Raw genomic sequence first — 112,434 nt, 5'->3', positions numbered from 1 at the left:
CAAGGGTGTTTGGGTTTGTGCGATTAGACAGTTGGCAACCCTATGCGGCTAAGATCGTCTTCCTTGCTCGCTGCTTTCACCCTGCCCTCCTCTGCAAGCCCCTCCATTACCTGCCTCTCTTCCACCACTACCCCAGACACAATCCTCCTGTCCTAACCCCCAAGGTCCTCCAGGATACAGCACCCCCCCTTTCTGCTCTATTACCCTATCATGATGCTGACCCCTGCCTTCACTCCTCTGAGTATGGCAGCCTTGGAAGACCCCTCTCCCCCCATACAGACCTTGGGAGAGCCCTGTGGGGCAGGGATCGCCTCTTCAGCACAAGGGGCCCCGGTCCTGGCTGGGGCCTTTGGGCACTACCTTTGTACCAATATACACCGCAACTCCGAACAGAAATGCATGATCAGTAACAACATGTCAGGTAAAACTTGTGATGACCAGATACTGTTTTTTCCTTCCTTTCATTTCCCACTTTGTTGACATTTCAGGCAAGTGTTAAATGGACCCTTAGCGGGGGACGGGTGTGGTGGGTGGACGGACGGGAAAGATATCCCAGCCTAAAGGGAGCTCATGGAATGACAAGGTGGTCTCAGCTCCTGTGAGTCTGTCAATCTCGTTCTCTTATCCTGCACTTTCTCCTTCCAGATGTCTGTTAAGGGCCTGATCTAACTTCTGTTACAGTCAGTTGAAAGATTCACCCTAATTTCTATGGGCTTTGGATCAGGCCCTAAGGGAAGAGGGGCTGGAAAGGAATGTGGAGGGATGTGGCCTTCGGTATCTGTCACCAGAGTCACTAGGGAGGGACACTGCACAAACAGGGGTGGGGATGACTTCCAGGGGTGAAAGGACAGTTCGTCTCCACCTCCACCCTGTGCTCCTTGTGGGGTTGGAGACCATTTCCCAAAATCATCAGCCCCTTCATAGACAATACCCAACATGAGCCCACAAATCAAAGATTTTAGTAGCCAAGAGGATATTTACAAAGCAGGAGTGGGGAACCCAGACCCACCCGACCAGCCCTAATGATCCACACTTGTATCTGACTATCAAGAACATTATTTAGCAAATTGTGAAAGATGTGAAATGAGTTTAGGAATCTCTGTGGCATATGGGAGGAATTCTAAAGAGACCACACCATGACAGGTGTGAACTGAAAATGCCACGGTCAAGGCAGGCTGAAAAAGGGAGTGCAGATTCTCCCAAAACTGGTGGTAAACCTGAAGTTAAACTCACCGACCAGTTGCAAACTGTGCTTTTGATCCCCACACTGGTTATCGAGAAGCTGAAAAAAGAAATCACCCAGCCCCCTTTATTGCATTCCAGTTCTCTGGCTCCCCAATCAGTACCTAGATCCAGTATAGTGAGAAGTTATTTTAAAACTCTGCTCACTATACAAAATGTTCTTCTGAACCCAAAGGGCCAGCCACATTACCAGGTCAGTATCAGTTTGGATCTTACCCAAAATACCTCGCTGCCAGCCAGTCCTTTAGTGTCTAGTTCTAAAGTTTAGAACAAGAAGAGAGTTATTAAATGGTAAAGTAGTCAGATACATACAGAGACTTCACAGTCCATATATCAGGTTTTTAGCAGTATTGGTGAGCTGCTGGCTTGGAAGTCCCTCTAGAACACATCCACAGCTTGGATGGGTCATTCAGTCCTTTGTTCAGAGCTTCGTTTGTTGATTGGGGATTGGTCCTGCTTTGAGCAGGGGGTTGGACTAGGTGACCTCCTGAGGTCCCTTCCACCCTAATAGTCTATGATTCTATGAAAAGTCACTCCAGAGGTAAGAAGCAGGAATGAAGACAAAATGGAGAAGATGTTCAGCTGCCATTTATATTCCTTTTGGCATGTGGTTTGTACTTCCTGTGTCCCAAACACAAGGTTCACAGCACATGGGCATAGAACATCCTTAGAGTTCTCTGTCCACAGGCCTGCCCCTATATGTCTTGCTGACTCATAAGGTGTATCCTCTGGCTCCTTTCCATGGGTTCATTGTACTACTGATGACTGTTGATGGACCATCAAACAGGCTAGGCAGTGCCGATGCCAATCTGTGTGGGGGGTGTCACCCAGAAACACAGTGCAAGTTTGGAAATACAGATAAACCCTACATATCTCTAAATCACAACACAAAGGTGATACAAGCATATAAACAAGATTATCCTACTTGGCAAATTATAACATTGTCGCAGGTACCTCACATGGCATATCTGATCAGATTCCTTGCAATTTTATAATACTGGTATCGACAATATCACAAGGTGTCCCACATATGCCATATAGTGTCACAGCAGGTGAATGGGCAACATGGCGGCTTGTGCAATTCAGTGTTGGCAAATACAAAGTAGTGGGAGTACTCCTACTGGCTGAATATAACTGTACACGCTCATGAAAAAGACCCACGTGTGCATTCAAACAAATTGCATTTAAATACAGCCAACTCAAAGTTCTACATCTAGAAAGAGGGAATGCAGGCCACACCCAAAGAATGGGAATCTGTGTCCTGGAAAGCAGGGGCTCTGAAAAGTCATAGTGGACAAGCAAGTCAGTATAAGCTCTTAGTGTGAATCAAAATGGTTCAAGGGCTGGAGCAAATGCCTTAGAGTGGGAGACTTTAAAAGAGCTGAATCCGTTTAGCTTATCAAAAAAAATTGAGAGGTGACTTGATTATGTAGCACTCACAAGGGAATGTCAGGGTTAAATTCCCCGTGCCCTGCCATTTTACAGTTTGGAGAACACAGTGGTCCCATCGGGGTTAATGTTGTTGTGTCCCAAAGAGACTGAGCTGGTGTGAGGCTGGTGCTGGCTGCCCTATATATCTGAAGTTTAACAAAAGCTCCGTTTGAAACCTATGATCCTTGGACGGGAGTGTAACACATGATGAGCACAGGCGGGAGATGCTGAACTGCAGTGATCTGACCAGAGAGGAAGCTATCTAGAGTGGTTGCAGGCTGTTCCAGGAAAAGCTGCCCCAAGGTAATGCCAACAGAAAAGTGATTTTGCATAAAGAAAGTTTTCTCCGGAAATAAGAGGGGAAGATTTAATTGTTTGCAAGCACTATGGCTGGCTAGGAGAGAGTTAAAGGACATTCTTAGGAAGGGAGGAGGAAAAGATGAGCATTTAAGAGAAGTTTGTGACGCCCTGGGAATTTCTGGGATGGATAGCAGTAAAAATGCATCAAAAAGCCATTTGGTTTTAACCAAACATACAACAAGCCACCTACATAGTGAAGAGCAGGGGGAGTTGGAAGATCAGGGATTGTCTACATCACTGGCATTAAGAGATCTGATTTTACAACTAATTGCTACAGCAAGAAAAGAGCAGATTGAAGTTCCTAAAGTAGAAACAGTTCAGAAATAGCATACTGCAAAATGAAAGGAGCTTGAAACAGTTTCAGGAAAGAAAGAAAGGAAATTACAGCCCAAACCCCTGTGAACATGTGCAACATTGGAAGTCAAATAGAGGAAAATAGAAAGGCGCATAAACTGTGGCAGCCAAGTATCATTAGGCAGGAGACCAAAAAGGAGAGTGAAGAGCAACTTAGCAAAAGACACAAAAACTAACAGCAAAAAAATGTTTTAAGTACCTCAGAAGCAGAAAGTGAGACCACTGGACAATCGAGGTCAAGGAAGACAAGGCCATTGCAAGAAGCTAAACAAATTCTTTGCATCGGTCTTCACTGAACAGGATGTGAGGGAGATTCCCATATCGGAGCCATTCTTGTTAGGAGACAAATCAAAGGAGCTATCCCAGATTGAGTTATCGATAGAGGAATTTTTGGAACAAAGTGATAAATTAAACAGTAATAAATCACCAGATTGTATTCACCCAAGAGTTCTGAAGAAACTCAAATATGAAATTGTAGAACTACTAACTGTGATATATAATGTAGTCCTTAAATCAACCGCTGTACCAGATGACTGGAAGGTAGCTAAATGTGATGTCAATTTTTTAAAAAGGCTCCAGAGGTGATCCTGACAATTACTGGCCAGTTAGCCTAACTTCAGGACCAGGCAAATTGGCTGTAATTACCGTAAAGACAATTATCAGACACATAGATGGATATGATATGTTGGGGAAAAGTCAACATAGCTTTTGTAAAGGGAAATCATGCCTCAGCAATCTATTAGAATTCTTTGAGGGGATCAACAAATGTGGACAAGGATGATCAAGTGGATATAGTGTACTCGGATTTTCAGAAAGACTTTGACAAGATTCTACATCAAATGCTCTTAAGCAAATAAGCTGCCAAGGGAAAAGAGGGAAAGTCCTCTCATGGACCAGTAATTGGTTAAATTGTAATTGGTTAGGAAACAAATGGTAGGAATAAATGTTTTCACAGTTAAGAGAGGTAAATTGACTAGTGCTGTTCAACATAATTAATAAATGATCTAGAAAAAGGGGTAAACAGTGAGGTGGCAAAGTTTGCAGATGATACAAAATTATTCAGGATCATTACCTTCAAAGATGACGATGAGGAGTTAAAAAAGGATCTTACAAAACTGGGTGACTGAGCAACAAAATGGCAGATGAAATTTGATATTGATAAATGCAAGTAATGCACATTGGAAGACATATTCACAACTATATATATATATAAAATGATGGGATCTAAATTAGCTGTTATTACTTAAATATTTTGGAGTCATTGTGGATAGTTCTCTGAAAACATCGGCTCAATGTAAAGTGGCAGTCAAAAAAACCTAACAGAATGCTAGGAACCACAGGAAAAGGGACAGATAAGAAGACAGTAACTATCTTCATGCTCCTATGTAAATTCTTGGTATGCCCACACCTTGAATACTGGTTGCAGTTCTGGTCGCCCCATCTTATAAAGATATATTAACACTGGAAAAGGTGAAGAAAGAGGGCAACAAAATTGATTAAGGGTATGGAACAACTTACATCTGAGGAAAGATGAAAAAGACTGAGACTGTTCAATTTGGAAAAAGGCGACAAAGGGGGAATATGGTAGAGGTCAATAAAATTGTGACTGGCTCGGAGAAAGTGAATAGGAAAGTGTTGTTTACCTCGTCACATAACTCAAGAACCAGGGGTAACCTGTTAAAAATTAATAGGCAGCAGGTTTACAACAAATGAAAGGAAGTACTTCTTCACCCAACACACAGTCAACCTGTGGATTGTTACCAGGGGATCTTGTAAAGGCCAAAAGTGGGTTCAAAAAAGAATTAGCTAAGTTCATGGAGGATAGGTCCATCAATGGTCATTAGCCAAGATGGTCAGGAATGCAATCCTGTGCAGTGGGTGTCCCTAGCTTCTGGCTACCAGAAGCTGGGAGTGAACAACCTGGCATGGGTCACTTGATAATTGCCCAGTTCTGTTCATTCCCTCTGAAGCACCTGGCATTGGCCACTCTCATAAGACAGGGAACTGGGCTAGATGGACCATTGGTCTGACCCAGTATGGCCGTTCGTGTGCAGTGGATGGAAGATAAATGTCCCAGTGACACATTTTAGGAAGCTTGAAAAGTTACTAGAAATAAAAGATGGGCTTGATTTTAGAGCTTGCAATGGAACTGAAATCCCTTACAAGTCCAGTTCCAATTAAGCAAAGATGATGACATCTTGACTATCACTGTGCTGGTCAGTCCACAAAAACTGGAGAACTGATCCCTGGTTACATTGTTATTGAGGAGATAGTCAAAATACCACTACTGCAATTCATCTGAAGCACCAGCAGTAGTCTCATTAACAATCCTTCACAGTTTACAGCAGTCACAACTCATTAACCTATGTCCTCACTTCTTCCAGGTTGAACGCCAGAGCACATCAGTGGGTTGCAGAATTAGCTGACTAACTTCAAAATCAAATATCATTCAGGGAAATCTAACGAAGAGGCAAATGCTCTACCAAGAACGGCCCCAGGAAAATGATACAATGGGCTGCACAGAAGAAACAAGTAATGTCATTAAGGCTGTTCTGCACAGATGTACAAGGTAGCTTGGTTAGCAGCTATTACTGCCAATTGTTTGGCAGTAGGAGATTTCTCCATGGGCATTGAATCCACTCTCCAGTCTATTCCATGAGAAGACATTTTGGCGGCTCAGAAAGAAGATCCAGTGATTGCTAAAATTCTCCATGGTAAGTCCAGGGAGAACAAGAGAACACAGGAGGATGTGGTATAAGGTCTCTGCTTTGAGGTATGAGTGATATTGGTTGCATTTGGATACTTGATCAGAAAAGTTACAAGTTACAAAATCAACTGGTATTACCTGAAAAATTCTAAAGGCAGGTATAGAGAGAACTGCCTGGAGAGATGGGACACTCAGGAGCAGAGCGGGTAATCAGTCTCACAAGAGATGGGTTTTATTGGCCACAGATTGAGGAGGAAATCAAATATTGTAGCACTAGAACTGTACGTGTCAACCTGTTTTGTTAACTGACTTGTCAGGCTGACATAATATTTATGAGGGGGGAAATGTAGCACTCATAGGGGAATAATGGTTTTAATTGACCTGTGCCCTGTCTCTCTAAGGCCTGGAGCCCAGCTGAAGAGAGAAAGAGCAGTCTGGAAGCGAGGGCTGGTCCCAGAGAGGTTGTGGTGTCCCCGGGGAGATTGAGCTGGCATGGGGCTTGTGCAGGCTGCATGGTTTTGGAGTTTGGTTTTTATATTAAGTTTAATTAAACCTCAGTTTTAAAACCATCCCTGGACTGGGAGTGTAAAAACGACAGTGAATAAGGCACCTTCCCGAGGAGAAAGCAACAGGTACTAAATGGCTCTTTGATGCACAGAGAAAGGCAGAACAAGAGACAATGGCTAGACGCTGAAGCCTGACAAATTCAAATTAAGATCCAAACTTTTAACAGTGCAGGTGATTAACCATTGCTATCACTCCCCAGGGAAGGGGAGGATGCTTCGTTTCTTGCTGTCTTCTCATCCAGACTGGCACCTTCTGGAAGATGCGTTAGACAAACACCAGTTATTGGTCTCCATACAGGGATAAGTGGGTGACAGTTAATGGCCTGTGCCATGCAGGAGGCCAGGCTAAATGATCTAATGGTGCCGTCGTCTGCCCTTAACCCCTGTGACTCACTGTGGTGAGCACAATAAGAACCTCCATTCACTGTGCCGTAGTGGTCAGAAAAGCATGCAGAGTGCTATAAAACAATACTGAGGCCATGCTGCCATTCTGAGCAGTACCCCTGCCCACTGCACCTAGTTCTGGTCACCCTATACCCAGAAGGAGACAGCTGACATGGAGGAGGTTCTCAGATGCATGACGAAAATCTTGTTCCATTCTCTGAGGCCACTGTTTCTGGCCACTGCTGGACACAGCATGTGGGCTAGTTGGGCTGCGAGTCTGGTATGGGGTCGCAATCCCAATGCTGCTGTTTTGATCATGTTTTATATTAACTAGATTTTGGACTTTTCTACTCATCACATTATTGATTTTTGGCATACTGAGGTTCCCATACATCCCACGCTAGGTCTGTGTCACGTAGCAAATACGCGTCGATTGCAAACATGTATCAAGAGCTTCACCGCCACATTCACCAGTATTTCTACCAAAAGGAAAGGAAGGCTAGGCACATCTGCAGCGCCTGTGAGCCAGGTCCAGCACCATGGAGTGACGGTGATGCACAGACTGAAAGTCAAAGGGGGATGGAGTGTGGGTGTCCAGCAGGGCAGAAGGGGAGCGATGAGGGAACATGCTTGGACCAACTCATCAATAACTTTTAGCCCTGGGATGCTGTGACGTTCCCCTCTGGTGTTATCTGGACTAGGGATCTGCTAGGTCACTCCAATCCTTGACTCTGGGAGGCAGCCTTACCCTGCTCCGCTGTGAGAATCCCCACTCCCGGGCTGTTCACACAGCCCTTGGCATGTAAGTTGCGCCCAGCTATTTGCAAGCAAATGACACTAGCCAATATCTCCGATCCCAGACACAACCCTAGGAACTTCCATCTTGCAGTGTCCAGTTATGCCCGCTGGATGCTGCAAACTTACAGGAGTTCATCAATTTAACAAAGGAATTGATAGGTACCAGGCTTGTTATCCCAAGAGGAGTCTCTGACACACGTCAAACCAAACGCACTGCTTCAGGTAGAATAAACAAACAGATTTATTAACTACAAAGATTGACTTATAATCAATTAAGATCAGAGTAGAATGCGTTCTGTTCTTATTTCATTTCACCAAAAATGTTGTGCTTAGTTTTGAACACTTCCGATGCCCTTACAAACTTAGATGCTTCTCGCCACAGGCTGGCTGGTTGCCCTTCAGCCAGGCTCTCCCCTTTGATCAGCGCTTCAGACGCTGGGTGGTGATGTCTGTAGATGTAGGTGGAAGAGAGAGAGAGAGAGCATGGCAAACATCTCTCCCTTTTATCATGTTCTTTCTTCCCTCTTGGCTTTGTCCCCCTCCCCCTTCAGAGTCAGGTGAACATTACCTCATCGCAGTCCCAAACTGACCAAAGGAAGAGGGGGTGACTCACTCAAGAGTCCAACAGATCTTTTTCTTGGTGCCTAGGCCAGTGTCATTTGTTCCTGTGTGGCTGGGCTGGTCTCATCTCATACATGCCCTGATGAGGTGTGAACAGCCTCTCTGCTCTTGGAGAGTTTTTGCCTGGGCTTATTTTAAGCCATGAGGACACATTTTCAGCCTCATAACTATATACATGAAATTTTAACCTATAAGATTACCATAACAATTACTATAACATCACTAGAACAACAATGGTCAGTGCATCATGAGCCTTTCGAAGACACTCAACATGACAAATTTTGCATTGGATACCACACAATCATTTTATAAGGATGAACATGGGGGTGTAGGGTGTTCCCATGAGGTACAGAACACCACAGATGCTGCACATATTGGGGTACATGAGCCAGCTGCTTCCCATGCTCTTGGGCTTCGCTTCCTTACCCCATCGTCTCTTTCCTTATATAGCTCACTACAGTCTCTTTTCTAATCCCTGACTTGGTTCCCTCTGTCTCTCTCGCTACCCTTCCCACCCTGCTCCTGTCATTAGGGAGAAGCTCAGCTCGCCATGGTTATGGTTGTGTTGAACTTGCCAATCTGTGCCTGATTCCCCTCCCCGCACTTCGCGCACAGCTCCTGCTCAGTCCCTGCCCCAAAAGCTTACAATCCAATTGAAGACAAGGTGCAACAGAAGTGTGCTGCAAACAGCCCCCCTTTCCCCCAAATCACCTCCCCCCACACACACATTGCTGCTGTCCCACCCTGCCCTGTACCTGCACACACACATGGCCCCACCCCTCACCAAATCACCCTCCACACCCAGGCACAGCTGCACGCACTCCTGCTTTCCTGGCTCAATCCAACCTCCGTCCCACTAGTGCCTTCCTGCTCTCACCCCACAGCCACAGGCCTGATAGGACCCTTCCAGCTTTCCCAAGTCTGTGCCACCCTGCTTGCTCTGAGGTTGGGGTGACTTGGGCATGGCTGACCCACAAGGGCTTGGCAGCTGGAGGGCAGCCAACTCCAGGAATCTCCAACATGGGGATTGTAGAAAGACTCCAGGGCTGTGAGGGCTGGGAAGGTCCTGGCTCAGGCCAGCTGGGCCCCGACAGATCTGGGTGCTTGGATTCCCAGATTTTCAGCCTTCTCACAAAGGGTGGAAGATGCAGAATCTGTAACCGTACATGACAAGTTCCTCAAACGAGGCTGCAGAGCGAGCTACAGAGCGCTTCCCAGCATGTGACTAAACGTGAAGAAGGCCCTACTCTGGCTGGAGTGTACTGGGACATACAGGGTTAGCTGCGGGTTGCTATAGTCAGCGTAACTGGAGCACAAGGCCAGTGTCCCAGGAAAGCATTAGAGTTGCCAGCAGTGCAAGTCTTCCCGTTAAGACAGGAGGAGGAAGCTGCAGGACTGCGCCAAGGATTTCCGCATTCTGCCCCAGTGCCGATGCTTCCAGAAACACCAGCCAGGTTCAGCAGCCCTACTCTACTGCCTGGTCTGGGCAAGTGGGAACAAACAGCTGAAACCCAGCCCCATGAATAGCCCCAACTGAGATCCCTGCCAGAGGAGTCCCTGCCTGGGCACCCACACCCATGAAAAGTCAATGGCCACAAGCCATTGGCCACTGATTACTCACCAAAGAGTGTGGAGAAGGTCAAAGCCAAGCAGCAGAGTGGAGGGCTGCGGAGCCTGGTCCTGGCCATGTCGCCTTTCTGCTTAGAGCTGAAACTGTGCAGCAAGCACGGCTGCTCTTTATCTTATACCTCAGCTAAAGCAAACAAGTGGTGTGAAGCTCTGACTCACGCAAGAGACGGCCACTGCTAATCGCATGCTGTGCCCACTGACCATGCTCGTGTGGACCCCACACAGCAACGCCTTCAGCCCACTGCCTGCCCCATAGCACTGCCCAGAGACCCCTTGGCACGGACAGTGCGCGCGTGGAGGGAATGGGGAGGCAGGAGTCCCAGAGGAAGGACCTGCCTTGAAGGATGGGACTCCTTCTTCCTGCACAGAGTTGAGGGCTTGAGGGAGAAAGGCCAGTGGAAGATTGGGGTCGTTCTGAAAAGGGAAAGCTGGTTTCTACACCCCGGAAAGAACTGTGTTGGAGTGGTTAAAAATTAACAGCGCTCCAAAAACAGTGCCTGTCGCTTCCACCCAAACCCCACCAGCGCAAACAGCACTGCCCAGATAAGCCAGAAAACAGAGGGCTGGGAACAGATTTACTAAATAACAATGCTCGGCTGGGCGGTAGCGTGCAGCTTTCCAGACGGAGCTCCATTTCTGCTCAGCCGCCTGAGGAGGAGTGGGAGTGGGGGGACGCTGCCTGACCTCCAATGGGCTGACTCAGCAGCAAGCAACTGAATGATCCTGAGTGGGATCCTTGGGGGCTTCTGGACCTGGCCTGGCCAGACCAATTACAGCGCGCTGAGAACAGCATGTGTGCGGGGTAAGTGTGATAGCACATCACAGGTGCTGAGCCACCAGTCAGGGCCATGAGCAGAGTGAGGGACCATGTCCTGCCATGGGGACAGACTCCTGTGAGGCCAGCCACAACACAGGTGGTCCCATTCAGAAAGCAGCTCAGGCCAAAGGCCATCTATTCATAATGGAAGGAAGTGCCCAGGAGCCCTGCTGGGAAATGGGAGCCTGCAGGGTCCTTGTGTCAGATCCAGTGTGGAAAGGTGAAGAGATGTTGTGCATTGAAAACTGCGTTCAGATTAAAAGCTGTTACTTTAAACATGTAAGGGGTTTCTTGATCCTGCTTGCTGGCTACGGGGCTCTGAGGAAAGCTGTGTGGTCTAGGACCTCAACGGGTCATCAACAAAAGAACAAGATGGGGTGATTTGTGCCTCTCTGCCTTAGGGTGCAGCCTGCTTCATCTCTCTGTATTTGGCTTGCGTGTTAGGGTTCTGGGTTCTAAACAATACAGGTGTGTTACATAGATGTTCTTCCTTGAAGGTTGCAATGTTTTGTTTCTCCCTCTCTGAATGTACGCCATGACCACACGAGCCAGCGTGCGGAGAAACACTTCCTGTGCTGCAGGCCAAGGGTGTTTATCAGTGCAAGGGGCTTGGTGATGAATCCCAATTACTCTGGACTCTATTGCTTGGCACCAGCTTTGGAAGCCAAAGCAATGGGCTGGAGTCGTTAGATATCCCCCAGTTCATGGAAGCTTCAGAACTCGGCAGGGGATAGTTGTGGGTCTCCCAGCACCTGGTGCAAAGAGGGAGACAGAGCCGGCTGGTTGGCTTCGGGAGTGAGGCACAAAGCAGTGATGAAGGCAAGCAAGCTTGTGTGTCATAGGGCCAGGCAGATGGTGTCCTCAGCTTCCATGGGACAAGAGTTGAATGTGGCTCTCTGGGAATACTAGCTCTCTGCAGCCACCAGGATCACTTTGCATTCCTAGTGCTTCCATCTCAGGCTCTCAAAGCACTTCCCAGTCAGGCCTGGCTTCATTGGTTAAATACCCCTGTGCGGTAGGTATCCTCCCTTTTAAAACAAAGATGGGAGCGGAGCCATAGACGCATGCAGTGGCTTGCCCATGGTCAGACACTGAGTCTGACCCAAGCTCTGTGTTGGCCCTGTGGCCATGCTTCCTCCTGCACAGAAAAATTACCTTTATAATCCGTTCGGGAGCAGGAATTCTCCTGGGAGTTGAAGTTTTGCTTGAGCCCAAAAGCTGAACCAAAGATGCTGAATGGGAATTTGCATCAGTGTTTCCAGCAGGTGTGGGTAGGAGAGCTGGAGACAGCTTCGAGCCCAGTGTCCAGGAAAAGCACTGAGAGCGTGGCAATAAGTGCTCCATAAACATAAAGGTCTGGAGGGAAGCGGGCCAGGGAGGCGTGTGACTGGAAGGTGATGTGTGACAAAAGCCAGAGAGGTGGCACTTGATGAGTAAGGATGCACAGCTTTCTCTGGGGACCACCGTGACATGGGTTCCACTTCCACCAGCAGCATGGGGAACCTAGCTCCACTGAGGGGATCACTGCAGCTCCCTACTTTTCCCACACAGGCTGTCCTTGGACAGCGGCCAGAGCGTCTGCAACTCTGGCAGGCCAGTATGAGTGAAGCTGGTGTGCACAGGTGCTGCTTTGCTTCTGGGGAAGCATTTCCACAGGTGGCAAGTGTGGGAGGGCTGGTACCATGGGTGAATGCTATACCGAGGGGCTGAGAGTGCATTTAGAGGAGCTGGGTAGGTGCCGCAGGGAGATTGAAAAGGCCCAGCCGATTACAGTGAAGGCAGTGCTTTCCGGGTAGCTGTCAGCGGTTGTTACAAGTCCCGAAGAGAAAAAGCCGAGTCAACTCCAGCCAGGTGAGGCCTCGGAAAGAGACAGTGCCACGTGTCCATCAGAGACAGCCACACGCCTAGCAAGGAGCTCCCGAACAAGAAAACAGGCAGCATGTCCTGTGTTCCCAGTACTCCCCCTGCCTGCCCCCGGGAGGGTGGGGCCTTATGGCTCAGGCAGAAGGCAGGAGATTTGAGTTCAAATGCTGTTGCCTATGTGGCTTTGGGCCAATTACCCAAGGCCTGATTGTCAGGGACATACCCACAGCTCCCATTGACTTCATCTGGAAAACCAGCCCTGAATTGTCCCCCTGTCCATGCCATGGGGACATTGCTCAGTGACCACTCAGGGGCTACTCCTTGGAGATGAGCCTATGGGTAGAACTAGCGAGGATTGCCAGGTGGTACCACAAGGACCTGGCTGTCTCTGTGTCTAGTAGGGCTGAGCAGACTAGGAGGGGCTTTTCTGTAGACAATGTCAAAAAGTGACTTTTTTTGGCCAAAACCTGGAGAATTCATCACAGTCCATGCAGTTCTGCCACTGCTGCCTCGACCATTGCTTGGAATTGATCAGATGCGGCGTTTGAAAGAAATGGCATCAAGCCAAGAGCAAGACTTTGCTTTACTCAGCCAATTGACGAGCTAGTACTAGAAACAAAAAGGGAATTCACAGCTCTGCAGTTTTGCACGGGCGGCAAACGCAGACCGGGGCAGCTCTCTGTTTTTTGCTGCCCCAAGCACGACAGTCAGGCGGCCTTCGGCAGCGCACCTGCAGGCGGTCCGCTGGTCACGAGGATTTGGCGGAGTTTCTGCAGGTGATGTGACAGTCCCACGCCTTTGGCAACTGCCGCTGAGTTACCGCCAAAGCCGTGGGACCGATGGACCTCCCGCAGGCTTGCCGCTGAAGGCTTCCTGACTGCCGCCCTCACAGTGACCGGCATGCCACCCCCCACAGCTTGCCGCCCCAGGCACGTGCTTGCTGCGCTGGCACCTGGAGCCGCCCGACGCAGATGTGGCATGGGGAGGTGTAAAGGTCCCGATGCTTAACAAACAGGTGAGGTCCTGTATCTCCCTCCAAGAGTCAATAAGCTGAGAGATGAGGCAGAGGGCAGAACAAAGAGCAGGGGTGGAATGAGTGGGAGAAGAACACAGGGTTGGGTCATTGAGTTCAACTGCTGCTATTCCAGGCCACCCTGCCATATGGTCACATTCATGAACTTATCAAACTCCAGCTTCAAACTTGGTAGGTGGTTTGTCCCCCACTGCTATTGAGAGGCTGTTCTAGAATCTCCATCCTCTGATGGTTAGAAACCTGTCTCTAATTTCCAGCCTCAATTTATTCCTGGCCAGTTTATCCCCATCGGTTTGGTCAGAGAAAGAAAACAAGTGGGGAGTAGAGAGAGAGGATCAGAGTGTAACTGGAATGCTTCAGGATTGGAGAACGGATGATGGTTAACGAGAGGTCACAGGGTCAAACAGGTCAATGTGGACAAGAAGTCGTTGGACCATCCAAGACTGGCAAGTGTAGCTACTAGAGTTGGGCAAATGTTTCTTGATTAATAGCAGATTTGCCAAAAGCTGCATTTTTCAGGGCACTGAAATGGTTCACAATTTCTGCCTGAATTCAGAGAATAGTTTTGGTCAAAAAAAAAAAAAGGAGACTTGCCTTTTTAAACAAACCAACCAGTTTTCACCATTTCAAAATCAAAAGGTTTTGATTTTTTATTTCAAAATGTTTCATTTGGAAATTTAGCTGCTATATTTAAACAAACAGAAAAAGGGGGGAAAACCACCCAAAAACTAACCCCAAGCCCATCTCATTTCAGATTGAATGAAATGTTGTTCTGTTTGTTTCTTTTTATTTTGGTGAAAAACAAAGGTTTGGGTTTGACACAAACCACATTTCTTCGGGGATTTTCTCGGGCTGGGCTCCAAACCGACACATCAATTATTGGCTCAGCTCTAGTTTCTCCCTCATCCAGAGTTGTATCGATAACCCTGCAAACAAGGGACCTCCTCCTCTTTGGGGAGTGACACTTGCACACATAGCTCTGAAGTTCTGGGTGTGTCACCCACGCAGCGTTCTGGGGAGTGGCCTGGTAGCTAAGGCACTGGACGTAGGCACACAGAAGCGGAGTTTAATTCCCAGACCTGCCACGGAATCCCTATACGATCATCATCCATTCACTTCTGCTCCCTGCGCCTTGGTTTTCCACACGAATAATGCAGCCCTATGTATCAGCGTTGATCGAATGAATCCATGTGGGGCTGTGAGGTGCTCAGACACTGATGACATACGGGCATCTGGATAGATAGGAACCAGTTCTCAGTGGTGGCAGATGACAGAACAAGTAGTAATGGTCTCAAGTTGCAGTGGGAGAGGTCTAGGTTGGATATTAGGAAACACTATTTCACTAGGAGGGTGGTGAAGCACTGGAATGGGTCACCTAGGGAGGTGGTGGAATCTCCTTCCTTAGAGGTTTTTAAGGCCTGGCTCGATAAAGCTCTGGCTGGGATGATTTAGTTGGGGATTGGTCCTGCTTTGAGCAGGGGGTGGGACTAGATGACCTCCTGAGGTCTCTTCCAACCCTAATCTTCTACGATAAGATTTCCCCTCAGACTCTGTACAGCAATTTGCAGCCCATTAGGCTGGTTTCAAGGAGAATAGTGGATCAGAGGCCTGGCTTGGGCTAAGAGCAGCAATTCAGTTTGGTCCAAGCAGACAATTAGCTTTTCCTTCCCTCTGAGTGGCTGATAGGAGCCTTTTCCTATGTAACCCTTGTTCTATCCCCCTTGTATTACACTGAACAGTTCATCTTCCTTCTAGTGCTTAGAGGGGTGGCTCCTTGTATAGGCACCAACTCTGGGGCTGGAGCTACAGGCGCCAACTTTCCAATGTGCTGGGGTGGGGGGTGCTCACTGCTCAGCCCCTGGCTCTGCCACAGGCCCTGCCCCCACTCCACCCCTTTGCCTGCCATGCCCTCACTCCTCCCCCTGCAAAGCCTCCTGCATGCCACAAAACAGCTGATCAGGTGCGGGGAGGGAGGAGGCGGCGCTGCCGGTGGGTGGGAGGCCCTGGGAGCTGCTGCTGTATTACTGTGACTCTTTTGCAATGCACATCAGTAAATTCTGGCCCCTTCTCAGGCTCAGGTTGGCCACCCCTGGCTTAGACTCTCCAGGTTCTGTGGCTCCATAATTTGGTTCCAACTATTCCTCCTTTCCTGCCAGCCCCTTATCTCTGAACATTTCTTTCTTTCATTCAGACAGCGCTGGTTTGTGGATGAAGTAGGATTGATGGCATTAGGTGCCTGACCTGGCTGGAGGAGTGGTGTTGCTAACATGGTCTATGCTAGCGAGAGGAGGTGGCCCTATTTTAAATACAAAACCAGAAACACTTAATGATCACTTATGAAAAATATTACATTTTGAAATTGTACAGAAAAATAATCTTTCAGTCCCTCCCCATCGCACCCAACAGAAGGGTCTGACGGACATCTAGAAACAGCCAGCATGAGATGGATCAGAGGGATACAGCCCAGGCTGGAAGTGTGGTTAGTATCTACAGGAATAAATTATGTGTTATCAAAAAAATAAAAAGAATACACAAGATTTAAGGAGTCCATTAAATAAACCAAAGTAATAATTGCACAGTATGAATTCAAATGCTGAAGGCGTCCTTATAAATCAGTCGTTAGGATATTAGATTATAAGGTTATTCTAGAGTGTGACACGCAGGTTAGTAGCACATGCTCACAACTATTGCCTGGAGGGAAGCCGCGGAGGCCCTGTTCTCCGTGGCAGGGCAGGGCCTCGGGTTCAGGAGCCTGGGGAAAACTTTACAGAAGTGCAGCTCCATGGAAGTCCCAACGGAGGACAGCAGACCCCAGGGGAGACTCTGTCCTGCCTCCTAACATTTGGAACAGGTGGTTCTGGCAGCTGGAGCACTCAGAGAGCAGATGATGGGGTGGGGCAGGGTCCCTTGGCCTAGGCAGAACAGGATCTATGAGTGTCAGTCTGGGCAAGCAGAGCCCGACATCTACTAGTCACAGGGCTGCAGCTACAAGCTAGGGGCAAACCCAGAATGAGGGCAGGTCTTCACAGCAATACCAGGGGGCGAAGCCCCCGAGTCCACACAGCCCTCCCAGCCAAGGCCCTGTGCCTCCACCGGCTGGTGACAGGGAAGGGGCACTCTTCCCCCCTGCCGACCCCATAGCCCAAGGGGACTCTCCACTATGTCACCTCTCCCCAGCAAGTTGCTTCAGCCCCTGGGCTGCTGCTCCAATCAAGCCACAGGCCAACCGCCATCTTGTGGCTGGTATTCGCCAGCCATGGGTAAACTCCCTCCAAGCATCAACAAGGTGGCACCATGTGGGGTCACATGCGGGAGGTCCCCTCCCAGCGACAAGGTGGAAGCAGAAGCTTGAATCCCACAGACATCATTGGCCGAGCAGTCTGGTCTTCCTGCAACTAGCAAGTGGATCTTTCAAGCCCTGTGGTGATGGCTCCCTCAGGCTGGAAATAACCAAACCTGTGCTAGGGTCAGCCCAGCTGCAGCCCTGCCCTGTGCCAGCCCGAGGGAAGGGCAGAGCTATGTTTACAGCTTCAAGTTCTACCTGACGCTGAAATCCCTGGGATGGGTTCAGACAGTTTCATCTCAGCAGAGCTTTTCCTACAACAGCAACCTTGGGGGCCCACAGACTATCGTGAAAGGTGACTACGAAACCAGAAAAGGCATTTTGTTTTTCTGATCAACCAAACGTATGTGAATACCCCCACCCACAGGTCAAACCCCGGAAGTGCTGCCGTCACCATGCAAGCCCAGGGCCCTTTCTCACGTGGTGGCCAATGCCGTGCCAAGCACGGGCAACATTTACAGTTGAATTCTGTTCAGCCAGTTTGCAGTCTAAGACGTGTATGGGAGGAGTCTGCGGACATAGCTGCTGGAACTATGGGGGCAAGAGGTGCTACTGCACAGTCGGCTTGACGTGGTTTCCATCATACACAGGCGTTACAGTTTGGTTCAATGGCTTTCAGCACCCCGCTACTGTACAAATTGTCCCAACACCTATATCCGCAGAACACAGGTTGAATTTCCAAAGGGGCCCGCACCTCCATCCGAAATTTGTTAGGGGTCCGCAGCTGAAAAAAGGTTGAAAACCCCTGTCCTACAAGAAGCAGCGGGGGCTGAAGTCCACAGCAGGGAACTAGCAACACCAAGAGCAGCGACTTTTCTTCAGTAAACAGTCTGCTGGCCAGTGGCCGCCCCACACTGAGGGGACCCGGGCTGGCTCCTAGCCCTCAGGGGGAGTGGGTCATGGCCGGAAGGCATTTGGAAGGATAACACTGGGAGCTGGCAGAGTGTGTATTTGAGGAAGCCTGTCCGTGGGAAGCTCCCACAAGTCTGTGATGCTGTGTGCACGGCTCCCCCACATATACTCAGCCCTGATGCACAGGACCTTGGAGGTGGCTTGGTCGCTATGTTTCCAGTCTGTTTTGTTTGGGATTAATGGCCATTTCCCCAGCCTCTCCAGCATACAGAGGGCACCCAAGCTGCTGGATGCTTACACCAGGGACCCTGCTTGGCTCTGGGCAGGCACCATGACTGGCACCGCACCCATTCTGGTAAGGGTAGAGGTGGTTAGCCCTTGAGGGACAGTGGGCTGCTGCCGGGGGGCCTGCGGCTGTGCACCGTTTGTCCTATGCAGAGTGTTCCTGTTGCTTGGCACAGTGCTCGGGCAATGGCTGCCGTTCATTCCTGGTGGGAAGTAGAGGGGCAGGCTCTGGCTGGACAAACTGGGAGTGGGTGTCAGGTTTCTGCTCCTCGGGTGGTTATAGGGAGGTCTGTAGCCCACTGTGCTGCCGGCGGTGGTGGTGATGGAGGCGGTGTCTGAAGCGGGCTTGGATGGGTACAGTTTGGGGTCCCGGGTGGTGTGCACGGACGACAAGGTACCATTTTTGGAGACAATGTCAGAACCGGAACTTTTACCCCAAGAAGGTGTCTTTGGAGCAACAGCATCTTCCCTGAAAAGAAAAGCAGAGATGGAGTCAGTGCCAAGGCAGCAGAGGAATATAGAGACTTGGGACTCTCAGGTTCAATTCCAAGCTCCGGGGGGGTGGGAGGGGAGGGAGTATTCCCTAGTGGTTACAGACTCAGCTACCCTCACCTTGTCTGTCCTCCTCCCTCTCTGTTGTTCTGCATTGTCTCCTGAATCCCTCTGCTTCTGCCCCACTCTGGGCTCTTGCCCCTCTTTTCCTCATGGCTCCTCCAACTTTCCTCTCCCCATATCCTGCCCCCCACCCCCTCCCAGCATTCCAGTCAAGCCAGTTCCTCCCTTTCCTTCTTGCTGCTTGGGTGCCAGTGAGGGAGGATGGGACTGATTGCACAGGGGAGACAGGCTGTCTGCTCTCAGCTCCTGTGCCCAAATTGCTGCAGGCCCTGGGAGCAGGAAGGGGCAATTGCAAAGAAAACCTTGCTCAGCCCCTGCAGCCCCAGGATGGAGCATGCTCAGTAGTTCTGTGCACATGGGACAGTGCATGTGAAATGTGCTCACATGTGAGAACTGTGAGGGGATGGAGCATGCTTAGTGCAGATGGAAACTTCGGTGACATTAGCTGGTAAACTTAAGAACTTTACTAAGCACGTGCAAACTGAGGTTTTTCAAAGGCTCATCAGTTGGCCAAATTTGGGTAAATTTTCATAGGAACAGCAGAAGGCACATCCTTGATATCAAAGTGACCCCCAGGCCAAATTTCAACCCCCTGAGCTAAAGCATGGAGGCACTGGAGCTTTTTATCTGAAAGGTTGTAAGAATTTTTTTTTAAATGGCCAAAACAATGTATTTTTCCCTAATCTCATTCTCAGAAATGGCTGAATTATTTTGGTTGGAACACAATTCAGCCTGAGAAACACCTGTCCTAGAAAATTTCAGCCTACATGGTTAAAGTTTCCCATAGTTACATGCAACTGAAAACAGGGTCTTATAATGGAAAGTGTCAGGTAACCTTAACTATGAGCAGAGCTACTAGCAGTATTCATAGATTCCAAGGCCAGAAGGGACCTGTCTGATCATCTCGTCTGACCTCCTGGATAGCACAGGCCAGAGACCTGCCCCAAAATATTTCCTAGAGTAGAGTTTATAGAGAAACATTCCATCTTGATTTTAAATTGTCAGTGATGGAGACTCCACCACAACCCTTGGAAAATTGTTCCAATGGTTAATTACCCTCACTGTTAAAAATTGACACCTTATTTCCAATCTGAAATTTGTCTAGCTTCTTTGCTAGACAGAAGAGCCCATTACTGAATATTTGTTCCCTTTGTAGGTACTTATAGACTAATCAAGTCACCTCTTAATCATCTTTGTGAGGCTAAATTCTTCTCTTTTTTAACCTTTAGGTGTCTGTTTTCAAGCTTTTCTCCTCATTCCAGAGGGCTAGAAACTTTTTTTTACATGAAAGACGAGAGAGTCTCACAATAATTGCATGACTCTGGGAGCTGGGGCTTTATTACAAACACCAAATAGCACAGGGCTCCTGAGAGTTGGCAACCCTGTAACAGCATCCCCAGCCTCAAAGCGAACGGTGATTTGATGCCTTTCCGGCAGTTAACACTCATCTTCCCTTCCACAGGTGGGTCTGAGCATGCAGCTCTGTGGCCAGCTGTCAAGGGGCCACAGAGGGACTGTGTCTGGAATGTTTCACAGGGGCTTTTGCCAAGCAATGTGGGGATTCTCACTTGATCTCGTTGGCCAGTTCCTCCTGCGTGTCTTTCTTTTTCTTTCGATAGACGAACATTTGGAGAACAAACAAGATAATTAAGCCGACTCCAAGGAGAGACCCCACCACGGCTCCGGCAATCACGGCTGCCCTGAGTGCTAGAGAATGAGAGAGAGAGAGAGAGAGAAAGAGCTTAGAGAGAGGAACGCCAGGGCCAGAGATATGCAACACTCAAGTCAGCGTGAGAGGGGCTGGCCTGGCTGGCTTCTGCACAGCAAAGCTGGGCTTCTCCCACTTGTCTTGGAATGGGGGAAGGAGAAGGGGTGGGGACAGCCCATTGATTCAGGAGTGGGGCCACCCCACGGTACAGAAATCCCCTTCCTTGATGTCCTCCAGGATCCTATTCACCTTTGCTGCCATCTGTGCAGTGTGCTGCTAGTGGTAACAGTGTTCATTAAGGCTACGATTCAGTCACGGATTCCGTGACTTTACTGGACCTCCATGACTTCTAGGGCTTCAGGAGCAGCAGTGGCGTAGCCAGGTGGAGGGAACAGGGGGAGAGATTAAAAAAAAAAAAAAAGGTGCCACCCGCCGCGGTGTTTTTACTTATCTGGCAGCAGGCCCTTCACTCGCTCCGAGTGTCTTTGGCGACACTGAAGGACCCGCCGTTGAAATACCGCCGAAGACCTGCGGAGCGAGGGAAGGTCCTACCGCCAAAGTGCCGCCAAAGACTCGGAGCGCTGCAGGATAAGTAAAAGCGCCGCAGCGGGTGGTGACTTCTTTTTTTTTTTTTGGATCGTGCCCCCTGTTCCCTCTGAGTGAGTAAAAATTAAAAAAGACGCCAAGAAATTGACAAGGCGCCACTTGTGCTCAGTGGGAGAGCGGCCACTGCCCCGTTTCCCCCCCAGCTACGTTACTGAGGAGGCGGCGGCGGGACTGTGTGCCCCTGCCCTGCAACTGGGGCTGGCTGGAACCAGGACCCTGCAGCCCCAGCCCCATGGCTTCCACCAGTGGCTGCAGCTGGGCAGTGTGCTCCAGCCCCGCAGTGTCCCTAGCTGGGCGGGGCTGTGAGTGGGGTCCATGTGCCCCAGCCCTGCAGCTTTCACCTGGGGCTGCAGTGTGCGGCTTCCAAGGGCCATTGCCCCTTCCCCATCCCCATGGTTTGGCGGGGGCTGCAGTGGGGGCTGTGCACCCCTGCCCTGCAGCTGGGCCTGCTCTGGAGCAGGGGCTGTGCCCCCCCCCGTGGCTGTGCTACCTGCTGCAGTTACTGGAGTCCAGGCTGTTCCCCCCGCCAGGATGGGGGGCTTGGCCTGTCAGTCTCCCCCCGCTGTGGGACTCTATTCCTCTCCCCTACCTAGTCCTTCTCTTCCCCCTGTTATTTGTAGTAAAGTAAAGGACACGTCACGGCCTCTGTGAATTTTTGTTTATTACCCATGACCTGTTCGTGACTTTTACTAAAAATAACTGAAAAAAATCTTAGCCTTATTAATAATCCCTCAATCCTGTACATAGTTCACGCACTCCAGGTCTGCAGCAACATTTCCCAGGTCACAAGTACAGCGCATCCCTTCGGAGCGGCCTGGAATCCCTCAGCTGTTCCCAGGCTCCTTCCCTCCTGGGGCTAACTCTCCCTTCCCAAGGATCTAGGTCACCTCAAGCATTAGCGGCAGGGCTAATGGCCATGTCCCCCCCGACTGAGGCTCCAGAAGTGCAGAGCCTGCTGCTCAGCGAGCATACTCACGTGAATTCACCTCCAGGGTGATGTTGCACTTGGAGCTGCCAGCTACATTTGCGGCCATACAGACGTACGTCCCAGACATCTCCTTGGAGAGGTTCGTTAGCATCAGGGTGCCTCTCGTGAGGTCTGCAAAATTCACAAAGAAGAACAAGAGATCCAGAGAGTCTAAATCACCGTTCAATGACATTTCATCCCACCTGCCAATGGAGTACAAGAGGTGCAGATGTATTAAAGCCACCAGCTGGGAGGCTGGCATCTCTAAGGGGGCAGAGTTACCGTTAGGGGTTTGTTACAGGAGTGGGTGGGTGAGATTCTGTGGCCTGCACTGTGCAGGAGGTCAGACTAGATGATCATAATGGTCCCTTCTGACCTTACAGACTATGAGGTTGCGATGTGGTGTGCAGTAGCTGTCACAGTGGTAGAGCATGTGTGTGGGTGGAGGAGGAGATGGGAGGGACTGTTAAGTGGCTTAACATTATAGTGCTTTGCGTTTGTGGTTCTGTGACAGGTGTAGGGAAACCTTTGCTGCTTCCCACTGAAATGGTGTGTGTGTAAATGTATTATATTGGAGTTCAGCCATTTTCATAAAGCGACATTACTGAATAGCACAATAAAATAAACTCCCCATTTGCCGCCTGCATGCCCAACTCTCTGGCTCACTGACCAAAACAACCCCCGTTTATTATGGCACTGCACAATATTTAAAGCTTTTAAATATGAGTAAACCCTAAACACCTCTGTCCCTGCTTTGAGAGCCCTGCTCCTAACAGAGCAGCAAGGACCACGCTGTGCACAAAGGAATGCTTTGGCAAAGAGGTGCTGTTTGAAGGTTAATCCCCCGTGCTGTTGCCTCTCTGATGACTGTAGTATTCTGTGACCCAGAGCTCAGGGTGTTAGAAAGAGACTGTCTGTATCACAGGTGCAGGTGCTTCTATGTGAAGAGAGGCTCGTGGGGGCGGAGCTTGTGGCAAGAAAGGTCAGAAATTTAATCCCCTTCCGAAAGGATTGTTGAAACAAAGAGCGCGCTGTGTCCCTTCCTGGTGAAGAAGGGATGTTTCGCTCACTTTACCCACAGCGGCAGGCGCTTGTAGCCCTGATAGCAAACAGTGAAAGTGTCCAGCTGCGTATGTTCCTCACACCGCTGGGTTTCTTTTAAGAGAGATGCTCTCTAAACCATGCATGGGCTGTTTTCCACAAATCCTATTGCCAGCTTGGCATAAGAAGAGACGGCACTTGCAGGGCCCATGTCGCCTTTCCGTCACTGCGGCAGAACCCAAAGCGGCACCCACGTTGCTGATGCAGCCCGTTTGACGCGACACGTATTGGTGTAAGCCTCGGGGCAGCCTCGGAACACTGCACAGGGGACCACAGGCTCAGCGGAGGGTTTAATAACCCTCACCAGAGCTTTGGAAAGAAGCTGCCCGGTGGCAGCTATTGTCTGCTGCTGGAAACAGGCTGCAGCAGCAAGTGCCAGCCCGGCAAACATCCATTCACACAGAACAAACCTTCCAGCAAATGGCTGCACCCAGGGTGCTCCTCAGCTTCCCATCTGCTCCAGTACAGAGCACAATAGGAAAAGGCAACATCCCCAGTCAGTAACCAGAGCCCGCTGCCAAGGCAAGACACTCCCTGCCAGCATCAAGGGAGACTGAACCAGGGCCCTTCACTCTACAGTCTGAAATGACCCCACGCTACAAGAAGGATGTGGAAAACCTGAGAAGAGTCCAGTGGAGGACAACAAAAATGATTAGGGGGCTGGAGCACATGACTTATGAGGAGAGGCTGAGGGAACTGGGATTGTTTAGTATGCAAAAGAGAAGAATGAGGGGGGATTTGATAGCTGCTTTCAACTACCTGAAAGGGGGTTCCAAAGAGGATGGATCTAGACTGTTCTCAGTGGTAGCAGATGACAGAACAAGGAGCAATGGTCTCAAGTTGCAGTGGGGGAGGTCTAGGTGGGATATTAGGAAAAACTTTTTCACTGGGAGGGTGGTGAAGCACTGGAATGGGTTACCTAGGGAGGTGGTGGAATCTCCTTCGTTAGAGATTTTTAAGGCCCAGCTTGACAAAGCCCTGGCTGGGATGATTTAGTTGGGAATTGGTCCTGCTTTGAGCAGGGGGTTGGACTAGATGACCTCCTGAGGTCCCTTCCAACCCTGACATTCGATGATTCTATGATCAGGAGCAGGGGGGACAATGTGAATTAGGAGAGGTGACAATGACTAATAGAACTCCACTAACCAAGAGGTCCAGCCTGCATAAATTCCCAGGCAGGGGAAGAGTAATGTCCGCTATGCTATGCTGTGTGCTAGGCAGAAATCTGACTAGTTCAAATGCTAAATTCACTCATCTGACATCTCTTCCCCCCGAAAGTCCCACTCGGTGTTGGGAGAATCTCTATCATTGCAGCGTCTGCTAAGATCAGAGACCCATCGTGCTACGTGTGGGATATGTACATATTCATCGTAGAGCTTACAATCTACATAGAATCATAGAATATCAGAGTTGGAAGAGACTTCGGGAGGTCATCTAGTCCAACCCCCTGCTCAAAACAGGACCAATCGCCACCTAAATCATCCCAGCCAGGGCTTTGTCAAGCCTGACCTTAAAAACCTCTAAGGAAGGAGATTCCACCACCTCCCTAAGTAACCCATTCCAGTGCTTCATAGGCAGGGGAAAGGAAGGGTGGGAAGCTGAGGCCAGAGACATTCAATGACTTGCCCACAGCCACTCAGGGAGTCGGTGACAGAGCTGGGAATTCAACCTAGATCTCCCTCCTCCGCAATGCCACCCTTCCCCTCTGTTATACAGTCACTACCCTTCTGAACCAGGGTCCCTGTAACGAACACATGTGACTTCCAGCAAGGCAGAAAGAGAAGGGAGGAGCAAATCAAAGAAGGGAGTTTGACAGATTCCATCTGCTACTGAGTTAGGACTCCCTGACCTTTTCTCCACCGCTCTGCAGCTCTGAATGTGGCAGCGCGTGAAGTTCCCATGCAAATCCCCTGACTCCGTGTGCTCAGAACAGTCACCTCCTGGGCTGCCGTTTTCCATGCTCAGGCTCTGCCCAAATGGGGATTTTTTAGCTTAAGAATTCAATCCCGCGAGGTCCGGCCATTTTAGAGGGGGTGGGGGGGAAGTCAGACTGAACACAGCATTCTCCCCAAGCGGTGGGGATGTTAAACTGCAGAGCCGCCAGATACACATTCCCCCAGGTGACTGGCCCAGCTGGGTAGGAATGGAGCCGGGTGCACACACAATAGAACACACCCGTTAGTTTAATGCTACAATGTTACCCCCGGAGCCTGGCACACGTGTGCAGCTGTTTGATAGCACAGAAAGCCTGGTCCATAGACCTGCTCCAAACTGGCCACAAGCCAGGCAAATGCCACAGGGAAGCCAGTGCCTGCTGATAGTGATCCTCCTCCCCCTTCTCCCACATTGCCCCAGACGCTCAGACCCCTTGGTGAGAGCATTAGGGTTTCCTGCCTGCAGCCCGTCAGTGCCACGATCCTGGTGCACTCAGGATGGGGATTCCTACCCTGGGCGGGTGCGAAGAAGACCTGGGTGTTGGGGGCGGTGCGCTGCCAGGTGTACTTGGGGCTGGGTTTGCTGAAGGATGACTTGCAGCTCATGGTGACGTTGCCTCCAAGGTAGGGTTTCCCATGGATCTGGCACATCGGTGGGGATGGAGGAACTGGAGAGAGCAGGAGGAGAAAACAGGTTAGTGCCTTTTGAATGTGGACATCATTATAGGGCCTAGCTCCAGCTGTAACTTGCAAAAAGAAACAGCGCCATCTATTGGCCACAGGCAGCACCGAACAAATCCATACTTGAAATCCAGAGCAGTCAGGTAAGCTTGAAACCTGCATCCTCACTTTCTAGCCCTGGCTCTGCTGCCAAGGCTGTAGAGAAACCCCTCATCAGCTGTTATTGTGAACAACTCAGGAAAGCACTCCAGCTCAAGATGAATCTGCAATGCAATGGTTCGTTTCCCTAAAGCACCAATGCAACCACACAGCACAGCATCTGCATATCCCGTGTTCCAATGGTAGGTTTACTGCACTGAAACCAACTTCTTATCTGGTCAGGTTAGAGGTGTCTTGCTGTGCCAGGCTGAAGGGCAGCAGCAGCCAGATCTTGAGAGCTGTTCGCAGACAACAACAAGGGATGGAGTTGTGCTGAGGTTCCATTTAAATGTTTATTTCTGAACTTTCAAGACTTCCCATACATTCAGTATTACTACGATTCAAGATTTATGCCAGGCCCTAGTGCCACAACGCAACAAGTCACTCAGTTAACTAGAATGAGAGACATGCTTCTAAATCCCCTAGGCTGTTTGGAAAGTCTCAGTTACAACATCAGAACACAGGCATTGCCAGACTGGATCAGACCCAAGGTCCATCAAGCCCAGTATCCTGTCTGACAGTGGCAGAGGATGATGCAAGAACCTCACAGCTTGATGATGTGCTGTGATCTGCCCCTACCTTAGGCCTCATCCGGACCGCTAGCAATGCGAGACCAGCCCAAGCCCTGAGGCAGGAGGTTTAATGCCCTCCCCAAAAAACTTCTTGGCATTAACTTCTAGGTGTTCATATAATGGCCAATCCCTCTTTGATTCTTGTTCAATTCTTGGTGTCAATGCCATGCTGTGGCAGCAAGTTCCAACAGCTAATTATTAACTGAGTGAAAATGTATTTGCTTTCATCGGTTTTGAATTTGCCACCTTTAAATTAGTTATTGTCCCTTTATTTGTGCAGGAGAACAGAAGCTCTCAATGTACCTTCTCTAGACTATTCATTATTCAATAGACTTTCCGTATCCCTCCCTTATTCATCTCCCTTCTAAAATAATCCCAAAATTCAGTTTCTCTTTAAAGTGTCTGTCCAGTCCTGTCCCATTCTCTGAACCACCTCCAGCTTTGCAATATCCTGCACACAAAGCACCCAGCTGCTCTGATTGCTTTAATGACATTATAATATCTTCCAAATTCTTTTCCATCTCTTTCCTTACATCTCCCAACATCTTGTTTGCTTTTTGATTGCAGCTGTGCATTGAGCAGAGGCTCCATTGAGCTATCTGCAGAGATGCTCAGGTCCCTTTCCTGAGTTGATGCAGGTAATTGAGAACCCTGTAAGGTGTACAAATAGCTTACATTTCTCCCTCGAATTTAAATTTCATTGCATTTCATGTGACCCCTTTCCCTAAGCTTGGTTTGGTCTCTGAGATGTGTTGCAATCCTTTATGGTCCTGAACAACCCAACTAACGGTCTCATCTTCAAATTTTGCTGCTTTACTGCTCCCCACACCTTCACTTTCTGGATCACCAGTAATCGACCCGGGACCTAGCATATCACCTTGAGGCGCTCGCTCTTTACCTTCAGTCATGAGGTTTTATGTTAATGTATTGGGCTATGGGATGTGATCATGACAAGAGACCCTATCCAATTCTCCTTTTTACACTGCACTCATCACCATGGTAACTGACTGTCTCTGTGGTCCGGACCACAACCCTCAGTTTCTGGACAATGAAACTCAAGTCTGTTACAGGAACAGTTTTTATCTTTCACTCTCTCCCTCCTGCCCCCCCACAGCAGCCAGCTGATGCCCACTGCAAATGGTGCTGTCACAAACTGCCCAGCATGGAGCTGCACATCCCATTCGTGCCCACCCTGGTGCCTTGCATCAGCTCTCATGGCCTCAAAAGGGCACATCCGGGGCTGGGAGAGACAGCGCGAGGACCCAGAACTTACCCAGAACGGTCAGGTTGATGAGTCCAATATTTTTCCCGTTGATGGTATCTTCGTCCAGAATGTTGACCGTGCACATGTATTCGCCAGAATCCATTTCCTGGGTGTTGTTAATGGCAATGGAAATGTTGAAGAAAGGCATGGGGTACACAAAGCCAGTCCGGTTCTTCAGGTACGTCTCCTGCACTTTCACTGTCCCATCCATGTACGTCAGTATCTGAAAAGAGACAGAAGAGAATACAATGCATCTGGAAGTCCTGCAGCTGTCAGGGGAAAAATGAGTGGCGCAAGGGAGTTGCTTTGGCTTCAAGAGGCGCATCTCCAGATTGCATCATAACCACTAATAGCCTGGGCCAGTGGGCATCAATCCTCACGATCAATCCTTCTGTGGATTAGGGCTTGGGAAGCCCGCAGTGAAAGACAAGAGGAGCAAAGGAGAGCAACAAGCATGACCCATGGAGGAGAGGGTAAGGAATGGCAGAGAGACTACGGGAGCTGGGAAAGAGGAGAGGCTGGGACGAGGCTGATGAGGACACCGAATACTTTCCAGGGATCAGCATAGCTGAGAGAGGGCAGAACAAAGCGTAAAGATGAAGCTGAGGCTACACAGCATATAATAGAACATTCAGACATGCCCCAGAGTGCAGCACTACCAAGGTTCCAGTGAAACAGGACACTGGGGGGGAGAGAGAAGTGGGCCAGGGAGACAAGACTTCTGGAAACAGGAGCGATGCAGAGATTCAGGGAGGCTGTCCCAGAGAGTGTCAGAAGCTGCAGGGAAGAAGGATGTCCCACCCATCATGGGAAGCCCAGTGCTAGGTCAGAGCAGGGAGTGAGTGAGAAGATCCAGTAGGTCACTTGGGCTTTAAACCAAGGAGGGGCTGGATCTTGCCATGAGTGTGTAGTGACACAGAGGATGGAGTCACACGATTTTCACATGAGAGAAGGTGGGCACAGGAGGAGCATTTTGCACATGCTGGCCTCTGGAGAGCTGGAACGTGAGGAAGCCAGCGAAAGGACCCCCTGGGAGAGGAAAGCTAGCAGGAGATACAGCAGCGGTGGGGCTGAGGCAGACGCACAGAGGTGATGGTAGAAAGTGGAGTAAATTTAAGAGCCACGACAACTATGGCACAGCAATGGCACAGACTCCCCGAAGGTAGTGCCAGCGGCCAAGCCACCATCACTGCAGAGCCCCGAGCAGGCCTGGCTGGTGAGCAGCATGGCAGAGTGCAGGACGGAGCAGGAGCTACGCCTCTAACAAAGGTCAAGCGAGGCCTGAGTTTAGATGAGGGCAGAAGGAAAACGGGAGTAGAGAGGAGCCGGGGGACAAAGCAGTTTCTGCTGGACTTCAAAGGACTCGGACCCGTGACGGATGGGATCCAGAGACCCCAGAGCTACCAACACCACTCATGGGACTGAGCCATTTCAACCAAACCATCCCGCTGGATGAGCAAGAGCTCTCCTCTCTCAGTGCATGGGAAGGAGTCACGATCCAGGCTCGGCAGTTCATCGGCTCCTGGAGCCTGTTCCCCACCTGACGTGGTAACAGTATGGCACCTCACAGAGATGATGCTGGGTTGCTGTGGGGGTGGCAGGACTGTCACAGGGACAGGGGAGTAGGCACCGAGACTAGATGGGCTCTTGAATCTAAACAAAAGTGGAATAGCTGCCTAGACATTGGCACCATAATGTCACAGCTGTTCCTCCAACAGTCCCAAGGTGAGGCTGCTGCTCTGGACCAATGTGTGACTCACCTGTGCAGGTATCGTTGGGTCATCACAGATTTAACCAGCCAGAACACCAAATATTTGACTATTGTTGTCCACAGGTCAACCTACACTACAATGTGTGGCAAGTTCTGTTCTCGGGACTGGTGACTTAGCCATGAAACGCACTGTGGGGTTGGTGCCGAACCAAGATTTCATAAAAAATACCACCAATCAAACTTTGGAAGCATCCATATATTTCTTGGCTTAGGGGGCCTTCCTAGCTTCTGAGTTGCTTTACTTTTCTAGCTCCTGGTTCATAGAGAGCCAGTGCTGCTTTATCATTGTCATAACCGCTGTTCTCATGATCTTTAAGTTAAACGTAGCAGTTCTGACACCATCCCTCCCCCTTTTTATGGGAGAAACCTAAGTGAGGATAGGGGTCAAACTGGAATAAAAAGTGGTAAAACTCTGCCAAGCTCCACCCACATTATTCAATATCAGCCCCGCTGAGTCACTGCTGATGACTGAGTCCTCACAGATAAGCTTCCAAGTTAGTGATGATCTGTGACCCTTCCTCTCCTTTCCCACAAAAGAAATGAAATAGTTAACCATGGTGACCATTAAATCCACATCACTGGGCACTAAATTAACCCTGCCCTGGGGCTAAGGTGACAATTCCCACCTCTACAAGTGATCGCCCTAGATTCTCTGCAGACTCGGGTAGACATCTCTGCATCAGTCACACTGGCATCACATCAGAGGCAAATAGCATCCCCCGTCTCAGTCACGCTTTCTTTACTTATTACACACAAGACATATGTTAAAAGAACATTACAGTTGCAAAGTCAAGAGCCCAGGAGTTAGGAAATGCCAGAACGAAAGCTGCCCGTGCACAATGGAGCAAACCTTCAAATTCTGAACACTCACCAGGAATCCACAGATTACAAAATTCAGAGACGTCTGTGGGATAAAACATGGCGACATACGTCACAGCAGATCTCTGGCTGCCAGCAACTGAGCCCAAGCAGAGACAAACATATTGCCTCTGCTCTAGGACTGGCAGCTCTGAGAGTGAGGGAAGTTGACTCTCTAGAAGGTGAACCCTTGGACAACACTAGGAACCCTCAGCGAGCCATTAATGTTGCAATGGAATCAGTGGGCCGGCCCTCCCTTGGTGCAAGCCAGCGTTGTGACATGGACCGCAGGCACAAGCAGAGAATGTGGTGTAGAGCATCTTGTTTGGAGAGATGCCCCCAGCAGGGAGCAAAGGGTGGGCAGGGAGGAGCAGCCTGGCCTGAGGGGAGGAGAACATAGAGCAGCAGCAGGAGACAGGAGGGTGGCCTGCATGCAGCACTGGGGAGGAGGACAGCCTCAGAGCCTAGTGCCTGGGGCAGCTTTCAGTCAGGCTAGGTACCCATGACAACTGAGGAGCAGGGGAGAGGAGCACTTTGAAAGGGGAGCAGCAGAACAGGTCTTGTACAGCAGTGGTTCTCAAAGCTGGTCCGCCGCTTGTTCAGGGAAAGCCCCTGACAGGCTGGGCCAGTTTCTTTACCTGCCATGTCCACATGTTCAGCTGATTGCGGCTCCCACTGGCTGCGGATCGCCACTCCAGGCCAACGGGGGCGGCAGGAAGCAGCACGGGCCGAGGGATGTGCTGACCGCCCTTCCAGCTGCCCCCATTGGCCTGGAGCGGTGAACTGTGGCCAGTGGGAGCCGTGATCATCCGAACCTGCGGATGCTGCAGATAAACTGGCTGGGCCTTGAGAACCACTGTTGTGCAGCACAGGGAGGAAGCCGCACTTAGCTGCGGTCCCTTTTCTGGGCTCTCCCGGCCCCTTAGTGCATGCACTAGCCTGGCCCAGCTCCAGCTGTCCCCATGCAGAACCCTTCCTCCAGGCTCCTCTCACTGCTCACAGGCCTGGTGAGGCTGCAATGGATCCCTCCCATCCCTCTCTGGCCCCCGGCTCCTCCTGGCGACGTAATACACTATTGTCCATGTCAGCGACCTGGTTAGCTTGTTGTACACTGCTCCTTGTGGAGATACCCCCAACAGATGCTCCTTTGTGCTCGGAGTCAAAACAAGCAGATGGAAATTAAAGCTAGTCAGGTAGCAAACTGGCTCTGTTGAAACTGGGCGGTGCAACGCCAGGAGTTGGAAGCACTTGAAAAATGCCACACACCCCATCCTCACACACACTTTCCTCCGCGTTTGGAAAGCCCTGGTCACACTGATGTGTTGCAATGCCCGGGACAAGGCATTTCGTCTCACTGAACAGGCTTCTCCTCCACAATGATTTATCCCCAGGGTATAGGGGAGGCCCAAATATTGTAGATGCACTCAGGACATCTTTTGGGTGGCAGGAGCCCTCTTTTCTAGGACCGGGCAAAGAAAAGTACAAGAGTTTCATCAGAAACATGCGTGAACCTGGGTAACATTTACCTGGGAGGAGGCAGAGTGGTTCCGTGAGCAAATCTCACCATGCTTGCATGGAATTTTGAAAAAAAGTTTCTGAATGGGAGGAGCTGGTGCCTCCAGAATCCACATTGTCTAGTTATGGAATTAAGCCCAGGACAGGAAGCTGGAAGACCCCAAGTTTTATCCTCACCTCTGCTGCCAACTAGCCTTCTACAGAACTTGTCAAATTTCCTTGCGTCCCACAGCCCCAGTTATGTACACAGCCATCTCCATTTTACAGAAAGGGTCCCAGACTCAGGGGTGCTGGAATAATTTGTACAGTGGGGGTGCTGAGAGCCACTGAACCACACTGTAAACCATGTATATGATGGAAACCACTTCAAGCCAGGGGGTGTGGCAGCTCCCCCTGCACCCTTAGTTCCAGCACCTTCACCCAGACTGAATGACCAGTCTAAGATGAGCAGAGTTGGTGTAGCTGTGTCAGTCCCAGGATATTAGAGAGACTAGGTGGGTGAGGTAACATCTTTCCTTGAAACAACTTCTGTTGGGGAGAGACATGCTTTTGAGCACCACAGCACTCTGCTTCAGATCGGGGAGCGTCACAGTTAAATACCAGGTGGAACAGATTTATTTAGCTGTGAGTACCTGTCCCAGCCCTGAAGAACTGCTCCGTGTGGCTCGAAAGCTCATCTCTCTCCCCAACAGAAGTCGGTCCAATAAAAGATATTCCCTCCCCTACCTTGTCAGTCTAAGTTGACACAGAGGCTGGAGGAGAAGCTAGGCCCACGTCTAAGCTCCTAGGCCACTTTCCAGGCAAATGTCTAGCTTCAAGGCAAGGCTTTGCGACCTGTGCCACAGCAGCCATTGAGGGAGCCCACACTGGACGCACTCATTCACTGTCACACTTGTCCCGCAATGAGGTGCGGGTGACCATCACTGACAGAGCAGCTCCCAGCTCCCCCTCTCAACCTAACAGCAGTATGGAAGAGCCAAGGGAGAGGAGCTGGTAGCTGAGGTGCAGCCAGCAGCTGACACTCTCACCCTGTGGTCATCAGTGAAGCATCTCCTCTCACTGTGAGACTTCTCGTCAAGCCCTCAGAGTGCCCCTATCAGGCACAGCTGGAGCCCTGGGCTCCCTTGCGAGGTGTCCACCTCCCTGCCCCCCATGCCTTTTACCTGCAAACGATTGGCTCCGGGTCTCTCAAGGACCCATGAGACATAGGGATTCTTCTGAGAGATGCTCGTGTACCAGATCGGCAACACCACCCTCTGCCCTTGGATCGTAGAGATAGAGGCTTGTCCCACGTTGACTTCCAGCAGCGCCGAAGACAGACCTGCAGAGAGAGAGAGAAATTCAGTCCTATGGGTGAATCCTGACTCCCAGGAACCAGCCCTACTACAGACAAAGGGCAGCATTCAAAACTGAGCATCAAACCCCAGAGCCCATCAGCACACACTGAGATCCCAGGATCTTACAGTGCACCAGGTGCAAGAAAAAAGGACACTCCACAACTGACAATGCTGAACACTCAGAACAACGTCAAACAGATACTGTAAACGATACCTCGCACTGCAACAGCACATGTAATCGGAGGCTCTCAAAGCACAGTACCAACCCTAGGTAGCCGTCACTGGGGTGCCATGCTTAAAGGTGGCATTGAGTTTGTGCAGTATGAATCCTTTGTCAGGCTTGAAAACAAGGGCGGCATGTAGGGTCATCTCCTACCCTCCCAGCACTTCCTCTCAGGATAACGATTTCGTTGCCTGGAAAGTTACAAGCAAATCTGTGCAGTAGTCTAGGAGCTGCACCTGAAATTTCAGAGCTGGAGCCCAACATCATTTTGCACCTCACTAATTTACAAACAGATTTTGTTTTTGAACACATGAAACTGTAGGCAGGTGACTCCTCTTAACAATAAACCCCAAAATATAGTTTATGCACGGACCAGTTTTATAAAAACCACCAGAAACAAGGAAGCCATGAGCATCGGTCATTATCCTGTGTACACCCATCAATGCAGTAGTTGAGTGCCTCACAGTCATCAGTGTATTTACCTTCCAATCACCCCTGTGAGGCGGGGCAGTGCTGCTATTCTCATTGTACAGATGGCAAACTGAAGAATGAAAAGGTGAAGGATATGTTTACATTGTTCACACTTATAATATGCAAACAGAATGAAGTCCAAATCAGTGATATATAAATGTTTGCTGCTTTAAAACAAGCAATTTCACAAAGCTGAAAACAAATCCATTGAGGGAAAAATTTAATCAGAGAAACATAAATGATAATTGGGAATTGTTTAAGAACACTTTACTAGAAGGCCAAAAAGCCACAATCGAAGAAGGAGGCCATATTAGTTTAAAAACTGAGCTGGTTGAGATGGGGAAGTGAAGGCAGCTATAAAAATAAAATATATAACAAACAGAAGCAAGGAGAAGTCAACAGTAATTAATATAAATCAGAAGCTAGGAATTGTAGAAAATTGATTAGGGAAGCAAAGGACACAGGAAGAAATCTATGGTCAGCAGAGTTATGGATGAGCCAAAGGATTTTAAGTATATTAGGAACAAAAAGAATCCTGCCAGCAATATTTGTCCATTACTAGATGGAAATGGCAAAATTATCAATAATAATTCAGAGAAGACAGAATTAGTCAAATATTTTTGTTCTGTATTTCGGGAAAACACAGATGCTGTAGTTATATCATATGAAGATAACACCCTTTCCATTCCACTGGAATATCTGGAGGAAGTTAAACAGAAGCTAGTAAAGTTAGACATTTTAAAATCAGCAAGTTCAGATAACTTGCATGCAAGAGTTTTCAAAGAGCTGGCTGAGGAACTGATTGGACTATGAATGTTGATTTTCAAATAAGTCTTAGAGCACTGTGCAAGTCCCAGAAAACTGAAAGAAGGCTAATGTGCCATTATTTAATAAGGGTAAACAGGATGTCACAGGTAATTATAACCTATCAATTCAACATCGATCTCAGGCAAAATAATGGAACATCTGACATGGGACTTGATCAATAAAGAATTAAAGGAGAGTAATATAATTAAAGCAAATTGACATGAGTTTATGAAAAATAGATCCTGTCAGATTAACTTGATCTCCTTTTTTTGGATGAGATTACAGATTTGGCTGATAAAGGTAACAATGCTGAGGTAATATACTTAGATTTCGGCAAGGTCTTTGACTTGATACGGCACGACATTTTGATTAAAAAGCGAGAACGATATAAAAATTAACACGGCACACATTAAATGGGTTAAAAACTACCTAACTGACAGACCTCAAAATGGAACTGTAAACAGGGAATCATCATAAAGCAGGGGTATTTCTAGTGGGGTCCGACAGGGGGTGCAAGTTGTTGACCCTAAGCTGTTTACTTTGGAAGAAAAAGTATTAATTGATCAAGTTGGCAGATGACCTAAAAATTGGCAGACTGGTACAAACTGAAGAGGACAGGTCACTGATACAGAGCAATCTGGATCTCTTAAAAGCAGCAAAGAATCCTGTGGCACCTTATAGACTAACAGACGATTTGGAGCATGAGCTTTCGTGGGTGAATACCCACTTCCTCAGATGCATGTAATGGAAATTTCCAGGGGCAGGTATATATATGCTAGCAAGCAAGCTAGAGATAACAAGGTCAGTTCAATCAGGGAGGATGAGGCCCTGTTCTAGCAGTTGAGGTGTGAAAACCAAGAGAGGAGAAACTGGTTCTGTAATTGGCAAGCCATTCACAGTGCCACAGGATTCTTTGCTGCTTTTACAGATCCAGACTAACACGGCTACCCCTCTGATACTGGATCTCTTAAAGAGCCAGGCACAAGCAAACAATACGTGTTTTAATACAGCTAAATATATATGTTTAGGAACAAAGGCTGTGGGCCATACTTACAGGATGGGGGACGCTAGCTCAGGAAGCAGTGACTCTGACAATGATTTTGGGGTGTTGGTGGATAATCAGCTGAACATGAGCTCCCAGTGCGAAGCTATGACCAAAGACCTAATGCGATCCTGGGTTGCATAAACAGGGGAATCTCCAGTTGGAGCAGAGAGATTAATTTTACCTCTGAATTTGGCAATGGCACAACTGCTGCTGGAATCCTGTGTCCAGTCCTGGTGTCCACAGCTCAAGGAGGATGGTGATAAGTTAGAGAGGGTTCACAGAAGAGCCATGAGAATGATAAAGGATTAGAAAATCTGCCTTAGAGTAATAAACTAAACAGATTGCGCTCTTTGAGTGTAACAAAAAGAGAAGGTGAAGGTATGACTTGATCACAGTCTATAGGTACCTGCCTGGGGAACAAATATTTAATAATCAGCTCTTCAGTCTAGCAGGGAAAGGTCTAACGTGATCTGATGGCTGGAAGTTGAAGCTAGACAAATTAAGACAGGAAATAAGGTGTGTCTTTTTGGCGGTGAGAGTCATTAACCATAGGAACAACTCACCAAGAGTTGTGGTGGATTCTCCGTCACTGAAAATGTTTAAATCCAGACTGGTTGTTTTTCTAAAAGCTATTCTCTAGGAAATATTGTGGGGCAGGTCTCCAGTAGGTACTATACGGGGGTCAGACAAGATGGTCACAATGGTCCCGTCTGGCCTTGGCATCTATCCCCACTGCAGTTGGGAGCTTGGGTAGAGGCGCACACACTTCCTCTGCTTGAGTGAGCGTGCTAAAAATAGCAGTGTGGTCGGGACGGCATGGGCTAGCTGCCCGAGAAGAATCACGCCCAACCCCAGGGGTACATACTCAGGAGGCCAGCCTCAGCCGTTGCCCATGCCACTCGAGCCCCAGCTCGAGCAGAGCTGGCACGTGTACACCCACTCGAGCTGGGAATTCCAGCTCCCAGCTGCAGCGTAGGGAGTCTGTGGCTCAACAGGGAACTAAACCCATGTCTCCAGAGTCCCAGGCTAGTGCTCTAACCATTGGACAATCCTGCCTCTAATCAGATGTTTTTATTCTGATCATAAAAGCTCATGAATAAAAATGCCTTAAAAGATGCTTTCTGTGAACTCTGGGTGATGCCAAAGCTCCTGTCAAAGGGCTTCTATGTTAGCTGTTCCAAACAGGCACTTCTGCACTGTCCCCAACTTCACAGCACAAGGTCCCACAGCAAGGTGGGAGAGTTGCAGGACACTGAGCTCTGCAGCAGCTGGGTCCCTGCTCCCATGGTATTCAAGAGCAATGCAGGCAGGGAGCTTCCCCTGTAGTGTCCCTTCGTAATCCAGCAGGGTCGCCCCTTCTGCACATCCTAGGATAGCTGCAAAGATGTATGTGAGGCTGCCTGGTGCAGTTACAGGCAGAATTTCAAGGGTGGAGCTGGCACAGGGAGTGGGTGGGGCAGGGAGCAACGTGGTGTTTTTGTACCAGCTCAGCTGGAGCAACAGCAGAACAAGTGGATGCCTAAACTGTTTCAACTACCTGACATTTAAAGTATCATTACTGGGCTTCAGAGTGAATAGCCCTTTTGAGATGAACAGGGGAATTCATCTCCCTTTACAGCACTGACTGTCCCAACCTGCATGGGATTTGGTGGGAGAGCAAAGGCTGCAGAAGGGAAGAATTTGGAGGAGGCACTAGGAAGTCAGTCTGTGTGCACATGGCCTGAATGCCAGCAGCAGACCCCTCTGTAAATAGTTCTCTTAGTAAAGAGCCAGTTTAATTTTACAAGCTGGAGACCTCTCGTGTTACAACTTAGCATGCAACAGTGCAATGCTAGATAACATCAAATTCAGGTTCCCTTCACAACCACAAGGGCTGGAAACTCTGGTTATCTTTAAATGAAAGCTTAGCTTCCCTGGAATCTGAACAAATCTTGGGGGCTGCATTGTTGCCCATGCTGAGGGTACAAAAGTCACGAGTGCGGCCCCTCCAAAATCAAGAGATTGGTTTAAAAAACACATGAGATTTTGCCTTCTATTTTCCGAGTCTTTAGGGGGTGCTTGTGTCACGTTTCGAGCTTTTCTCTACAACTGTGAGACCAACTTATTTTTAATTGAAAGTGGAGATTCTCACCTAATCTCCTGACTCCAGAAGCTGACGTTTTAAGAAAAAATAACGGCAGTGAGACCAGAGAGTTGACAACACTGGAGCCGGCTAAACACCTCCCTAGAGTTGGGAGGGGTTTGGCATCCCTGATCTGCAGCATTTGTATTCTTTTATCATAGCTGAGAAGGGGAAACTCCCAAGAGACAGGGAAAGTGAAACGGTTTATAGGACAGTTTGTGTTATTCAGATGAGAGCTGTGCAGAGACACTGGGAAGGTTTCTGCTTGTACTCTCACTGCATGAAGGCACTGGCTGCTACAGCTCTTCTGGCTTCTTAATGGTTTAATTGTAGTGGCGCTCACAGAAACATTTCAAACTGAAACTAATGGCTCCTGATAGTGATGAACCTGATTCTAACTGTTCTGATTTGTATACAGAAGCTGCAGGGGGATGCATCAGCTGAGATCTGACTGGCCGAGATTATCCTGCATCTTTCTGACATTCCAATACCACGGAACAGGCCAAAGAGAGAGGCGACTTGCCCACAAGGGAAGGTGAATTATCATATAGCCCTTGGACTTTGCCCACTGCCATTTCCGTTGACTAAATTCCATAAATAACCTGACTGCAATGTTTGTTAGCATCACAAATACAATCCATTAGCGGGAGGCTTTGTATATAAGGGCTAGTGACCAGAAACAAGTTGTCCAATGAATTTTAATGCACCAGCTGCCTTAAGATTTATTTAGAAATGTTGATCATGTGTGTTTACATTTGTGCCAGTAACGATGAAGCTGGACGAGCGGATTCTTGTGGCTGTGTCTCTGCAATCAAGCAGAGCTCTTCCCTCCACAACATACATGCAGGCAGGGCTGCCAGCTAGATGCAATAGATTTCCGCGCTATAGGCTCTTCAGGGCAGGGGGATGGCATTTTGGACAGCATTAAGTACAGCACTGGGGCTCAGGGGAAAATAGTCACCCTGTTTGTGACTGATAATTGGTGTTTTACAGACAGTCCTACCCACTTCTGGCTGCCTCCTGCTGCATGCCAATTGCACTGCAGGGGCAGAGAATGCCGATTCCTTTTCTGCCCATCCCTCTTGGCACCTGGCAAGGTGGTTTGCGTCATGTCACCTGCTGCAGTTGGATGTGTGTAAACATTGGAATGTAGAGGGGCCATAAAAAGTCCGTGTGCTGAAGAGGAAAAGATTGTGACAGTTTAATTAAGAGATTGAGAGAACATGAGAGAGAGAATTATTTTTCATGTAACAGCTGATAGAAGACTGGCATCCTTATTTATCCTCCAATATAATGCAAGAGCCAGAGAACAGATGCTGAAAATAAAAGGCAACATTTAAAACTGATCAAAAAGACTTTTAACATGGTGTATAATTAGCTGGTGGAACTCCCTGACCACAGAATATCAGAAAGGCTGCTCATATTCAGAATCATATCTATCTATACCTATATCTAAGAACATCCATAGTTATAGCTGACAGGATAAAAGTGACATGGGGCATAAAGCCTCATGGTTCAAGGTACAACCGACCACCAGTGACCTGGGGTCAGAAGAAACATCCCATATGGGCAGATTATCCCATAATTGTCCACCAGGGAGCTCATGCACTTGTTTCTGAAGCAGCTAGTCCTGGCCACTGACAGACAGGATTATGGGCTAGATCAGTGCTTCTCAAGCTATCTGATGTGGGGGACCAGCAAATTTTTTTTCCCCAATGTGCCAAGGACCGGTGACATATTATCCAATTGGATGCTCTTATGAGGAAACTCGCCACGGACCGGGAGCCGATGGCTCGCGGTCCGGCACTGGTCCGCGTACCACCGCTTTGAGAAGCACTGGGCTAGACAGACCCTGGAATGAAGCCTCCAGGCATCTTTGGAAGCCACATTTCACAAGCTGTTTGAACCTGAATGGGGCTAACTGAGCAGACTGGTTAGCTGGCCAGCATGCAATGGGCCAAATGGCACTGACAGTTTGCAAATAGTGCTCTCATCTAGCTCCATGAGTGAGGCTTCAGGGATTGAGCCCTCTCTAATCCCCTTGTGCTGCTGCCTCAGCATTTGCTGCTTTTCTAAGAGAAATATTCATACCCAAAGTCAGCAGGTCTCATTAGTTACTGGTCAGTGCAAGGCCCTGATTCTGCAGGTTAATTTGACACGCACTTAAGAACTCTGCAGAACTGGGGCCTCAAACATGTATGGGTTACACATCAAACAATGCATGTGGTTGGAACGCTGGTACAGACCAGAGGCGCACAGATCTGGAACTGCCACGTTCAATGCGCAATCCCCTTCCAATTTAACCAATGGCTGAACCATTCCACCCTGACAAAATTAGCAAAACCAAATTTGCTTCCAGACTGGATCTGATCATCGCAACAAGAGCGGGTGGCAATGCAAGAGTGAAGATGGCTCCTCCCTCTCCGGGTTCCCACACCCCAGAACAGCACAAGGTGTCTTTGCTACGTGTTTATGCTCCTCAGGAGCGTCAAAGGATGTGTCATCTGCCTTCAGAAGGAAGGGATTTCCGGGCGCTCGAGGTCGAGCATTTGGTAAGAGGATGCAAGACAATGGGAATAAGACGTTTCCCTGCACTCAGGAACAGCTCTGATATCAGGCCCAGCCATTTCCACAGGACCCCGCCAAAAAACAAAGCCCTGGAAATGCTCACGACAACAACAGGAAGCTGCACTTATGACCTGTTTGATAAAGCATCTAGATTTGTTTAAGTCTCGTTCCCATCTACTGGCATCCCACAGGCTCCTCCAGCTGGTTGTTCCTGCCTTATCAACGGGCAGAAGAGGCCAGGATAAGAGGGCTAAGAGTCCTAGGCAGCTGGTTCAAACCCCCTCAGTTCTTCTGCTCATGCTCCTGCTACTCATGGCTGGGGACTCAGTGGGGTGACCTCTGAAATGAGTATAAGGCTATTCACACCAGGGGACCAAAGGTTTGATGACAGCACTCCATCAAAGGGGACTATCAGAAGAGCCAGCTCCAGGAGGACCATTCATATGATTGTCTGCCTTAGCATGCAACTAATGGCCTCTTTCCTTGGAGGGCGGGACTAGGTGACATTGGGCAGCATGTGAGAAGATTACCCATCCAATGTCGGCTTTGTTCTGGGCTGTAGAGGAGGGCTTGGGTCTGGGAGCAGCACACATGCATGAGGACTCTGCATGACAGAATGTACAGTGCTCTTCACAAGGGAAACCTGGAGTAAGACACACCCCCTGAACTGGCAGAACGGAGCAGCTCAGTGCCCAGCTCAGGCAGATTTCCCTCCTCCAGACAGTGGCCAGCCAGAGAGACAAGCTGGAGAACAGGCAGTGCAACATTGCATTAAGGCAATCAGAACATTAAACACCTCCTGCAGAAGAGTTCTTAACAGGGAAGGGGGGCACAGTTCCCAGGGAGCGAGATGACAGGGTCTAAACGTGGCCCTCAATATGGTGACAGGAGTGGGCAAAAATATCCCTGAATTTTTGGTTTGCAAAGTTGTAGCTGTGTCAATCCAGGGATATTAGAGACAAGGTGGGCGAGGTAACATCTTTTATTGGAGCAACTTCTGTTGGTGCAAGACACACACTTTCGAGCTACACCGAGCTCGCCTTCAGACCTCCAGAAGAGTTGTGTGTGAATCAAAAGTGTCTCTCTCTCTCTCATAGAATCATAGAATATCAGGGTTGGAAGGGACCTCAGGAGGTCATTTAGTCCAACCCCCTGCTCAAAGCAGGACCAACCCCAACTAAATCATCCCAGCCAGGGCTTTGTCAAGCCTGACCTTAAAAATCTCTAAGGAAGGAGATTCCACCAACAGAAGTTGCTCCAATAAACGATATTACCTCACCCACCTTCTCCTGCACCAGTTTTCTGGCTGTCACAAGAGCTACCTAAGTGTGTGAAAAATTGGTTGAGTGGCAGAAGGTGGTCTAGAAATAAATATTCCTTGAGCCCTTAGCTCTGAGCCCCAGCTTGAGAGCCCTCTCGAGCCAGTTTTCACTTATTAGTTGTCCATATGCCTAGACATGCCCGAATCCAGGCAGCAGGGCCCACTCTCCCTTGGTAGCATATTAGTGTCTCTACCACATGCCTATAAACCTGGGAGACTGTAGATGGCACGTCAAGGCACAGACAACTTCTCAAACCGCGGGAAATAAGTTCTTCCAAAGGTTCTTCCTGCCTAAGGCTCCCAAACTTGCCCCGGTCCCAGCACCGAGTTCTATGGGATCAGTCTAGCAACACTATAAACAGGACTGGGTGAAATCTCTCCACTCGCTCACTGCCATTTGTCAGGTGTTAAATTTTACTTCAGTGTTTCAGGCCACAGCCCAGCAAGACCCCTTGTTTGGATGGAGGCTTCCAAACGGTCTGTGCTGATAACAGGGATCCAGCAGTGGGCCCGACTTCACTTGCAGGGTTTCCAACATGGGGACAAGTCATAAATAGGTATTTTTGTAGTTTTAATCCTCCTGATTCTGTCCTCCCAGGTGCTGCCTGTCAAGAACAGTGGCAATTAGTAACCTTCTAAAATTAGCTTAATCTGATCTGCAGTGCAAGTGCTAGAGATCTCCCTGGTGCAAGGCTCAATCTCTCTCTCTCTCATTAGATCTCATGGCCTGGAATAGAAACATAGTTGGTCTGTGATCTTTGTCACGCCTATGCCGAGGATGTGAATTGTACCCTCCAGGGCCAATTTCTCAGCATTTTAAGACTTTCCATCTCATTGGATTGTTATTTTCTAGTCTCGAGTATGACTACGTAGCACCAAGCGGCCCCAGCTGAGCTCGGGGTCCATAAGAGACTGTTTCTCTGCCCCTCAGAGCTGACAGTCCAAGGGTGGGACAAAAAGGATTGTGCAGCTGAGGCACATTGAAGATTAAGTGGCTTGTCAAGGTCACATAGGCAGAGCAGGGAATTGAACGAGGGTCTCCTCAATCCCAGTCTGGCCGTAACCTGCCTTCCTCTCTGGAGTTTATTAAAATTCATCCAGTTTCCCCTTGTTAGTCTCTCTCCAGTTGGGGTTATTTATGGGAAGGCTCCATTTCTGAGACCCCTTGCTCCCCATTTTAATGCTGCAAACAGACAGCTGGTTTCCATGGAGAAAGCCCAAAGCAAAAGGCTGCTTATCTCTGCAATGTGAACACAGGCCATGCTCACCAGATTAGGCACGGGTGATGACACAACCAATAAGCAAAGCATTGGGGAATATTAACGGGCTGGAAGTGCATCCCGGAGTCACATTCACAACTTAAAGGCATCCCAGGGAGAACGCTGTCCCCCCGTCACTGCGGAGAACTACTTTAATTGCTGGGAGTTACAGCCCAGAGATTATTTTCCAACACTGCAGAAGGAGGATCAGCTGGAAAGTAATCTACTAGAGAGGTCAGCAGTGCACTGTTGGAAGGGGAGAGGCGGAGAGCTACTGCTGGAGATATACTTGCCTCTGCTTCCTCTAGCATCTCACAGAGGCTGGGTCACTCAGTCACATCTAAAACGTCTCTGGGACGCGCTGCCAGATCCAAACAGGCCCTCCCTGAGGCTGATCTCTAGCTGAGCATACCAGGAACCCCTCGTTAGAGTTCAATCTCCGCACTGCCCTTCTGCCCGCTTCCAAACAAGAGTTAAAACAGGCCGATCCGGTCAGATCCGCAATGACAGCGAGCAGCTGGCTTTCTAGCAGCAGCCCCCGTGCTCTCTCTGCACTAGGCCTGGGGTTTCCATTCCCATTTACATATAGAGCTCTAATAAGGGCATTGATTACCTGCCACCACTATGGATCAGTTATGTGACTGCTCCAGCAGGTCAGGCCACGGCACTAAGCCATAAATTAATAGCTCCATTATTTCATACATCCCAGCGTGCTCTAGGAACAGGGCATTGACTCTCCCATGGGCTGTGGCATCTGCACATTAGCATGTGCTCCCAGCTCCTCACCCATTATCTGCTCAGACCCAACCCTCTGCCCTCGGGTGTCAGGTGGCCCCTTTAAACACATCAACCCCCAATGCCTGCAAGGCACTGTCTGCAGAATTCCCTTCCAAGGCCCATTCACCAAAGCAAGAGGTCAGGGACCTGCCTATGAACACAAACGCTGCAGGGCAAGGCCATCTCACTGTTTGTACACGTCTCCAGGTGCTACTACAGTTCAACTAACAGCCAGTCCAACCTCATCACAGCTCCAAATCCTAGATCCCAGCCCTCAGGCCTTGTCTGCACAGGAATGTGGTTGGGTATACGGCTAAAGGGGTGAATTTAAACCCGTGTTAGTTATCTCAGTCTAACCCCAAGGTGGCACTAGGACCTAGGCTATGCTACAAAGGTAGGTCAATGCAAGGCACCTTATGTTGACCTAGCTGTGGCATGTGTCTACACTGCAATCTGTCTCCCACCACTGTAGATGTCCCGCTACGCCAACATGGTAGCACCCCACCCGAGCGGCACAGAGACATGAGTGGTGTACTTAGGTCGACACAGTGAGTGTGTAGACAATGTGTAGTTATGTCAACCCTAATTGTCCTCCAGCAGCTGTCCCACAATGCCCCACACTGATCACTCTGGTCACCATTGTGAACGCCACTGCCCAGGGGTTCATGGAGACTAGAAGCACCCCGCCTCTTGAAAGCCCCATGATGTTTTTAAATGCTTTTTCCTGATTGCCTGGCTTGGTGAGCACCTAGCAGCTCTCCATTGTTGCGTGCAACTGCTCAGCTGACCCTGCCACACACTCCATACACACTTCAGGAGATATCGGCTCTCCTGAGCCTGTGGGGAGAGGAGGCTGTGTGGGCACAGATACAGACCAGCTGTAGGAACATCGACATCTATGAGAAGATCACTCAGGGGATGCAGTTGAAGGGGTGGAACTGGGGCTGGCAGCAAAGCCATGTGAAAGCCAAGGACCTGCAGCAGGTATACCAGAAGCCCAGGGAGGCCAACAAGTGATCTGGGGTCAAGCCGCAGACTTGCTGCTTTTACAAAGAACTGCACGCCATCCTCAGCGGAGACCCCACCCCCACCCCAAAAAGCACTGTGGATCCCCCCCAAGGAGCCTGAGTCACAGGCCCCCGGCCGTGAAAAGTGAGGAGGAAGAGGTGGAGGTGATGATAGATGAGGAAGGAGGAATATGGTGGATGACCAGGGGATCCAGCTGTGCAGCGAGTCAGGACCTGTTACATCTGCTACATCTGTCCATCTTACTTCTTCAGTGCAGCTCTCAGTCTGGTGTCGCTATGCTGGAGGGCTGGGGAGAGCTCCACACGTAGATCCAGAAAGGTGGTCTTGTGCATCTGACAGTTCGGCAGCCACTGCTCCTCATCCCCAACCTGCATGATGATGTGATCCCACCAGTTAGTGCTCGTTTCTCCAGCCCAGAACAAGCACTCCACCACCTGCAGCTGCCCTATGACAACCACCAACAACTTGAGTTGGTTCTCGCTATGTCCCACAGCGATCTGTCTCCAAGGAAGTGTCATGCTCCCCACTGATTTGGTTCTTCTCATAGCTCTGCAAATGCTCCAAGATTGTGTGCCCTGTGTTTGCAACGCTCATAACAACAGTGCAGAGCTGCGCAAGCTCCATGCTTCTGTCAGAGATGGCAGACAGCAATGGGGGGCACGTGAGTTTGTGGAGTTTTGATGAAAAAAAGGTGCAAGAATGATTAATGCAGATGACATTACGGGATGGAAACAGTTGCAAACTGTCAAGTTGGTCCCTACTCCCACTCACCCCAGCGTGACCTGTTTCAGCCCCATCATGCATTGCCAACACTTCCCAAAAGACAGCAAGCTGGACGATGTTGAGGTGCACACTGGGATTCCTACCTGTGGTGCACCGTTCTTCGCATCAATACAAGCATGCCTGGTGAGTTCACACACCACCGACACAAGAAGCTAAGTATACACGCGCACAAGCAATGTATTAATGCGGCGGCTGTATGCCCACGTAACTTGAGTTGACGTAATTTGTTAGCGTAGACTTGGCCTAGGATTCTGGTGGGAGAGGGCCATCTGTGGTCTTGTGTCTGTTGCTTGAGAAGAGGTTTAAGCTAAATGGGGAAAAACCGCTCTCCTAACGGACTGGGGGTTGAGCCAGCCTGGGATCACTAGACCAGTCCAGCTGGTCAGGCTCTCCCATATAGACAAGTTCTCAGTCTCAGCCAGGGCCCTAGGGGTGAACAGAGTGAAATTTCCTCCTGTGCAGTGGGCCACTTTCAGTCCTATGCATCCCTCAGGTCCCTCTTACAAGGCCTGGGGCAGGCCCTCTGCACCGGTGCAGTTTCACCCAGAACCAATACCTAGGCACGTGGTGTCTAGCAATTTCATTGCAGTCTCTTGTTCTAAGTGCAGCTACCATATTTGCACTGTCTGGGCATAACCGTTAGTCTTCATAAAACCTCTGGGGCTTAGAGTAATTCTAAACATGATATTTTATGATACATGGCTAGAGAAATGGTAGCAATAGATCTAGCTCATCATAAAGTCTAAGAAACCTAAACTGGATGTGCATGCGCCACCCTCCATATCTCAGCTGGTCCTATTAAAGATAACCAGGGACAGTGACCATGAGCACAGGGCTCCTTCATCCAGATAACCCAAAATTAAGTGGCTGCTAAGAGAGCAGCACAGAGAGATGGGAGGAGGGCAAATGGAAGAGAAGGACCCTCCTCCCAGATGGCAATGGAGAGGTGGCTTCCCTGGGGGGTGACTATCTTCATGCATTGACAGGAGGGCTCTGACATAACACACAGGAAGGTGATACAAGTGTAATGCCCACAGATCTCGGTTGTTGTTGGGCGGGATATAAATTGGGACCTCTGGAGTAAAATGCAGGAGCCTCTACTGCATGAGCTAAAAGCCACCTGGCGCTTAGCTAAGCCTGTAAAGCAGATTCATCTCAAAATGGTCTCGGTGCTTCTATAGGGGACAGAGCACCACAACCAGGAGGTATGTGGGTTACACAAGGCCCAGGAACACTGCCAGCTGTGCCAGCTCCACCGGCTGGAAATGGCAGCTTTGGTGAAAGATAGTCAGATTGTGGGCGATTCAAGTGGTGTCCCTAATTCAGTCAGGGCTGCTTTTCCAGGAAGAGGCATCCTAGAGATTGGCGGACAAGGCGGATAGCCACTCCAAGCTCATATCACTGGAGAGTTCTTCATTCCCACTGACAACGGGTGGGACTGCTGCACACAGCGTTTCACCAAAGCGCAGATTCGCTCCGTGCAGAGAAGAAAACCCCAACCCAGGACGGGCCTTAGGGGAGCACTCGTTCTAGTCGCTTGTTGCGTGGGAAAGAGCGACAGGGAAATGGACGATGGGCTCTTCCCCCACAGCACAACAATGAGCGAGGAGATTTCACTTCCAGTGCCCCATGGAACAACGTATCTAATCGCAGCTAAGTCAAACTAGGCTTGGATCAGGCAGCTGAAATGCGAGAACATCAGCCCCTCAGCCCAGCTCTGGCCACGTCGGGGCAGCTCTTGGCCAAAGTGAAGAGCAAGGTTATGTGGATCGTTTGACTGAGTTTTTAAAAGGAAATTCAGCACCACACCAGGCAGGAGAGATCATTCAGCCTCAGTAACCTGGGTTTTAGCCTGTTCAATATAACAGACAGAGATTGGTTTTGTTCTGTTGCTTTGGGGTTTGGTTTTCCCCATTTTTGGCTTTCAGAGCACATGTCAAAGGCACCTGTTAGCCTAGGTCTTCACTGCTAAAAAAAAAAAAGCAGCGTATTTACACTCCGCTACCGAGCTCAATGTAAACCCCATGGAGATCCGGCATTGTCAGTGTCACAAGTCCAAGTAAGCCCCTGGGGAGGGGTCCAGCATTGACCTGAACTATCTATAACTGACAACTACGGAGCTCAGCACAGAGGTAACCTGGCGAAATACAAGGGCCTGTGATATACAGGAGGTCAGACTTGATGAGCTAACGGTCCCTTAAGCTCTATGAACTAAATTCAGTGGCAATGTAAACACACCGCCTGGCTTGCAGACACAGCCACTAATCCAAGAGAGTTAAAATTTAGGGGGAAAAAGCAGTAAAGTTGCACCATGGAACCTGTTTCTCTGCCCCTGCAATTGCACCAGCGCATCCACGACATAGCACCAGCATTAGAAACGGAAAGAAGCTGGTGATTCCACAGAGAGAGGCTCAAAACCCACTAAACCCAGAATATCAAGGAGCTGATAACAGTGCCGTAAGCTCCGACTGCCCCTCCACATAAGCGAATAACATCCTGCGATGACTTCAGAATTTACTGCAAAATTCTTCATATTTCACAGGACATAAACATGAGCACATGTGCGTGGATATTTTTAGACTTCTTTAAGATATCTGTTTTTTCCCCAGACACAAGTAACATTTCCTGATAATTCGTCACAGCTCCTAGGCAGGAAGCGCTGCTGCTGGGCGATAACTTAGTTTCTCAGGAGGACAATAGATTCCAAGATTTCTACAAGGCAATTTGAACAATGTAAGGGAATTGTCTCCACCAAAACAGACGGGGCTGCACATTGAATTAAAGGTTCAACACAATTCCAGTCCTCTTGGCTCTCATTAAATATGGCTCCCCTGAGGAAAGCTGCAGGATTCACCCTCTCTGCCTATGACTGAGAGAAATTAGCCTAACATCACTGGGCGTGTTTGGGTAGACGACTCATCACCTAAGAATAGCTAACTCCATTGTAAGAACATAAGAACTTAAGAAATCCCAGCAAGAGGAAAAGGCCACTAGGCTAACAAGGCGGGCGCTTTACAACTATGTGGGCAGGCAAGTGGCTGAAACTAGCCTTCAGCGGATGTTTGGCAAGGAAATGATCTGCTGTCAGCTTCATGATCGACCCAGCTTGATAGTATTCTTAGTAAATGGCCATTCCCTGGCAGCTCCTGTACTGAGAGTTTGCCAAGAGTCACAGCGAGGCTAGAATAGAATGGCTGTGATCATGGAGGTAGTTCTCATCATGTCGCCTACCACAGCCAGTTATGCTCCTGGCTGACATCGAAACCCAGCCGCTGCCTCCCCGCTAGAGTGATAATTCACCGCTGGAGTCTCCATATCACTCACTCGCTCACCGGAGATTAATCATCTCCGAACAGAGGCTTTGTAAATAAACCAGCGAGCTGGCTGCGAGCTCAGCTGCTCTGCAGTAGGCAGCCTGGGAAGTGAGGTTTTTTCCCATTATTGTTCCCAGCCCTTTTATTTATTTACTCCCTCAGGAAAAGAAGGGAAGCAGCTCCCAGTTGGCTGGCCGGATTTCAAGTTAAATATTGAAACTCCCCAGCAGCGTGGGGCTAACATACCAGATGCCTTTACATGGAGAGAGTGAAATGACTGACTCCTAAAGCAGTTCCTTAGGGAGGAACCAGTGGCTCCCAGGAGGATGGAGAGTCCCCTCTCCACACACAAGCAGCCCGCATTGCCTGAAGGCGAGCATCTCCTGGCCACACTGACCACTCCAAACACCCCTGCCCTAGGAGAGGGGGACTGATTATCTGAAAGTCACATCCCCTATAGGGGAGCAGCAAGGTTCAACCTTCCCTGCAAACAGGCACTCCAGCTGTGCTCGCTGTTCACAGAACAGCTGGGGTGCAAGCACATCACAGGGCAAATTCATTCCCTTAAGCTGCCAGAGTTTGAGTTTCACGGAGTTTAATGGCAGAAGGGACCATTAAACCATATAGTCTAATGGCCCAGACCATTACGTTTCCCCTAGTTATCCCAGCATTGACCCAATCACTTCAGTTAGACCAAAGCACTTCCGTCTCCAGGCAGAGAACCAGAGACAGCAACATGCCACCAATGCCTGTGACCCCTGCAATGGCAGGGAATTGATCAGGTGAGACATAAATCTCAGGAAAAACTTATTCAGAGTAAGCAGAGTAGGACAATGGAACAGGCGCCTAGGGAGGTTGTTGGAAGTTTTCAAAAGGAGGCTGGAGCCATTTGTCTTGGATGGTTCAGATGTAGAACTGATAAATGAAATTGTTTTTAATTGTTCGCTTTATTAATGTAACTTCTGTTCATCATTCACTACACTTGCCTATACTGTAACTTCTGTTCCATATTGTAATTCAAACCCCATTTTAAAACACTCACTCCATTTTGTAAAAGCTTCCTCCAACCTTCATTTTTGCAAACCCTGCTGTAATCTTATTAGTTTAGTTTAGATGTGTGAATGAGGTATATATGAATGCCGGAATCAACCTCCAGCGCCAGCCTGTCCTGATGAGATAAAGTTCAAATACCAACGGCTGAAGACCTAGACAACAGCCCTAAACAAAGTAAGAAGCATCCACCCTAAAAAGAAAAGGACAACAGAACAACAGAAGGAAGATCAAAGCCAGGTCCACGGCTGAAAGTCACGCCTGCAATTGATGGGTGATCAATCTAAACCCAGAGGCAGCGTGACACAGCAAGACCTATAGACTTTGAATCCAAACTAAAAGCCTATAAAAAAGAAGGGTGAGATGAGAGACTCTGGGTAACATTCTGCTGCCAACATGGAAGGACATCAGTGCCTGCCCAACAGAGATCCAGCTCAGCCTTGTGCCCAGCTTTTCTGGCCAGTTAGCTGCCACAAGCTACGAACCCAAGCTGCAAAATCAAGCCATGAACTTAAGCTATCTTCAGGACTGCTAACTATGCAGCAGCTGCAGAACACCTGATGAATGTGAGTGTGAGTGTATAGGTATTAGGTATAATGTGAGTGTGTGTGTGTGTATATAGGTAATAGATATAATGTGTGTGTATAAGAATTAAGATATTATTAGTCATAAATTGTTATCATAATAAATGTGGCATCTTTGCCTTGTCCCCTTTAATAAGATCCTGCTGGTTTTTACTGGTCTAATAGAATTGGTACAACACAGACACAACAAATCCGTCAGCTTAGATGACCCTTCTAGCCCTGTGGTTCTATGATGCTAGGCCCAGATGAACCCAGGGGGTGATCCCCGTCCCATGCTGCAGAGGAAGGTGAAAAACACAAATGTCCCTGCCAATGTGACCCAGGAGGGAAATTCCTTCATGACCCCAAGTCTAGTGATCAATTTGACCCTGAGCATGTGCGCAAGACACCAGCCAGGCATCTAAGGCAGGATTCTCCAGATCACCCCATCCACTGTCCCATCTCCAGGTGTGGCCATCTCTGATGTTTGGAGTCTCCATATGGATCATTCACTAGGGAGAGAACTCAAAGGAGCATAACATAAGAATGGCCATACTGGATCAGACCAATGGTCCATCTAGCCCAGTATCCTGTCTTCTGACAGTGCCCAATGCCAGGTGCCCCAGAGGGGATGAACGGAACAGGACAATTATTGAGTGATCCATCTGCTAGAGCCTGGGGTTGCGTCTCTGATCATCTTGGCTAATAGTTACTATTGATGTGTCCTCCATGAATTCATCTAAATTCTTTTTTGAACCCAGTTATACTTTTGGCCTTCACAACATCCTCTGGCAATGAGTTCCACAGGTTGACTGTGCGTTTGTGAAGAAGTATTTCTTTTTGTTTGTTTTAAATCTGCTGCCTATTAATGTCATTGGGTGATCGTTGGTTCTCATGTTATGTGAAGAGGGTTACATCACATCATTCAAAGACATTCATAATCTGAAAACAGATGCTTTGTAACTAAACTGATAATCAGGCTAATGACAGAATTTAAGTTTGCTTGTTTTAAGTTCTCATCAACACACTGGTGATAGCAAAGCCCAACTGGGTTTGGAATACTCTTCCTACTTGCTCCGTGGGAACCAGCATGGTCACATGTTCCTTGGATGCACAACTGAAGAGACAGAACAGTCCTCCAATCTTACACAAGCAGGTTTCAGTCACTCACTGGAGACCCTTCCAAAGCAGCTGTGCTGAAAGAAACTGAAAGGTGACCATGGACAAGCTGGACGTCAGCTTAGCAAAGCAATACGGTGGCAATGGAAGCCAGTCTGATTTTGGGATGCACATCCACAGCTGTCATGTTATGGGTTGGGGTGAGAGGGCCTTCGGCCTACAGATCACAGTATTCAGAGAAGTGGCCAGCAGCCCTAACTGATGTGACGTGTCTGGCAGGGCAGGAGCAAAGACAGGAGAGGATTCTCTGCAAATCGAGATCCCAGGGAAACAGGAAACCCTGTCCCAAAAACTGGTCTAAGCACTGGCTTGGAGAACCCTCCTGTGGATGGGGTAGGAAGAGGCCAGACTCTCTCGGGGCCAGAGGGAAGAGATGTTGCTTTTCAGGTTTCCTCCAGCATGGAGTGTAGAACACAGTCCTGCTCAGGCCCTCACGGGGCAGGCTAGATGGGATCGGAAAGTTCTTTCCCATCTCTAATTTCTATTCCAGATGCCTAAAGTCACAGCCTGAGACTCCAGCTCTTTGATTCCCAGTTTCCTGCTCTTACCACACTTATTGGAACTAGAACTCAATGAATAACTGACAGCAAACACACACTGAACACACTCTCCTTCTGCTCGAGTAACCTTGTTAAAAGAGTGACAATTGCTTGGATTTACTTGGCCTTTTGGTGAGCATTTGGCTGTCTGCAACTAAGTCTAATGAACTCAATACATCACCAAGCCAACGCTAGGACAGTTTGCAGATATGGACAGTTTGGGCCATGCCATTGGGATTGTGGCTTTCCCTAGAGTTGCACTGAATTGCCAAGTTGGAATACAAAGCCATTGCCAAAGTAACCAAACTCTTTTTATCAGACTCATTCCTCAGATAGGTGTGACACCTCCAGTAGCTCTGTGGCCAAGGAACCTACACCCCAGCAACACCCTGAGACAGCAAAACAAGGAGCCAAGAGGCTCTCTTTACATCGCGCACCTTCTCCCTTCGCTGGGCATAGCAATAGCCCTGCCCCTCCCCAAGAACTCATGCAGGAGCACACCCAGATAGGCCCAGCCTCACAACTCATCATGTGGAATAAGGGGGAGAAATGAACAGGGAGCTCCCTACACCCAGCCCCATCATGACTGAGAGAGAAGGGCCATGGCACAAGAGGAATCAGGCCAAGGCAAGCAGTGTGGAGACCACTGCTCCTCCAGAGGGGAGGCCCTTGCCCAAGGTCAGTGGCTTCTGCACATCTTGAGCTCTCCCCACTGCTAGCCCATGCGGTGATCCTGGTGGGTGCTGCCCAGAGGAGCTCTCCCTGCAATGCTGACAGCGTTCCTACTACTAGAGAGGATTTCCTCACTGGCCCAAGAGTTATGGTGCAGGAGCTCCAGACCCAGCCATGCCACTGCAGAAGCAGCCAGGGTCATAGACGACACCTTCGCCTGAATGCGTAAAGGCCTCACTAGGGTGGAAGAAACCCCCAGTCTCCAGGCTGACAAGCAGGGGTGTATTGTGCTTATGCAGCTGCATGGGGAGCAGGGGAGGAAAGGTACAAGTCATCTCCCTGCAATGTGACTCTGCACAAGACACACACTTAGGGCGCGAGTACCCTGGGCATGCACTGCCAGTGGCAGTACTCTGTGAAGCGAGCACTGCCCTGGGCCCATCCTTCCTCACAAAACATCTTGGTGTGGCGCTAGCTATGAAGAGCAAAACACATTGCGCAGCAACAACTCCTCCCAACACCTCCGGGAACCCCCACTGGCTGGAAGGATTACAGCAGATGGCCCTCATCGTTTACAAGCTCCCCACCCAGAGCTGAGCTAACATTTCAGGCTAAGCTCTTTCTGGGGGAAAAATGACACGAATTCCAAACATTTAGATGTTGCTGAATCTGCGATTTCACCAAACGGTTTGCGTAAAAAACAACCTAAAACACTTCTGAAAAACCAGAAATGTTTCATTTGGTCATTTTCTAAATGTTTCGATTTTTCGTTGCCAAAGGAAGTGTGTGTCAACATTTGATTTTATTTTTAAAAAAAATGTTTAAAATAGGGTTGAAACAGAAACAACACATTGAGGTTTTAAAAACAAACATTCCATTCAATCTGAAACTGTGTTTTCAGCTTTTCAATTCGCCAAAAAAAATTTTAAAAAATCAATTGTTTCACCCCCAAATGACTTATAATGACAATATTTTGAATTGCCTGCAAACTGAAAAATAAACCATCTGCTCAGTTCTAACCACAACCCTTTCATCCCACCGCTGCTCCAAACACTTCCTAATACGCCCTCAGGCAAAGATCTGCCATCAGTGACAACATGACACAAAGGGTCCGTTTACGCTGGAATACAAAACCCAGGGCCTTGAGTGTCAGAGTCCAGGTCAATTGGCTCAGATTCAGGGGCTTGGGTTGTGGGCTAACAGCAGTAGTATAGATGCTGGGGCTTCAGCTGGAACCCAGGCTCTGACACCCACTCCACTCGCGGCATCTCACAGCCTGGGCTCGAATCTGGACATCTACACTGCTATTCCCAGCCCTGCAGCCCGAGCCCCATGAGCCTGAGTAAGCTGGCCTGGCCAGACGTGGATCTTTTATTGCACTTTAGATGTACCCAAAGTCTCAGAGGATGAAGGATGAACAAAACTGCCCTGGCTGTGTGGTCACCATGCAGAGCACCAGCTCCTGTTTGTTTTCCTAAACCGGTGATATAGTCTCTTGTGATTCCTGTAAACCGCTGTGCCAGCGTCTGACACTAGCTCGAACAGGCAGCTGACTTGCCCAAAACTCCGTAGAAGCCTGCCAATACTCCCCAATGAAATGCTCTTTATCTAAACTAACTAACGCAGAATGGGTCATTGCAGCACCTGGACCAGATGCACCCACATCCAGAAGCAACTTGGAACTTTCCTAAGAAACCCAGCTGGAACATGCAACCTTTACAGTGCTAAGCAGTTCAGTCACTGATCTTCCAGGACACTGCGCTTCTGAGTTGCTCTTCATCAGGCTTGCTTGAAAGGACACTGGAGTCATTAATGCCTTTGGAGATCTACCTTCAACAGAAGCACATCATCAGGCAGAGTCTCACCTAGGAAGTTCCAGCACTCCCTACGATCCTTTTGCAGCCTTGTGCTGCTTTCCATAGAATAACCTTGCCCCCGTCCTGAACCGTTCTGAAAGAGTCCTTGGGTTTTAGACCTATCAAAGGTTGAGCCCAACAACCCTGGCTTTCAGTGGTTTTGAGCAGGAGGGTCAAGGGGGAAAACCACAGCTTTTAAAAATTAACTGTTTTTAAAAAATTTAAAATCAATTTTAAAAATACAGATCCAATACAACCTAGCTACTATCTGGTGGGTGCATAACTGGTTGGAAAACCACCACCAGAGAATAATCATCAGTGGTTCACAATCATGCTAGAAGGACATACTGAGTGGGGTCCCGCAGGGGTCAGGTCTGGGCCCAGTTCTGTTCGATATCTTCATCAATGATTTGGATAATGGCACACAGAGTACACTTATGAAGTTTGTTGATGATACCAAGCTGGGAGGGGTTGCAAGTGCTTTGTAGGACAGGATTAAAATTCAAAATGATCTGGACAAACTGGAGAAATGGTCTGAAGTAAATAGGGTGAAATTCAATACGGACTAATGCAAAGTACTCCACTTAGGAAGGAACAATCAGTTGCACACATACAAAATGGGTAGTGACTGCCTAGGAAAGAGTATTGCGGAAAGGGATCTGGGGGTCATAGTGGATCACAAGTTAAGCAGGAGTCAACAGTGTAAAGCAGATGCAAAAGCAATCTTCGTTTTGGAATGTATTAGCTGGAGTGTTGTAAGCAAGGCATGAGAAGTAATTCTTCCGCTGTACTCCACGCTGATTAGATCTCAGCTGGAGTGTTGTGTCCAGTTCTGGGTGCCACATTTCAGAAAGATATGGACAAATTGGAAAAAGTCCAGAGAAGAGCAACAAAAATGATTAAAGGTCTAGAAAACATGACCTGTGAGGGAAGATTGAAAAAAAATTTAGTTTAGTGTGGAGAAGAGAAGACTCAGAGAAAACATAACAGTTTAAGTACAAAAAAGGTTGTTAAAAGGAGGAAGGAGAAAAATTGTTCCCCCTAACCTCTGATAAGACAAGAAGCAGTGGGCTTAGATTGCAGCAAGGGCATTTATGGTTGGACATTAAGAAAAACTTCTTGTCAGGGTGGTTAAGCATTGGAATAAATTGCCCAGGAAGGTTGTGGAATCCCCATTGTTGGAGATTTTAAGAGCAGGTTAGACAAACACCTATCAGGGACAGTCTAGATAATACTCAGTCCTGCCTTGAGTGCAGGGGACTGGACTAGATGACCTCTCGAAGTCTCTTCTGGTTCTATGATTCTCCTTTTATATACATGTCACTGGTTCTTTACTTTCTTCCCTTTTGAGAGTCGAACTGCTAACCTGGATGGTTTGTACTCGTTGCTTTAATTAGTTTCCTAATTCCTAGCAAAATTTCAGATTTACATAGAATTTTTTTTTCTAAAGTGTCACACTTTAAATGCTCAACTCTACCAAAACACCCCGCCCCACCCACTCACCCAATATCCAGGGCCTTGTTAATTTCCTTACTGAGAGACCTCCACAAACCCAAAACCAAGAAGGAGAACAAAGAGCCCACGCTGTATTTGCGACCAGTACCACTTTCCAATGCACTGATTTTCCACAAGCCAAAACAGCTGAAATGCTTTCACCAGGCTATACTCCTCCATCAGGATTTGCAGTTCAAAGTCAATAGGATTTGTGCTCCTAAGTCACTGAGAATATGTCTACACTGTAAAGAATTCCCACAGTGTGGAGGCTCAGAGCCTGGATCAACTGACATGGGCTAGCAGGAAATTGTCTGTAGGTGGAAAATTAGCAGTGCAGACATTCCCTCTTGGGCTGGGGTCTGGGCTTTGAAACCCAGTGATGGGGGAGGATCTCAGTGTCCGAGCTCCAACCAAGTGGGAATGTCTACATTGCTATTTTAGGCACCACAGCCTGGCCATGCAAACCCAAGTCAATTGACCAGGGCTCTGAGGCTTGGTGCTAAGGGTTTTTCTTTGTAGTATAGACACACTCTTAGGTACTTTTGAGAAATCCCTACCCTTAGGTGCCTAATTATGGGTTTAGGATTTCAGACTCCTATTTTTGGAAACTTTGGCCAGTATAAAAAAGTTTCAATACATTAACAAAGATATCGCAGCGTCTAGATCACTTTTCATTGTTAGCACTGGAGCAATGTTGTTTTGAAGTTACAAAGATTTCATGCCACTAAAAATACAGTTTTGACCAACTCTTATGCACATGCTAAACTTTAAGCACGAGACGTCAAGCGGGCTATTCATGGAAGTAAAGGAACGCAGCTGGTTAAATGTTTGTGGGATCATGGCTTTCATCTTTAATATTTTGTTTTTACCAGTAGCATTTCTGTAAAATTCAAAAGACGACATCATATCAGGAGAGGCTTTGAAAAGCAGCGTTTAGTTCATTATACGTTTAATCTAAAGCTGCAAGTTTTCAAATTTGTTTTTACAAAGCCTCAACTTGTTTTCAATCAAGGAATCTTTTTGGAAATTGAGTGAGTTCAATGGTTGATTTAAGTTGTACCCAGTGAGCATCTGGGGCTTTACCTGGAGTCCACAGGTGCTGCAAAGTGCTCAGCACCTCTTGAGAATCTGAACATCTGTGTGCATCTGTCTGGGGACTGGTCCTGCTTTGAGCAAGGGGTTGGACTAGATGACCTCCTGAGGTCCCTTCCAACCCCGATATTCTATGATTTGTACAGTATTTACCCGAGGGCAGTTGCAAATCAGGATTGTGCTTCTGGTCACTTTGGCTCCAAATAATATTCAGCTGTAGATCTGAAAAGTTGTGCTCCCTTCATTACACCCAAAACTGATGGCAGGGTTGCAATCCCCAAGCACTCAAAAAATCATGAGTCAACTCCTCCCTTCCCCTGCAAAAAGAATCATGAAGATTTTTATGATTAACTACTTTTGTCTTTTGATTTGTCCTCTGGTGCTTGAGACATCAAGATTCACATTTCCCAGCTCTCTGCCCCCAAGAAGGCTACAAACTTTCATTAAAAAAAAAGAAAGCTGAGATTCTCATGCATTCAGGTGACTCCAGGAGTAGGGCTTGAAAATACCATATCAAATCTTGCGAGTTGCATGATAAACACTGAAATGGCCTCCTACAGGTCATGCAGGTTTTTGGTTTTTTTTAAAACCAGGCAGCTTTTTTTTGCAAATGGTCTAAGTTCCACACTTGCTTAGCAAAGCCATAGATGGCAGCAAGGGCTGTTTGGCAAGAGATTTCAGTTAATTACTTCATTCCATTGCCTTCTATTGCCTGAAACAAATGGAATTAGATTTTTCTTGCAATTGCTGTGAGCCAAGAACAACTCTTATATAGGCACTGAAGAGGTGGAACAGTTCAGCAACCAAGCTCAGAAATGTTCTTACAGTCTGGACATCGAAACGTAGATAAGAGTTGGCCTACATAGCCACATCTCACACATGATTTATTGATTACAGCTCATCATGTGATGATAGGCCATCACTTGGGGTTATTAAAACTGCCATGTTTAGAAGCTTCTTGCTGGAATGAGATGTGACAGGGTTGTTAAGTCCCACATGGCAGCTGGCAAACAGCGGGATAAAACTAGAGCTTGGGGAGGGAGGAGGGGGAAATGTTGGTGAAATATTCACTAGTTTGTGCTAACTTCTTTGCATGCCACAAAACTTCCAGGACGCATGGCTGTTTCCACTTGTCAGGCTGCACAATCTGTTCTGAGGAGCTAGAGAATGCTGTTTCCATGGGACCAGCCAAACATACCTGAGATTTTATTTTACCTTAAATGAAAGAGCAATAAACACGGGTTGCGTGAGCTTGTAAGACCTGGGGGAAGGTGCTCAGATACTTTGGGAACATATTCTATTTCTTCCATTTTGGAAACAATACCATAGATTACAACTTGTTACTCAGGTCAGTATATGTAGCTAAATATCTAGGCATTTTAAGTGCCCACCCAGACCATCTGCTACACTCTGCCTTCTCTTGCATTTTAGCTACATTCCTAGGATACCACGATGGTCCTAGTTATTTTGTGACCTCTGTTTAGCGATGAGCATCAGTTGCCAAGGACCATTGTTCTTAGCAGTCACCTTCCTGCACCATGCCTGCTGGGATAGAGGCTCACGTGCCAATAGGGTGACCAGACAGCAAATGTGAAAAATCAAGACGGTGGGGGAGCGGGGGTAATAGGAGTCTATATAAGAAAAAGACCCAAAAATCAGAACTGTCCCTATAAAATCGGGACATCTGGTCACCCAATGTGCCAAGTGCATGGATCCCCACCACAACAGGGAAAACAATCACAGGAGAATCCTAGAGAGAAAAGAGAAAGAGTTCCACAAACAGGTTCTCCCCCATCGCTCTTGGCAGTGTGGGAAACCATCCACTGGAATAAACCAGAAGTGTCAATTTTGGGAGCTCCCCCACATTCCAGGCAATGTTTAATGTTCCAAAGAGCCAGCTGTGTTTAGCAAACACACTCTCTGGGCAGGACAGAGCTGGAACTCTTCTGACACAGAGGAACCTCTGGATGGATCTGACTAGGGCCCTTCTGCATGCATTATCAGCACTTTCCTACAGCAAAGAGACAACGAATCCTGGAGAGTTTGCACAGAAAATACCCAAGAGAGAGAAATTCAATTAGCAAGTGGCTTTTTAATGAACACCGCCAGGACCTTTGTCTCACGGGACTCAGCAGTTTCTTTTCCTGTCTCTCCAGAGCTCTGGCTGATGTCTCTAGGGCAGCATACAAGGCTGGCCATCCTCTCCTGTGAGCTGCTGTTGAGGATCCTCCTGAAGGAGACTAAGTCCAACTCTACACTTGGCACTTTTGCGGTGTCAGCTGGAAAGTGATTTTTTTTTTTTAAAACGACATTTCTACACCAGCAAAAACCCTAACATAGCCTCAGATACACCAGTAAAAAAGTGTTTTCGCTGGCCTGGCTTCTTTCATTCTGGGAGCTGGCGTAAGCTATCCTGGTAAAAACACACTTGCCAGTCTAATCTGTGTCTGCACTAGGAGGGTTTGCTGTAGAGTTGTACTGGTACAACTACCCCAGGAAACCTTTTCTACCATAGACAAGGTCTAAGTGAGCCCCCCTGAAGCAGGTGCAGCTAGTTCTACTCGTGGATATAAAGGGAGATGGGAGTAACCCTCTAGCCAGAATGCTCTAGAGCCCAGACAGAGGACCGAGAGTGTGGGCTGAGCAGTTCTGAGTTAGGAACCCCCGGGAAAGCCCAGCCTGGGGAGAAAGTTTAGGCTGGACCTTGTGATGCTCTCTTGGTTAGTAGCACCCCATTCCTGCCTAGGCTTTGACTCTCCACAAGGTGCAGGCTGGAACAGTAACCACTCGCAACCAACAACACCGGTAAGACAAAGCAATGCAAATGAAGTGCTAAAAGCAGAGGCCTATGTTAATTCGATGCTAAGGCTGCATGGGTGGACAACTGAGGATGTTCTGGTTCTCAGAGGAACTTGCTACCTCACCCATCCTGGGGTTAGGGACCCCAAGCAGCAACTCTATCATTAAGGATACAAAGACAAATTACCAGTCTAACACCGATTCAAAAACACCCAGTCACCCGAGTCCTAACGCAAGAGCACTAACGCCAGCTGGGAACTGGCACTGCACCAGTGATTTGGTTGGTTTTGAATCAAGGTTCTTGCAAAAGCAGCTTTTGAATTACGGGACCTAGAAAAACTGGTGGCATTTCCCCCACCCACTTTCTGAGCATCCCATCAGAACTCTGAGATTGGCCTACAGACTTCTGTAGAACTGAGATACCAGGGTGACTGGCAGACTGGACACATGCATGCAGAGAGAAAACCCACTGCATGCATCAGCTCAACCTTTCACAGTCCAGAGTTACTGCAGTTATTTCTCCATTGACCAGCTCTGTGGTTATTGTCTGTTACGCAGTTTCCAAGGGCCTTGGTCCTTTTCTGGAGAGCTTACACAGTTCGCAGAAATGGGGCAGAGGAAGAAAAAGCCTGTGTTTTCAGTGCCGAGGGCTGTTCATACTGGGTATGGCTATAAGGGTTTTGGAGCCCGAGGGAGCGAACCTCCCAGCCCTGGCTGACAGACTTGGGCTAGTGGGCTAGTGGGGCTCTAAAAATAGCTGCATAGAAGCACTTTGAAGATGCAGCTTGGGTAGGGTGACCAGATGTCCTGATTTTATACGGACAGTCCTGATATTTGGGGTTTTGTCTTACATAGGCATCTATTACCATCCACCCCCGTCCCAATTTTCCACACTTGCTATCCATCCATAAGGGATTTTGCTATGGCTAATGACTTTACATGGAAGGTGATCAGATACTATGGTGATGGGCAGCAGATTAAAAGGTAAGGTAGATTAGATAGATAGATATCCAGATAAACAGCAGCAGCACCATCTTCCCCTCAGCATCTTGTATTGCTTGTTAAAAGGGGGTCACTTTTCTGAACGTGCCAGGTTAGAGGCCTTGAACACCACTCAGCAGCGTCAAAGCTTGTTTGGGGGCTTGTGGTATCTAGCCATGACTCTTCTGGGCCGTGAGCTTGCCTTATGCTTGGACATATCTCGTCTTACTGGTGCCTAGAATACACAAAGCAGGGGGATAACTGGGGAGCTAAGACTATAGACTTTGGGGGGCAGGGATTATCTCGTACCATGCTGGCACAGCCCTTAGTGCAGTTGGGCCCTAATTTGGCTAGGGCATCTGGGCACCCTGCAGTATAAATACAATCACGAACACAGACCACATGCAGAATACAAGACAGATGCATAGGGCAAATACCAGTGCATTGGTGGGGCATTAATTTACTATTAACCCTTCCATGTTGCAGCATAATACTAGATCCCACCAGCCTGTGGATAGGGCCTTGTGAATACTGAACAGTCTTCCGCCGCAGAGATCCACTAATCTTCATTATGTTGGATTTACATGTGGAAGGGGAGGGCCTGGACACACTTTTAGATGCCAACAAAAAGACTCAATGAACCAAGAAATGCACCAAGAAATGCATTAATCCCCTTAACAGCATCAGACTCTGCCTGTTAAGACAGCCTTCTTCAGCTATGTGGGATTCAAGACAGGCATCACCCACAAGACTGCAGATCCCCTTTCTTTCGTGCCTAGGACCAACAGCAATTAGCAAGGTTTTGGGGCCTCACAGCCTAGACTCTCTGCAAAGAGCCAATTCTCCAACAGATCCGGCCACTACATATCCAGAAGGTGGTGGTAAAATTGCTACACTTGAGGCTGCCCTAACGGTCCATGATGCACAATTTAATTATAAAAGATTTAAACACAAGCTTGAAGCCACTGAGAACAAACTGCGAGCCAAGAGCAGAGAAAGCAGGGTCGTGGAGGCCAATTCCTAGTAACAGTGATGGTTGAGGGGATCCCTGAGGTTCTGGGAGCATATTGTGCGCTGGGTGGTATTTACCGGAATTCAATAGGACCCGGAGTGCGATGAGACATGGGGGCACAAGGGGATCTGGTCTGAATGGCGTTATTACTAAAGCCAGACAGGGACCAGAAAGGGAAATAGGATTGTGTGTGCAGGTGAAGGAGTTAGTGTTTATCCGACCTGCTACACTACACTAGTCAAATGCTGGGGACTCTACAACCAGGGCCGGCGCTTCCATTTAAGTGACCTAGGTGGTCGCCTAGGGCGCCAGGATTTGGGAGGGTGGCATTTTGCTGCCCTCGGTGGCAATTCGGCGGCGGAGGGTCCTTCCGTGCTCTGGGTCGTCGTTGGCAATTCTGCGGCAGGTCCTTCACTCGCTCCGGGACCCACCGCTGAAGTGCCCCGAAGACCGGGAGCACGGAAGGACCCACCCCAGAATTGCCGCCAATGACAGGGAGCGCGGAAGGACCCCCGCCTAGAGAGCCAAAAACCCTGGCACCACTCCTGTCTACAACCCCCCTTTTCAATGCCCACAAAAGATATGGGCTGGGACCATGGCCTTTGCTCCTCTACCATTCTCACACTGGGCATGCTCGCACACCAGGAAGAAGCTAACCTCTGTAGGAACCAAGAGATGCCTCGAGGAGACGGACTGAGCTATTCCAGAATTGCAGTCAAAATCCCCAGCTAGTTTCCACTGGATGCAATGTTCTACTTCAAACTCTTCCCCCACCCTCCTCCCAATCCAGAGGTGGCTGCATTCTGTGATAAGGGAGAGATTCATATAGCCATCTATAAATCTCTATACAGTACATACACACACACACACTCTAATACCAGTGACTCTTGCTGCTGGATTAGGAAAGGATTTAAACACTTCAATGCTGGGAAGATTAAGCAGGGGAATATTTGTGATGAAAACACCTGGCTTCTATTTGTGCAAGGTTTGCTCTGAGCCAGTCTCCCTTTCATGTTGCTCGCAGCCCACCAGAGGGCTGGTTCGCTCTCTCTTTCTCTCATTGGTGGATATTTTGGATGAGGTGCAGCAGTTTCTCTCTCTCTCTCTTCACCAGGAGAGTCTCTCTTTTGGAAGTTTCTCCCAGCAGGGAGTCCAAGATGGCAGGATGAGAGGAGGTTTCAGAATGCAAGAGAGGGTGCAGAATAGCACATACAACTTAGTCATTTGGTTTCACAGCCTTTTAGATCAACTGTAGTGGAGTAGTCTGGTGGCACCCAACAGTCTGGTTCATCTTACCTCTGCTTATAGAACCAGCCTTTTTACATTTACACAAGGAGTGTTATGTAGCCTCTCTTATAGGGACATCCCATTATGGTGCGATCTGGTAGGGATTGCAAGCATGTTATGTGATGGGGCAAAGCCAGATGGCTTCAGTAAAGTAGCGAGGAACAGGTATTAGCCTCAGGCTAATATCCCTGGTAACGGTAACCAAATGGCAGTTGCTCCAGGTTAATCAAGACACCTGGGGCCAGTTAAGATCTTTCTAGAAGGCAGTGGAGATAGCTACATTGATTGGGACACCTGAAGCCAATCAAGGGCTGGCTGGAACTAGTTAAAAGCCTTCCAGTTAGTCAGCGAGGCACGTGTGAGGAGCTGGGAGCAAGAGGTGCAAGGAGCAGAGAGGGAGAAGGAGAGGGAGAGGGTGTGCTGCTGGAGGACAGAGGAGTACAAGCATTATCAGATACCAGGAGGAAGGTCCTGTGGTGAGGATAAAGAAGGTGTTTGGAGGAAGCCATGGGGAAGTAGCCCAGGGAGTTGTAGCTGTCATGCAGCTGTTACAGGAGGCACTATAGACAGCTGAGATCCACAGGGCCCTGGGCTGGAACCCGGAGTAGAGGGTGGGCCCGAGTTCCCCCCAAACCTCCCAACTCCTGATCAGACACAGGAGGAGCTGACCCAGACTGTGGGTTCCACCAGAGGGCAAGATCACTGAGGTGAGCAAATCCGCCAATAAGTGCAGGACCCACCAAAGTAGAGGAGGAACTTTGTCACAGTACATATTTCAGGATGTAGCAGATGAATTGTAGGTCCGTCAGGACCAGGCCAAGGGCAACACTCCCGTCTGTGGCACGCTGACTGTGAAACTCCACCCCAGGAGTGGCCTGTTTGAGTCTGACTGTGACTACATGCAGGACCTGGAGCAGCCCCACCACTACTCCAGATGGTCTGTCCCAAATTTATCACTGCCACTATAGCCCTTTCACTTGCTTAAAATTCTGCCAAGTCCTGAAGTGAAGCTTTACTAGATGTGTTTTAACCAGAGAATGAACTTTTTATTACTGGAAGGGAAGGGAAATCTATGCAGCCTTGAGGATATTGGACAGTAGGAAAGGGGGTAGACACATACTGGGGTTTTATAAAAAGAAAGAATTCAGCGACATTGCTGGCTCAAAATGCAAACTTCACCAACGTCTAGTCCTGTGAGAAGCAAAGATTTCAGATCAGTATGAGAAGGGTTTAATGCTCCAGCCCTGACCGCATCCAGGAGGGAATTCCTGAACTCTTAGCAAGGGCATGTCAGCTACCCCACAAGGGGGCAGTACTCATGTCCATGACATTTGCTTTCCCATCCAGTCCTTTCAATCATTAGAGAGGTTGGTAAATGAAGCCTTAATATTGCAATAAATAACTAAATAAATAATCAAGCCCTACATTAATGCGACGTTAAGACTGCAGAGTTAAAGTCCCCCAAAGCCAGGAAATTTGAGTTTGCATGTGCAATTTTAACTTCCTCCAGGCTTGATGCCTGTCGGATCAGTCTATACTGCAAACAGAGGTGTGACTGCAGAAGGTGTAGACAGACCCGCGGCAGCTTAAATAATGCCAGCAGTGAAGCCACAGTGGCATAGGCTGTACCAGTGTGCCCCGAACCCTGGGTATGTACTTGAGTGGCTAGTCCACACTGTCACAGCTTCACTGCTATTGTTGTTCAAAGCTAGCGTGGGCATGTCTACATTTGCTGCAGTCACCCCTCGGACATACAGAGTGTGGGTGGGCAGAAGCAGTTGGATCAACTCTATTCATCTGGATTTCTGTGCATCACCTTGCAATGTATTTTTGACATGTTGGGTTGGATTCTCATTACACCATGGCCTTTTATCTTTAGAGTATTAAGGTATCAGATATTTTAAATTACGTTACCTTTTCTAGTAGGATCTCTATTGATTTTATCCTAAAGCATGACCCAGAAATCTCTTTCTGAGGCTAGAGATAGATCAGTGAATACTAAATGCTTTATAACCCAGAGAGTTCACTGTGGCATTAGCTAACATTTTTGGAATAAGCACTGCATATCATCACGTAGCTATTTAGTGAGCTAGTTCGTATTTCCCATGGGATAGAACATCAAGTTGTTCCAAGATAGCCAGCATAGAGACTCAGAGGCGTTTTTTCAATAAGCATTGTAAAACTGCTCCTTCCTAATCACATGAGAATGTCATGGGCAAAACTCGCACATAGCCTGCTTGAAATGGAAAAATATATATATATTCACAACTCAATCTAAACAGGCTGGTGGGCAGTCACCAGCTGGGAGAAATGAACAACACACTCACCCACAGCACAATTCCAGTCCCTTCCCTCGGGAGTCTCTTATTGATTTACAGACAAAGGATGCCAGACAAAATCAAGCCACTGGGACCAAATTGCCAGAGACCATTCCAACTTGCTAACCAGCTGGGTGTGGTAAAGAACACTCTTGCTAGGCAGCTGCTGCCATAGTCATTTCCCCTCCACCTTCATATTTGAGTTGGGTGGGAATTTTCCATCAAAATGTGTCCTCAGTGAAATATGTGGTTTCCATAAGTCAAGGCTTTCTGCCTGAAAAAGTTGATTTTGCTGAAAATTTTGATGTTCTGTCAGGAAAATCAAAACAAAAAGTATTTCATGCTGGGTCAGGTGATCCTGATTTGAAACAGTTGGGGTTCATTCAATCAAATCAAAATGTTTAGTTTCAGCCCAGCGTTAATCTGTGCTCACCTGAGCTACTGCAGTGCCATCTCCCACGATGCCTCATGATTGCCTTTCTGGTTGAGCTGCAGTGATGCATCATGGGAGTCTTGTACCCAGAATACATCATGGGAGATGTAGTCTGGTTGGGGAGCCTGGCTATAGGTGAGAACGGGGGAAATGATGCACCCCAACTACAATCCCGCAAGATGCCCTGGTGGCTCAGGCAGACAGCTTAATGGTGAACTGAGCCAAAGACAAAAACAAAACATTTGAACACACTCAAATCAAAACTTGTCAGAATTTTTTGTTCCATGAAAGATTTCGATATTTCACCTTTTCTTCCCAATCTGGGACAGAAACAAATATTGAAGTTTCCTCTGGGATGGAAATTCCAAATTTTGATCTGCTCTATCGTTCCCCTTCGATCATCAGTGTCACAGACAAGGTCTACATTAGCCCCGCTGGAGCTTTGAGAGGGCCTTTCTACCTGAACACAGGACTACGGATTTGTCCCATACGCTGCAAAAACAGCATTTGTCCTACATAGAAACATTTTCAGTGAATCACGTTAAGAAAGCACGACACACAGGCGTTCAGAGATTTCTTGTTTAACTGCAAACTTTTCTCCTTTCAAATGCACCCTTCTGATGTTTGGATTTCACAGCGTTTCACTTTTTAGTGCTCGTCTGAATGACTGTCGTGCATTATTTACTGTTGCACTCAGAAGTAACAGTCCACAACCGATACTACATAAAGCATGCCCTCGAGTGCAGACTCAGGGACCACTAGCTCAGCTAGCACAGCAGTCGTACAGCCCAGGCCCTGGGTGTATGGGCAGCCACAGGGCTGGGGCTGTCAGGCCTTGGAGCAATACAAGGTGAAAATGTAGCTCTGGGGCATGGATGAAGGAAGAATGAGGGTGCTGCAGCTGGCTGGGGCTAGGCAGTCTCATATGCGACCCTAACCCACCACACTCAGCACTGTGTGTGGGTCTGTAACTGGGACCTACAGCACATGCTCAATACAGTCAGACACTAATTCCTGCCACAGAGCCAGCAGTTTCTCTGCTTGGGGGGCCAGAATTAGTCAGTGCATTCATCATATCCCAGACTGCCCTTCCTCTGCAGCTCAGCCCCTTGCTCCAAGGTACCTGTTATCCCAGTTTGGCCTGGACAGCATTGTGCTTTCAAATTTATTCCAGTTGCTCCCTGTCCTGGCCAAAGTACAGGGCTGCTACTGGCTCAGTTAAAAATTTGGCCTCTGACTACTAAGCTGCAGGCCTGAGTCTGCCTGTGCATCAGTTCCCTGGCTCAGCCTGGGCAGGGGACCACAGCACTGGGCATGGAGCTGCAGCAGAGGCAGCAGCCCTCCGCTCAGCTTGTCCCTTAGGGTATGTCTACACTGCAATTAGACACCCCCAGCTGACTCAGGCTTGCGGAGCTGTTTCATTGCAATGTAGAGTGCTGGGCTCAGACTGGCACCTAGGCTCTAGGACCCTGCGAGGTGGGAGGGCCCCGGAACTCAGGTGGCAGCCCGAGGCGGGAAATCTACCCTGCAATGAAACAGCCCTGCAAGCCTGAGTCAGCTGTAGACAAATCCTTAATGCTGCACATGTGTGGACATGACCGCATGGCACCAAGAGCTAGTGCTTCGCTCTGAAACGAAGACTCACATCTTACCTAATAGTTTAGGTGACTCAAAATGATTAACTAAAATCCACATGGGGGTGGGCTATGGAAATGCATTTGGAGTGAGCTCAATTTCAATCATCCAGTTTGCAATATAAAGTCAGCGGCGATTTCACACACTAGGTGATGGGACAGTCATTTTTTTTGCTAACACACACTCAAGGGAGGGATAGCTGAGTGGTTTGAGCATTGGCCTGGTAAACCCAGGGTTGTAAGTTCAATCCTAAGAAAAGTCAGGGTAACAGACTCAGAAACCAAATTGCATTTTGGCATCCACCAGCGCTAAGTGACCCTGCAGAATAAATAATAGGAATTGCCCGAGCACACGTCCACCCAGTGATCCGTCTAGTCCAGTATCCTGTCTCCAGCCGTGGCCAGCCCCAGCTGCTTCAGAGGAACGTATCAAACTTCTGGAAAGGACGGTTATACAATAAGCGATCTACAGGGGAAGCGTCTTTCTATCTCAGCCAGCAGTTAGTCATTGGCTCGTGCTGTGAATCAGGAGGGCTGAGAGTTCCGATTTCTGTGGATTTTTATTATGTCCAGCCTTTCGGCTCATGCTGTGCAGCTACAGTGCTGCGGCAGATACGGTGACCCAGGCACAGCAACTCCAGCTGAAGGAAGCTGGACCAGGATCCTATTACAAACCTGTCCCCACAGCACCAGAGCCACGCACAGGGAAGCTCCCTGTGGTCAGATTTCAGCTTCCTGTACGTGGCATTTGCACTTTTGGAACGGATCCGTATCAACGCATTAGCGCTCAATGGGTACCACATACCAGGGTAATTGAGCCAACGCTCATCGCTTTACCCTCATCGTTCGCTGTGTCTCGGATGAGGGGAAAGTGAAAGAACAGGTGCCCTTCTAGTGTTGCCTCCCTGTCTTGCAGCTTGTTGTCCTGCATGCTGAGAAGTCACTTTCCCATCCTAGCTTCATGCCCTGGGATGATGGCACTTGGCTCCAGGAGCTCGCTGCCTGCTCTTGGCCAGTCCAACCAGAAGGCCTGGGAACAGAGGAGCTGCTGCTGCTCTTGTGCTATTTGTTTGACTGCTGCTTCATAACTCACCTGTTTTGCATGGGAAATTCTTTGCTACCTGCATTTCTCTGTTATAGTTTTGTCAGTGAACATTTCTAGGTCTGATTTAAAAGGAGCCTAAATCTGGGGAGGAGGCCATGTCCCTTTAAGGGTAGTTGAGTTTAGCCACACCTGCTGTGCTGGATTAACTGATCCCTCCCCCCATCCTGTACTGATCAGTTGGGTGATTTACTTAAAAGGGCTCAGAAACTCAGAGTGGAACCCGGGAGAGTGGCCAGGCTGCTGTCAAAGGCCCTGAGCTAGGCTCTGCAGGAGGCTGAGGGGACTCCAGGTAAGGAACCCAAGAGCCCGTGCTGTATCCCAGAGCCACCGCCTGAAAGATAACCCAGAAGGGACTGGAAAGGGCCCACGTGGGGAGAAAGTACTTGGTGTTTGTTTGGACTTGTTATAGTGAGAGGGGATTGAACTCAGAGCGACTGGAGCTGGAGAACTGAGCTGTGTCAATCTCCAGGACAGACAAAATCTGGGTGAGAGAAAACTGAGGCAGGGAGTGCCTGCAGTGCCACACTCTGCCAGCAGGGGGGCACTGTATCATAGAATATCAGGGTTGGAAGGGACCTCAGGAGGTCATCTCGTCCAACCCCCTGCTCAAAGCAGGACCAATCCCCAACTAAATCATCCCAGCCAGGGCTTTGTCAAGCCTGACCTTAAAAACCTCTAAGGAAGAAGATTCCACCACCTCCCTAGGTAACCCATTCCAGTGCTTCACCAATCTCCTAGTGAAAAAGTGTTTCCTAATATCCAACCTAGACCTCTCCCACTGCAACTTGAGACCATTGCTCCTTGTTCTGTCATCTGCCACCACTGGGAACAGCCGAGCTCCATCCTCTTTGGAACCCCCTTTCAGGCAGTTGAAAGCAGCTATCAAATCCCCCCACACACACACTTCTCTTCTGCAGACTAAATAATCCCAGTTTCCTCAGCCTTTCCTCATAAGTCATGTGCCCCAGCCCCATGACAGGCACATTCAATATATTAGACCCCAAAAAAACTTATATTTACCTAATTTCATGGCAAATGCAAGTCAGGAAATACAAAAGGGAGGTTCTAGCAAGTCTGCAATAGGCCCATCTCGTATCGTCATGGGCCACATTTCAGAACATTAACCTACACAATGACACTTGCAAGAGGAATACAAAATGCACACAGAACAGCTGAGGAGAAGTGGAAAGGCTGCATTTCCTGACTTTGTAATAGTAACCAGGGCCCAGGAGGAGTGTGCACATCTCCATTTTAAAATTCTAATTAAATGAAGAAACAAGAGAGAAAGCTAAGGGCTCTTTCAGTCCGTATCAGCGCTATCTCATTTTCTGCAGTGACACCTGGGTCTGCCTGCACAGGCTGGAGTCCACCAATGTTTCAGTATAGGAAAATCCCTAAACTGAAGTCTCTCTCTGCCATGTTACTCTAGTTAGGACACTCATTCACAGCTCCAGTGGTAAACTTAAAGTTGTATCAACCTTTCAGACAATTGTTTTATGACGATAGTCCCTGGAAGCCTGGTGCGACACACCGTACAGCCACATGGCGAAAGATGGCCCTGTGCCACAGAACTGACTGTTTAAATGGACCAGACAAAGGGCGAAAGGAAGGATTATCATCCCCACTGCACACAGGAGGGACTGAGGCCAGAGAGATAAAGTGACTTATCCAAGTGCATATGGAGTTTGTGGCTAGGGCAGGAAATGAAACCACATCTCTTGACTTCTAGTCAGTACCAGGGAGACCACCTTTCCCAACCAGCAGATAACGGCTTATCAAGAGTCCAGAACAGGCCAGTTCAGGGCTCAGCTCTGTTTGCTCTTGAGAAGTGAACAGCTGCTTTGGCATTTAACATACAGCTGGCTCCCAGGGCAGATGACAAAGTACAGAATATGGAAAAGACAGCCATGATGGGACCAATGCCAACCAGTGCCTAGGCCACACCTCCACACAGCTGCAGGATAAAAGCCCTGGAGTCTAACATGCAATCCCAGGCTCAGTGGTCCCAGAGAAGGGGACAGTATGGCCAAGCCCCTGCCAGTGTGCCCCAGGGAAGCCCTCTCCCAGTTACAGGTTTGGAGATCAGTTCATTCATTGATTCCAAGGCAGAAGGGACCATTGTGATCATCTTATCTGGCCTCCTGTGTAACACAGGCCAGAGACCTGCCCCACAAGGATTCCTAGAGCAGAGCTTTGAAAAAAGCATCCAGTTTGATTTAAACATTGTCAGCAACAGAGAGTCTGTCCACTGTTTGTCCACAAGGACTTTTACCCACTTGCCCAGGGTTCACCACCTAACCCCAGCCACCCCAAGGCACTGCTGGGGTTTGTCCATTTATTCTCCATGCCTATTAAGGGGATTCTGCCAGTCACTGCCTGTTTCATCACGGCACAAGGGAGAAGTTTGCTGTTCCCAAGACTGTCAGTAAATTGCCCATTTCAAATCTGATTTCTATCCACAGACACTTGACTATTCCAAGTACCCTGTAAATGCTCACAGACGCCTCACTAACTCAATGGAAGTTTATGCCTACTAAAGCCAACCGACGTGCAACAGAATTCTGTTTGTGGGGTTTTCTTCTTTTGGAGTTCAAAGGCAGCTCTACTAAGGAAAGTGACTAAAAATGGCACGATGAGATTCCATAGCTGTGACTCAGTGATCTTGGTATCGAATCTGTCACGTTTACAAGCAAAGATTATTTTATGCCAACTCTCAGCCCTGCAAATGTCCCTGGATTAGGAGTTCTGCTGGTGTCTCTCCTTCTCGTGCTTCATCCTGAGAAACAGAGGTTCTGCAATTCACATCAGGCCTACCACCGGTGGAATCTCTTCAGCGGGTTTGCACAGGCACCGCTAGGCCGTAGGGCTGGGCCAGTCATAAGTGTGTGCTGAAATAACCGAAGAGCTGTTATTTCAATGCAAATCTGCATGAGGACAGCTGCTTGAATCTCAGCAAAATCAAATTAGGGCACCTGCTGGAGTGTCCGCACCAAAATCAAGAGTGAATGAAAGCTGTGTTAGTGATTTCACTGCAAGTTTGGGTGTGGCTCAGCATTTACTAAATCCATGGTATGGCCATGCCTTGAATAGCGCGTGCAGTTCTGGTTGCCGCATCTCAAAAAAAGATGCATTCAAATTGGAAAAGCTGCAGAGAAGGGCAACAAAGATGAAGGAGGGTATGAAACCGCTTCCATATGGGGAGAGATTAAAAAGACCGAGACTGTCCGTCTTAGAAAAGAGACGACTAAGGGGGATAGGATAGAGGTATATAAAATCACAAATGATGTGGAGAAAGTGAAAGTCCTATTTAACCCTTCAGATAACACAGGAAGCAGGGGGCACCCCATGAAATTCATAGGCAGCAGGTTTAAAACAAGGAAAAGGAAATACCTCTTCACACAAAGTGCAGTCAACCTATGGAACTTGTTGCCAAGGAACGTTGTGAAGGTCAAAAGTATAAATCGGGTTCAACAGATAAGTTCATGGAGGATAGCCATTGACGGATCTATTAGCCAGGACAGTCAGGGATACAACCCCATGCTCTGGGTGTCCCTAAACCTCTGACTGCCAGGTGCTAGGAGTGGACAACAGGGGATGGATCACTCAATAATTGCCCTGTTCTGTTCATTTGCCGTGAAGCACCTGGCACTGACCACTGTTGGAAGGCAGGATCCTGGGCTAGATGGACCATTGATCTGAGCCAACATGGCCGTTCTTATAGCGGCAGCCCCTGAGATGCTGAGTCACAGTTTATTAGACCCTGCAGTACTCTGCAGCTACACAGCTTGATGGAAGCTTGACCAGAGACTGCCCTCAGAGAGGCCATCATACAGAGCAGGGGTCGGCAACCTTTCAGCAGTGCTGCGCCGAGTCTTCATTTATTCACTCTTATTTAGGGTTTTGTGTGCCAGTAAAACATTTTAACACTTTTGAAGGTCTCTTTCTGTAAGTCTATAATATATAACTAAACTATGGTTGTATGTAAAGTAAATAAGGTTTTTAAAAATGTTGAAGAAGCTTCATTTAAAATTAAATTAAAATGTAGAGGCCCTGGACTGGTGGCCAGGACCAGGGCAATGAGAGTGCCACTGAAAATCATCTCGCGTGCCGCCTTCGGCCCGCGTGCCATAGGTTGCCCACCCTTGGTACAGAGTAACAGAATGGTAATAAGAAGAAAGAGCTCATGGGATTATCACAATCATCAGCTGGGCCCATGCTTCAAAAGCAGTGGGGTGGGACAAACAGATCTCCATCCTTACTGGGGGATAGGAGGGGAAGGTTACACCCAGAGCTTCTAAGGGCCAAAGGGAGCAGTCTCCCCTAAGTGGAAAGGGAAAAGCTCCTGTATTCTGAGTTCTCATTTCCAGGGTTCAGGGCTTTCACATTTTAATCATGGAGCATACTTCTCAGCTGTCTGTGACAGCTCTTCCCTAGTACCTCCAGACTGAGCGTCCCCGACTGGCTGCTCTATGCTCTCAGAATGGTCTGGATGAACATTTAATCACACAGAAGTCAGCAGCTGACAAGATGGAATGTGCAACTTTAACTCTGGCCCCCGTACATACCCCACTTTATGGTCTTTAATTACACAATGCTCTCTTACGCCTTAAAACGCCCAATTTGACCACGTCACGGTCACACAACTTTAGATATGCACAAGTGCGGCATCTCACAGTATTAAAGCACTGCTGTATGTCACAAATAGAATTCCTGGCCCGCTGTGATCATCTAGTCTGACCCACTTAAGCAACATGCTACTGAGTCATTATAGGACAATAGAGTAATAGCGTGTAGTGTGATGTGTTGACCCATATAAGGGTTAATTATTAATCACAAACTCTAAATAGTGATATCACTCTTGAATATTCTTCACAGAACAATTAGCCCAAAGCCTGCAATTCTTACTTCAGCAAGATTTGCAACGACTTTGAAGGTGTTTTGCCTAGGAAGAGCTTGCAGGATTAGTCCATTATAAAGACACTGTCGATTACAGATTTTGCATTTGGGAAGTCACAACTACATCATCTTAGAGAAAAGTTAGCTTTTATTTGACTTATGAAGGAAGATCCTGGTCTCTTTCAGATCAATCCTGGACACTCATGCTCAGAAAATTAAAGAAACAGTTTGAAGGAAGCACATTCCATGTTCGAGAAGGTTAATGGTTACTGTCACTAAGCGGCTGGGGATAGGACACCTGAGGAAGGAGTATGGGGGAGCTGTCCAGAGGCCTTCCCTCTATGTTGTCCAAGATGATGAAAAGCAAGTTGTCCAAAGCTGTCCGCCTGTGACATAACATTGTTTTAGTCAGCAAGGGCTGGAGACAGACTGGGACAACCCAGTTTAAGCTTGCTGAAGTGTTTCAACTGGTTTAAGTTACAAGAACTGTGGTAAGGGATCTACAAGGCTCTGGGTATAGTCATGGGTTGGCATGGCAATGAGCTGAAAGTCTAGAAATGGGAGGAAGTGTTAGAATAGAAATTACCAGATTGTGCTGTGATTGGCCGTGAACTAGGCACCATTGAACAGCAAGGCAGGGGATGGATGGATTGGAAGGAGTGAACTTTCCCATCCTGGCTGCCACCCCCATTGTCTCCTTGGACACTAGGAGTCACCATGACACCACAAGTGTTCATTGTCCTGATCCTGAGAGCTGTCCTGCCAAGGGGGCCAGAGGGAGGGACACAGGTGACATTACCACCTCTGCCAGCTGAATCTTGACCATCTGGTATGTAAGTCTTGGGTTCCTGCTGTTACCCTCCACCCCCTAATCATTTCTCCTCTTTCCTATCCCCTCCCTTTGCTTCTGTCTAGCCAGAGTCTGACTGGCTTGACACAACAACTCCTCCCTCCGCAGCACTGCTGCGAGCCTAAGACCAGAGAGGCAGTTAAAAGCAACACCTTAAAACAGCCTGACACCGGTACAGATTTGCCAGGTTTCAGAGTGGCTGAGCCAACCGTGGCCTGTGCTTCTCTGCAACAGCGAGGCTGCAGGGGAAGTCAGCACTGGAGACAGAAGCTGCCTTTTCTCTGGGCTATTCTTCTCTCTCCCCATTTGCGTGTTTCTCTTGTTCTGTCTTAAAGAAAACGAGATTGGATTGAAACTACCAGAACTGCAACAGCACCAGATGCAGTGCAACTAACTGCTTCTCTTCCCCCAAAGGGCAGTTCGTACCAGCCCTAATACTGTCAAAGAGGGTTTCTTCCTACAAGAAACTCTCTACTGCCGAAGGGAAGGGAAGGGAATAAGGGGTCCCGTTAAGTGATAACCTGACTTAATGCTTCACATTTCATAGACTCTAGGACTGGAAGGGACCTCGAGAGGTCATTGAGTCCAGTCCCCTGCCCTCATGGCAGGACCAAATACTGTCTAGACCATCTGACCTACTCTTAACCATCTCCAGAGATGGAGATTCCACAACCTCCCTAGGCAGTTTATTCCAGTGTTTAACCACCTTGACTGTTAGGAACTTTTTCCTAATGTCCAACCTAAACCTCCCTTGCTGCAGTTTAAGCCCATTGCTTCTTGTTCTATCCTTAGAGGCTAAGGTGAACAAGTTTCCTCCCTCCTTCTTATGATACCCTTTTAGATACCTGAAAACTGCTGTCCTGTCCCGTCTCAGTCTTCTCTTTTCCAAACTAAACAAACTCAATTCTTTCAGCCTTCCCTCATAGGTCATGTTCTCAAGACCTTTAATCATTCTTGCTGCTCTTCTCTGGACCCTCTCCAATTTCTCCCCATCTTTCTTGAAATGCGGTGCCCAGAACTGGACACAATACTCCAGTTGAGGCCTAACCAGCGCAGAGTAGAGCGGAAGAATGACTTCTCATGTCTTGCTCACAACACACCTGTTAACGCATCCCAGAATCACATTTGCTTTTTTTGCAACAGCATCACACTGTTGACTCATATTTAGCTTGTGATCCACTATGACCCCTAGATCTCTTTCTGCCATACTCCTTCCTAGACAGTCTCTTCCCACTCTGTATGTGTGAAACTGATTGTTCCTTCTTAAGTGGAACACTTTGCATTTGTCTTCATTAAACTTCATCCTGTTTACCTCAGACCATTTCTCCAATTTGTCCAGATCATTTTGAATTATGACCCTGTCCTCCAAAGCAGTTGCAATCCCTCCCAGTTTGGTATCATCTGCAAACTTAATAAGCGTACTTTCTATGCCAACATCTAAGTCGTTGATGAAGATATTGAACAGAGCCGGTCCCAAAACAGACCCCTGCGGAACCCCACTTGTTATACATTTCCAGCAGGATTGGGATCCATTAATAACTACTCGCTGAGTACGGTTATCCAGCCAGTTATGCACCCACCTTATAGTAGCCCCATCTAAGTTGTATTTCAGAGGCTCTAACTGCTTTTCCTTCTCTGCGTTTAATAAAAGGTTACAACGACTTTTCACAGTGGCTGTTCCAGTCAGTGCTGCCACTGATAATACAATGTGAAACCCCAAATCACACAGAACTATGGAGCTTTGTAACAGCGAACGGCGGTTTTATTAACACCTTATCCCTTGTCAGGCCCTGTGTCAATGCACCAAACAAAACTCTCAACAGAAACTAGTGAATCTTTAGAGGCAATACAGTACTGCCCAGAGATGTGTCTGTGTGGGGAGGTGGGGGGAAACAGAGGTTTAACTTCTTGTTTAGTGCATCTAGCACATTGGGGCTCAGATCCTTGCTGAGCACCACTGCATATATTTTATCACTACCCACAGCGCGCATGTCTCCACCCGACAGGAGAGGCCCAGGATGGAGTTCAAAGGGGACAGGTGTTTGTGAATAGATTGCCTCGCTCACAGCACAGGCCCTGGCTGACTTCCATGGTGATGGTGGAGTCATCACGTTCCAGCTGCCGACGATATGTACACTTAGCAATGGTCTCATGGCAGCCCTGGGACAGCCCCAGATCCCAAGGCTGGAAGGGACAATTGCGATCAGAGATTGGCCTCTTGCAGAACACAGGCCAGACACCTGCCCCACAATAATTCCTTTTGAACGAGAACAGACATTTAAATAAAACAGCCAGTCCTGATCACAGCCATTGTTAAATCAGGATTGGACGTTATTCTAAAAGCTCTGCTCCAGTTTTAAAGGAACTATCTGGGGGCAGGCTCCTCGCCTGTGTTATCCAGGAGGCCAGGCTAGATGACCACGTGGTCCCTTCTGGCCTTGGAACCTGTGACTGTCCCATGGCTGCCATGCGACGCTGGCCCAGCCTGGTTACAGCCGAGGAGCGGGGTTTGTTTTCACAAGGGATTCAAATTCAAAATCAAGTTGCGATTTGGCCAGGTCTGCACTTGTGTGTTCCCTTTTGCGCTGCAGCGGCACGACTACCCCAGTGAGGGAGATTTTAGCTCATGTGCCCAAGTATTCCCAGAACTGATTACGCAACTGTGAAATTCCTGGTTCACACTCTGTGCCCTTAGCAATACTAAGCAGCCAGTCAGGGAGCAACAAGGACCCCAGGTGAGGCACTGACCAACAGTGTGAATGATCTGGGCGATTATAACACAATCCCATCCATCTGCAAAGCATGAACTATTCACTCACGCAGTCGAACGTGCTGTGTTTACTGGGGCTGCTCAGTGTATGAGCACAACAAACCCCGCAGGTGCCAGTAGCGCACCACTAACTCGGACACGAGCACTGCGGGCACTCCAGCAGCTAGGCCTTGTAGGGACTAGCCCTGGTGGCCCTAGTAACCACTCAGACGCACAGCAAAGGGAAAAGATCTCCCTGTGGCTGGCAGGAAAGAGGAAGGCGGCAGATACACTGGGTACAGAGGTGTAGACAGTCACAGTTCAAAGTGAACCATGGTGGTTCCTGTTCGGGCCCTGGGGCAGTCCCATCAAGTCAGGGCTCTTCAGACCCAGTGCCGGGGATGCCTGTTCTAGCCCAGTCTCTATTCAAGCAAATTTTGCAGATTCCCAGGCCAGGCTCAGTTACTGTCTCTCATTGGAGCCCCTCTGCATTGGCTCCCAGCCCAGCTGCTGCTGCTCCCCCATAAGACCCACTCAGACCTGCACCCAGCTGCGATGTCCACATATGGCTCTGTGCACAGTTCCTGACCTTCCACTCTGCCCAAGGCTTCTCTCCAGCGCCTGGCTCGCCATGCGGCTGCAACGTCCCCACAGAGCCTGACTGGCCGCTCCCTGGTTCAGGGCCTTTCCCCTGCCTGGACAGGATGAAGGGCCTGTGCCGTGGGAGAGAGGGGCTCTGATGGGAGTTGTAGTTCCCCACTTAGCAGATCCATCACAGCACCTTCACGGCTCTTAGAGCGACCTAAGCATGGGAGCCGTTCACACCACAAGTAATAGCCATGCAAGTCATCTTCCAATTGGTTAGTCAGCTAACGTGACACAAAGCTCTGAGGTGTGCAGGTGAGAGGCGTTGGCTAACGCATTCCAACTAACACCTCCGAAAAGCCTAGTAGCCTCGAACACTGGCTGAGTTGAGATTTCAATTCAACCAGCTAGGCCTTGTTCAAGTCCACATGAATGCTTTGGAAGGCATCAGCCAGCACCCTCCAGCCACACCCCTTTGAACCTGAGTCAAGCCAATTTCAACTAGCATTGCATCATTGCCCTCGCCTTATGTGACAGCAGCACACGTCTCCCTGTCCATAGCATGCAACGCCTGCCATCACTCCAATATTCCATAAGCATAAACCCCCTGAGAGCAGCCTAACCGCCCAACACATCCTCTCTGCCATGCAAAGTTCACAGCCCACCTGGCCCTCTGCTCAGCTGCTATACAGCTGGCTGGGTGAGATTTCAGCACCCAGCGGCCACCGAGTTGCCGCTCTCCCTCTTTATCGTGATGTTGTAGTGTCAGGGCGTCCTCAGCCCAGAATCACTGTGCTCCAATCAACATGCAGCAGCGTCCCCCCTGCCCTCGTGAGTGTGCACCAGCTTCTCTAGGCCGCCTCCCTCTGTAGACTGGTGTGGGCACCTCGCTCATCCAAACTCAAGCTTCTGTAGGTGCCTTAATGCCCTCAGGGCACTTACACATGTCTGGAACCTTCCCAGAGAACCGGGACCGCTAATCCGCCTTCAATCCTCGAACAATGTGATAAGCACTGCCGCCACCTTCAGAACTTGGCCAGTGCAGCTGAAAAGGTCTGCGACCTGCATCAAATACAGGATGCAACTGACAAGGTCTCTCTTCTCACCAGCCAAGCTGGGAAGTGCAACGCTACCGTTACCCAGCAATGGACCACAACCAGCCCTCCCGTCCTGCTCTGCCTCAGCCCCACTGAGACATCACAGGTCACAATCCACTCATTGCGGGCCTCATCTGTGCTTTGTGTTTAACTCGTGCTGCCTTTCACCGCCCCTCGCCCGCACCTAACGGCATGTGCCATTACGACGGTCACCGCTTCGAGGCAGAGCGCGTGTCTCTCTATAAGGCTGCCTTGAAGAGCTAGGAAATCTGAAAGTGTTTGCTGATAACTGTGCAGTCTGAACTGGAGATTTTTCTACTGTGCATGCCCAGACAACACGTTTAGAACTTGGCTGCTTCCAGTCCAGTTTCCTGGAGCCTTAGAAAACATGCTCTACTCTGCAGAGGCTAGTTACGTTCAGCCATCTGATTTACTCTCCTGTCACAGGGTGCTCTACTCACTGCTGGGGCACCTCCTTCTGGCCAGGTCTGGGGATTAGCTCGGCCAGGCCGACACCCCTTCCGGCAGCTGCTCTCTATCACTCTGAGTCTTGCTCTCTCAGGACTCAACTGCTCCCGCTTCATGGCTTGGCCCTCCGGCCTGGTCCCTGTAGTCCTTTCCTTCCGGGGTGTCAAAGTTTTTCAGGATCCACTGTCCTGAGCAGTTTTTCCTTGCCCTGCCCCTTAATGTAGTGAGTGTCAAACTTTTTCACTGGTGACCCCTGTCACACAGCAAGACTCTCAGTGTGACTCACCCCCCCCCCAATAAATTAAACACTTTTTAATACATTTAGCACCATTATAAATGCTGGAGGCAACGCCGGGTTTGGGGTGGAGATTGACAGTTCATGACCCCCTATGTAAAAACCTCGCAGGTGGGGGACCTTTTCCAGCCCAGGGACTCTACAACAAGCAGTCACGGTCTGCACAGTACTGACCCTTACTGCTGTATCCCTGGGCTACCTCCCACCTTGTCTTCGCTCACCCTGAGTGTCCCTGTAGCCTCTCTCTCAGCAGCCCCCTTCTGCTCTTTGCTACTAGGCTTTCGACAGGCTCCTCCTGTCCCTCTGCAGCTGAGCCTCAACTTTAATTAGTCCTCATTGTTCCCTGGCTCCTCCTCCAGGTGCAGCTTAGACGGTTATTTCGCCCACCTGGACTCCTTAACCCCTTACACCTTGTGTGGGGCGGACACTCATCACACCAAAACACAGGGTCACAATCAATGGACATTTCAGTACCTATTGAAAATAACAAACAAGCGTTCGAGGAAGAGGCTGTACCATCCGATTCTCAAACCTCTCCCTCAGGTCTCTACAAAACACCTGCCTTGTGGTTGCAGTACAAGTCCTGTCAGGACAGCCCTTAGTGAGACAAGGTGGAAGGAAAACTCTCTGATACTACTAGGCTGTGAGATAAGACGGTTACTCACCTTTGTAACTGTTGTTCTTCGAGATGTGTTGCTCATATCCATTCCAGTTAGGTGTACGCGCCGCGCGTGCACATTCGTCGGAAAACTTTTACCCTAGCAACTCAGTGGGCCGGCAGGTCGCCCCCTAGAGTGGCGCCACCATGGCGCTCCATATATACTCCTGCCGGCCCACCCGCTCCTCAGTTCCTTCTTGCCGGCTACTCCGACAGTGGGGAAGGAGGGCGGGTGCGGAATGGATATGAGCAACACATCTCGAAGAACAACAGTTACAAAGGTGAGTAACCGTCTTTTCTTCTTCGAGTGATTGCTCATATCCATTCCAGTTAGGTGAATCCCAAGCCTTACAAAGGCGGTGGGGTCGGAGTGAAATGTGGCAGAATAAAACTGCCGAGCCAGAGGCTACAGCCTCTCTTGACTGCTGAACCAGGGCATACTGCGAAGCAAAGGTAAGGACCGAGGACCAATGGAGCTTCGCGACAGGTCTCGTGGGTAGAAACACGAGCCAGCAAGGCGGCAGATGAAGCCTGAGCCCTGGTAGAATGCACGGTGATGTGGCTTGGGGAGATATGAGCCAAATCATAACAAGTGGGGATGTCCGCCATCACCCAAGATGAGATCCTCTGAGAGGAAAACAAGCAAGCCCTCCCTTTGGCCCGCTACCGGGGCAGAGCTGGGGCACCTTAGGAAATGATTCTGTCAGCACAATATAATGCGAGCACTCCACAGATGTCCAAGGAGTGCAACGGTTATGCCCATTGCGTTGAGCTGTGGGTAACATGAAAGGTCAAAAGACCTTAGGGAGGAAAGCCGGGTGCGGTCATAACTGCACCTTGTCTTTGTGGAACCTTCGTAAGAGCTCTGATCTCAGAGACCCGTCTGGCCAAGACTAGGTTGAGGTCCCAGGGCGGGGCTGGGCGGCGCACCCGAGGGTGCAAGCGCTCCAAGCCCTTGAGGGACCTCGAACCCATAGAGCGTGGGACACTGAACGTCCATCTTAGCCTGCTGGAAGGTAGGGATGGCTGCTGAGAGTATCCTCAGCGATGATACCGCCAGATCCTGCCGCTGAAGGCCAGAGGCAGGCCAAATAGAGGGGATCGAGACCTCAGCAGGAGCAAGATCGAGCGTACTGCAGCTGTAAAGGAAACGCTTCCACCTGGCTCGGTACGTTGACCAGGTGGAAGGCTGCCTGTCACCCCGACTCAGGTACGCAGGAGCCACCGTGAGGCGAAGAGGCTGCAGGTCCGAGTGACGAAGCCTGTCATTGCCCTGAGTGATGAGGTCTGGGCTGACAGGCCGAGCAACGTGGTATGTCAGTGCTGCCTGGACCACTCTGGAGTGATCATGATGATGCACGCTCTGCCCCTGCGGAGTTTGAGCAGGACGTAACGAACCAGTGGGAACAGTGGGAAGGCATAATGCAGTTGGCCGTTCCACGGCATCAGGAATGCGTCCAAGATCGATTCCGAGGAGAGACCTTGGAAGGAGCAGAACACCTGGCATTTCCTGCTCTCGCGGTGAGCGAACAGGTCTGTGTGAGGAACCATCTCCACTTCCGGAAAGCGGGACGCCTCACATGGGGCAGAGTGATCACTCGTAAGACAGGAAAAACCTGCTGAGTCAAAGAGGTAAGACGTTCCGAACGCCTGGGAGAAAGGACGTCGCCAGCTCCATCAAGTGGGCCATGCAAAAGACCCGGAAATGGATGGCCTCCTGACAAAAAAGGGGGAAGGACTATGTCCCCCCTGAATACTTATGAAGCACCTGGCCATTGTGTTGGCTGTAAACACCGAGATACAACGGCCCTCGCAGCTGCCGCTGGAACCCCTGGCATGCCAGGCGGACTACTCTCATTTTTGGGGCATTAATGAGGAATGCCAGCTCCCTAGAAGACCGAAGGCCTTAAGCTCGGAGGTGACCATGAGCACTCGAGCAGAGAGATGATGCGTCCGCCGTCAGGGGCAGTGAGGGCTGGGGCGGATGAAACCGCATCCCTGTCCACACCAAGGAGGGAGTTAGCCACCACTCTAGGGAGCCTAAGGCGTTCGAGGGAACGGTGACTACCATGACCACTGGCTCCCTGTCCAAGCGGTACGCCGAGGTGGGCCGGACTTGGAGAGGACGGAGGCGGAGCTTGGCGTGTTTGGTTACAACTTGCGGGCAACCATGGACCCAGGAGACTGAGACAAGAACGAGCTGAGGTCGTTGGGAAAGCCTTCAGACCTCAGATGATTGTTGCCATCGCCTAAAACCGCAGTTGTGATAAGCAGGCTCCGGCTAGGTAGGAGACCAAGATAGCCCCTAGGAAGCCCAACCTCTGCGTGGGAACCAGAGTGGATTGCTCTACAGTAATCATCAGGCCTTGATCTGTGAATAAGACCGTGACGATGCCCACGGGCTGAGTGGTTTGTGTCTCAGAGTCTCCTCGGATAAGCGAATCGTCCCAATACGGAAAAACGCATATCCGACATAGCTACGGTAGGCGGCGACTATGGCCGTAAACCGGGAGTATTCACCGCTGGCTATAAAGCGGAGGCATCTCCCGTGCGGAGGGAAGATGGCATTGCGAAAGTACGCGTCCTTCCTATCCAGGGCGGCATAGTAGCCCCCAGGAGGCAAGGATGGAATAATGGTTCCCAGGGATACCATGCAGAACTTCAACCTTATCCCAAACCGGTTGAGTCCATGCAGGACCAGGGAGGTCTGAGACCTGTGTTCGAGTGGGGGACTAGGGCATAACGGGAGTAAAACCCCTAGCCCCTTTCGTCCGCTGAAGGGGGACAGGGCTGGAGCAATTTAAAGGTGGTACCTACGCTCCATCGTGCGCAGGACCCAGCGATCTAAAAGTAACTGGGGCCATGCCAGGAGAAAGCGGGATCAGGATCCCGTCCTGCGACTGGTACACCGCCCTCCGGCGAACCTTGGAAGGTCCGTCTTTGGTCCCAGTGGTAATTGCGAGGGACCTTGACTTTGGCTTTTTTAGGGGGCCTGACGTTTGTCTGCGACCACCTTGGCCTTGCCATTTTCCAGAGTTCTGCCTCTGGCTAGGCACAGAGTATGGCGGCTGGGGCCAGAAAGGCCTGCGTTTGGTCGCTGGCATATACATGCTGAGACGCATTAGGACCCTATTGTCCAGCAGGCTTCGCAGTCTGGGGCTGTCTCTGCCGCGAAGATGCCTTTACCAACAAAGGGTAAATTCTTTCCCCCGTCCTCCAAGACGGCAGCGAACTCCAGGTGGGAGGTTCGAGGGAGAAACTCCTCCACCCAGGTGCTATAATTATCGCAGCTAAGCAAGGCTTGTTGCTTTGCTACCCAGAGGTGCAGGGCCCCTGCAGAGTACACCTTGCATTCGCCAAGGCTCTTTCTGCTTCGGGGCTGGCGCCCGCTGGCCATCATATCAGGATCGTGGTCCTGAGCATAAAATCTGCGCATATGGGATGACACGGATGCGTGTCCGGACGGCCATGGAGGTACTAAAAGAAGGCACGGGCCGAGTCTCTGACTCACTCGGACCTTGCCCAACTCGGCACCGGGGACCGGCATCGGGAGGCGTATTGGTACCTGGAACGAGAACCAGACCCGCAACCAGAACGGTGTCGGGAGGTCGACCGAGATCTCGAGGCTCGGAGAAGAGCTACAGGAGTCAAGGTACCTGCCCCGGTGCCAGATGTCGGAACGGTGCCGATAGCGGGTCGGCGAACGGGATACCGACCGGTGCAGCGAGTGTGACCAGTACCGAGGAAAACAGCACCGGGACTGCCAGTGGTGTCCGGCGTGCCGACAGGACTTGGAGTGTCTGCGGGACCGTGATCATGAACGGTGCCGCTCTGCTGTACTGACAGGGGACAGTCCCTTGAAGAGACTGTATTACCCGTACCGGCGGTGCCCGGGTCAGGCAGCACAGACTCTGTCATGGCACTGAGAGCCCTCGCCGTTGGTAACATCTCCGGCGTGCAGGGAACAGCAGGCTCAACCACAGTGCGTACTGGGGAGCGGTCAGGCACCGGATTCGACGGCCCTCGTGGGGCCGGGATCCACGGTACCGAGGTCATCAGAGCTTCGGTAGGTGCTGGTGCCGGGCGAACCGAGTTAGATAAGCTGTCTGGCTGCGGTGCCGTCAGCACTGAAGCAGCGGGAGTAATACGCTCAACCACGGCGCGTGCCGGGGAGCCGTCGGGCACCGGATTCGATAGCCCTTGTGGGACTGGAATCGACGTGCCGAGGTTGTCGGTGCCTCAGAGGCTTCGGTTGGCATGGAAGCAGCCGGAGCAGGAGCTCAACCACGGCGCGTGCCGGGGAGCCGTCAGGCACCGGATTCTACGGCCCTTGCGGGACCGGGATCGACGGTGCCGACGTCATCGGTGCCGCAGCAGGTGTCGGTGCCGGGCGATCCGACTTAGACTAGCCCTCTGGCCGCGGTGCCGTTGGCACGGAAGCAGCCGGAGCATTAGCTCTACCACGGCGCGTGCCGGGGAGCCGTCAGGCACCGGATACTACGGCCCTTGCGGGACCGGGATCGACGGTGCCGACGTCATCGGTGCCCGCAACCAGGTGTCGGTGCCGGGCGATCCGACGTAGACGAGCTCTCTGGCTGCGGTGCCGTTGGCACGGAAGAAGGAGCAATACGCTCAACCACGGCGCGTGCCGGGGAGCCGGCAGGCACCGGATTCTACGGCCCTTGCGGGACCGGGATCGACGGTGCCGACGTCATCGGTGCCCGCAGCAGGTGTCGGTGCCGGGTGATCCGACGTAGACGAGCCCTCTGGCTGCGGTGCCGCTGGCACGGAAGCAGCAGGAGCAATACGCTCAACCACGCGCGTGCCGGGGAGCCGTCAGGCACCGATTCTACGGCCCTTGTGGGACCGGTATCGCGGTGCCGACGCCATCGGTGCCGCAGCAGTGTCGTGTGCGGGCGATCCCGACGTAGACGAGCCCTCTGGCTTGCGGTGCCCGCTGGCACGAAGCAGCAGGAGCAATACGGCTTCAACCACGGCGCGTGCCGGGGAGCCGTCAGGCACCGGATTCTACGGCCCTTGTGGGACCGGGGATCGACGGTGACGACGTCATCGGTGCCGTAGCAGGTGTCGGCGCCGGCGATCCCAGACTTAGGACGAGCTCTCATGGCTGCGGTGCCACGCTGGCACGGAAGCAGCAGGAGCAATACGCTCAACCACGGCGCGTGCCGGGGAGCCGTCAGGCACCGGATTCTACGGCCCTCGTGGGACCGGGATCGACGGTGCCGACGTCGTCGGTGCCGGGCGAGCCATCTTAGACGAGCTGTCTAGCTGTGGTGCAGCTGGCACAGAAGCAGCAGGAGCAGTAAGCTCTACCACGGCGCGAGCCGGGGAGCTGCCAGGCACCGGATTCCATGGTCCTGGGGGACTGGAATCGACGGAGCCGAAGTCTATCGGTGCCCTCTGCAGGTGACGGTGCCGGATAACGCAACTTAGGCGAGCTCTCTGGCTGCGATGCAGGTGGCACGGAAGTAGCGGGAGCAGAGGGCTCAACCACGGCGCGTGCCGGGGAGCCGCCAGGCACCAGCAGGAATCGTAGGCTCTCTCGACCTCGGAAGAAGGGAGCGGTGCCGAGTCGACATCGGTGCCGGCGACGGTCGTGCCGAAAGGCCTTGGTGGTACCGGCGGGGTCCGGTGCCGAGGAGGCGCTTCTGCCCGCCGCTTGAACATCGCTCGGCGCCCAAGGTGGAGGGGTAAGTGAAAGTCCCGCACCTTTTGTTCTCGGCTTAAAGGCCTTGCAAATGGGGGCACTTATCTGTCAAGTGTGATTCCCTGAGGCACTTCAAACAGGAGTCATGTAGATCTCTCTTCGGCCGCGGCTTCTGGCAAGCCGGGCCCCTTTTAAAACCCGGTGAGCCATGCATGGCTCCGGCACTGGGCTCATGGAAGGGGCTACTTCCTGAACCCCGCTAACTAAACTAACCATGTTAGCAAAGAAAACACGTATAACCATACAAATATATATATAAAAGGGTTATAACTGCATAATTATATACGAGAAAACGAGTAGCTAGGGAAGTGGAGGTCAGCTAAGCCGCGCTCCACTGTTCCAACGACCGACACGGGCGGTAAGAAGGAACTGAGGAGCGGGTGGGCCGGCAGGAGTATATATGGAGCGCCATGGTGGCGCCACTCTAGGGGGCGACCTGCCGGCCCACTGAGTTGCTAGGGTAAAAGTTTTCCGACGAATGTGCACGCGCGGCGCGTACACCTAACTGGAATGGATATGAGCAATCACTCGAAGAAGAACACTGGGGCACGGAGCATCTTTTCATTCTGTTATCATAGAATATCAGGGCTGGAAGGGACCTCAAAAGGTCATCTAGTCCAACCCCCTGCTCAAAGCAGGACCACTCTGCAGATCCCTAAATGGCCCCCTCAAGGCTTGAACTCATAATCCTGGGCTTAGCAGGCCAATGCTCAAACCACTAAGCTAGCCCTATAGTGCCTAGTGCAAAGGGAGCCCGACCTGTGCCTGGCTCTCCAGGGCATTACCGCAATAGAAGGCAATAAAGAATTGTTGAGCACTTGGAGATCTGCTTATAACAAGTGCTATAGAACAGTGGTCCCCAACGCGGTGCCCACAGGCACCATGGCACCCGCCGGGGCATCTATGTGCACCCGCGTACTGGCTGGCGGACAAGCATCGGCCAAAATGCCGCCAAAAAACGGCGTCATCAAGAGGCGTCGTCGCCGAAATGCCGCTGATTTTCGGTGGCGATGCGTCTTGACATTGCCGCTTCTCGGTGGCATTTTGGCGGATGCTTGTCCGCTGGCCACGGTCCTCAGTGGCTCGTCGTCCAGTGCCCACCACCTGGACAAGGTTGGGGACCACTGCTATAGAAGAGCTAGGTATTAGAATTGTTAAATAATAAATGTGAGGAATGTGGTCACTTGGCAACATCCAGTTCTATATTTTTACCATGTTTGTTCAGAGTCTGGAAGGGCACGGAGGAGAGCGCATAATAATGAAGTCCACACACAACGCTCCCCTGGGAGGTGCTGGGTGCCAGTGAGGGACGGAAAGACCACCAAGGGACCTAGATGGGTTAGAAACTTGGGGAGGCACCAGAGAAATTCCAGATGGAGTCAGTCGAGCTAACACATGGGAGATGAAAATCAACTAAAACAGATATTCAGGAGAAGAGAGAAGTTAATAGCAAAACTGGAGGAGGCTTGGGGCAGCAGCAGACAGCAAGGTGGTATGAGCTAGGAATGTAAAACAACAGCGAAAAGGATCAGTTAGCTCAGCGGTTTGAACACTAGCCTGCTAAACCCAGGGTTGTGAGTTCAATCCTTGAGGGAGCCATTTAGGGAACTGGGGCAAAAATCTGTCTGGGGATTAGTCCTACTTTGAGCAGGGGGTTGGACTAGATGACCTCCTGAGGTCCCTTCCAACCCTAATCTTCTATGATCACACACCAGAGCAAACAGGGGAGTCTCTCTGGGGACACCACTCTGAGATGGCCACATTCAGTGCAGAACCCTGGGATCCTTAGTAGCAGGAAAGCTTGGGCAAGTTGGATGGAGTTCAGCAAAAGGAGTAAGGGGTGTGATGGGATTTAAAGTTGAATCCCAGTGCCTGGGCTGAGCAGACAGATGGGGGAGGGAGGGTGACTGTGAACAGCGAGGGAAGGGCTGGACGATGCTCACAGCTGGCTTGCAACAGCAGTGTGCCCTTTGGATCACTGATCAGCTGACAGCAGAACTCATCCTGGGACAGAAGCAGGACTCTGCCCCTGCTGGGGATTCCAGAGGAAGGCAGGACACACCCGATCTCCTCCCGTGCAAGGCTCTTGATCAAAAAAGCATGGTGGCTTAAAACAACAAAATCAGTGTTTACTTTAAAGCAGTGCCACAATGCTGCACGCAAGAACAAAGTACAGTTAAGCAAGCACACAGTGTCCAGGACTGCCACCCACTCCATCCTCCGGCACCTGCCTGTCGTCCTTCTAATAAGAGACGGAGTCTTCCGTCAGAGCCCCCACTTTTGTTTTGGATCTTTTCATTAAGACCTTGGGATGAAATTGCTTCACATTAACACAGGGCTAGTCTATACTATGCCATAGCACGACAACGGGGTGTCCATTACAGAGTGCACCAAAACATGGCACTCGAACTCGCACAAACTGAAAGGTACCCAGGACTGCATTAATGCCACCTCTTTCAGCTTCACACAAACCAGGGCTCTTTTAGTCTGCACCACGTGGGGCGATAAGATTGCAACACGCTGACATGTTCTACAATCCACACCTCCATAGTCCGTATTGCAGTCAGCGTATCTAGCCGCATTCTTATAGATGGTGAGCCAGGAGCAAGCCTGCCCCGTAAGGGTGAATCACACCCCACAGCCAGTGGAAATCACAGAGAGTATTTCCAGAGAGACTTTAGCTCTGTGTAGCAATCACCACTGTGCCTCTGCTGGTAACTTGCGATGCTGGGCTATTTCAGTAACGTCACATCTGACCCGAGAGTCTCGTGTAGCAGCCGCCTGACGTTCCTTGGTAAATTGCCCTCTTGATTCCCATATCAAGAGTGGGCTACCCACAGCTCACCTCCAGACTCCTGATAGTAATCCCCTATGCCCCAGGGGGAGAGGAATTGTGTGTGATATAACAAGGTATCCAGGGACGAAATGAAATACAAGACAACGTAGGGTAGGTACCGGGGAAGCTCTGGGAAACCCAGCAGGGAATCGATGACCCTTCACTGCTCGACATTAAACAACAGCCAAAGCTCTGGAGACCAAAGCTCAGAGACCAGTCCTACACTGGGCAGGACAATGGAGTGTGTCCCATTGCTCTTCCGGGAGGACGCTGGTGGGTACGGCTGGGGAAAGGCAGCCTCCCACCCCCAAAGAGCCAGAATTACCTGCTTGTTTCTCAGCAAGGTTGGGGATGCTGAAGTACTAGTGACATGATGGCAAAAGCCTGCGTACAGCGATTGCTCCAAGGCCTCTGACCCACAGCATGACATCACTGCCCTGGATTGATCACCCCCTCCCCAGGCGGGAAGGAGGGGACACGCTAGATGGGGGAGCCCAGGAAAGAGTTTGAGGCATCTGAGAAAAGCTGAGCCCTGGCCCTGCAACCATGGAGCTTTGGCGTTGCTGGTGCATTGACACAGGACATGACAATAGGTGACGAGACCCAGATCCAGGTTCCCAGGCAGCTGGGTTGGCCTGCAGGGCTTGCAGGAACAGGCTGTTCGCTGGTGAAGGTTGAGCTAAGATGCAGGCCTGATTTGCGACGTGATGTACATGGAGTACCCCCTGGCTTGCCCAGAGCACTTCCCGACCAGAGCTTTGCCCTGTCCAATATGATTTCTGCTCCTGGGGTCTGATCCAACTGCTCACACGCTGAGCTTTGAGGCGGGGGCACAGCACATCCCGGGGGCTGTAAATCACCCAGCTGAACTCGCCTGGTTGAGGGAGAACGAAAACTCACCCCTGCCACAATTCCAGGGGAGAGGGCAGGAACTGCTGAGCCACCGGCGCCCCTTCCGGCTCAGAGGGATCTATGACAGACACAGGAAGGCAGCCAGTACAGAACATTATCAAACCCATCGGAAACCTGCTCCACCCTGCTGCTGTAAACAACCACAGTCAGAGGCAGAATTAGTGGGCAAATATGAGCAGCCTCAGCTACCGCCAGCACAGCTAATTCTCTCACCACCTGCATGGTCTTTGGGCTGATGTGCTCAAGAGCAGCACGGCTTTATCCAGATGTATGGGCTCTAAGCACCTGGCCAGATAAGGGAATTTCCTGCCATGGCCCCATCTTCCAGATGGGAAAACACTTTCTCTTTAAACAACAGTTGCCCCCTGAATTTCTGATCTTACATGGAGGGGCCCAAATGCACCTGCTCCTCAGCCCCATCGTCCCCTCCCCTCTGGCCCCAGCATTTCTCATTACATTGGTGGAGGGAAGCAGGTACACAGGATTAATGATTTCTTTGGAGGAAGCAGCTGCCAAGCAGGTCACATGCCGTTCCCCAGCTGTGTGTTGTGCCTTTCTGAGCACTGGGGTTTTAGCAGAGGTTCTGTTGTTAAGGATATTAGAGTCTCTAAAAACTCATTCCAGCATCCAGAATAAATCCAGGCAAGATTGCAGAGCTAGCCAGCCGGGCACCTCAACCACAGCTACTGTGGGCACCTTGCTGGGCTCCATAGGAACATTGGGGAAACAGCTCTCCCTGAAAGCAGGAACAGGTGCTGCCCGGACACTGCCCCTCTCCTGACACAGTAAGATGACTTTAGCCTCGCATTAGCCTCAGTTGACCACCCTGATCTCACTTTGTTTTTCCTTGCAACCATATGGACACTTTATCCTTCACAAGAGGAAGCAGACTGCAAGTCCCCAAACTGCCTCTGTGTTAAAGGGGCCAGATCAGCTGCTGAAGATTGTTCGCGCTCTCTATTTCAAAGAGGGACAGCCCTAAAATGTGAGCTACTTGTCAAGAGATTCTCCCTTGCCTTTCAGTGGTGCCATGTCTCACAATAGCCAAGGGTTTCCCCAAGCTCCAGCTCCTGGAGTCAGGGGATGATGAAAGACTCTTGGTTTTTGTTTGCAACAAAGTGTAAGTTTTTAGCCATCCTGGTTTCACAGAAAAGCCAGGAACAATACCCAGTGTGGGATTTAGCAGCTCTAGAACCAGAAGGTTGCCATCCCCTCCTGCCATTCGCATCTGTGCACGGCGGGTTCCCAACGCTACCCGGGCAGAACACTGGTGTTCAGGAGTAGCTTTGCATGCTAGAGATGGCCGCACAAGGGGCACAGCAGGATTTTTTCCTTCCCCATGGACTCTTAGGGGCCAACCCTGCTCCAAGCGAAGGTAATAGGCATTTTGCCGAAGACTTCAGAAAGAGAAGGCCTAGTTCCAAGATCTATCTGCTCAAACAGCAATGCAAAACACACCTGCTATCCTGAGAGAGCCCAGGCCCTGGGTCCCCTCCCAACAGTCACAGCCTTCTCTGCTCCTATGGCTCATGTGCCCCAACTCTCCTGAGTTCCCTCCACTCCCCCAGCCTGCCTCTCCTCCCCATCTCACCCTCCTTATCTTTCTGGTGGGCTTCCCACTACGCTTGAGTGAAAGAGGAACTTGGGGAGCAGAGCAGTTCCCAGGACGGCAGCCCCACTCTGCTGAGCCCAGCTCCCCCTAGCCTCACTGAGAGTACAGGGCGTTCCACGGATGTAGGTTAAGAAATGCTTTACAGCCCCACCATTTCCACAGGGAGTCCCCAGCCCCTCATTTAGGTCTGTGGTGGTGGTGGCAGACCCTCTGGCCGAAGAGCCAGGAAGGAAATCCTAGAGACTCGCTCTACTGGCTACAGCATCACGTTTGCAGGCCGGCGCAAGGCAGGAAGCAGCGACAAACAAAGAACTCCCATGCTGCCGCTCACGCTTCGCCACCAGGGTTTGCACATCTCACAAAAACCAACCAAAGCGTTGGTAAACAATAATAGGAGATATACCTATCTCCTAGAACTGGAAGGGACCTTGAAGGATCATCAAGTCCAGCCCCCTGCCTTCACTAGCAGGACCAAGTGCTGATTTTTGCCCCAGATCCCCCTCAAGGATTGAACTCACAACCGTGGGTTTAGCAGGCTCAAATCACTGAGCTATCACGCCCCCCTCAGAGCTCCAGCTGCCTGTCACAGCCACATCTGCGAAGAATCCCTCACCTCCACACCTGCTTCTGAGAGAGAGACTTGAATGGAACGTTAGCCACTCAAAAGCCAGGAAATGCAGTATTAAATATTCCAATTGTTGGCCCCTTTGTGAAACAGGAGGCTAATTGAAGTTCAGGGCCCTGAATGTTCCCATTGGTGGGAGAAACCGATGGAGTGTGGTATTTTCTCTTATGCAAGTTTGTTTATTTACAAGGAACGTACAAAGTCCTGTGTCTCCAAATAAAGAAGTAACAAGAGGACCCATTTCTTAGCTCCAGCCCCAAGACTCTTAAGCCGACACCAGAGCCAAGAGCTCTCTGGCTTGTTCTGGGGCTGCCCTGTGTTCCCAGGCTCCTGCTCAGCTTTCTTGCCTCTCCCTCTCTGTGTGTTTTCAGAATCATAGAATATCAGGGTTGGAAGGGACCTCAGGAAGTCATCTAGTCCCATCCTCTGCTCAAAACAGGACCAATCCCCAGACAGATTTTTACCCCAGCTCCCTAAGTGGCCACCTCAAGGATTGAACTCACAACCCTGGGTTTAGCAGACCAGTGCTCAAACCATTGAGCTATCCCTCCCAGTTCTCTTTTGTCTAGTCTCCTCGGTACACAATACCCAGCCCAACTCTCCGCCCACCCAGTGCTAGTTTCTGGGCAGGCTTTGAAGGTTTGTTTTAGGTGTGGCCCCTTAGCAATGGTCTCGTTCACACACCATAACAAAGTTTCATCCAGCTCTTACTAGTATTCAGCCTTAATTCCACCCCTTGTGAGCATATGCACACAGTATAGCTCACATGCTAGTTCTCATACAATTTTGCACTACGGCTGTAGTGTGCCCAGCTCCAGGGTATTGTGTCACAGTAGTGGGTAGAAACCCTGACAGAACACAGCGCCCCACTGTGCTAGGGGCTGTACAAACAACAATGAGATGATGTCTGCTCCAAAGACTTTACAGTCTAAATGAACTTAGTGATATACAAAGGCTCAAGTAACACAGGCCTAACACCGTACTGACGAGGTACTAGTAGAAATAGACCCAGTCACTAACTAGGAGGCACATCTGGCTATTTAAATAGGATGACGCATTATTAAATCTCTCAGGACAGGAGGAATATCCCTGGATACTAGCTGTACTATTCCGCCCCCTTCGTTCTGGAGATTCCCACTCCCTTCTAGCCAACCTCTCCTTTCTGTGAAATACCTCCCCCGAGCAAACTCTCTCCTGCAATCAGCCCTGCCCCTCCCAATCCCCAGACAGGTCCCCTACAGGCAGCATCACTAGTCCCAAGGGTTCAGACATTGAGTAAGCTCCTCAAAATCACAAGGCTTCAGAAATAACCCTTGAGCGCTGCTTGTCTCTGTGTTGAAGCCTTTAGGGTCATTCACACTTCAAACTTTTCTCTGCAACCATGATATTCCTGTTTGATTAAGGAAAGCCAAGAGTCTCTCCTAATCCCCTGACTGCAGAAGCTGGGGCTCCAAGGAAAAGGCCAGATGTGGCGAGGCTCCTGATGAAATGGGGAGAGCTGCTGGTGCTGTGGCTGCTGCTGCCCTGCTGATTTGGCTGTGTCTGCAATGACCCCTGTTTCTGACACTGTGAAACTGAAACTCTGACCCCTTCCCAGCAGTGACAGTGCTAGGAAGAGGACTTTAAACAAGCAGATGGGCTGGGATGTGAGCAAGGTCAGTGAGGGTTCAGAGAGGGCCTGGAAAGATGGGCGTACTCCATCCATGGGCAGGGGGTTAGGCTAGATAAGCCTTGTGGTTCTCTTTCTGCAGAGGGGCGGAGGACCGTGTTATTTTCTCCCAGGACGGGGGACAATAATTGACTCTCCCCTTCCCTGTGGCTGACCATGGCTGTAAGTGCTGGGCTGGAAGGGGAGTAGCAGAGCTGACTGTCCAGGCTTGGACTCTGCCAGCACAGCCCCTAGCTGCACTCTCTGCTGAGGGCTGGGGGCCCGGTGAGAACCCAGGGTGGATTCACATCCGGCCTCAGGAGTGGCATGTCCCAGACGAGTCACTGACCTTGCTCACATCCCAGCCCATCTGCTGGTTTAAAGTCCTCTTCCTGTCACTGCTGGGAAGGGGTCAGAGTTTCAGTTTCACAGTGTCAGAAACAGGGGTCATTGCAGACGCAGCCAAATCAGCAGGGCAGCAGCAGCCACAGCACCAGCAACTCTCCCCATTTCATCAGGAGCCTCGCCACATCTGGCCTTTTCCTTGGAGCCCCAGCTTCTGGAGTCAGGGGATTAGGAGAGACTCTTGGCTTTCCTTAATCAAATAGGAATATCATGGTTGCAGAGAAAATTTTAAAGTGTGAATGACCCTAAAGGCTTCAACACAGAGACAAGCAGCGCTCAAGGGTTATTTCTGAAGCCTTGTGATTTTGAGGAGCTTACTCAATGTCTGAACCCTTGGGGCTAGTGATGCTGCCTGTAGGGGACCTCCGGCAGCTCTTTGCCGGGGTTATTTGTGTGATGGGTTAGCTCACAGAACCCCTCTTGGGAGCTGCCAACTGATGTGCAAAGACTACTTCTGCCCCTGCTTTCCCTGCACTCTTTTCAGGACCCCAGCACCCTGTCTTGCTGAGCCAGACACCCCCCTCCGCTCCAACACAGACACAGGGTCTGAATCACTTGCCCCAAAGCTGCAGACTTGACTGAAAGCAGCTCATAGAAGTGTTCTTGTCTTTAACACTCAGATGCCCAACACGCAATAGGTCTAAACCCCAAATAAATCCGTTTTACCCTGTATAAAGCTTACACAAGGTAAACTCAGATTGTTCGCCTTTTATAACACCGATAGAGAGATATGCACAGCTGTTCCCCTGGCCCCCAGGTATTACTACATACTCTGGGTTAATTAATAAGTAAAAAGTGATTTCATTAAATACAGAAAGTAGGATTTATGTGGTTCCAAGTAGTAACAGACAGAACGAAGTGAATTACCAACCAAAATAAAACAAAACATGCAAGTCTATGTCTAATACAGTAAGAAACTGAATACAGATAAGATCCTCCCCAGTTCCAGAATGCTCCCTTTTACAGACTAATCTCCTTTTAGTCTGGGCCAGTAATCACTCACACCCCTTGCAGTTACTGTCCTTTGTTCCAGTTTCTTTCAGGTATCCTTGTGGGTGGGGAGGCTCTCTCTTTAGCCAGCTGAAGACAAAATGGAGGGGTCTCCCAGGGGCTTAAATAGACTCTCCTGTGGATAGAGACCCCCTCCTCATTCCTATGCAAAGTCCAGCTACAAAATGGAGCTTTGGAGTCACCTGGGCAAGTCACATGTCCATGCTGACTGAGTTCCTTACCAGCCAGGCCACATTCCTGGGACAGCCCAGGTGTGGACTGGTGTCTCCAAGTTCATTGTTGGCTTAGGTGTTTCTTGATGTGACACTTACCGAAACAGTCTTTTCTGAGGAAGCTGGCCAACTGCCTCACTACAGCCTACTTAGAATCAAAAAAGTATGCAGCCAATAGTCATAACTTCGAATACAAAAATGATACATGCATACAAATAGGATGAATAGATTCAGTAGATCATGACCTTTACAGAGATATGTTACATGGCATATGTAGCATAAAACACATTCTAGTTACACACACACACACACACACAAGCATATTTCCATAAAGCCTTATGGGTGGCACCGTCACATCCTCCTTTGGAACTTACTGCCAGAGACTTGGACACCGTCCATGGTGGAGGCAGTACATGTAAAACCCCTGTTTGTCTTTGGTCATACTTCCATTCAGTACCTTTAAACCATATGGTATCATTCATAAGTGTTCTAGCAAGTCGTGGGGTTCCTGGTCCCTGTAAACAGGTTGGGGTATAGTACTGCTAACAGAATGCACACAGTAATATCTGTTAAAAAATAGGTCTCTTGGCATTTAGTCATCAGTGCCATGAGGCGGTTGTGATGAACTGGGAATGTTCTTAATGTTTTCTCTGAATATTGTGTTGGTGCCTCAGTGTCCCCTATGCAGTTCTTAAGTATCTAGGAGGCGGAATAAAGGTGTGTGATTGCTACAGAGCAAAGGGCCAGGGCACCTAAATGCCTGACACTGTCTTCTAGCAACTGATGGCCTGGGTCCCTTCTCTGCAAAGGGGCCATCTGAAGGTGTTGGAGACAAAGAGGTCAGGTAACCTCCTGGCCTGGGAAAGGAACTGAGCAGAGAGGAGGGGCTGAAGGAGTTTGGAGGCTGGAGCTGGCTGGTGATGAGGAGTGAGGGCAGACATGGGGGTCTGGCTCACTGCCCCCCAGAACGGACCCAGCCGAGGGCTCCGGTTCGTGGTACCTACAAGCTCTGTTTTAGACCATGTTCCTGTCATCGAATAAACCTCTGTTTTACCGGCTGGCTGAGAGTCACGCCTGGCTGCAAAGTGGGGGTGCAGGACCCTGTGGCTTCCCCAGGACCCAGTTGGGGCGGGCTCGCTGTGGGAAGCACACAGAGGGGCAGAGGATGCTGAATGCTCCAAGGAGAGACCCATGAGGTGAAGCCGTGTGAGCTTCTTGCCCTGAACAAGTCTGCTCCAAGGGAGAGGCGGCTCCCCAAAGTCCTGACTGCCTTTGTGGGGAGCAGTTCCAGAGCATCGCCCGGGGACTCTGTGACAACGGCGTGCCTCATTTTCCCCCTCTACACAGTAGCATGGGCCTGTTATGTTTTTGCTGCTGTGCCAAGCTTCCAGTCTGTTTACAGGTAAAGGCTGAAAAGTAACATGCTTGTGGGACTGTCTTGTCACCATCCCTAGCATGTACACCTGATTTGTGGAAGAAATTGTTATGTCCCACATCTTTAAAGGGTTTACCACTAGTATTAACTCCTATATTTTATCCCATAGATTAATTAGCAAAAGACAGAAGGGTAACAAATCTAGGGTGGACAGGCTTTGTTCACTCCATTTGGCTTGTTTAGTGTCTATTGCCATTTTCCCAGTTCTCTGTGGTCTCTGATGCAGATTCTTCTGCCTCTTTGGGGAAGGCTTCTAATTCAGGCATGTGTTTGAGTCTTTTGCCAGGAAAGGGTGTACTGCAACCATGCCTGTCCTCGGCCCCTCCCTCTGGAACTGCTCTGGGCTGGACCCCACACACTTGTGCAATAAGGTAACGTTTTTCTTCCTCCTGCCTTGAAGAGACAGTTTTATCCCTTACAAGTGTAGCAAGAACATCTTTCAAAGGAGTGCTTTGGACCCCTTTGGACACCCCATTTTCTGTTTCCAATAGGTCAGCTGGATGGACACCCCCCCCTCCTGCTCCAGGAGATCTGACCCCATTTTCCCTTAAAACCTGATCCACAGGACAGGGGTCTGGCATTTTAAATGCAGACTTTTCACCCTCCGCCAGGGAAAGATCCACCCTACAAAAGGTGGATGGACTCTCCAGCCCCTCCTCATCTTCCATCTGGGCTTCCCACTCTGGGTCCCCTCTAGGCCAGACACTCCTGTGTCCCCCAAAAGGGAAGGTGACCCTGGTCCAGCTGTGGGCTCACAGCTACCAGCTATGACAGACCCTTCAACCATCACAATTTGCTTATGCTCATATAAACTAACACAGCTTTTAAAAGTTCACAGCGTGAATTATGTCCGAGGCGCAGCAGAGCACACTTTGGACTGCTGACTCCAGTGAACTCAAGGTAGTCAGAACACCAGGCAGGCCCGGCCCTTGCTCTCTGGTGCGATTTGTACTCCAGACCCAGAGGGGTGGGGCTTGTTGCTGGGGGAGTTATTCCTGATGACGTCCCTGTGTGGATGCTCTCCTGGAATGAGAGCGTCCGCAAGGAATTCTGCTTTAAATGCACACACTACCTCAGCCTGAATTGAGTCGTGGGGTTTGCCTACCCAGGGAAGTTAAGCATCTGCATGGCCCATGGGAAACTTTCAGTGAAGGCTGGACAGACAGACAGCAGACAGGTACCTTCTCTGCACCTCGAGCCGATCTAGCTCTGTACCCTTCATGGATTCAGCACATGCCCCTTTCATTGTACTATTGGGACCTACAGCAGCACATGGAGACCCTGCCAGGGGACCAGGCTGGGCACTTGCACTCTAAACAGACGCAGCCGAGCTGCAGAGGGGGAAGAGCCATCGCTCCCATTGCATAGATGGGGTCCAGAGAGTCCCACCAGATTTTCACAAGTGCTCAGCACCCAGGAGCTCCTAATACCAAGGCTCTGCCCATTTCTCTCTGCAGGGAGTCTCCTCCTCTCCCCTGAAGGGAAGCGGGGCCTGACAGGGAAACAGATCTGCCTGTAGAGGACAGGAGATTCCCAGCTGCAGCACCTTTTCCCCCACTCAGCTACCGTTGCTGGGAGCCCCAGATACTTTTTACCAGGCACCAACTCCACCTGCAGTGCCCAGTTCAGATTCACCTACAGCCAGGGGGAGGAGAAATCCCCATCCCACTCTGCCTTGCCTCAAACCCTTCCTTCCCAGCCATGGTTCTTCGGGCCCCTGGCCTCCAAGCTGCCTGAGCAGGGCTCCTGGGGGCAAGACCTTTCTGCCCTCCCTCGGAGGGCCTGGAACCAGGGTACCCCCAGGAGGGGCAGCAAGGTCAGTAGAGGCAGTGTCACCTATGCATTCTGCAGCAGACATGCCTGTGGAGCGGGAGGCCTCAGGCCACAGCTGGGGGCTTCCTGCAGGCAAAGCCCTGCTGAGATCTGTCTCTCAGGGCTTGTCTACATCAGAAAGTTGCAGCGCTGGTGAGGGAGTTACAGCGCTGCAACTTTGAAGGTGTACACATCTGCAGGGCATCACCAGCGCTGCAACTCCCTGTTTGCAGCGCTGGCCGTACTCCCGTTTTGTCTCGGGTGTAGAGGATCCAGCGCTGGTGATCCAATGTAGACACTTACCAGCGCTTTTCTTGACCTCCGTGGAAGGAGGAAGCCTCTGGTAATCAAGCTGGTCTCCTTCCCCGGCTTGCTCTCGCGTTCCCGGAACCCTGAGCAAGCAGGTCTCTTTCCCTGCGGTTTGCAGGGTGGTTCGGGGAACGCGAGAGCAAACCGGGAAAGGAGACCAGCTTCGCCGCGGTTTGCTCTCGCGTTCCCCGAGCCCCCGAGCAAGCAGGTCTCCTTCCCTGCGGTTTGCAGGGTGGTTCGGGGAACGCGAGAGCAAACCGCGGCGAAGCTGGTCTCCTTTCCCGGTTTGCTCTCTCGTTCCCCGAACCCCCCTTGAAGCCGCCCAACAGCGCTGCAGTGTGGCCACATCTAACACCACTTGCAGCGCTGGTTGCTGTAAGTGTGGCCACTCTGCAGCGCTGGCCCTATACAGCTGTACTAATACAGCTGTAACAACCAGCGCTGCAAAATTTTAGATGTAGACATGGCCTCAGACCAGCTGCAGTGCCGGTACCATCCTGGATGGCCAACTCCGATCCCTGCTGGATTCAGCCAGGACTAATCCAACCAAAATAACAGAACACACAGATACGGATTTACCCAATATTAGTGCATGGCAATACAGGGCATCCGTGGCCTGAACTGTAAGCAGTGCAGACAGAGGGGGAATCTCCACCGTTATATCACTTGACTCTATCCACAAGAGGCAAATGGCCCAAGTTTTCAAGTGAGCAGCGATTCTGAGAGTCCAATTCTACACCTTGCTGGGACTTGATTTTCCAGAAGTGCTGAGCACCCACGCTGTGCACATCAGGCCCCTTTCAGGGGTTTCAAATTGGAGCCCCCAAATCACCGAACACTGTGGAAAGTTCAGGTCTATACAAACGATGCACAGCTTGTCTCCTTCCTTCTCAGGCACTCACCCCAGGGGCCTCCCTTGCCCGCAGCGTGCATTTGCTTTGCTGGGATTGGACTGGATTGCAGAGTCGTTACAGCAATTAACACTGGCTAGATTCTGTTCAGTCTCACTCTGCTGGGTTTATTTTTCTTAACAGTCAGAATTACAGACATGACCAGAACTCCAGACATCTGTCAGCCCCTGGCTGGTGCATGGTACCTTGTTGGTCAGCTGGTGTTGTGCGTCTCCCCCCTCCCCACCCCCATCCCAATCCACACAGGATGCGAGTGCTGCAGCTACAGAACCTGGCTCTTTAAATAAAGCTGGAGAGGCTCATTCTTTCAGCTCGGGAGGTCCCTGGTTCAGTCCCCAATGTGGCAGCTGTCACACCTGCACTATCCTCAACGTCTCTGGGCCAGGGCCAGTTCTGTCACACAGCACAGAGAGAAGCTATGGCCATTGCTCTAGGACACACATACAAGAGGAGGGGCTGCACTAAATGCCACAGCAGAAGCTAGAATTAAGACTGAACTCTCTGTGGTTAGACTTCTCACCACCAGGTCTCCAAAAACCTCAGCCTCCTGCCTTCCTTGTGCCCTGGGGTCATATCCACAGAGATCAGCTGATAACCACATACACTGACAGCAAGTAGGTTTCCAGGGCCCCACATGTTTCAGTAGGACGGAGGACCTAGTCCCAGTGCACAGAGGCCCTCGAAAGTCAAACAGGAAGGAAGAGAATGCAGGGAGCAGGGGCTCTAGGGAGCCTACCCCCTCTCCCATCCCTGCAAGCTGCCTGGGCGAGTGCTGAGAATGGAGAAGTCACCCTCCCTGCCCTCAGTGCCGCAGCAGCCGCCAGGGGCATGAGGTGCCATCGCAGGGCAAACCCCACTCAGGATCTGGGTGTGTGGCAGAGTTTGCAGCTGGCCTGGGGTGAGCATGCGGGGCAAGTCAGACGGAGCCCCAGGCAGCAATTGGCATTTCAGACAAGAGCGTCACTCCCCCCTCCCTCAGCAGAGGTGTCCAGGCTCCCAGCACTGAGGACCCCTGGCTCGCAAAAGCTGTGACGCGCCCAGAGGAAAGGCATATGCTCTAGCTACTGACACGGCAGCTGTAGTGGGGCACAGAGGGCAGATGCCACCAGCCAGTGGGAATAGGTATTTGCCTGCCAGGGCAGGAGGCAGATTTGAAAAAGACAGCGAGAGAAGACGTGTAAACCCAGAATGCAGCGTAGTCCCAGGCTGCAGCTATGGCCCCTGGCATCACACGCTGCCACCGATGCTCTGGTAAATAGGGAGGATCTCAGGAGCCCAGGGCAAAGTGCTTCTCCTCCGCAGAGCCAGAAACAGCCTCAAAGACAACGCGCATGAGCTACCAAGTTAAGCAGAATTAAATAAAAGCCAGGGACATTAGCTTCCTTACAGCCTGACAGTATTGACTCCTGCTTGACAGGGTCCAGGTTTGAGTGGCCAGTGCAACAGCGATCAATGCCGTTCAGTGTTCAGCCAGGTTAGTTCCCAGTATCCACAAGATGAACTGCACCAATGCGTGTGTGCGGATTATATAATGTATCACACTGGGCGTATCATTTGGTTGCAAGTGAAACTAGGATTAGTTAACAAACCAGCTCTGACCCCATCTGGCTGAATGGTAGGAGCAAGCCTCCTCCAAGATTTAAACTGGGACATCATGCTTTGGATTTCCGGTCCTGAGACCAGTTGGGATATTTCAAGGTCCGACAAAACCCTCACCCCGTAAAACTGGAAAGGTCACAGAAATGAGACTTTGGACGTTCTGAGGTGCTTCCTAATTCTGGACTGCACTCTCCCAATCAGATTTCCACCCTATAAGCTATTAAACATTTGGGAATTAAAGGATGAAGACGGATTTCTTTTGATGACCTGGCTCTATAGGATTAAGATGATTACGTGATGTGAAACCGAGACAGAAATTAAACCGAAAGACAAGCGCATGATGGACCCTTGCTGGTACACACGCACAGCTCAGAAGCAAGTGTCACAGGAGACCGAAGTGGGGAAAAATCCAAAAAAAGGGACTTTGAGGGAGGCCGAAGTAATATTTTGCTGGAACGGACCCCAATATTAGCCTTTAAGAAAAGGAACATTCACTAACAGGAACCTCCCTTCCCTGACGCAGGGGCGTAGAAAGTTAGGCTGTTTGTGGGCAGTGACTATTTATAAATGAAGAGATATGAGGAGCTGGCCTTAGGAGCAGTGCATGTTGAGAAAGTCCCCCACTGCATTTCTCACGACCCTGGGGCAGAAGGCGCTTTATACTCAAGAGAGTAAAATTCATGAAAAATGTGACTTTTCTACTCCAGATAGAAGTTGGCTGACTTGCGTTAACTCTTCCTGCGCCGAACGGAAGAAAGGGACAATTAGTTTGACACGAAGTTTAATTCGGTTGTTGAGTACTCCTGGTATTTCCCTAACAAGAAAATTGGTGAAGTACAGAGACTATTTCATCTGGAATCTAAGTTCTCAGGCAGGCCAGCTTCAGAAGAGAAGCCTGTTTCCCTTACTCCGTTTTGGCGTTGGTCCCTCCCCCTTTGCAGATGGATGAATTCACAATCTTTTTCCATTCCAGGAAATGTAAGAGACAAATGAAAATATATTTCTATAGACCAGGCTTTTGAATCAGCATTCGCAAGTCTGCAGGAATGCTGGTGATGGTCTGTCCCTTGTTACTACGGCACCTAGCCAGGGCCGGCTCGAGGCACCAGCCCAGCAAGCAGCTGCTCGGCGCGGCCAACAGTGAGGGGTGGCACATCTGAGTCTTCGGTGGTGGCTCCCTCACTCCCTCTCAGAGTGAAGGACCAGCCGCCGAATTGCCGCCGAAGACTGAAGCGGTGGCGGTAGAGCTGCAGATCGCAATCGTGGCTTTTTTTTGTTTTTGTTTTTTCCCTCTCTTTTTGCTGCTTGGAGCGGTAAAAACCCTGAAGCTGGTCCTGCACCTAGCACCCCAGGCATGGGTAGGGGCGGAGCGGGGAATGACTTTGTGCTTGGCATTCGTTGCACAAGATGCTGGTTTAGTGCAATATTTTTACATTGGGATGGGTAAAAATCTGTCTGGGGACTGGTCCTGCTTTGAGCAGGGGGTTGGACTAGATGACCGCCTGAGGTCCCTTCCAACCCTGATATTCTGTGATTCTGTGAATTTAGGCTCCAGTTAAGCACAGATACACAGCAGATATAATGCACTGCCTAGCCCCCATCTCAGGTCCTGCGGGTGCTACAACCAGTGTCAATCTGGTTTCCAGGTAATTCACTTCAATTTGCAAACAAGACCATGAAGAGAGGGGCTTTTGGAAGAAACAGCAGCCTCTGGAGAGGGCCTGGGTGTCCCTGGGATCTGACTGCGTGTACATTTGAGATGACTGAAAAAGGTTTTTCAGAGTCATTTAGAGAGATGTATTTGAAGCTGAAAACCCAGGGCATTGATGATGCACCTGCCAGCTTCTGTCCCTAGCGCAGTGCTAGCTGCAGGATGGGTCCAGAAATAACTCGGGCGGGTCTTGCCCCTTTGCTAGAAAGTTCGGATCAGACTCTGCCAGGGAGACGACTCATTGGAATTTTAGACCCCCCAACCCACGGAGGGCTATGGAGTCTGCTTTGTCACAACCCCACCCCAACCCACCCCCGGGTTAAACCTTGTAACTATGGAACTTTATACTCTCTTTGTGCGACAGCTCTGGCCATGCCTCAGAGCGTTACAACTGGATCATGGAAATTCGAGCTGGAAATAGACAGTCACTCCCATTCCCCAGGGCCCCGTGCAGGCGTGTTCCTTACAGCAGTGTCTTTTTAATGTCCTAAGCTACTGCCACTTTCTTTGCGGGGGGGGGGGGGGAAATGATGACGATGACTCCACAGCCTGGGGAGAAGGGATAGCTCAGTGGTTTGAGCATTGGCCTGCTAAACCCAGGGTTGTGAGTTAAATCCTTCAGGGGGCCATTTGGGGAACTGGGGCAAAAATCTGGTGATTGGTCCTGCTCTGAGCAGGGGGTTGGACTAGATGACCTCCTGAGGTCCCTTCCAACCCTGATATTCTATGATTTTAGCTGGATTTCAGGAGGAGTTTCTCAATTCTCCCATATTGCAACAATGTATCTAGCCAGGCGGCTGGGGGCAGTTCAGTCCCTTCCGGAGAGCAGAGCACCCCCTCCAGTGCCAGAGAGGCTCAGAAAGGTCCTTCCTGCTATAGCTAGAGTAGGGGAGCCCAGCATCAGTTACCACAGGCCAGACACATGGCGTTAACTTCATTGGATGGTTACACTGCATACCCACCCCAGAATCAGAAGCCTGGCGCCTGTTTTACAGTGATGTCATTGCAATGGTCCAGACCGTTACTGGAAAGATTATGACAACCAATCATCAGCCTGGGTCCAGGACATAGCCTGCCTCCCAGGCCCTAGAACACTAGAGAGCTGGTGGGACAGGCCTGGTGTCGAAGGGGTGAAGGAAAGAAGCCAGCAGGAGGCAGGACTGCCTGAGAACCTACCTATTTACACTAGACAGAAAACCTATTCCAGTACCTGCACAGATTTCACCAACTGTGCCAAATGAAGGAAAGTGACAGACTTGCGGGACATGTTTCCCCAGCGAGCCCACATTGCCAACGCTGTGATCATTACAGATGTGTGCTCAGTTATTTCACAATTAGCATCAGTGCTCTTCACTTACTAAAAATGAATTTCCTTTCCCGACTTGCAGTGATTTCAGCAATTCAAGGCTCGGAATCCGTAGGGTAGCATTTTTAACAGGATTAGCGCTGTCCCTGACTCTATAAGCTATATCATCACAAATCATTTCTAAAGGCCCATACACACTTACACGGTGCCCTACACACAGATTAACCACACGCTACAGGCAGCAGATTTCCATAAATTAGATCAAGACAAGAGAACAGTTCAGGTAAGGAAGGGTTGTGGGAACCACAACAGTAAAAAACAACACATAGTAAAAAGTGGCACAGCAGAAACGGCATCAACCACTGCAGCCTCTGAGTGGCCTGGTCCTACACTATATGGTTAGGTCAACACAAGGCAGTTTAAGTCAACCTAGCTGTGCATGTGTCTACACTTACATTTGGCTCCCACAGACGTAAGCGCCCTGCTACGCTGACTTAACATCAGCGCCAAGAGCAGTGGAGAGTCACCGTCAATGTAGTTCGGTCGCCACAGTGATAGCGTAGACATTGCGTTACTTACATTGGCTGTTACTGTCCCACAATGCCCCGCAGTGACCACTCTGGTCACCCTTGTGAACTCCACTGCCCTCCCCATTAAAGCCCTGTGAATTTTTGAAATTCCTTATCTTGGTTGCCTAGTGTGGTGAGCACCTAGCACTTCTCCACCATTGAGCGTAACCGCCCAGCTGACCATGCTAGCTACACGCTGCAGACACGCTCCTGCCAGGAGCGGACGGAAGATATTGGATCTCCTGGGCCTGTGGGGAGAAAAGGCTGTGCAAGTACAGCTCTGACCCAGCCACAGAAACATCTACGAGCAGATTGCTTGGTGGAGGCAGGAGAAGGGCTACAACAGGGGCCCATAGCAGCACTGCATGAAACCCAAGGAGCCACAGCAGGCGTAACAGGAGGCCAACAAATGACGTGGTGCTGAAAGAAGAGGAGGAAGAGGACTTGGGATGACATGTTCCAGGAGATCGTGCTAGCCAATGCTGCATCAGAGAAGGATCACAGGGCCTGGAGGATCATCACTGCAGACAGCCTGGAGAAGGACGGAGTGGAGAGGAATGTGCAGCAGGAGGTGCTCGCGCTTCTCAGACAGCAAACTGAGATGCTGTGGACTCTGGCAGAGTTGCAGGTTCAACAATCCCATGCTCGCCCCCATCTGCAGCCCACTGAGAATTCAATGTTGGGACCTCCCTATACCCCTCTGCCCCCAATATTCCAGGTAGCAGCAGGGGTCAACCCATAACATCAGCCACAGGCATTGTTAACAGGTGCATTGACAATGTTATAGTCCTACATACGCAGCACTCACTACAAGATTCATACCGGGCTGCAAATCAACAGGGCCAGGTAGACCCCCCTGCAGCAACACACACACTACTCTGGCTCAATATTAAAATGGTCCTTCAAAGCCTCCCTGAGCCATATAGCTTCACGCTGAGCTCTTCTAATTGCCCTTGTATCTGGCTGTTCACATTTAGCAGACAGCCACGCCACCTCCACCCCGGGGGAAACGTTTCCCCCCTAGCTTCAGAGATATTATGCAGAACACGGCAGACAGCTATAACCACTGGGATATTTTCTCACTGAAGTCCAAGCTTGTAAGTAAATACCACCAGCAACATGGGTGGTCGGTGACCTCACTGTTGGGGGAGACTAGCCCCTTGCCCCTCCTGTTCAGCTCGCCCTTCCCTTTTGCCCCCCTCGCCTGCAGTAACCCAGAGCACCCTCACCGCGACCCTGGCAGCAGTGGCCAGCTTTGGTGTGCTGGGGGCCAGCCCAGGAGCGCTGAGCAGTTGCGCCCCCAGCCCCGGTGCTCCGGGCGGCTGGGCCATCCCGAGCCCCAGTGCTCCGGGCAGTGTGGCCCCAGCACCAGCTGCCTTAAGTCCCTGCGGGAGCAGGAGGGAGGCCAGCCAGCCCGGGCCAGCCAGGGGAGAGCATTGGGAACCACAGGAGGGGGCCTGGCCTGGGGGCAGAGCATGGGTGTGGCCATGCTAGGCTGTTTGGGGAGGCACAGCCTCCCCCTGCCTCTGATACCTGCCGCCCATGGGCAGCAACCCATCAAATACACAAAGGCACATTCGACTGTCATTCTGCACCTGCTGAACCTGTAATTGAATTGTTCCTTGGTGCTGTCGAAGTGGCCAGTGTACGGCTCCATGAACCACGGGAGCAAGGGATAGGCTGGCTCTCCCACGATCACTATTAGCATTTCAACATTCCCAAAGGCAAGTCACCAGTCAGGAAAGAATGTCCCTGCTTGCAGGTTCCTGAACAGCCTTGTGTCTTAAAGACGCAAGCATCATGCCTGACAAGCTCACATCGATGTCAGTAAAGCGCACTGCACTCTGCACGGATGCAAGCGCTCCCGGTGAGGACATGCACCACCGACACCAGGAGTCTAGTGCGTACATGCACCAACAATGTAATAACTGCAGCAGCTGCATGCTGACGTAACTTAGGTGGACGTACGTTTGTAGTGCGGACATGGCCTCTGTCTGCCTGTGATCGCCAGCAATAAGATATATCCAGGAGCACTCACTGCAAAGCTGCTGTGGGCTCCCCGGGCAGACTAGGGGCTTGTCTATGCTTAAAACACGACAGCAGCTGCAGCGCTTCAATGTATGGTTCCTATGTCAATGCGCTTCCTGTGGCGATGGGCAGGGGTCTTCTGTCACCATACATAATCCCTTGTCCGGCAACATCACACTGTCCACACAGGGACTTAGGACAGCTTCACTACGCCGTGCAGGGCGGTGGCTTTTTCATACCCCTGACTGACATGGTTAAACCATTGCAATTTTCTAGCATAGACCGAGCCTAGAAGGCAGCACATTCTTCCAACTCTAACACACTTGTTTGTGACAGTCGCCTAAGCAGACTGATTTGGAAGACCAAGGCTGCTTTGGCAGCCAAACCCAGAGTCCTTGTCACAGAAAAGCATTTTGATAACTCCGTGACTGGACCTTAGAAATACACCAGCTACAGAGCACACCGAACCCCACACTAAATGAGACAGGACTTAACAGGTTTGATGCAGGAATCCCTGGGTGAATTTCTGTGGCCTGAGCAATACAGGCGGTCAGAGGGGGAGAGGGATAGCTTAGTGGTTTGAACATTGGCCTGCTAAACCCAGGGTTGTGAGCTCAATCCTTGAGGGGGTCATTTGGGGATTGGTCCTGCTTTGAGCAGGGGGTTGGACTAAATGATCTCCTGAGGTCCCTTCCAACCCTGATAATCTATGATTCTAACAGGGCTTGGAATCAATCCATCATTCAGGGAAGGTCTCAAGGACTACTACAGTTAAGGTTTCCTAATGGTTCTCATTCAAACCCTGTTTTCAGTTGCTTGTAACTTTCCAAAACATTGTCCTTTCTGGTTGATATTTCTGGGGCTTGGTTTCTTTCCATAAAGGTGACTTTCTGTTTGGAAAGTTTGAGCAAATCCCATTCAGAGAACAAAGAGGGATGATGCACACTCACTGCTTTGCAAACAAGGGAGACTTACATAAAAAAAAGTTTGACACCCAGCTGGGAGCAGAAAGCTGAACTGGACAGCCTGTGCAGAGGAACGATTGGGAGTGTTTGATGAAAGCTCGGCTCAGTTTGACCCAGGTAGCGGTCAAAAGCCACTGTACTTCTTGTGTGCGGTGCACATGGGTAGAGTGTTTAACCTTCGCCGGGGCAGTGGGTGGTAAGGACAGGCTATGCTGTGCACACGAGTTATGCTCAGTAAGGAAGCAGCTTGGCTAACCAGCCCTTCTCTTACCCCATATATTTTCAGTCCTCCTGCCCAGGCAACTAGAACATCCACAGCTACCTTGAGACCAGCTGTTTAAAACGCCAGACACACCCACTGTCCTGTTTCAGGGCACAAACCCCCCACGCTGCCAGCCTGGGGGCAGGGAGGCGCTGCATTATCCCACCACTGTTGCCCGCACGGGTTTTTGCCCTTAGGCTGAAGCGTCTGGGGCCATGAGACTAGAGGGCGCCCAGGCTGGCCCAGAGCTGCAGTGTCTAGGGCTGGCTCCTCCGGGCACAAACCCCGCTCCCCACAGCAGCAGGGCCAGGAGGACCTGCCCGGGGGGCCCGGGTCCCTACGCGGCTGGCTCGGAGCCTGGGGAAGCGCCTCCTGCCGCCCCCGGGGAGAGGCTGCGCTCAGCGCCAGGGGCTGGAAACTGGTGCAACGGGTCGGTTCTGCCCGGGCCGATGCGGGGGCTGGTGGGTGGGGAGCGGTGACCCCAGCCCGGAGCGGGGCGGCGGCCGCAGCCAGCCCGTGCACGGAGGGGGCAGAAGCGCCGGGCCGATTGCCAGGCTCCGGGCGCTGCACCGAGACACCCCCGGAGGCGCGGAGCCCCCCGATCTGGGGGCCGGCGGCTGAGTCCCGCTCGCCCGCCCGCGCCCCGCACCTGCTCCTCTCCCCCTCCGCCGCCCGGGTCTGCTCCGGTCCCTGCCCCGGGGCACAGTCCAGGCACCCCCGCCCCGGGCTCTCCCCACTACGCCCCCGTGCCCGGCCCGGCTCACTCACCCAGCAGCGCGGCCAGCCCCAGGGCCAGCGGCAGCGGCTCCATCCCGCCGGCTCCCAGCACAGGCGGCTGCAGCGCCGCGCTCATCCCGCAGCAGAGCCGAGCGGGGCAGGTGCCGGAGCGCAGCCCCGGGTGGGAGGAGGAGTCGGGGGAGGGGCCCGTTGCCCAGGTGGGGCGGCCCCAGCAGGTGGTGGGCGGGGCGGGGCAAGCCGATCAGGTGGGAGGGGCGGCTCCCCAGGCGCGGGCGGGGAGGGGTTGATCCGGTGTCCCGAGAGAGTGGGGGGAAGCGCTGATCCCGGCGCTGGAAGGGTTGGTCCGGTGTCCCGGGAGAGCCGATGGGGCGGGGGGAGCGCTGATCCCGGCGCCGGAGGGGTTGGTCCGGTGTCCCGGGAGAGCCTATGGGGCGGGGAGCGCTGATCCCGGCGCGGGAGGGGTTGGTCCGGTGTCCCGGGAGAGCCTATGGGGCGGGGGGAGCGCTGATCCCGGCGCCGGAGGGGTTGGTCCGGTGTCCCGGGAGAGCCTATGGGGCGGGGGGAGCGCTGATCCCGGTGCCGGAGGGGTTGGTCCGGTATCCCGGGAGAGCCGATGGGGCGGGGAGCGCTGATCCCGGCGCCGGAGGGGTTGGTCCGGTGTCCCGGGAGAACCTATGGGGCGGGGAGCGCTGATCCCGGCGCCGGAGGGGTTGCTCCAGTGTCACGGGAGAGCCTATGGGGCGGGGGGAACGCTGATCCCGGCGCGGGAGGGGTTGGTCCGGTGTCCCGGGAGAGCCGATGGGGCGGGAGGAGCGCTGATCCCGGCGCGGGAGGGGTTGGTCCGGTGTCCCGGGAGAGCCTATGGGGCGGGGAGCGCTGATCCCGGCGCCGGAGGGGTTGGTCCGGTGTCCCGGGAGAGCCTATGGGGCGGGGGGAGCGCTGATCCCGGTGCCGGAGGGGTTGGTCCGGTGTCCCGGGAGAGCCTATGGGGCGGGGAGCGCTGATCCCGGCGCCGGAGGGAGTTCTCCGCTCTGGCACTGCCCAGGCAGCAGTGGCCAGGAGCCGGAGCCTGCTCGATAAGCTCCTGGCTTTGCCCCATGGGGCTGCTGGCTGCCACCCCCTGCCCCCCATCTGACACAAGGCTGAGGGGAAGCCCCAGGGCTAGGTCTCCGATCAAGCCGGGCTCTATTCCCCTCTGTGGCCCTGGGCCAGTCCCTGGCTCCTGACATCACTAGGTCCAGCTGCAAAATGCAGAGAACAACTTTCCACCCACCCTCCCCACTTCCTTGGGGAGCTCTCCAGGGCAGAGGGGTCTTAGTGTGGGTGCACGGCCTGGCACACTGACTCCCTGCTAAGCCCTCAGCACCGCTGGCCCTAATAATGTACCTGCTGCAGGATGCTGGCTATAAGGTAACCCCCTCAGCCCCAGCCACAGTGGCTCAGGGGCTTGGCTTCCCCATGCTGGCTGATAGCTGCTCTTCTAGGGAAAGCCTGCCCCACAGAATACAACCCCGGGCAGCAGGGGTACAGCAAGGAGCTGGGGCTGGCAGGCCTGTGCTTTGTTACTTACAGGAGTGGGAGGGGGTGTGTGTGAAACATTAACTCCCCTCCCCCCCCCCACCACAACTGTCCCTTCTTTTTCACCCACATCAGCTGCCCCTAGCCCTTTGCCATCCCAAATGGTCAAGCCTCTCCCTGTCCCTATCTGGAGAAGAGCATTTTACTCCCCACTAGCTGTCCTAGGCCCTGGTCCTGCCACAAACACCTCGTGAGATCTCACTGTAGGATCAGTCTCAATAGTCAGTAGCCTTCAGGCGCTGGCAGATCAAGGGTTCTTGAGCCTACTGGCCTTGTACCGGCAGAGGGACTTCACCTGGAACAGCATGCACAGTTCTGGTCACCCATGTTCAAGAAAGAGGAATCCAAGCTGGAACAGGTGCAAAGAAGGGCTGCCAGGAGGCACTGAGGAATGGAGACATCGCGTTGTGAAGGGGTGTTTCATGGAAGATTGGATCCTGGTTCCCGTGAAGCCAGCCAGCTCTGCCACATACTGAACTTTGGGGCAAAACCTCTTTTTTAAGCTAGGAAAAGGAACTGTTAAAATGTGAACTAGGATGGAGGCTTATTATGATTTTGTTTTGTATTGTAGCCACTTGTTTCTATTACACACTTGTCTCCTTCCTTCAAGGTTTTTAAGGCCTGGCCTGACAAAGCCCTGACTGGGATGATTCAGTTGGTATTGGTCCTGCTTTGAGCAGGGGGTTGGATTAGATGACCTCCTGAGGTCCCTTCAAACCCTGATGTTCTATGATTCTAGTGGAATCTCTGTCTTTCCTTAACTAACCCTCCATTTGTTTCATTACAAGTGCTGTGTGTTATACAGGAGCACGCTGGAGGCAGGGGGTAACAAGATGACTCTCAGTCCTGGGCAAACAACCTAGGTAGTTTTAAGATGGTGCTTGGTAAATTTAGGAAGAGAACTGTGTGACGGGGCTGGACTTGAGGAGCCAGGAGATCCATTCCAGTCTTATGTTCCTGAGGGGGAGGCTTCCACAAAGGGCTCCAATGTTTGCCCATCCCACCTGGAGTTGCTGTGCATATGATTTCTCCTTAGTGACTGACACAGAGTGTAGGAGCTCCAAGGTGTGAGCAGCTCTCTTCACACCAGCCTTGTATTTGCATCTCATTTGCAGACCCGCTGCTTGGAGCTGTGTTCTCAGTCTGGCAAGTTTTACTCTAAATTAAAAACAAAACAAAAACCACCCTGAGTAAACTTAACAGCACAGAGAAGGGGAAACAGCTAGACAGAACAAAGCTTCGTGCTTCTGCAATGCCTTCACGCAGGACCTATGAGCACTTCAGAGTCTGGCACAGCTCCCCCTTAACACTGACCTACCCAGCACATGCAGATCTGCCTATCTCATAAACACCAAACTTTAGCATGAAAAAGCAAAATCAAGTCCCTGATCCCCAGTGGAGACGTTACACATTCTGCATCTATGTAACTCCTTCAGCTGCAGCCAAAGCAGAAACATGCCTTGATCCAGAAGTTACAAT

The 112,434-nt window shown here is 50.3% G+C and overlaps 1 protein-coding gene across 1 annotated transcript; it reads right to left on the bottom strand.

Annotated features, from left to right (window-relative positions):
• Positions 1-15,752: 15,752 nt before the first annotated feature.
• On the bottom strand, positions 15,753-109,501 carry ESAM (endothelial cell adhesion molecule). Its single transcript, XM_030538218.1, has 7 exons — positions 109,408-109,501; positions 33,239-33,396; positions 27,941-28,154; positions 25,729-25,884; positions 22,191-22,313; positions 20,469-20,607; positions 15,753-18,754 (listed from the first exon to the last, which is right to left on the bottom strand). Exons 1-7 carry the CDS (start codon positions 109,490-109,492, stop codon positions 18,295-18,297), a joined length of 1,335 nt encoding a protein of 444 aa, XP_030394078.1. The 5' UTR covers positions 109,493-109,501; the 3' UTR covers positions 15,753-18,294.
• Positions 109,502-112,434: the final 2,933 nt, after the last annotated feature.

Source organism: Gopherus evgoodei, chromosome 19 (genome assembly GCF_007399415.2).
Source record: "Gopherus evgoodei ecotype Sinaloan lineage chromosome 19, rGopEvg1_v1.p, whole genome shotgun sequence".
Taxonomy (NCBI): Eukaryota; Metazoa; Chordata; order Testudines; family Testudinidae; genus Gopherus; species Gopherus evgoodei.
Note: the sequence above shows the minus strand (reverse complement) of the source record. Positions and strands in the feature narration are given on the sequence as shown.

Bases quoted from the DNA above. Each gene is read 5' to 3' on its own strand.
- ESAM (XM_030538218.1), bottom strand. From the start codon at position 109,492: ATGAGCGCGGCGCTGCAGCCGCCTGTGCTGGGAGCCGGCGGGATGGAG. The intron at 33,397-109,407 runs GTGAGTGAGCCG...CTCTCTCTGCAG, and splicing joins GGGGCTGGCCGCGCTGCTGG to GTCTGTCTTCGGCGCTGCTG. The intron at 28,155-33,238 runs GTAAAAGGCATG...GTCTCTTTTCAG, and splicing joins CCGGAGCCAATCGTTTGCAG to ATACTGACGTACATGGATGG.